At 42.8% G+C, this 112,420-nt stretch overlaps 1 protein-coding gene and 3 long non-coding RNA genes across 6 annotated transcripts; 3 read left to right on the top strand and 1 right to left on the bottom strand.

Annotated features, from left to right (window-relative positions):
* Positions 1-1,963: 1,963 nt before the first annotated feature.
* On the top strand, positions 1,964-17,892 carry ctnnb1 (catenin (cadherin-associated protein), beta 1). 2 transcript variants are annotated; one of them, XM_086037641.1, is made up of 18 exons: positions 1,964-2,135; positions 2,785-2,995; positions 8,719-8,770; positions 9,127-9,354; positions 9,438-9,691; positions 9,774-10,012; positions 10,416-10,617; positions 10,707-10,851; positions 10,975-11,078; positions 11,234-11,368; positions 11,486-11,689; positions 11,797-11,955; positions 12,098-12,217; positions 12,302-12,452; positions 14,319-14,440; positions 14,518-14,578; positions 15,901-16,151; positions 16,324-17,892. In XM_086037641.1, the coding sequence occupies exons 3-17, from the start codon at positions 8,758-8,760 to the stop codon at positions 16,113-16,115; spliced, it is 2,352 nt and encodes a 783-aa protein (XP_085893767.1). In that variant the 5' UTR covers positions 1,964-2,135; positions 2,785-2,995; positions 8,719-8,757; the 3' UTR covers positions 16,116-16,151; positions 16,324-17,892. The 2 variants fall into 2 exon arrangements, with proteins under 2 accessions (XP_085893767.1, XP_085893766.1); XM_086037640.1 differs by lacking the exon at positions 2,785-2,995.
* Positions 17,893-19,686: 1,794 nt separating this feature from the next.
* LOC147144145 (uncharacterized) lies at positions 19,687-66,757 on the top strand. 2 transcript variants are annotated; one of them, XR_015087789.1, is made up of 6 exons: positions 19,687-19,748; positions 45,275-45,331; positions 62,125-62,259; positions 65,674-65,759; positions 65,965-66,564; positions 66,659-66,757. It is a non-coding gene; the product is annotated as an uncharacterized LOC147144145 (long non-coding RNA). The 2 variants fall into 2 exon arrangements; XR_015087788.1 differs by having other exon boundaries at positions 65,965-66,751.
* LOC147144146 (uncharacterized) lies at positions 32,833-33,492 on the bottom strand. Its single transcript, XR_015087790.1, has 2 exons — positions 33,035-33,492; positions 32,833-32,954 (listed from the first exon to the last, which is right to left on the bottom strand). It is a non-coding gene; the product is annotated as an uncharacterized LOC147144146 (long non-coding RNA).
* Positions 66,758-77,169: 10,412 nt separating the features above from the next.
* On the top strand, positions 77,170-112,092 carry LOC147144144 (uncharacterized). The gene is made up of 3 exons (XR_015087791.1): positions 77,170-77,468; positions 101,680-102,059; positions 110,395-112,092. It is a non-coding gene; the product is annotated as an uncharacterized LOC147144144 (long non-coding RNA).
* Positions 112,093-112,420: the final 328 nt, after the last annotated feature.

Below are 112,420 nucleotides of genomic sequence, written 5' to 3'. Positions count from 1 at the left end.
ACACAACAAGTTGCTCCTCTATTTAAATCCAGCAACAGTTTCAGGTCGCTTCCAAATTGTCTTCTTATTTGCACCACAATCACAAATTCACTGGCTTGGCTGAATTTGGTGTTGATAACACACATGAGGATCTATGACTGGAAATATTGTCCAGAATTTACATTTGGCCCTGATCATTTTTCGAACAGATCGGGCAGAAAAAACACACAATCACACCACTGTATAGTCAGTCAGGATATTTTTTTCAAATTATCCAATAATTGGGCCTTTGCTAAATTTGATTGGAAGAGGGGGGCAGGGTTTGAAATTGGAACAATTATTGTTTTCTATATATCCTGCTTTTGATAACCTCTGAAAAAAAAAACGACTGCTGGCGTCTACTGGCATTACCTTGATACCTAACAAACTATTCAAAATCAGATTGCATGCTTTTGAACCATTAGGGGATGAAGTAGTATATAGAATTAACAGTTTCAGCAACTGGTCTCATTATTGGACATTGAAGAACACCAATGAAAAGATTAATAGTCAACACATTTATGATAAAGGTCCGCTGATAGTGTAGTGGTACACACGCCTGAGTTGTGTGCGGGCAGCGTGGGATCGATTCCCGCTCAGGGACAGTGTCTATGTGTGCCCTGCGACTGGCTGGCGACCAGTTCGGGGTGTAGTCTGCCTTCGCCCATTGACGGCTGGGATAGGCTCCAGCAACTCCCCGCAACCCTATATAGGATTAGCGGTTTGGAAGATGACATGACATGACATTGATGATGATGATGATGATGATGATGATGATGATGATGATGGTGATGATGATGATGATTAAATCTCAGTGCAGTTTGCATTTTACTGTACAACATTATTGTGTAGCGAATGATGTGGCGGTGGCCCGGAAATGTAAATTTCTACTCAGCACCAACAAACTTCCGTATACACCAGGAAAACACAATATCTGTGAAAGAGACCTATGAGAGGAAGTGGTTGTATTCACAAGAGTAGATGAAGTTGGACATGCAATTTATTTATTTCACACGGGTCTCAAATGTTTGCCACTTCCGGCAAATTTGAATTATCCTCAAAAATGGAATACATCAATTTAAATGAACACAAATGGATCTCATGGATGGCAGCATAAACTCCAGCCAGGTTAAGCATTGATACTAAGTTATTTATAGTGCAGGACATTGCTTTATACATATTTCACACACAGAAGCAACGCAAAATCCACAGTGATTGGCCTATGACTGGTGCTACTGTGCAACACAAAACACCACACTCACTTTTTACAGAGTTGATCAATAAAGCAGCCCCCAAAAGGGTTAAGATAAGGGACTATATTGGTGTAATCAATAGGCAATAGGCAACTAATCGCTCAAATCCCAATTTATGAGTAGCTGGAAAGCACCATTATTGTCAGTGGCCCTTCTGTTATTGTGTTGCATTTTTACCGTGCTCATGTTTCAAAAGTTCTATACATACAGCAAACATGATTCACAACTGTAATTTTGTATATAACTTACTGTAACTTAAAAATGTTGGCACTGACGCAAAAAAGGCAGTTGTGTTAGAATTAACAGAATCCCAATGTGTAAAAAAGTAAACTGTACGTGACTGCCTATTTTTCATTTTTTATTTTTCTTAGTGTCCCTTCCAACGCATTTCAAGTGGTTTGGTTTGAGTTAAGAAGGGACGCACGTTTCCTCCCCCCAATCTACCGGAACTTGATTTAAGTGTGTATTCATGCTCATGTTATGGAAAATACAGTTTTTGCTTGTTTCCATCATAATTTGGCGCAATTGTAAAACATACACAATCCTTATATTGGGACATTTTTTCTATTCATGTGTTAAATTGACAAATTTATGGATTTATTGATTTTAGTTTCTAGTTTTTCCAAGCAAACTGCAGGATACATGGCCACTGTGAGGCGTTCTGCGGTCTATATAAATCCGCCGCCATCTTACATTTTCCAGTCGGTACCCTTCTGGACCAGACGTGATTGACTGTCTTCGGAGGGAGTGGACGAGGGCTCCCGCTGATTTTTCGGCGACACATTTTCCTCGACTTTTTACAGATTGAATTTTCCCCTCTTCTATCTGAATCCAAGTGGAAGGATTTGCTGCGTTTTTACACGGGTAGGCAGCAACATTTAACTAAACTGATCATGTCCGCCTCTCACTGAGAGCCTACCGGAATTGAGCCGGGTGTTTAACACGAGCCGGTCGGGACGCATTGATGGCTTCCGTTTGGGATGTAGCAGGCACCACCTTGTGGGGATATTGGCTATTTATCACGGCATGTTTCCGTCTTAAATTGATTTCGTTTCATTTTAACTTCTGTCGTAGGGAAATCCGCGACACATCAAGTGAATAGAACCTAAACGGCAATGACTGTCTCGGATATTACGATAGTGCCCCACGGCAGTCAACTGAAGCCAACGTTAGCACATTAGATTGTTGGCCACATTCCACTTTAGTGACTCACGGTTTTAGGACTTTTTTTGTGCTTTTTTTTAGGCGGGGGCCGGGGGTTCTCTTCGTAATGCATTTGATTGCACGTATTTCTCAGTCTATGCGTGGGCATGGCTTGTTCTTCACGGCGTAACAAAGTTAACAAACGGTCACCAAAAGAAGTTTCACCAAACATTTGTTCGAGTGTTTAACTGCTACTCCCCTTATTTGAAATGCAGTCGTTATCGGCAGAGTCGGAAACCCTTTGCGGATGATGTTGAAATGTATACACCATTAATGGCGGTGTGTTTTCTTGTCGTTTTTTAAAACAAAGCCCCACGCATTCCTCCCAGCCCGTTGTTGCTTTGGGAGGAAGACGAGGTGGAGCCTGTGTGTGAAATTCGAGTCAGGAGTGTTGGAGGCTGGAGCAACTAAGTCGGGCAGCTGTGGGAGAGGGGCGGGCGGCTGCGTGGAGTTACCAGTGCGGCTCCTCTCCGTCGTTGATTTGCCTTGGAGTCTTTTTCAATCTCAATTTTGTGAAATCGGTAAGTAGTAAACGCGACTTAAGCCTTACTGCAGTCTGGTTTGAATTTAAACGAAAAAGCCGGTCATCAAAATAACCCAAATTCAACAGTCGTCCTCACTCAAAATTGTTTTACTCTCGATTGACTGACAGTATGAAGTGAAAATTTTGGTCGTTCGTACGTTTTAATTGAAGTTGATCAAATATTCTAAGTAATGACATGAGTGTTAAGACTGAAACGTGGCTTGCATTGAAGTTTACTAACAAAAAGTCCTGTACGGAGTATTGTTATTAAATAGATTTTGACTAAAATATTTGTAGTTTATGCTTTTCACATTAGAATATTTTCATGGCATCCTAGCAAAGATTTGAGTATAGTTGGCCGTTTTCCCGTGTAGCCTATGTTGCATAGGCTGATTGTATAGTAAGATGGCAGCCAGTTGTGAGGCTGCTGAGCCTGCACTTTGCTTCGCTAACACTCAACCAATAAACATGTAGCTGCTCCTTCCTCAAAAGCCCCTTGCAATCGTTGGCCTACTTAGGTCGTTATTGAGATCTGTGTTACATTTCCACAATTTATTACAGTTTTTGTCCTTTTCAGCAGTTAATTTACAAAAAAGGCCTTTCAACAGATAAAGGCAGCTACGCAACTGATAATTGATTACATTTGAAATACGATGTGTGAGAGAGATTATAGATTGATTCTGCCAAAAATAGAAGTGTCCCTAGTTGACTGCATTGTGAGCTTGACACAATGGTGGAATTAATCTCAAATTCAACTCTTTGCTTTTTGTTGGTAGTTTTTCATTTAAAACATGCAACAAGTGAACACTATGCATGTCAGTTTTGTTTTTTACATAAATATACAATTCACCGAAATGCTTTTTATGCAGTCCAACTGCCTTGTAACCCTAAAGGACTAGTGGTATTTTATGGATTCTAGTCTAGACCATGGAGTGAATTGTAGACCTCACATGTGGCTTCAAAGAAACCCCCATTCAGTTTTTTTTTCGAATTTGCAGCTTGTATTTTCTTGACTTGGTTCATGGTTGAGTCCCTTCAGCTTGAGGGTAAGGCTGCCATTTGTTTTCTGTCAATTGAAGACTAGGCTTTATTTTTTTGGCTCCTCTTTGAAAGCCGGATGCAAAGATCCTCTTTTCCACCAGTGTAAATGATGTGCTTTGATTTGTATGAAGTCCAGTGTTGCACATATGGCTCCCATTAAAGTTAGAGTTCTAGCTACTCAAGCTTGAGAGGATGGCGTGTGAACAGTGAATTAGAATTGGGGGTTTTGTAGGGTGGAACAACATGCCAACAGCCTGAGTGGAGATTGTTTTAGTTTTGCAGCTGAAATTGAGTGCTGTGGGTATATGAAGAGAAGTCATTCAGTGCAGGGGTTTTGCCTCCTATTTGCATACATTTTAATAACTGTGCATTAGAGTTGATGTGACTGGCGTTGTTGTTTTGGGGGTGGATACGTTTGTTTGTGTCAGAAGAACAAATGTGCTAAATAACTTTGTTAGTTCAGTCTTCTTAGCACATGGCTTGGCCTTGGGATCAAGTTGTTTAATTGAAAGATGCTGGTCTTTTCGTAGGGGTAGAAACACGCAATGCCCAGTTAATCATTTTTTTGGGGGGTACTGTTTGACAGCGATAAGCATGCATCTACAAACAACTTTGCCAAGGTTGATGTACTGTATATTAACACCCTTCTCAGTCAAAAGTAAATATTTACTTATTACACCGGGCAATGGTGTAGTGCTCTCTCTCTCTCGCTGGGTTAAGTGCCTCTTGCGGCAGTTTTCGCTGCCATTATATCCCACAATTGACGTGAGGACTTAAAAATAAAAAATAAAAAAAATATATATATATAGATATTTACAGATTTACAGCGAGCGATTCGGTCGCGAGCGATTCGGTCGCGAGCGATTCGGTCGCGAGCGATTCGGTCGCGAGCGATTCGGTCGCGAGCGATCCGGTCGCGAGCGATCCGGTCGCGAGCGATCCGGTCGCGAGCCTGTTGTCCACCGGCCCGCACCAAGACTGCCATTACTGCGATGGCATGCCCGTTAAGAGCTCATCTTTGTTTGTTTGAGTAAGTCCACGACCCGCTGGAACAGCAGACCTGCATTACATCGGCATGCAATTTATTTTTGATTTCTGAAGCATTTTCCCACAGGAATTCATGTCACACTCACACTGGCTCTCTGCTAGCACTGTGGTGACAACAGGCGTGTCTCAAGCAATGATTTAACATTCTTGCAGTTACACACATTACTTTCCTTTTCCAACTGTTAAACATCTTAACATGATATCTAGTCTACAAATACTATGCAGTAGTTTCCACCTAGCGATGCTGGGTTAGCTACATTCAAACTAGCGATGGTAGGTTAAAATCAATGTTGCCTTGCAGTTGAACAAATGCGGTGGAATGCTGTCTTTGACACATTGTACTATGGTTCAATTCCCAGTCACGACACCAAAATCCTAATAGGTATATGAGACCCTAATTCCAAGCCACTGTCTGTGTTAAAATGAGTGGGATGAATCAGGAAGGGCATCCCCTGTCAAAACTATGCCAAACACATAAGTACTGTGGTGACATTACAAGACGTGCCCCTGTAGAAAAACTGTACTCCAGTGTCAACTTCCCACCAAAAGGAGGTGCTAATACACTGTGAAAATGGTCATTACTGAGCTTACAATGGTCTGTGACCTATAAATGTCTGTGAATGGAGCACAACGAAGCCCAGAAATGGCTTGGGGACAAAAAAAAAAGAATCGACCATTATTTTGTAAGTTGACTTGCTCAACTTTTTTTTTTCCCAGCATTGTGTGTGTGGGCCATGCAGATTTTTAATGATACCTTTCCATGAAGATTTACCAAAGGCATTCTATCTTGGGAAAAACAAATGGCTCAGTAACTTTATTGACTTTGAACTTGGGCTGCAACATTCATCAAATTTTAATCATTATCATGATTTTGGCTGCCAATGTAAAATTAAGTGTGGGCTCTGCTGCACATCTAATCAAGTATGTTCTCAACCAGTGGTCGGCCAAATACCAGGGTTATGGCTTTATTAAGATGCCTCAATAATAAACCGGCACACCCTAAGGTGGAAGACCCAATGATAAATTCTTGGGTTTAAAAAAAAAAAAAAAAAGTAATTTATTCTAAAACTGCAATCAGTTTATAAGTTTCGTTGTGCACTAAAAATTTTGATTTGTTAAAGTAGTGCTACTAAAATAGATGTTTTCCCTAACAGGATGATGAATTGTGATTGTTGGAGTTTTGTAGGTCTCGAGTCCATAAGCCCAATTAGCAATTTACAAAACAACTACTTACTCAATGCGTGTTTGTTTTATCTTTCAAGAAGGTATCCAATATAAATAGACTCACACAAATCGATAGAATTTTCTCGTCAGTTTTCTTTACCATCTCTGAAGTTCAGGAATCATACAATGATCAGATCTGGGCATCTTTTCAATCCTCGCGAATGCTCTCACCCGAGATGGGCGAGGGCAGAAAAGGGGCGCGGTCTAACGTGCAGCCCTCACATTTTATACTGTCTTCAAAATCTAAACATAATTTGGGTTGGTCTCCTCCCTGGCTGGCCCTGCCTATGGGGCTGATCTTCACCAGCTGGTCCCGTGCTCAGCTCAGATCAGAGCGCGCTGACTTTGAACTGATTATGCGATGTGTAATTCCCAATTTGTTTTTTGGTTAACCTATTGGCTAATATAAAGCCATTCTTTATAGATTCAGATCCTTCATGATTTAACAATCATATTATAATATTGATCAAAATAATAGTGATTGTCTTTTATGGCATAATCGTGCAGCCCTAATTTGAATGTAGAGGAAGTAGATTACCTAGTAAGACAATTTATGGAACATTATTTCAAACTGATGTGAATCTTGGGCAGAAAGATGCAATTGTCAGGCAGGTGCATGTTCTCTAGAATGTGATACATTTGGTCTAAGTGCTAGTTACTCCAATCTCAAATTCTCTTTTTTTTTTTTTTTTTTTTTAAACAGCCCTTATTGAACAATTTACCACAGCAGTTTCCATAGTCATCTGGAAATGGGTTACTTTCAAATTGTTTCACTGCCAACTGAATACGTGTAAGGAAACCAGTATGGTCCACCATTTCCCTCTTACTGACAGTTGTGGCCATCTCCCAGAACTGAGCCGCTTGTGAATCAGATTTCATGGTGTCAAGTGGCTACTTGGAATCGTATAAACTTTCCAAGGGGATGACTACTCAACTCCACCCCAGAGCTACTATGGTACTTTGATCTGTGTGTAGTTTGGGATGCTGTGTCATCTTTGTCTCTTTATTGTTTCATAGTAGGACTGGATGATTATTGAAAAAAAACAATCAGGATTATGTAATTTTGATTTAGATTGATTCATGATTAAAAAAACGATTATTATTTGATTTCAAAATTGAGTATTTATTCAAATACTGGTTGTACCTTACCAGATTCTTTCCTAACAGTGCCTTCTAACGTGTCAGCAATTTTGCTGGTTAAAAAAAAAAAATGGAACAGAACCAAGAGAAAATAAAGTTCTTATCTTCATTTCACTGCCCGCTGCCACTACAGTTTGTTCAAAACTGAAGAAAGTTACGATTGAACCCTTAACATAAGTCGTTTTTCACAGATTGGGAAGAAATTGTGCCTTTAAGTCTTACCTGTATACATGTTTCCACAGTGTCTTTGTGTGAATATTCTTTATTTGAAGGACTGTCACTCCTGAAGCCAATGCTAATTACCATTAGCATTTAAATGGGATACTCTATTAACTTTAGCATTAGCAGCTAGCTTGTTTGAAAAACAAAGCATGTTTTGTTTTTAAATATAAAATGTGTGTAATTTTGTCATGTTTAGTTTTACAGTAAATTCCATCCAGGGTGTCTTTAAACATCTTAAAGGACGCTTGGGGACAGAAGAATCACAGATGCTACACGTGGGGTCTCAAAGTCTGGTCCTTGGGAGCCCCCTGTGCAGCCTGTTTTAGATGTTTCTCTAGCTCCAACACGCCAGAGTCTTGTAGAAAGCTTGCTGATGAGCTGTTCATTATAATCAACAGGGAAACATATAAAACTGGCTGGATAGGGGCTGCCAAGAACCACACTTGGAGACCCCTGCACTACACGCTTGCAATGCAAGCAACGTGGTGTTTTCACAACATTGGGGAACTTGTAAACGCACCACATTGTCCTGCACATTGATCATTTTTCTCTGATTTATGTTTTAAAGATCGTGAGAAGCGAAAATCAAAATCACGATTCAATTTCGATTAATCATCCACCCCTAGTTCATATATAACAAATGATTCAATATAACAGTCTAAAACTTGTGTTAATTTACGAAGCGTACTTTCTGTTTCAAAGGCAGTGGCGGGATGTGTACGCCCTTTCTCTCCCACTGCTTATTTTCTTCCCACCAAGTGAGCCACTCCCCCCCCCCCCCCTTCACATAAATACTACCTAGCTGCCATGCTTAATGTGGGCCTTCTTTGCGAGCTGCAATTTGCTTGGGTGGATTTCATAGGAGACTAAATACAAAGGTTAAGATGGAAAGATGGCACCGGTGTTTCGCCACGGACTAGGACAACGATTCTGTTTGCATTAAATGAGCATGTTGCAGTTGTTTTTGGTGTAATCATTAACAATGAGCCAGGAAGGAAAGGAAGCGAGAGGTCACTGAGGCTGATGGTGCTTTCCTGTGTGTTTCAGATCAGGAAGCTGTGACAGCCGTGGTTTGACGAAAGGAACATGGCTTCCCAGGGTGAGTTGAAATTTCCAGCACATGCATGGACCTGATTGTGCGTCTTCCCTTACATATGAGCACAAAGAATGCATTTACAAATGTTATACAAACAGTTATTTTTAGTTACATCAGCGAATAAAGTGTTCAAATCATTTCCTTAATTACCATATTTGGGTCTGACAACAGCCATCCCAACAAACACTGTTCCCAAATCCTAAAATGGCACTCTATCTCTCCATCCTGGTGTTGCATTAAAGAGGATTTACATGGATTACCAAAATGTACCAGTTGATCTCTTGAATTCTGTTGTGCCAAATTGATCCTACAAAGTCTTTGGGTGTTGTCTGTTTTTATATCCACTTGTCCCCCTTCAGCTGATTTGATGGAGCTGGACATGGCCATGGAGCCAGACCGGAAGGCAGCAGTCAGCCACTGGCAGCAACAGTCCTACCTGGATTCAGGCATCCACTCAGGGGCCACGACTACAGCTCCCTCCCTCAGTGGGAAAGGAAATCCCGAAGATGACGATCTTGACAACAACCAGGTCATGTATGAGTGGGAGCAAGGCTTCAACCAGAATTTCTCCCAAGATCAAGTTCAAGGTGAGTCCCAAGATCTGCCTTTGGCTAAATAATTTAGAATCTTGGTGAAGTGCATTGTGGGAGAAACCTTCCATCTCTTTCAGACTTGGATGGTCAGTATGCCATGACCCGTGCCCAGCGGGTGCGTGCAGCAATGTTCCCAGAGACTCTTGAGGAGGGCATGCAGATTCCTTCCACACAATATGACACAGCAAATCCTACAAATGTTCAGAGACTAGCAGAACCTTCACAAATGCTCAAACATGCCGTGGTCAATCTGATCAACTACCAAGATGATGCTGAGCTTGCAACCAGAGCCATACCGGAGCTCACCAAATTACTCAATGATGAGGACCAGGTAGTTGTCGTAGATGACGCGCCGTGCTGTGCGGCGCTCTGCCGTCACTGATCTACAGTGTTCCTTCTCTTCCTCCTCTTAGGTTGTTGTAAACAAAGCAGCAGTGATGGTCCACCAGCTGTCAAAAAAAGAAGCTTCCCGCCACGCCATCATGCGCTCCCCTCAGATGGTGTCAGCCATAGTCAGGACAATGCAGAACACAAACGACGTGGAGACAGCTCGCTGCACTGCAGGGACTCTCCACAACCTTTCCCATCACAGAGAGGGGCTCCTGGCCATCTTCAAATCTGGAGGAATCCCAGCGCTAGTTAAAATGCTTGGGTATGTGTGAGAATTGTTGAATATTCTTGCTGGAAAGGCCAATTTGAAATGTAAAGAGTTGAATGTGGTGCGTCAAAAAATTGGCAAAGAATTGCCATCTTTTTATGCTTATTTGTATGTACAGTATCTCAGTTTGGTAATTTTTCTAGGGAAACTTGCAATATTTTTTTTCATACACACTAGAAGCTTGTTAGAATTCTTGAAAGATTGTCACCATGTGTTGACAGTATCTGCACAACCGTCTGGATTGACTGCGGTAAGTAATATAATGTTGCAACGGGGGGAAAACTGCAAAATTAATTGGCAATTTGCGCCCGTCAAACAGTGATTGGTGAAAGGAAAACAATTTATAATCCTGTTCCCCCATGTATTGTAATCCAATAATCCTTTTTCTACTTTGCAGTTCACCAGTGGACTCTGTCCTTTTCTATGCCATCACCACCCTCCACAACCTCCTCCTGCACCAGGAAGGAGCTAAGATGGCGGTTCGTTTGGCCGGTGGCCTTCAGAAAATGGTGGCCCTGCTCAACAAAACAAATGTCAAGTTCCTAGCCATCACCACAGATTGTCTCCAAATCTTGGCCTATGGAAACCAGGAAAGCAAGGTGACTTTGCGTCTTTATCAGATCTGCTGTGAAAATGTCCCATCTTGTAGAGATTAAAATGAGGTGGGAAAACCTTGTGCTCTTTCTAGTTGATAATCCTGGCCAGTGGGGGCCCCCAAGCACTGGTGAACATCATGAGGACTTACACCTATGAGAAATTGCTGTGGACCACAAGTAGAGTACTCAAAGTCCTGTCGGTCTGCTCCAGTAATAAACCTGCCATTGTTGAAGCTGGTATGTTTGAAGTCAAAAGCCATTAGCAACTTTTTCACATCGAGCACTCACTAGAAACTAGTTATTTTACTTTATTATTATTATTTTTTGCAGTTTAGTTTTCATTATTGTCTCTTTGCTCAGGAGGCATGCAGGCTCTTGGACTCCACCTGACAGACCCAAGCCAGAGACTGGTTCAGAACTGTCTCTGGACTCTCAGGAACTTATCAGATGCTGCCACCAAACAGGTGAATCCCGGATAACAAACATGAAATACTTGACTCGGACTACTTGCAGTTTTGTCGTGGTTGCAGTTAAAGCGAGTAATTGCAATGTTTTAAATGTCGATCTGCTGTTCTTGAATTCTCCCTGTCACCTTAATTGGACCGTTTTTGTCTCACAGGAGGGTATGGAGGGTCTGTTGGGGACCCTGGTGCAACTCCTTGGTAGTGATGACATTAATGTTGTGACCTGTGCTGCCGGCATTCTGTCAAACCTGACTTGCAACAACTATAAAAACAAGATGATGGTCTGCCAGGTTGGTACTCACAGGGGCAAGATTGAGATGCATTTGTGGTTTTCCCTGTGACTGGCAACTAAACATCTGAAACGAGGTATAGATGCACTTCCTCATCCTGTTTTTATTCCCGCGTAGGTGGGTGGAATTGAGGCTCTGGTTCGCACTGTGCTTCGTGCCGGAGACAGGGAAGACATCACAGAACCGGCCATCTGTGCTCTGCGTCACCTCACTTCACGGCACCAAGATGCGGAGATGGCCCAGAACGCAGTCAGGCTGCATTATGGGCTGCCAGTTGTGGTCAAATTGTTGCACCCACCATCACATTGGCCACTCATTAAGGTACAAACACGTGGATTTGCCACCTTTTGACATTTCCTCTGTGATTTGTGTTTCTGTGAAGTTGATTGTTGAAAAGGGTGTCTGACATGCAAGTGCTCCTCCCTCAGGCCACAGTTGGTCTGATCCGTAACCTGGCGCTGTGCCCTGCAAACCACGCTCCTCTGAGGGAGCAGGGAGCCATTCCCAGACTGGTTCAGCTGCTGGTCAGAGCACACCAGGACACGCAGAGACGCACCAGCATGGGTGGCACTCAGCAGCAGTTTGTGGTGAGCGCATACAAGCTGCTTGAACACACATTGACGGGCATCAGTAACCCCGGTACCGACCTGCTGGTGTTCTCTCTACCGACAGAAAATTTTGGTCCAGGTTTCGGGTTTGTGTGTCTTGAGTAACTGTGTTGTGTTTTAGGAGGGAGTTCGCATGGAGGAGATTGTGGAGGGTTGCACAGGAGCACTTCACATCCTGGCCAGAGATGTCCACAACAGAATAGTCATCCGAGGACTGAACACAATTCCACTCTTTGTACAGGTAAAATGAAAAGTCACATTCTTTTGCTGTTTGGCTCTCTAAGTCCTGACTTGTGATTTGAACATGTCATGGATCTGTGTGCAGCTGTTGTATTCTCCCATTGAGAATATCCAGCGTGTGGCAGCGGGCGTCCTGTGTGAACTGGCCCAGGACAAAGAGGCCGCTGAGGCCATCGAAGCAGAGGGAGCCACTGCCCCGCTCACAGAGCTCTTGCACAGCCGCAACGAAGGAGTTGGTATGTCCACGTGATGACTTTTCAGTCTGCGAAAGAACGATGATTTAAATTTAGATTACAAAGGTACTCTACCTTGACGTTAAGAGTGCCCCCAACTCATTTGTTGAGATTCGAGTGGTTGCTTGGTCATATTTATTTGCGTTGCGTTGAGGGAAGGGATGTGCGCGACTAGTCGTTTAACAGTCTACGATTTATCAAACGTTTTGTATTTTACTAGTCTGTTAAACGCGGCATTAAGTATCACGCATCTTGTTCCACACGCCTCGGCCTCTGTAAACATGCTGAGCACCAAGAGAGAGAATTGCTCCCTCCTCCCCTAAAAAAAGCATTTTTTTTTTGTGTGTAAGCGTTCATATTACCGGTACATTAAAAATGCGACCTTTGTCTTGTCTCCTGTATGAAAACATGCGTTGTCAAAGTGGCCCGCCTGCGCAGAAGAGACGACGTCACACCCAATGTGTTTGCGGAAGTAAATGTGGTCCATCGTGTCGGGGCATTCAAACGATTAGGTAGCAGGTAGAGATAAATACAGTATTTGGGGGAAATTGTGAGGCGACGCTTTCATATCTCATTTCATGGAGACATCACTAACGATGGCGTCACGTCATAACCGTGCGTAAAAAAAAAGAAATCTACCTGAGCTGTGGCTGAATTACCACGATCGCCATAAATGTCCACTTTATGCTTCACGTTTCAAGTGGGATTAAATTAAAGTCAATAGTGTTACTCAAAACAACTTTGCAGATTCGATCCCCCTGCTGCCAGCACTATCCCTCCGCATCTTAGGCTCGTCAATGTCGTATACAGCATATGCGACCTGGCCGTTCAGACTGCGAACGCATTGGAAAAGATCGGATACGTATCCGATCTAGGACCACATATGAAAGCGACCCAGGTCGTATTTGAAAAAATCGGAATTGAGCCGTTCAGACTATCATAAAAAAATCAGACACAGGTCGCATATGGGCAAAAAAAATCCGATCTGGGTCGCATTTGCCTGCGGTGTGAACCTAGCCTTAGAGGAAAGACACACAGCTGAAAACTTGGCTGCTCTCCTGCGGAGTGTGATGGGCAATACAAAATAAAGTTGTCGCCTGTGTGCATGATAATGCAGCTAACATGGTGCTAGCAAATGAGACCCTGCTGGGCTGGGAGTCGGTACCATTACTCATTATATTATTCATAATAAATGCCATGCATTGCATTGGAAAATATATCAGAAATGTATTTCTCTTTCAATTGTTCACCTTTATTCAGTCAGTTGTTGTTACATCAATAGAATTTAAATTAACAAACTGTCCTGAATGTTTGGGCTAAAATAGCCCCTAAATACACAAAACATTTGCATTTTAAACTTTTAATTCAATATGTATTAAAATTCAAATTTTCTTCCTTACTAGTCGCAAATAAAATTTGAGACTAGTCGGCGGGCAAATTAGTCGAAATTCCCATCCCTAGTTGAGGCAAAGTTTGACTTTTGAACAAGCTTTCGATAAAGTGCTGTTTGAGTGATGTGAAAAAAGAAAATTGAACAATGAAAATTCTGCAATGTCCTTCCATACATGTGCGCAAGGAGAGCCACAGTCACTGTTGATTGAGCGGGACAGACAAATTCAAAATGAACGGATTAATAGCATTTCAATTGGAAACATTTGATACTGTACAGTAAAAGCCCAGAAACAATATTGGTTGTCAGGAAAGGCAAATGTGGTGTAGAATCTGTGCCCAACAAATCATGTGAGTGTCTAGCTGCGGTGACCCAAGTCGCAACTGAGCATGAGGCATGTTGGTTCTCTACACATTGCTCTATTGTGCAATTATGCTGCAGAGTCTAAAGCTAACCTGTCACCTCGCATCTCTTCTCAGCCACGTATGCAGCAGCAGTTCTGTTCCGTATGTCGGAGGACAAACCTCAAGACTACAAGAAACGCCTCTCAGTAGAACTCACAAGCTCTCTCTTCAGGACAGAACCAATGGCGTGGAACGAAGTAGGAAGCGGATAGTCGTGTTTGAAGCACATATGTGTTTATATACAAAGGTTTATGCAACTCTCCGTTGTCTGCAGACTGCAGAGCTCGGTCTGGACATCGGTGCTCAGGGAGAGCCACTGGCCTACAGGCAGGATGGTAAGTTGCCTCAATGCTATTCAAACAACCCCAGTCCCATTCTTCAACTGTCACACGGTTCCCAAGAGGATCATCTCTCTTAGAAGTTTTACTGTAGCGGGTTCTGTCCTTAAGTCCATGCTGACTCATTCAGGGAGGAAGTATGACGCTGCCCAGTATGTTGGTTAGGGTTGGGCATCGTTTAAATTTGGATGATTCCAGTTCTTTGATTCCATAACAATTCAGATTCTTAACAAAAAAGGAGTTATTTTTGGACAAGTCACATTAACCTCTCTGTTCTTTAATTTTGTGAACTTTACCATGAAATACTCAAAGGGTTGTTTTTAACCAGTATATTTATTTGGATTTTTTTTTTTGAATTAGTGATTATTAATTAGGATTTTTCACAAGCTTTATTTTTGAGAAGTTCAATACAAAAATGCAGCTGTTACTGAAAGCATGCTAATGAACACCAATTGATTGGCTAACCTTGTCTGTCTTTTAGAAAGAAAATGCATGACAAATACAACGCTGCATTTTAAAGCGGACGTCAACCCAAACATATTTTTTTCAAGAATATGTTCCCAACACGCCCACTAGTTGAAACACGGCATTCTGATTAATTTTGCGTTTGTGGAATATAAGTTACGCAGCAAAATGCAATCGTTTTTAGCCATCTCTGGGGGCATCTATTTTGTGCTCTGTCTACTGAAAATGACATCACAACGACGAATCATGGCCGACCTGTTTTCTGAATCTGAGCAGTCAGCCGAAATGAGCCGGCCGTCCCAGGCAGGATCACCGACCCCACGAAGGGCAACTGCTGACACCGCGGTTTCCCAGCGGCCATTGCAGCTGTGGAAATCTGTGGGAAGGGCCTGGCACACGCCCAGAGAGAGCCGCTGCGGCCCAGGCTTGCCGGCCGGTACGAAGCGAACGGAGGGGCTGACCGAGAAGAGCACGGCAGCTTGCGTGGGGGCGAGCTTCCGTGCTATTGCGACGCAACTTCAGCGGGAGAAGGAGCCGTGCGCACAGTATTTTTTGAATCAGTCCTACTTATTGTGCTTCTTCCGCGCGGCTAACTAGGAATCAAAACTGACATCCTAAAATCTGAATGGTTCCGGGAGAACGGGAATTATGGTCCCGGTTCCACTCGGTTCTCGGTGCTCAACCCTAAGGTTGGGGCAGTGGGATAGTGGAACAGTGGTAGTTGATCCATGGGTGTTGTGCGCTTGGGATGTTTTTGCTGTGGGTTGCGAGTATACAGTGTGAGCGCTTGGTGTATTAACATGCTTCTAACAGCCGCTGTGCTTCTCCTGCCCTCCACTCCTCCATCCTACCAGACCCAAGCTACCGTTCCTTCCACTCGGCAGGTTACGGCACAGACTCGATGGGCATGGAGCCCATGATGGACCATGATCTGGGTGGGGGGCACCACCCCGGTCAGGATTACCCCCCAGTAGAGGGGCTTCCTGACCTGGGACACTCCCAGGAACTGATCGAAGGCCTACCACCTGGTGACTCCAACCAACTGGCCTGGTTTGACACAGACTTGTAAACACCAAGACCAACCTAACTCAACACTTCCTACTAGGTAAGATGGATTCTGACCCACTTGGGTGCATGTTGGCCTGATGGCGATGGATGAACTCACTGAGGCTGCTGCATGCTTGCTCTGCGCTCCTAATTGCCAACTTGTGTGGTGCATGAGTTGTCGGTGTCGTCTCCTACCTGATGTTTCATCTCACGATCTCTTTTCTTTGCAGCTGTATTGTGTGATCCGGATGAACCTGCATCTTGATTCTCCCACATGGAGGAGGCGGGGTTTTAGAAAGTGCCTGACGATGACCCATCCTGTCTATAGGAGCTCCATTGGGACAAATTTGAGTTTGCTTCTGGTTTTAACCAGAGGATGGTTGGTTGACTTGAAATCCTGATGCCACACATGGATTTGGATATAGGTTTGCTTTTGAAATACCCTTTTATGTACTTTTCCATTTTTATTCTTTTTTACATTTTTCTCCTTAAGTCTGTAATGGTACAAGATGCTATTAGCTTGCTTTTTTTTTTTTTTTTTTCTCCTCTCCATTATTCCAAATTATCCCCTTTTTGTTTTGTTTGCAGTCCTTTGTATTATTTGGCTAGTCTCTGTTATTTTTAATTTTTTTTTTTTTTTTTTTGTGATATTGCTCCACACAAGTAATGTACATGACCACATTTTAAATGGTGTCCAAAACACTAAGGTAAATCATTTGCATTGTAACATTGTGTAGCTTTTGTATAAAACATTGGAAGTCATGGTCCAAATATCGAGCTATTTTCTTGCTTTAAAGGTGGACACCAAGGTGTCTCTGCTGTTCCAAAGGGGGTGTAACTGGCCTAGCTGACGGAGGGCTGTTACTGGTCTATTACTAAAGGGGGGTGGGGGGACTAGTTTAGTAGGAGGAGGTCGTTGCTGTAGCCTGCTGTGTTCTGAAACAATAAAATGGACTCATTATTTCAACTGGCTGCATCCTTTTTCCTTCCAGCATTGTTGTAACGCCAATCACGTCATATAGACATTGTGCATTGCTTCAAAGAATAAAGGGAGCACCTAAACAACACAGTCAATCACACTTCTGTGAAGTTGGGAAGCTATGCTTGTGAATCAATTTCACCTGCTGTTGTGCAAATGGAACAGGCAAGAGGTGGAAAGGAGAGGCAGTTCCCAAGATGAGCCCAATAAGAGTGGTTCTTGCAGGTGGTGTCCTGTCCACAGACCATTTCTCTGCTCTCATGCTTTCTGGCTGATGTTTTTGTAATTTGCATTTTTGTCAGTCTCTCCTCCCTGATGTTACCATTAGGTGGTGTCTACCACTAGACGTTATGATTGGGGAACGTGAAAAACTAATAGAATAAATGCAATGGGTATTCCAAACTATTGCTGTAATACACAAGGTCGAAGTATCATTAGGAATGCTTTGCTCTTTTTGTATAATTTAGTGATTGTTGCATATCTGACCAATTGCATTAAAGTGTGGGGGTGCGCTTGTAAGTCCGACATCAAACCGCCCTTTTACAGAAATGTGCTGTGTATTTATACAGTTAAAATCTTTAAAATGCAATGATTTTGGTGGAATATAACCTCCTTAAAATGATGTATAAAGCTCATCAACTTTTACCAAATATCTTGCAAAACTGATTTAAAAAGAGAGAGTGAACAAATCAAGAGGCACAGATTGGTTTTTTTTTTTTTTCATCCAACCGTGTGAACATAGAACAAAAAGTGTGTGATTCAATCCAGGGTGTCATTTTGTGGAACAATCTTGATTGTCAAATTAAAACATTGGAGTCCATTTGTATTTTCAAGAAATGTGTAAAAGCACAATTGCTAAAAGCATAAATGTGTTACTGCTACTTAATGGAAATGATAGATTATGAATTACAAATTAGGAGATTTGATCAATTTTATTATAAAATTGAAAGGGTTACTTGACTTTTTGTGTTTTTTTAAAAACATTTTTTTTTTATCTCCTTTCAGCCATTCTGACCCATTTCTTAAAAAAAAAAAAAAAAAATGAAATAAGACACTCAGGTAGTTCTGCTCATCCAAGATTCCATATCAATGTGATCTTTGGCAAGAAGGTTTGCTGTGCCTCCCAGCAGTGTCCAGAGCATAGAGGAGATGCCAGGAGACAGGCCAATACAACAGGCCTTGTGGAGGGGGCCGTAGGAGGCTGACAAGCCAGCAGCATAACTGCTACCTCCTTCTTTGTGCAAGGAGCAACAGGAGGAGAATTGCCCGAGTCCTGCAAAATGAGCATGTTTATGCTCAGTCAGGAACAGACTATGAGAGGGTTGAGGGCCCGACGGCCACAAGTGGGGCTTATGCTTGAAACTGAAAACCGTGCAGCACCATTAACAATTGCCACAGAACATCAAGATTGGCAAAATTCGCCACTCTCCTTGTGCTAGAGGTACCTACTAAACTGTCGTTATGTACCAGGAAGAAACTCTCAGACCCGTTGAGACCATAATCTTGTGCAGCAGGCACTGGGTTCCTTCTGATGCTTGAGATGAAATTTGGCTGAGATGAAATTTGGCTGCCTCGCGACCACGTCACACGCATGAGGGCCTATTAGTGGGCCGGACTAAAATCCACTCCCGGCCACGCTTAATCCAGCCCTTTTTTAACATTTGTCAGCTCACACCCACCCGCCCGAAAATTGGGCATACAGCTGGGCCGGAGGGTCCGACCGGTCCGGCCCTGGGACGGACTGCCCAGCTCTGCTATACACCGATGCCACGTTGCACCTCAGAATATCGAGAATCTGCCATCATGCTTTAATGCAGGTCTGGGGGGGATCGCTGAGGAGACAATTAATGAGGAGCATGCCCGCAGGTGATACAGGCACAAGGAGGCCACACACTACTGAGCCTCATTTGACTTGTCCTGAGGAATTTTCGCATAAAGCGGAAGGGAACCCCAAAATGTTCTTTACCATAATATGTTCTATGCGCCTCCACTAGTCAAAACACGGCATTCTGATTAATATTGCGTTTATGGAATGAAGAGAAGCAGTAAAATCCACCCGTTTTTCTCCATTTTGCCACTTGTAAACAAGTGAAAATGACATTACAGTGGCTTAGGGCTCAGATAACGGTCAGTCATGGCTCAGCTTCAGAAAACAGGTGAGCTGTGATTGGTCATTACATGAGCCGTTACACTTCCCCTTTAACAAATTTTCCACAAATACAATACTAATCAAAATGCCGGGTTTTGACAAGAGGAGGCTCATAGAACATATTTTTGTAAAGATTTTTGGGGGTTGACTTCTTCAAATTAGATCAGCCTTTATTCTAACGTTGCACTTTCATTTTGAGTAGGATTCCAAACCCAGACCCCTATGGGCTCATTTAATTTTACAATGATCATTTTTATTTGATTTTATTCCCAACATATCCCCCTTTCTGTGTGATTAAATAAGATTATCCAACTGGAACATTTCCTTAATTGATACTGAGTAGGACTGCTCGATTAAGCGATTTTGAACCGTAACCGAATTTTCTGGATAAAACGGTGTTAACAACGTTCAAATCGGCACGTTCGATTTTGTTATATTTGGTGTATCTAAACCACCGTAGTTTCCTCTGCATTTCCGCTTCCTCTCACGAGTGCGCAGTCCGAAACAACGACAACATCCATGGCTATGTAAGTAAAATGCCGTTAATACCGACGGATTGTTCTGTGTGTATTAAGTTAAATTGACTGGCATTTGTAGTTCAAAGAAAGAAAAATTAAGTTTAAATAAAATACATTCAAAATACATCATTATTCATTAATTTTTCTTTTACAAAGAAATCGGAATCATAAAATCGGGTTTGAGAGAAAATAATCTGGATTTTCTTATTAGGCAAAATCGAGCAGCCCTAACATTGAGGATGTATCTTTTATTTTTTCTAGTGATCCCTTTATTTTTTGAGCAGTGTAGTTTTACCACAAATATGTGAACACCACAGTGCGATGCCTGTTACATTTTGGAAAGCAAGCGACTCTCATACAGATTCTTAATAGTGTGAAACATCCCCCAGATAAAGAAAAATGTTCTTGTGTATATGCTGTACTCGAGATGACCAACAACGCCCCACACACATCTCCACTGACAATTGTGAGCCAGCTCCCACAAACCAGATGTCATAGTACTAAAACTGGTCTGCGAGAGGCAGCATGGTGCCACAGGGCATCCAGACTGCTGGACAATACAAGATGTAATACAATCGAGGCCAGCTGTTAGCTCCTTGCCATTTTCTGTGGTTAATGGCGTTAATGGCGGGTGTATTATATAAGCACTCAACACAACCCGTTGCTCCTCTATTTGCTTCCAACAACAGCGCAAGCTCCCGGTCACCTAACTCGAGTATCGTTCTTTTTCACGTCACATCACCAAGTCTATCCGTCTAATTAAGTGGTGGACAACAAAAGGATTTGTAAATTTTAAATTAAATGTGTGAATAGTGAACAGGTTTAACATTTATGACTGTCCCGACTAGTTACTGAATAGGTCGAGAAGAAAAAACATCCTTTTTAAATAACACGCGCCGCAGCACTGGATAATCATCAGCCAAAATAGTCTGTCAGAGAGACGTCAATTGAGACTTTGCTTGACTTTCATTGGAAGTGGGGGAGCACTTCCAAGGAAGCACAAGTTCGGGCCAGGGTTATTATAGTTTTGGATTTATCATTTTAGTTTAGTTTTTATTTTGTGTTGACTTTTTATTTGTAATTCAGTTAGCTTTAATTAGTTTTTTAGAATAGATTTGTTAGTTTTTATTAGTTTTAGTTTTGGGGAAAATGCTTGGTTTCAGTTGAGTTATTAGTTTTAGTTTTTTAGAATTCTTTGTATTTGTCAGGTGCGGCTTTTTTTTTTTTTTTTTTTACAGTAACACGTGTTGCTTATTAAAAACTGAACCAAAAATAACATTTGAAAAATTGATTAACTTACTAACAATGTATGAACAACCATCAACAAATAAAACATAACAGTCCACTTCAACTTAAAGTGGAAGTCAACCCAAACATATGTTTTTCAAGGATATGTTCCCAGCAGGCCCACTAGTTGAAACACAACATTCTGATTAATTTTGCATTTGTGGAAGAATAAATTAACTGAAAATGACATCACAATGACATCACAACTGCTCCAAACGACCAATCACGGCTGACCTGTTTTCTGAATCTGAGCCGTGATTGGTCGTTGTGAGCAGTTGTGATGTAATTTTCAGTCGACAGTAGACAAAATGGCCCCCCCAGAGATGGCTAAAAACGAGTGGATTAACACTTATACCACAAATGCAATATTTATCAGAATGCTCTGTTTCAACTAGTGGGCTTGCATAGAACATATTCTTTTTTTAAAAATGTTTGCGTTGACTTCCGCATTTAGGCCAAGAAAAGTGCAGTGCATTAATGCTGCTTCTATAGTGAAAATGCAGATGAAACAAGCAACATAAAACATAACATAAAAACTTGGCAATTGAACAGGAGAGCGCAGACTTGTAACATTTAACAGTTTTTCCTTTTCCTTAACCATCTTAGCCCCCATCAGGTTATTAACTCTAGCAGCACTGGGTGCTTTAAATTTTGGTTCCAATGTAGTGCTGAACTTTTTGAATGCTATCGAGTCACACAATCTTGTAAACATGCGAGTTTCAATAAACATGTTAACCAGTGCGTCCTCCCGCTTATGGTATTCCTGCGTGTTTACTGACCAGTAGCTCGGTTGCCGGTGGAATAAATCCACTACAGTCACAGCGGTCTCATTTGCCTGGCTGGGATATTCTTTCGCTATCAGGGGATGGTTGCAGGGACGCTAGTTTGTCCAGGTATTCTCCGTGGACATTCTTGTGAGCAGGGGCGGAGCGTAGGTATCAGCACAGAGCATTCTCCATTGGCCCTTATGGAAATAACTTTACCACGATACCGGGCTGCAGGCCGCGGTAAACGAGTCAGCATTTATTTTTTTGGGGTGATCTCTTGGAGCATTTCAACTGCTAGTGGACCCAAATCAGCACAACACCTGCAACCGAGAGGGAAGGCCGCACATATTCCAGTTTGACTGAGGCATCTGTAACCGGGTTTACATGGAGCCTTTTTTTGTCATTCTCTCTGGTCACCTAATTACATGTGACGTGATCTATTCCAATCGGCCGTTTACTGCTTTGCCTTGTAGCCTAAATCAAATCAGCCGTTTTACAACTGTGTGACATGCGGAGATTGATGTAAACATCACGTGATCTATCAAGATAGAGTTCATTCATCAATTCATCTAGCACAGTATTCGCGATTGTTGTGACACTTTCATTAAAGCAACATCGTGATAAAAACAAGTTAGCAGTACTTTAAAACAAGTTCTCGCATCGCAGACGAGCTCTGGTAAGACACTGTCATATTAAAGCGCGCAAATAACGATGTCACTACGTATTTACATCAAGACAGAGCATGCGCAAACCGTACGTAGCCTGGCCATTCCGATTGAACTGTTTCCATGACGCTTGTTGGGATTGGCAAAAGGAATATACCACCCCTGTGAATCTGATTGAACTTCATTTTGGATTCGGCCGTTTTATTCGGATTGGGGTGTTTATATGGACCATTTTCGTTCCAATTAGTCATTCTGATCCTTTTTAAATTGGAATACACGGCTCCATGTAAATCTGGCTTGTGATGACCCCCAAAAAATATTGCAAAGCCACACAACAAATGGATGCCAGCACCAGATATTGTAATAACCAGGGGTGCACATAACTGGGACGCAATACGCATGCGCAACAGAAATCACTAATGCGTATTGCGTACCGTCATTTGGTTCATGACGCGCATTTGCGTACCTGTACACACTAGTGGTGCAGTGGAACGAATCATCTTTGGTAAGAATCAAGCACCGGTTCAGGATGGGCACGATCTACGGAATGGTTGGTGAAAAAAAACTGCGCGTTCACAAGTTAACGTGATTAGTTCGCATTCAGCAGAGGAAGTTGAATACCCAAGATCAAGTAAGTTGCATGTACAAGAGCGTTTTGTAAACATACTCAGCGAACACACCACCTCAACAAGGACTAACTTCAAAATAAAGCTTACCCAATAATACATTGATACATTACATTGGCATTAATGCCAATGCAATAGCCTTGGTGAATTTTTACTTTGAAGTTGGCCCGCTTGGTGGCGTAACGGCTAACTTGACTTCCGTTTTTGACGTATTCGGCAGTTTTAACGCTTGCTACAAACACCAACACAACGCTGTCTCGAAATAATTTTCAGTCGCTAATTTAGGACACGAACAAACCGCTGGTTAATTACGCTGTCATTGTATGATAAGGCACAAGTCTCCGGCGTTAGTGGCTAGCAGCTGTTATCATTAGCTGGTAGTTCAACAGCTGCTCCTTGGCTTAATTACTTTTTTTTTTAAACTTCTTTTTCTATATTGTGGACCTAGATTACTTTGTAATGTGCTGTCCATGTTTTAAGAAAGGTGCCTTAAATTGCACTTCAAGTCTTTTTCATTATGACCAAAAAAAAAGATTTTATATATATATATATATATATAAGCTTTTCTTCATTTACTTTATAACAACACGTTTACCTAATAATTGTAAGAAAAAAATGTATACACTGTACCACTTACAAATTTGGGTTATATGGTGTTCTTAAATCCTAAACGGCCATGTTAGACATTGTTTTTTTAATGGGCAAAAGCGTTTTATAAAATAAATGAAGACAAAGTTCTAGTTAGCTTTTTTTTTTTTTTTTTTTTTTTGCTATACAAAAAAACCATTCGATCCGTGACTCAAAATCCTTGACCGATCCGAACCATGACTTATGTGATCCGTTGGACCACTAGTGATATAGGGTGACCATATGTCCCGATTTGCGCGGGACTGTCCCGCATTTTAATGATTTTTGATGCGTCCCGCAAATTGACTCGCTGTCCCGCATGTCTGATCGGCAGATACCAATTTTCAAACGTGCGTCTAAAATCTTGTTTTTTATTTTTCACGCCTGTGTGCTGAGAGCAGACAACTCAAAAGTGGAGGCTATTATGGGGCCGGGTCTCGGGCTGTGTGTGTGTGTGGGGGGGGGGGGGGGGGGCGTGCGTGCGTGCCAGCGTGTGTGCGTGTATGTGCGTGTGGCGTGGGGTTATGGTGATCGGGCGGGTGTGACTGTTCGCGTGCGAGACTGTGAGAGGCAGGAGTATCCTGTAAATCAAACAGCCGGGCGCACATGCAGGCGATACCGGTAGTTGTTTTTAAAGATAGGCCTACCAAAAACAAGCGTTTTAGCGCCGCGTTCCAGTAATTTGTGATGAATTAATGAAAATGGAGGACTCTAAGGAAAGTAAGAAGACTGCAAAGAAAATGAAATGCAGTTACAACAAGGTCTGACAACTCATTGTCCGTGGGTGAAGCCAGTGAAAGGCGAGTCAGATCAAGCTTTCTGTGAACTTTGAGGCTGCTGTTGCTGTTATGGAGAAAACTGAAAGACTTGAGTTGTGATGGACATAACCTAAAGTGTTTCATCAGTGCTTTCCTTGCTTCTGGAAGTGCATAATGCTGCTATGGTGGACACGTTTGTTTACAACTGAATTGATTGTAGTTACAGCATTGTTATCTCCTGACTATTTTTGATATACTTCTTGTTTTATTTTCATTTTATGCTGTGGCTGTTTAATTTGAATTGCAGTAGTTGTAGTAGCCTGTCTTTGTTTGGATTGTCTTTGTTACTGTAGTAAATTGTTACTGCACTTCATGCTCTGAATGTTGACTTGAGATCTGACAAGGTTTTATTGTGTGCGTGACTATTGTTAAAGTGCATCTACCTCAAGATATGATGAGACTAACTAATTTCAGCCTTTAATTTGAGCTCCTATTGCAAGGGCGGAGCTATGGTTCGGCCTGGGCCCACCCAGATTGACAGACTGCCCACCCAGTGAGATTCATGAAAAAAAAAAAAACGTTTAAATTTTTAGTAAATTATTATGAAATTATTTTTGAATTTGTGTTTCGTTGTGTTTTTTTTTTTATTGTATTGAATGGCATAATTGTGGTTGTCTAAGGAGGATCTGAACTTCATATTATTCAGTTTTCATTTTATTTGAATATACGATGTGTCGGGATAGGATGATTGTGCTTAGTTAGAGAAATATTGTCCCACATTGTCCCCCACAAGCATACTCCCTGTCCCACATCTGGTGAGTTTGGATCTGGTCACTCTAAGTGAGTACCAAAGAGCGAGTACCGCATGAAAAAAATTATGTGCACCCCTGGTAATAACCTCATTTAGCTACATGAGGTGAAAATAAAGGGTTTGTTTTGACATGCGTCAAGTAGTTAACGTTCTTGGCTGTGACAATAGTCATGTATTGGGGTAGGATTAGAGTGCTTGTTTTAGTGTGTGAGTAAATAGCTGTATGAGAATAAAAATGAGAGTGTCTCTGAGTAACTTTTATCATAATCATTTTGTTCTATCCTTGACAAAATTAGGATAGAGTGAGCTGAAATGACGTTCCACCCGGGAAGGCACGGAGATATCGTGGAGCGTTGGCCATCCTTGAAATAGTGGAACTTCTGTTCTGACCCACTTTGGCTGTAATCTGCTTCTTCCCCACCCCTGCGCACCCTTCTCTTGTCCCAAGGGTCTGTGAGGGCTACTTGACAGCAATGCCGGCAGAGTCCAACCCACCCTCCTTAAGTTAATTAAAACCTACATAATTAACCTAATCAACACAGATCCCAGAGGCTTCAGAAAACCTTGAAAATTCATGTACTCGGATACAAGAGACCCTCAAAGTTTCAGGATAATTCTTGAGCTTGGTGTTATTATTAAACCCTTTGTGGCAGACGTCATAAACTTAAGTACAGCAAGTCCTCATTTTACGAACGAGTTCCGTTCCTACACTGACAATGTAACCTGAATTTCGGCGTATGTCGGATTTCACCGTTAAAGTCAAAATTTATGTCAAAATACTTTGTATAAAAAAATGAAAATACATTAAAATAAAAACTTAAGATGCTGTACTTAGCATTACTGCTGAGAAGTGGATGGAGAAGGACAAGAGGAGGGCGAAAAAGGCAAAGATACTGTTGGCGCGCACAGACACGATCAAGACACTGGCAAGGAATACTGGTCTTTGTAGAACAGGAAGTGCTTGTATGCGGAAGTGCGTGCGGCGGGTGATTGGTGCGCACCCACCGCAAATATCCAAGCAGAGGATAACAAACTCAGAGACGCAGCACAAAAGCACACTTTTGGAGCGAGGAGGAAACCGGCTGCTTCATTCATGTAGTGAGTGACATGAATATTGAGTGTTTTATTGACGGGTGAAAGTGACAAGCGGAAATGATTTGAGCCATGACGCCATGTGTCGCCGTACACAGTGGGTTATTCAAATGCCGGAGCAACTCTGTCCGCTCAATCGTGTAAACAGGATATTCAGAATGTTTCAGAAATCAGAATTTTGATTCTAACCCGAATATTGACCGCATGTAAACGTCGTCACTATGGTGCTGGGACAAAATGGAGGAGGAGGCACGGGCATCGTAAAATCGAAATGTCATAGGTCGCGTCCGTCGTAATACAAGGACTACCTGTACTGTACTTTTCCTGCAAACATTGTTGTAACAAAGCGTTGTACATATAATGATTGAACAGAAAACAATACATAATAATAATAATACCAAGAAAATGATAATTTAGAATTAGAATTAAAATGGTTAGAACTATTTTAGGAAAATGTTCATAAGGGTAACACAATTTCATTCATTTAGAAACAGTTTGGAAAATTTGACACACACACACACACAAATATTATTTTCATTCTTATACTATTACTGCTCCTCCTCCCGTTTGAATGCCTCGTCTTTTTTATTCTTTTTTAGTGTTCGAGGCGGTCTGGGGGCCAGCCGAAAATCGCTTCCATCAATGCTTACTTCATCAAAGTTACTGTCAGTCGTCAGTGAAAAACGGAGTCCATCAGTGACGGACTGACAGACCTCTCGACGGTACTGACGGCCAGGCGTAAATGCCAACCTCTGGTGTAACTTGTACTATGTGTTCAAGCAATGTGATGGCACCTTCTATTGTTCTCTGCACACATCAAAACAAAGCATGTTTATGTCCTAAAAAGGCATTATGCTTACAGTATTTTCCGGACTTTTAAGACGCACTTTTATATAAGTCGCACCCACTCCATTTAAAAAAAAAAAAGAAAAAGGGAAAAAAACATATAAACCGCACCTATCTATGTTGAAAAATTCGATATTTTACGGCATTTATGAACAATTTTGACCTGTAAATGTACATGTATGTACCTGAACAGATTCTTTCCTAACAGTGCCTTTTAACACAGCAGCAACTTTGCCGATTAGAATGGAATAGAACTCGGGCTGCACAATGTTGGCAAAAAATTACATTGCAATTTTTGGGTGGTTTGCGATTTATATGGCGATGTTAAAAATAGAATTTTCACCAGATGACTTGAATAGATTTGTTTGGGAATAATTTGGTTAACTCACCATGACATCATTGTATTCATATAATATCGTTTAATCCAGACTAAGGGGGTTCATCTGTGAATGATGATTGCCGTATATAAAAAGGATCACAGTGGTCATGTCTCTGTAACATAATAGATTATTTAACATTGTATTTCACACTTCAATGTAAACAGCAGCAAAATATTAAACATATTTTCAACCAAAAAATAAAAAAGACAGGTGCACTAGACCCTTGAGTCATTTAAAAAAATAGAAGAAAATAAAAAACCTCTAAAGCAGCAGCGGAGTTATAAACACCTTTAAACTAAACTATAAAATATTAAAAAAATAAAAAGCACTTGTATGAGCGCCTGAGTTGTTTTAAAAAATATAACATTAAGTTAAGTGAAACTGCAGCAAAGTTGTGTACAAATTAGAACAAAAATATAAAAAATGAAAGAGCAGGTGCATTAGTCCCCTGAGTTGTTCACAAAAATATAACAACTAAAATGGTCTGTAAAACATATTGCATCCGTGATTTGTCTGTGCTGTTTGGACTTCTTATCATAAGGAGTTATGCTGGCAAAGGCGTCTGTAAATGTTTTTTGAGTCGATGAAGTTTCACCTAGGGTCCCACTTCTTAGTTTGAACTGCTCTACAGGGGCTTGTGATGGCGATTGCAGCAACAACGGTGAGGCACTGTTGGCAAGGTTTTTTTTGTTCTGAATCTTCCTTTTTATAGCCGAAATACTTTCATATTTTGGATGTTGACTTTCTTTTTAGGACTAAATCCACTGCCGCTTCTGCCGTCATCTCCTCCTCCATGTCACCTGTTAGTGTTTTCAGAGCAGACAGCAGTGGCTTGTGAGAGTGGAGGGGGAGGGGCTGGTGACCGATTGGCAGGAGGGAGGGGGTGAGCGAGACAGGCTGTGTAAGAGCATGGAGTAGCGTGCTGCTTTTATGAAGCAAAACAAAAGTTTGCGTGTTCTAAGAAAAAAAAAGTTGAAACATCACACGTCCTACGACGTGACTATCGCGCATGCACGCATCGTAATCGCGATGTTCAAACGACACATCGTGCAGGCCTAAACAGAACCAAGAGAAAATAAAGTACTTATCTTCATATTTCACTTCCCGCTGCCACTCCAGTTCACGTCCACCTTTTATTGCTGTACTTCCTCCTACCACCTAATTCATAACTGTTTGAATAATTGTACATAGGTTATCCCATATTAACTCTTATAAGTATTGTAAGGCATTTATTCAGCATTATAAACTTGTTGAATCATGTAAGTCAAAGTTATTTGTGAAGAAAGTGGAATGTGAGAAGGAAGCATCTGCAAAATAGGAATGATGCTCTTATCGAAGAGACGCTGAGTCCTTGGGACAGAATGTAACAATAACAACCAACTTTCACACATACACAAACACACACACCATCTTCGAACTGTTTGTCGTGATGCTACATGTTTTCCCCACCCTTTAGAGTAGCAATTTCTATGTATACAATTAGGGACCACCCAAGAATATAAGTGAGGAGACGGAAGGACTGTTTCATAGCGCTGTGAGGAATTGTAATGGTACAGACCCCTTTGCTATTCTCGGGAGTAAAAAGACAATATTGTGTTGAGTGTCTGCTCTCCTCATTGTGTGAAGACATGTTTTTGTGTTTTTTGATTTGTTGTTGTGTTTAGTTTTTCTTTTTTTTGTATTTTAATTTGCTGTTGTGTTTAGTCATTTGTTGTTGTGTTTTGTACTTCAGGGACACCGTACATACAGGATCAAAGTGTGACAAAATCATTAGAAAATGCACTCTCGTGGGTGTATTAAACTGAAACACCAGAACAGAATGTGTCCATAGTGATTAAAAGTTTGTCTTTGAATAGGATGTGCTGCTGACTAGCAGTTGATGGAATTCATTTTGCTTACTATTAATGTCGTCACTTTCCTAAAATAATGGCCTAAGTCATTATTTCCTTTTTTTTCAGAAAATACAAAAAAGTTAACCAAATGTTATATCTATTAATTATTTAATTCCCGGGGTAGAATTGGATGACCTGTTTCTCCCTTTAAAGCCGGGAGAGCATATACGTCATTTTCTTTTTTTAAATCCAATTCTTGGTCTCTTAGCCAATGAAATGCATCAGAATATACATGTGACGGTTTCGTGAGTTGTCAGAGCATATCCGGAATTTTGTTCGAGGAGTAATGGCGGCACAGTGGATCGCGGGAGCTCTGATATAAGTCAGTGGCAGTGATATAGACGACGCGCTTTGACTTTAAAACCGTAAATGCATCCAAACGTCATGTGTGGTTAAGATATATGTTCGTAGTCAATGACTATTTCAACGTCTTTGAAAGAGAACACCGCATGGTAATTGCCACTCGATTTAAAAAAAAATTAAAAATAGTGCTTCACGTGCATCTTCGATTGAAACAGAAAAGATTCATAAACTCGGGCCTGTGTGAAATCCACATGTCTAAGCCCTCAATTTTTGGGGGAATTATGTTTCTATTTGCTACAGGGGCTGAGATATTAATTATTTTGTAGGTGGTGAAAATGTCAGGTTTTCAAGGGTGACTCCAAAGACGACCGTAGGTTTTAGAGAGATGTCTTATGAGGGGCTTCAGGCTTTAATGGGTTAACTAAGGATGTGGTGGATTTTAGCAGAGATGGTGTCACGTGAGCATCTGGATATGGACCCATACGCAGACATGACACGGAGGTTGAAGAGTGAAAAGTCTTTAGCAACGAAAATACAAAGTAACTACAGTGAGCTGAAAATGGAAGAGAGTTTGCATCCTCACCCAAAGAAGGTTTGATGTACGTGTCACTGAAGCTCATAAACTGTAAGACAGGCCTAGTGTATAGAGGGAGATGACGTGGTAACACTAGGGATCGGGGTAAACGAGCACAGGTGGACATAACCTGCTCGTGACTTGGACTAAAACAGCAAACAAAAATGCAACAAAAACAATGACCCAACAAAGACTGAAGGAAAGCAAGGAAGTAAATTCAAACTGATGAGATGAGGAACACCTGGACAAAACACAAAGTGTTAGAGGGAGTTGATTGAGTACTTCAAGGGATCTGGTAACCGAGCACAGGTGGACACAACACCCATGATTGAGTATCTTAAGGGATCTCTGGTAACCGAGTACAGATGGACACAGTAACATAACCAGATAGACACGTATAAAAGAATCATGAGGAAAACATGAAACTAAATTCCAAAACCAAACCAAAATCAACAGATTGGAGAAGGCTAGACAAGAGGTTCCTGATGGAAGCAGTTCGGTGGACGTACAGGAGGCCAGACGAGAGGGACTTGGCAGGACCAGTCCTGTGGGTGTCCAAGAGGCCAGACGTTCTCTGCGGGGCCAATCCGGTGGCCGTCCCAAAGGCCAGACTAAAGGTTCTTGACGGGGCCCGTCAAGTGGGCAGCCCGGATGCCAGATGAGAGGTACTTGGCGGGGCCAATCCAGGTGCTGTCCCGAAGGCCAGACGAGAGCTTCTTGATGGGGTCAGTCAGGTGGGGGACCCGGAGGCCAGATGAGAGGTTCTTGGCGGGACCAATCTGGTAGCTGTACCGAAGGCCAGACTAAAGGTTCTTGATGGGGCCCGTCAGGTGGGCAACCCGGATGCCAGACGAGAGGTACTTGGCGGGGCCAATCCAGGCGCTGTCCCGAAGGCCAGACGAGAGCTTCTTGATGGGGCCAGTCAGGTGGGCGACCCGGAGGCCAGATGAGAGGTTCTTGGCGGGACCAATCTGGTAGCTGTACCGAAGGTCAGACGAGAGGTTCTTGACGGTGCCAGTCTGGTGGGCGACTAGAGGGCCACACAGGACGAAGGCAGCCGCAAGCCTTGCACCACCATAGAAGAGTCAGAAAACAGCTACAGGCTATGCGCCGCCGTAGCAGAATCGGAAGGACACCGCAGAGCTTGCACTGTCAGCCAGGATGTGGGCCTGCATTTGCTGGGGCACCAGGAAGGGGGCCTGGCACTGCAGAGTATCTGGCATGGAAGCCTGTAGTTGCCACGGTGCCGTCAAGGGGGCCTGGCCCTGCTGAGGCATCGGGACAGGGGCCTGCATTTGCTGAGGTGCTTGGGAAGGGGGCTTGGCACTGCCGAGGAGCCGGCATGGGAGCTCGTAGTTGCTGAGGGTTCCTGGAAGGGGGCCTGGCACTGCCGAGGCACTGGGTGCAGAGGAGCCGGCATGGGAGGCTGTAGTTGCAGAGGTGCCGAGAAGGGGGCCTGGCACAGCCGAGGAGCCGGTACGGGGCTCTGCCTCATCAGCCTGCTACCATAGAGGTTGGGAAGCACACGAGACACGAGGGGTCGGGAGTACAGATAGTGAGGAAGGTAAACTAGAAGAAACGGGATGAACGGGACTAGGTGAAGAAGTACGCATTGATCGAGGTGCCAAAAAAGGCGGGGAGTGTAGTGGCTTGGGTATAGGTTGGCAATTACGTGACGTGGAAAAGGTTCAATTATGGGAGGAACCAGAATCTCTACTCGGGCGCCTACATTGGCCACTCCGCGGTAGTCCTGTGTAAATGGCCAACCGGGCACCCAAAGAAGGGTCTGAAGGAAAGTGTTCAGCGGTGGACACTAAGGGTTACAGGTTCAGAATGACGCAACTTGGAAAAAGCGGATTTACGGGAGGAACCAGAACATCTACCCGGGCACCTATGTTGGCCACCCTGCAGGGGTCCCATGTAAATGGCCAACCGGGTACCTAAGCCAGGGTCTCATGGGAAGGGTTCTGGAGTGGACACACATCATCATCGGAAAAACGTGACAAAAACTGACAAGGGCTTGAGTAATGACTGGGGAAGGGACCGGGAAAATCAAAATCAGTGTCAAAATCTGAATTGCAAACTAAGGGATCATCATCGGAAAAATGTGACAAAAACTGACAAGGGCTTGAAAAACCAAGATGCCCCAAATCAATGTCAGAATCAGGAGATTAACCAAAACATGGCCATCTTCACAGTCAGAAAAATCTGAGTCTGAAAACAAAACATCGGGTATTAAACTAGAAGGGAACTGCACAAAATTGGGACAAGTAGATGGCAAAGATGAGAGGGAGGTGGAAGAAAAGACAGAGCTTACACGAAGGGTGTGGGGGTGGTCGGCAGGCTGAGGGTGGTTGGAGGCAGACCGGGACTTGCCACAGCTTGAGCGACACAAGAGGTTCCCAGTGTCAGGGTTCGCGAGTCGGGGAGAGGACCGAAGCGCAGAAATGGCGAAGAGCCGGTGGTGTGAGAAAAATGTTTATTGTAAAGCTCTCGATGGTGGGGGCTTGCGTGGAGGCAGGTGGCAGAGATGCAAGCAGGCTGGGAGGCAGCGAGCAGAGTGGGTCGAGGCACAGCGAAGGGTTACCTGGAAGAAGAGATGGCTCGATGAGAACTAAAATTTCTTAAACAATGCAAAACAAGACAAGGGAACTAGAAAGTACAAACTCGGCTTGGTGCGTAGACGATCTTGGCAAGTGGTCTGCATCCCAGAACCTCTTAAATAGGAGTGTCCCTCATTAGGAGGGACGATCTCAGCTGCTGCCAATCCCCACCCACCCGGTCTTGAGAGCGCACACACATAAACACAGACACACCTCAGGGTGCTGAGGCAGCGGCCCTGACACCCAGTGAAAATGCAAAGCAGCAGCCGGTGAGACAATCACTCCTTGATTGGAGGTGGAGGGATGGTTAGGAGCAGGTGGTGACGTCTTCGGCTTGAGGGATTGTGTCTGAGTTGGCTAGGTCCATGACTGGTCAGTACGTTCTGTCACGTGAGGATAGGGATTTGGACCCACACGCAGACATAACACGGAAGTTGAAGAGTAAAAAGTCTTTATCAACGAAAATACAAACAACAGAGATCAGGACTGGAAGAGAGTTTGCATCCTCACAGGAAAAAGGTTTGACGTACTAACAACGTATCACTGAGTAACTCAAGCTTTTAAACTGTAAGACTTCAGGCCTACATGACATCATAAAGGACAAAGCATAAAAGAACCATGTCAACGGTATAGCAACTGATACATCACGTAACAGCCAGTCATAACAGGTGGCCAGGATCATAAGGAGATGATGGCAAAAAAAAACCCACCTTTGTCAAAATAGGACTTAGGCAAATGGTTAATTTTTAGTAAAAATTAGTAAAAATTCCACTTTATAGAGAAAATGCTCTCAATTAACTTTTTTTCCGGTATAAAAAGTATTCTATTATATAATGTGTGCATGTGGGAGGGGTAACACTCCCCCCAACCTCCACCACCACCACCTCCACCAGCAGCTATACCACAGATTTTCATCTCTTGGTGGGTCTGGGACGTAGCTCCCACAATATACGGGGTTCATGAGATTTAAATGTTATAATGAGTTGGTTTCATTTCTGACTCATCACAAGCATGGACTGATGAGGTTTTGGGTTTCAAGGCTTTTTTTCAGGATGGAGAACAATGCTGTCCTCCTTCACAATCGGGCAGGCTTTAGGTTTTGAGGGGAAAAAGGCATTCCTAAGGTTGCCATGGTAAAGTCTGAATGATATAATTTGCTTGCTTCTTCCAGCTCCACTCATGCCTGAATAAAAAGCTCTCTCCAGTGCTATTGCCTCCCTTTGCGGCTCTCATTTGCCGCCTTTTTTTCTAAAACCTGTGCCCTGCTCCTCCAATGGCAGAAGCAGTCGGAGTGTGCCAGGGTCGGCCTATTCAAATCCTACAGCTGAACTCAGCTTTCATCTGCCACAGAGGTGACGAGAGGAAAGTAAAAAGTAAAAATGCATAACAAATAGGAATAAGGAAAACGACAGCCAGAAAAGGGATGGGGGGTGTACAAACCCCAACTTCAATGACATTGTGTAAAATGTAAATAAATTTGCAAATCATTTTCAATGTATATTCAAATTAATACACTACAAATATATTAAATGTTAAAACCAATCACTAATTTTTTTTTTTTTTTTTTACAAAATTCTCTCATTATGAAGTTGATGAGAGCAGCAAGTTCCTCAAAAATTGTGGGACAGGGGCAACAAAAGACTGAGAAGGTTGAGGAATGCTCAAAAATCACCTGTTTGGAACATTCCACAGGTGAAGAGATTAATTGGAAACAGGTGAGTGTTATAATTGGGTATATAAAGGGCATCGCCGCAAGGTTTAGTTGTTCACACGATGGGGCGAGGTTCACCACTTTGTGAACAACTGCGTGAGCAAATTGTCCCACACTTTAAAGGGACGGTGGGGCCGGGATAGCCATGTATTCACTAACAAGTTCATTTTATATATTTTTTGATCAGGAAAATTAAAAGAGTTGCCATTTTCTCATTTATCCATTCATTTTGGAGAAATTAGTAAAGAAGTAACTCCATGAAAACACCCCTTATTAATGAGGGGAATTGCCGCACCCCCTAGCGTTCTATCCATGTTCGGCCTGAGTCACGCGAGGAACCGATTCCAAACTCTCCATTGGAAATCATTGTACTTTTATTGCTTATAACGTCCAAAAACGGCGATCAATTGGCACCAAAATTTATGTGGACATCTCTACTAATGCCCACTTCAACATATCAAAAGTATTAACCTCTCCGTAGCTGATTTATATGAGAATGAAAGAATGTGGAAGTCAGCAGAGCTACATAGATTTAGGCTGGGAGGAGCGCACACTGCTTCTTTGCTTACAAAACAACACTGCTTCTTTGCTGATCACGGTTAGAACGGGCGAGGCATTAAACACCAGTCAGGATATTTACAGAGACTGAAGTGGGAATGAGTAGACGTGCACATTCATTTGGATGAGGAATGGACCCAGTAATTCGACTTAGAACACGCCGTCCAATTTCAATCAATCAATCACATTTTATTTATATAGCACTTTTCATACATAAAAATGCAACTCAAAGTGCTGTAAAACATCCAAAGCAAAACATAAATAAAAAAAAAATAAAAAATCTGTTAACGCCCTCCCTCCCAACAAACCCAAGACAGATATCCACTAGTACATCAGCACTCATTCACACACACGCACACAAAGTGCACAACCTGATAAAATGTGTTAAAAAGACATGACAAGGCACAGAGAAACCATATGAGGAAAGGGTACCCAAGGGGAGCTCTCCGCGCCGAGGGGAATGACAGCCCACGGCCACAGGGGCGCCACCACCACAGAGACCCCAGCCCGGATTAGACAGGCGGACCCCACACAAAGTGTAGAGGCCGCCGGCCACCCAGACCCAAGGACTCCCTGTGATGACAGCCCCCGCGGGAAGGGCAGCCACCCCTCCCTCAACGCGGAGGCCCCCCCATGAGGAAACACTGGAGCTAAAAGCTGACAACGGCAGAGAGCAACAAAACTAAAAGACAGAACAGTAGTATAGTCTAAGAACTAAAATCAGTAAGATAAGATCAAATTAAATTCAATTAAAGAATTTAGTGGCCTTATAGCCCAGGCCAGTAGCAGTTTATTTTTGTTTTTTTCTTTAATATGTTATGTCAAGCTGCAGTTTATACTGGATTACTGGAGTTGTTCGTCTAAAGTTGATTACAGGCAAAATAATGCCAAGACATGTTTAAAGAAGTCATAAAATGCCAATAAAAAGAGAAACTGTGGCGGGTCCATCAGTCGGCACTCTTAACTTCCCCGCCCTAACTATCACTCGCCCGCTCCGTGGGCTCCTAGCGCTGGAACCACTGGACCTACAATGCCCTAGCTTCACCGCCGGCAGCCCTATCGGCTACGAACGGCACAAACCCCCCGCTGTGAGTGCACGGCTGTCGTCGCGTTGCCATGCTCCGAGCCCGGCTGTCGTCCTGTGGACCTGGCTCTGCACGCTCACCAGACACACTCCTCACTCTTCTGCCCCGCTCTTATCAGCTACCACCCCAATCACATGCAGCTGCGAGCGCTCGCACCCGGATACAGGTGTAACACGTTACCTTAAGTCACCGCCGTCTCCATGGCGACCAAGTCCCCTACAATAATTTGAGCCAGGAGCCAAGTAGTCATGTTCAACCAATGGTGTGAGATGCTTGCATGTCTGCTGAATCTCATCAGATAGGTTGCATTTTATTCTTTTTATGAGGGATCTTATTTTATATTGTCCTTGTAAATCAAGAAAACTTGTGCCTCTGGATAAGTTTTTTTTTTTTTGCTGCTGCTCCACTGGGATCGTCTTGTTCATTTGTGTCTTTCTAACACTACTTGTGAAGGAAAAACAACAAGAAGTGACTTGCAATCAACATTAGTAAAACAAAGTCCAAACTAGACAGCTGGCAGTGGGGTGTTTGAAGTTGGCACTATTAAGTGTAAAGCCTTGCGTGTGTAAACGCAAAGACTAATTGGACATGCCCCAGAAGTTCACAATCTGGAGCTCTCTGTAAAAAAAGCAGTTGTTTCTCATGTTAAACAAGTCTCCTGTGAGATTTAATAAGCAGCTACATTTCCTCCATGGTCGATGACTGACCTTGTCGTTTTAGTGTAATCCTGAAAACAGGCAACTAAGTTGACAGATGTAACAAGAGTCCAAAATAATTGCATGTGTTATTCATAGAACTGTCTAATCAGAGATTTCAGTAGAATATTTCTCTGCCCATCGGCTCATTACATACACTTTGTTAAACATTCTTAAAAAATGCTTCTTAGGTTAATTGAAGACTCCAAATTGTCCTTTTTTGTGAATGTGAGTGGTTGTTTGTATGTCCTGCGATTGACAAACATGTACCTCGCCTCTTGCCCAAAGTCAGCTTGGATAGGTCCACCCCTAATAAGGAAGATAAGAGGTATAGAAAATACATGGATGGACATGTGTGTAATTTGGTGATCAGAAGTTTGCAAAGAGTGTTTAAGTGTTTAAGTGCATGTGCACACATCTCAATATTAGTGTGGCTTTTGTGTGTTTTTCGAGTGTGTTCCCTCTTTGAGCTTTTTGTCGCCGTAGTGACCGGGCAGCCTTTGATCCGTTCAATTTGAGCCCAGACACATTTTTTACACACACGTCCCTACCCCCTCCCCCCAACACACACATACACACGCACATGGATACTATTGCCATCAACTCTATCACCAAGCCACTTGAAAGTCTGCGTGACAGCTCAAGATTGGTTGCCAGCCAATCATAGGGCACATACAGTATAAGACAAACAAGCATTCACACTCACATTCACACCATCACTGAGTGGAACCGAACACACACTGACTGTGCAAAAGTCAGGCAAGTGAACCAATACACATGTTAATGATTCATTATATGTGCACACTATCACTAAAGAAGTCTTCTGAACAACTGTTGAATATTGTTACAAAAACACCTGACCGTGAAGTCCTTGTAAATCCCCCGAGAAATCACTTAACTACCATTCACTCACACCCACTTACCCAAACTCACGGACACACACAGCAAAAATTTACTGGTGTTGCCAACTTCATATATTTGCCTGTTGACTTGCATATATTCCCTTAAAAAGCTTTAAATGGAAATCAACCCAATAATTTTTTTTTTTCAAGAATATGTTCTATGCAAGGGCGGCACGGTGGGCGACTGGTTAGCACGTCATCCTCACAGTTCAGAGGTCGTGGGTTCGATTCCGGCTCCGGGCCTCCCTGTGTGGAGTTTGCATGTTCTCCCCGTGCCTCCGTGGGTTTTCTCCGGGTACTCCGGTTTCCTCCCACGTTCCAAAAACATACATGGTAAGTTAATTGGACACTCTAAATTGACCCTAGGTGTGATTGTGAGTGCGGATGTTTGTTTGTCTCTGTGTGCCCTGCGATTGGCTGGCAACCAATTCAGGGTGTCCCCCGCCTACTGCCCGAAGACAGCTGGGATAGGCTCCAGCACGTCCCGCGACCCTTGTGAGGATAAGTGCTATCGATAATGGATGGATGGATGTTCTATGCAAGCCCACTTGTTGAAACAAGGCACACTGATAAATATTGCATTTGTGGAATAAGAGTTAATCCACCCGTTTTTAGCCATCTCTGGGGGCGGCCATTTCGTCACCTCTGTTGACTGAAAATCACATCACAACTGCTCAGGGCTCAGGTAACGACCAATTACGGCTCACCTGTTTTCTGAAGCTGAGCTGTGATTGGCCATTACCTGAGCAGTTGTGATGTCATTCTCAGTCGACAGAAGTGACAAAATAGCCGCCCCCTGAGATGGTTAAAAAGGGGTGGATTTTGCTGCTTAACTCATATTCCACAAACACAATATTAATCAGATCGCCTTGTTTCAACTAGTGGGCCTGCTGGGAACATATTCTTGAAAAAATGTGTTTGGGTTGATTTCCGCTTTAATAATCTCAACATTTATTTTGACATAATTAAAAAAAAAAGACATATTTTCATAGCACATGAACAAACCCGTAATGAAAACACAGTACTGTGCAGTAAATAATTCATACAAATGCATAACCAGAAAAAATGTGTCATGTAGTCTCAGTGTAGAGATCTCTTTAATGTTCTCTCAATGATAATGAAGACACCAGGACACCTGTAACTGAACACATTTAAGTAAAGCTGGAGGGAATGAATGAAAAGTAAACAAAGCTTTTTTATTGTCCAATTAAATGTGTGTTTCTCCATCAACCTTTTTCCTTTAATTTGTATTCTCTTCACATCTTTTCAAATTGTGACAAAAAAAAAGGCTGATATGGAAATTGCTGTAATTCAGACATGATTCACTCCTCCAACAATCTCCACACTCCCTCACCTTTTTTTTTCTCGCAACCATTAGCGGGATCTTTGATTTAGATTAACAAAGGCCTGAAATCAATGAAAGATAATTAAAAAGCCTCTGTTGAAGTGCAAGCATTTCTATGAGTGTGCAGGTGTGTGTTGGGCAGAGAATGTCAATGTCTGTGAGTCATTGGGACTAATTCAGTGAGCATGCATATGTTAGGGATAATTAATGTCTATTGTCCACCAACTGATTGATAATCAGATAAGAGAAAACACAGCTTTTGGTCAAAAATGAATGTGTCAATTTGACTTTATCGTCCAAAACTTGTAATTGATAATTAAAACTGTAAAACTTTTGCCTCTGATTCATTCAGAGAGGCCTGTGTCTATGTTACAATATGTGCACTATATAAGCAAGTATAGCATATACAAGCTACATTTTGACCACCTGCGTAATGTAATGAGATCCAAGATAACACATAAAGTACAGACAAACAAGCATTGACAGTCACATTCCATTCACACCACGAGCAATTAGAGCACTTTGTGTAATTGGGACAATGGAATCTATAACAATCATCATTTTCAAGGTCATCAACACAATCTGAGAGCAGGCTTGGTGATGGCATAAAAGCCTGAGTGAATAATATGAAGGTGTTTTCATCGATATAACACTTTCTGATTACCTCTGTTCTAACGTTGTTCAAATTAGCGCAGGCTAATGTTTTAAAAACCCTATCTTCCTCATGTTTCGGAGCAGACTGCGACTGACAAGGAATTAGTGTAAAATTTGATTTTAAATCAAAATTAAATTAGTAGGAATCATTCTGGAAAACCTCCTTCTTCTTTTACCTACATAGACATCAATTGACAAAACGTCCGGCACATCAGTCACTGGCTTTTTCTGGGAAAAGTCAGGAGTATTTGCCTTGAAACCCAGACCCAGTGCACGTCAAACTGCTGTTGATACTGAGCTCCTATGTGGAGACTGAATAGGATCTCGATTTAGTTGTGGAAAGGGTGGGGATGGTAGGCGCTGAGTCTTAGATGATTGAGGGGGGGCGAGAGGGACGGAGAGTTGTTGGTGAGACTTGTGGCTGGGGAGTTAGCTGGAAGCCAACCTTAACAATTCTTTTCATTTGGTCAGTGAACACCAGCAATGGGGTGGAGGGTAGATGCCAAACTGGGTGGGGTTTGATAAAATGAATTCTCCTAGGCAGTGCCAAAAAGAAAATAGAGAATGTCTCAATCAAGAATCATGTTTTTTGTATAGTCAGGTAAGAGCCTCAAGACAACAACTAATAAATGAGGTCAGAAAGTAGCTTTAAACACTAGAGACATTTTTAGAAAGAAGTTCTTGTGAGTTAAGTTTCAAATTTGTGTTTTTGGAAAGAGTAGGTTTGAATAGAAGGTTGTTAAATAGCATTATGCAGACCCACACTCCATTTCATAAGGTGGTGGTAATGCTCCAAAGGTTGTTTGCCAACCGCCAAAAGACAAAAGCAGAAGGAAAATCATTGATTGATAGTCATGGCAACTTGATTTTGGTTTTCACAGTAATTTATACAGCACTTTAAAGGGACCGTGGGGCTGGGATGGCCAATCTTTTCACTAACAAGTTCATTTTATATATTTTTTGATCATGAAAATTAAAAGAGTTGTCATTTTCTATTTTATCAATAAATTTGGGAGAAATTAGGAAATAAGTAACTCCATGAATAACACCCCTTATTAATGAGGAAAATGGCCGCGCCCCCTAGCGTTCTATCCCTGTTCGGCTGGAGTCACGGGAGTAACCGATTCCTAACCCTCCATTGGAAATCATTGTACTTGAATTGCTCATAACGTCCAAAAATGGCGATCAATTGGCACCAAAATTGATGTGGACATCTCTACTAATGTCCACTTCAACACATCAAAAGGATTAACCTCTCCGTTGCTGATTTATATGAGAATGAGGAAATGTGGAAGTGAGCAGAGCTACATAGGCTGGGACCAGCGCACACTGCTTCTTTGCTTGAAAAAAAACAACAAAAAACACTGCTTCTTCAACTGCTGTTGATACTGAGCTCCTAGTCAAGGTTAGGACGAGCGAGGCATTTAACATCAGTCAGCATATTTATAGAGACTGAAGTGGAAATGCACATTTATTTGGATGAGGAATGGTCCCATTTTCTCGGCCGACAACACGGAACGTAAACAGCTGAAAAGGTACGTTCCAATGCAGCCACACTCGGTTGTAGAGTCAGTCTCGCTGGAACTCTTTGTTCGCTGAACATTGACGCTTGTTTGATGAGGGCTTACCTCACTCTCTGGCGGCTCTCTGTCTGACAACGCACACGACTGCTTGGGAGGCAACCCCGCGACTTGAAGATCGACGCAGGCTGGACGCAGAGTAAGGAGCTAATGTTGTTGTGCTAACACCTTTTGTTTTAACGACCTGAAGCTAGTTGTTGCTATTAGCCGTCCCATTATCCTACCTTTAGCCGGGGTAAAGCTCCAATCTGCCTGCTACTGCTGTAAGCCGCCGTCTGCCTACTGAGAGTTGACACGAGTTTAGCGTCACTAAATGTCCGAAATATAACCAGTCAAGGTTCGTGTGCGCATTCATGTTCTTGTCCGCTTCAGCTTGTGAAAGTGGAGGAGCAATCGCCACGGTATTTTTGATATTGTGTAGGTGATCCTGATGAGATCACGTTTTATGTCAATAAATCCAAACTATTGTGCAGAACACTCTTATACTTTAACAGGTTGAAGTGGAGTAGTAATGTGCATTTGCATGTTGGTGACGATCGGTCACCGTTTTAGACAACAGAAATGTGAGAGGGCGAGGCATGAGGACAGTTTATGATATTTTAATGAAATGAAATGAAATGAAATACAATTGACCAGATTCTGATGCTTGCCGGGACGAGGTTTGGCTTGGTTTGTGAGACCTGCCTTGGTTTGGACATGGTGACGAGGCTTGGTTTGGCATGGTGACGAGGATCGGCTTGGTTACGAGGCTTGGTTTGGCGTGGTGACGAGGTTCAGCTTGGCGTGGTAACGAAATTGGCGTGGCTTGACAACAGGTAACTCTGTTCACACGAGGTAGGAGGGAGATGATTGGTTAACACTAGGGAGTGGAAGGCACACAGGTGGACACAATAATCATGACGAGACAGACACAGAACGCCGAGCAAACATGAAACTACCAACGGAACGGAACGTACGGATGGAAGCACTTTAAAAGAACGAGGATGGACTGGGTCGGAGGACAATAATTTTTATGAATAAGGGCGGAGGGACAAAGACGGACCGGCAAAAAAGGGTTAAGTGCCCAGCACCGCCATAAAAAATAACACAAATACAGCAGACACCATAAAACAATAGAACAATACTGAGTCAAAAGCCAAAGAATGAAAATGTGTTCGCGCCGTGCTTAAAGGGGAAGTCAACCCAAATATATTGTTTTCAAGAGTATTTTTTGTGCAGGCCCACAGTTGAAACAAGGCAATATGATGAATATGAAATATGAGTTCAGCAGCAAAATCCACCCATTTTTCGCCATCTCGGGGGGTTCACATTTTGTCACTTCTGTCGACTGAAAATGACATCACAGACCCTCAGGGCTCAGATAACGACCAATCACTGCTCACCTGATTTCTGAAGTCGTTATGATTGGGTTTATCCCCCAGAGATGGCTAAAAATGAGAATATGAAGTATAGCTTAACTCATATTCCACAAACACAATATTAATCAGAATGCTGTGTTTAAACTATATAGTGGGCATAGAACATATTCTTAAAAGAATATGTTTGGGTTGACTTCCGCTTTAAGACAAGTTTTAAAAATGGACAGAGAGAGTGGTTTCCTAACAGTTATGAACGGAAAAGGCTCAATCCCCTCTGGGGCTGTACATACCTCTATACATACCTCCAGTAGCGTCTCATCCACAGAACTGAGGCACCAGACGGTTGTGTGGAGGAGCTGAGAGAGGTAAGGTGAGACTAGACCATTTAAAGATTTGAAAACAAAGAAAAGTACCTTTAAAAACCTCTAAAATATACTGGGAGCCAGTGAAGGGAGGCCAGAATTAGAGTTATGTGCTCACTCTTATGAGCACCAGTTAGGGGGTGAGCAGCAGCATTTTGGACCAACTGGAGATGCTTGAGGACTGGCTGGCTCCAAGATAAAGTGCATTACAGTAATCCAGCTGTGTGGTAACAAAGGAATGAATTACTTTTTCTAAATGCTGTTGAGAAAGGAGAGGCTTTACCATAGCTAGTTGCCTAAAACAAAAGATTGGAGTTAACAACAACACCGATTTGCTGGTCCAATTTAAAATCACTGTCCAAATTAAATCCCACGTTCGAGACTGTTCGCGTCTGATAAGACACCACGTTGAGTCATTATCAATTAAATGAACATATTTGCTTGACCATTACGGTCGATTGAAAATGTATTGTCAATATCAACAATGGATGACATGAAATGCAGTCAAATAGGTGAAGAATATGGTAAAGTATTTAATGTAAAAGCTTATAGTGATTGGGTATATATATATATATATATATATATATATATATAATGTGTATACATACATATATTAGTGCTGTTAAATTTACTGTGTTGACGGCCGGTAATTCAATTTTGTAATTGATCGTGTCAAAATATTTGACGCAATTAACGCATGCGCAGAATGACCGCCGATGCATAATCCAACTCAAGTGCACAGTGAGCAGCAGAGCGGACGCGTGTCGCCCACGCGAGTATAAGAAGCATTTCGAAAGAAGAGGGCAGCTTTAAATCTCAGAAATGTGAATAAATTGGGTTGCCTCAGCGACTGAGGATGAGTATAGAACAGGGCTGTCTTGTTTTGTGTTAATAAAGTCAGTTTAAAAGAGGAATACACGACGTGCAAATACCACCTACAGCAGGGGTGCCCACTACGTCGATCGCAAAGGCATCGTGGGTAGATTGCCAGCCTATCATCCGTCCTCACTACTGTATTCCTACGTTCACAGCAACTGCATTGGGAGTGTTTTTGGCGGCATGTTTCAATCTGAGTCAATGTAGTTCGCGCGGGTGGGCGCGGTTGCGTTCGGGGTGGCCCGAATTATGCGTTTGGAGCGGTGGGACGCAGAGCGAAGCACCAAAAATCCGCCCATTCGGCGCTTATAAAACAAGTCAACGTTTTTGTCTCTTATCTTTCCATTCCAACAACGATTTACAGAAAAATATGGCATATTTTGGAGATTGGGCAGCACGGTGGTCGACTGGTTAGCACGTCCGCCTCACAGGTCAGAGGTCGTGGGTTCGATCCCGGCTCCGGCCACCCTGTGTGGAGTTTGCATGTTCTCCCCGTGCCTGCGTGGGTTTTCTCCGGGTACTCCGGTTTCCTCCCACATTCCAAAAACATGCATGGTAAGTTGATTGGACTGTCTAAATTGCCCCTAGGTGTAATTGTGAGTGCGGATGTTTGTCTCTGTGTGCCCTGCGATTGGCTGGCAACCAATTCTGGGTGTCCCCCGCCTACTGCCCAAAGACAGCTGGGATAGGCTCCAGCACGCCCGCGACCCTTGTGAGGATAAGCGGTATGGATAATGAATGAATGAATATTTTGGAGATGGTTCGAATTACGATTAATTATTTTTTAACTTGTGATTAACTCGATTAAAATGTTTAATCGTTTGAAAGCCCTAATATATATATATATATATATATATATATATATATATATATATATATACAAACGTTATTAAATTATGGTGGAAGTGACACAACAGCACACAGTGTGACACCTGCATCCCGCCGTAGCGTCAGTCAGAGCTACGAGGAGTGCACAGTGATGAGTCACATCTTGTTGATAGTCCCGATAAGTGCACAATATACTTTGATTTGATTCTTTTATACTGCTGTGGTGCGCTCAAATAGTTCCATTAATCGTTATGAGCCCACATTGCTGTCTGTATTGTTGTTAAAGTGACGTTTTGTCGACTGAAACGTTTTCTGTTAAATTGATTTACCAATGCTCGTGTGTTGCGCAGATGACTATCACAGACTGAATGCGACTTCACCATTGCTCCCACCATACTGTGTTGCAGGTAATGTGAATCTCTTTTCAGTTTTACTGTATTTTGTTTTTAATGTCGTGTGTTTCATTTATTTGAATGTACGTGCGCGAGCCTACAGTTTAGCGCTGCCGCCATTTGAGTTATTACATAGTCACGTTCTGTTACGTGTGGTAGGGCTATTCATAACACCATTTAATTGTAAGCTGTTAGTTCTAGCGAAAGTCAAACATAGAGTTCTAATCGCACTTGGAACTTCACGCAATAACGTAAGTACGCGAGTCAACTCTCTGCCAAGCATTTCAATTGTTTTTACAATACTGACATCGATTGAAAAGGGCTGAGAAGTTATTGTTTGTGACAATACTCACTGTCACGGTTTTATAGAATAAAATGCAAATCATAGACACAAAATACAAGCAGGAACAAACATAAGTAAAACGAAGCAAATAAACTTCAAAAAAATAAGTCACTGTGCTTTTTTAGATATGATTTATAGAACTTAGTGCCATCAATTGCCATATGTCAAACGTAGTGATTCTGGTTGTCTGTTAGCAATCAAAATGCAAATCATCTGCCGGTGACAAATGACGTCACGCTACGGCACCATCAAGTGGAAAAACTACAATAGACGCCATTATTAGAGTCTGATGCGCTCGTTTCTTATTTACCCTTTTTTTTTTAAAATCACCTCGAAACTTTGTCTCCATGTAGTAAAAGAATATTAGAACTAACTGAATTTTCAATCATTATAAATAGAAAAAATAATAATGAAAAAGTAAAAACTTTTAGTCAGGTCAGTTTTGACTTGATCAATACATATTTTTGCTTTTATTACACATGCCCTGTCTGTGTGTTTCTATTTATCTATCTATCCATCCATCCATCCATCCATCTTGTTTGACCAATTATCAATTATATGTTATGCATTTGTATGTAAATGGCAAATGGACTGTCACTTGTATAGCGCTTTTCTACCTTTGGTACTCAAAGCGCTTCACACTGTACCTCATCTACCTCCTGATGACGCAGCATCGGGAGCAACTGGGGGTTCAGTATCTTGCTCAGGGATACTTCAACATGGTCACAATGGCCGAGGATTGAACCCACAACCTGCCAGTTGGGAAAGGACCACTCTACCACTGAGCCATGCCGCCCCCAGTATGTAAATTAATTTGAGAATAATGATAATTTCATTTGTGGTTTACAGTCTGATTATTTATTTACTGGACAAAATATCAGTTCCAATATTTTGTATTTAAAAAATAAATCTTATTGATACAAATAATGATCAAAGGTAGTGATGTCCCACCACACCATGGAGTCGAAACATTTAATATTATGGACCACACTATATAGTTAAATATGCTCATAAGTGAACTTTACCAGCTAGAGTATGGCAGCAAATTTTGCATTTTCCTCAGAATGCCTAGTTTCAACTAGTGGGTTTGCATAGAACATATTCTGGAAAAAAATATGTTTGGGTTGACTTCCCCTTTAGCACAGGGAGAACATGCAACATGTTTTTGAACAGATATTTAAACCTTCAGGCACTCCACTGTGAGGCAGACATGCAAAACTCTCATTCTCCATGCTGCAGTTTTCAAACTATATGTTACGTAACCATACCCAAGGTTTGAGAGAAATATATCTGGATAGAATTCATGCTCTAAACATTGAAGAAACCAGACAAGAACAAACTTCATGTCTTCATACGCAAGTCATACAAGCATGCCGTGGTGTGTCAAAAACATTAATATTTACAGTACACAAGCGCCAAAAACATTAATGTATGCATGCAAAGTCTTTACACGCACACACATAAGCTTCGTGAGTGTTGGCCTTTTCACCATGTGAATGAGGTGTGTGCTGAGTTGGCTCAGGGGTCTGAAGGCAAAGAGCATCTTCTCTGCCGCATCCGTCTCTGCCGTTGGACAAGATAGCCTCTGGCTCTACACACACACACACACACACACACACACCCACGCACACACCCGCACACACACTCGCACAAGTTAAATCATTTATAGAGATTTGACAGTCAATAATGATGGATCCAGAGACCTGCCAAGACACATTCTGACAGACTGACGCAAACCCACACCGACTGATAGACTAAGAGAGGAAATATAACAAATTGTATGCTTTCTTTCTGGCATGCAGTTGTGTCAGTTTTACATTTAAGACACCTGACTTTTGAAATTGTCGTTTACTTTTTTCTTCTGGCACTTGGACTTCTTCTGAGTGTGGCCTGCTTCTACATGTCTAGAGTGGCAGTTGTGGCAAATTAAGTCAGGTGATTAATTTTCTTCAATGCTGTTCAGTAGTGGAGAAGTAGATGACGAGAGCAATAAAGTTGTTTTGTCTCCTTGTCTCAGATCTTGTAACTGCGTAAAATTGTTCTGGGCAAAACTTTTTCTTCCTAATGAGCCATGCATTTTAGCAGAATTGATTTCAGCAAACATTTTGTCTATTTCATTTGTGTCCCTCCTTCATTCGCTCAATCTTTCCTTCCCTCTCCCTTTTCTGTCATTCTCCCCTCCACCCAGGCTTCTACCATACTTCCCCTTTAGCCCCACCGCCTCCCGGTCCAGGCATTAATATGTATGTTTTGGGCTGGAGTGCACACTATGGGGAGATGGGGCCTGGTGTGTGTGTGTGTATGTGTGAGCAAAAGCAAATGTGTGCAGGGAGGCAAGCTGAGGACAAAGCCAGCGGTGATAATGAGGCCGCAGGGACAGAACCAGACAGGCCCCTCTGTGTCTGCCTGTGAGTGTGCTTGTGTTTCTGAAAGTGTGTGCGCCTGTGTATGTGTGTGTATGTTTGTGTGAGAGAGTAGAGAAAGGGGCTCATCGCCTCATGTGCTTCCCCTGTGTCCACAACTTCGATATTGTGGTTGGTTGAACCTGCAAGCTTCCAGTGCACACCTCAATTGCCACACACACACACATGACCTTGGGGATACAAGGGCACACAATTGAGGAAGTGATTTTGTGATTCCATCTGTGGAATTGTAAATAGAAGTGAATCAATCCATACAATAAAGGCCAAATCTAGAATGACAAAGCAGAATAACACAGTGTTGCTGCTAGACATTCAAAAATATAAGCCACTAGAATGCTGGCAACAGCATAGCAACATTTAAATGTCCGCTTCAATAGATTTGTGAACGGACAACTGTGTGTACAGGTGGTCACCTGAAAATTTGAATGATGAGGGAAAGTCCATATAACAGTATTTCAACTATATTTTTCAAAACGTTACACTTTTATTGTTATTAGTTCACCGCATACAACGTAGAATATTCCAAGCCTTCATTTATTTCAATTTTAATGATTAAGGCAAAAAGACAAAAATAAGAAAATTCCAGTGTTTCACAATGTTAGAATATTGTGACAAAGTTCAACATTGTAGGCTCCCTGTGTCCCAATCTTAATTCTCAGATTGTTAACGCAAAAAAAAACCCAAAAACGCAGAGGTTTTCCTCAGCCTTTAAATAGTCTCAGTCTGGTTTGGTAGGCTTCAGAATTATGGGGAAGACTGCTGATTTTACGGTTGTGCAGAAAAACATCATTGACACCCTCCATAAGGTGAAAAGGTTTCAAAATGAAATTGCAAAAGAAGCTCGATGCTTACAGATCGCTGTATCAAAGTACATGAACAACGTGTTAAAATAAAGGGCGAAAAGTGGCTGGAAAAGATTTACAAGTAACAGGGATGACCACAGCCTTGAGAGGATCGTCAGGTAATAGCAATTCAGAAATCTCAGGGAGCCATAAGAGGTGGACTGAAGCTGGTGTCAGTGCATCAAAAAGAACCACATACCGATGTCTGCATGACAAAGATACTGTTGTACAATTCCGTGACTCATGCCCAAAACGAAAAAACACATCAGAAGCATCTGTGCTGGGTTAAGGAGAAAACGTACTGGTCGGTTGCCCGGTGGTCATTCATTTCATTTGGAAATCAAGGTCCCAAAGTCTGGAGAAACACAAAAGTCAAACTGCTTGAAGTCAAGTGTGTAGTTTCAACAATCAGTTATGGTTTGGGGAGCGATGTCATTTGCTGGTGTGGGTCTACAACTGTCATTTGTCAGGTCAACACAGCTGTCTACCAGAAAATGTTAGAGCATTTCATGCTTCCTGCTGCCAACAAGCTTTCAGGAGACAATGATTTTATTTTCCATCAGAATTTAGCCCCTGCCCACAAAGCCAAAACTACCAATACCTGTTTTAGTAGCCATGGAATATTGGCCAGCAAACTCGCCTGTTTTGAACACCTTGGAAAAATTATTGGGTATTGTCAAGAGGGATGTGAGGGAACAGAAACCCTGAAATACAGACGATCTGAAGGCCAATATCAAAGCATCTTGGTAGTGTTGCAGGCAAGACCACAGCAACCAAGACCAAGACATCATTGAGACTCGAGAGTATCAAGACCGGGACAACACCAAGACTTTTAGAGGTTGAGACCATGACCATGACTGTATATAAGAAAAATAAAATTAAAAAATGAAAATAAAAAAAAATTAGACAAGAAAACGTGAACAAAATCATTACGTTTGCAACAAAAACAAGTGCAACAACAATGTGCATAGTGCAAACAAGAATCAAATTATAGAAGCCAGAAAAACATCATTCATGTATCACTACATAGTCCATATAAATACTGTACAGTATTCACTGTTTTTAAATGAAAGAAATCAAATTTCACTTTTAATGTACTTGACAGGTCCGATTCAAACGGACAAAGAAGTGTTCTGACGAACCGGACAAATAGGGTCAATTACAAGAGATATTACAAATAAGGAAATCCGACAAAGTATGAACAAAGCGCTGGCAAAGAGAAACTAGGAAATATCCAATTCAAACAAAAAACGTTTGCAACAAGCAAGGAAATTTACACAACCGAAAAGTATAACCCAGTGATGAGGATACTACAATCAAAGCAACAAAAACTATAACAAGGCAAATGAGCGTGTGAACCAGAACGAGGCATTTAGAAAGTGAGATTGGGATCTGAGGCGAGCAAGATCAACAATCTGACAAGGCAGTCTAGAGAATGGTGTCCCTTTAAACACATCTGATTTAAAGGGACCCTCAACCTTGAACAGCCCAACGAACTTGGGCCCCAATTTGGGGACGTCGATGACATTCGACGATTTGCCGATTGCGCTCTGCCGTGCAGGTCAGGGCCACCCGCGTCTCCTTCCAAACCCTCTGGGTGCACCTCAGGTGGTGCTGGATGGATGGCAGAGTTACTTGGTCCTTCTGCGATGGGGACAGAGGAGGTTGATAACCATACGCCGCCTCAAACGGAGACCTACCCGTAGCCGATGACACCAGGGTGTTGTGTGAGTACTCGATCCATGGTAAGTGGACGGCCCATGATGCAGGTTGTTGGAGGCACACACAGCAGAGGACTGTTTACAAGTCCTGATTCATCCTCTCGCTCTGGCCGTTAGTTTGGGGATAATACCCCGAGGACAAACTCGCCGTGGCCCCCAAGGCGTGGCAAAACTTCTTCCAAACTTGGGACACGAACTGGGGCCCTCGATCGGAGACGATGTCGGCCCGTATGCCATTATTGTGGTCACATGGTGTATCAACAGCTTAGCTATCTCGAGGGTTGAAGGAATCTTGGCCAGAGCCACGGAATGGGCGAGCTTGGAAAAAGACAGACTTGCTTTTTGATACCAGTAATCCTGTGACGAAGTCCAACGAGATGTGGGACCAGGGGCGAGATGGTATAGGCTGGATGTTTCCGTGAAGATTTGCCACAGGCGCAGGCCGAGTCCGTAATGTCCGGTACCTTGATGTGCTCAAGCTAGTGGCGCCATTCTTGGAGGGCAGGGACTATGGCCAGGAGTTCCTGGCTTCCCACGTCAGAGTTTGCTTCGGTTGGGGAGAGTCTACGTGAAAAGGGGCATCAGTGGAGACTTTGGTCGACTGGGGAGCGTTGTGATAGGACCACCCCCAGGGATGGAGAGGGAGAGGGAGAGAGGGAGAGAAGAGAACAAAACCAACACAGGAGACAGCGCCAGTCTGATGGGCATCCAAAAACAGCAGACATCTCCTCAGCACCATTAGCACCTCTGGACGACTGACAGGGGGCTTGCCCTTGGGAACTTCTTCATCAGCATCATCCCCAGCAGTGTGAACAACCTGGCAGTTGGTGGTCAAACAGAAGGCAGCCTGTACTGTGTCATTAACAACTCCTTTGACTTCTTCCAGCAAGGACAGATAGGGTTCTTTCACCAGACGATGACTCACGCAAGATTGGACGGAGGGTTCTCGGCTCAGGGCATCAGCCACTGTGTTCTTGGGTTCTGGAACGTACTTCAAGTCAAATTCATAAGCTTTGACACCCATTTCTGTTTGCAGGCATCCAGCCTGGGATATGTCATAATATAGGTGAAGGGGTTGTTGTCAGACCATGCAGTGAAGTGTCTACCTTTAAGCCAGTGGGAGAACCTGTCACATATGGCCCACTTCAAAGCAAGAAATTCAGGCCTGTGAGCTGGGTAGTTCAACTGGGCTCATGACAGTGTTCACTAGCAAAATCCACTGGTCTCCCAACCTTTTCACCAGAGCTGGGCACTTGACCATTTTTTGCCGGTCCGGCCGCGACCCTCCACCCTTGACTTGGGTACCCTTCCGGCCGCGACCCTTCGGCCAAATTCACAAACATTGTCGCCCCCGCCCCATTCCGCCCCCCGACCCCCCCCCCCAAAAAAAAAGCGTCCGTGATTGACGTCGCTGCGGGAGAGACGCTAACGGCAGAGGCTTTTTAAGGATCATTAGGTGGCTAATTTACTATTCGAACTCGCTGTGGACACGCTTCAAATGCGCCAGTAGTATTTACCCAACTGCGTGCTTCCTTGCATTGCGAGCCCCGGGGTTGGATTTGTCGTATTGTATAATTATTTGGGTCCAATAATTATAGAGAAGAGACGTAGAAGAAGTCGCAGAAGTTGTAGTCAAGTTACTTATTTATTTTGCACACTTCCCCTCCTTCCCGGCCTTCAAAATAAAAGCATACCATCAAACCACTATACACTGCAGGTTTGCTATGGCGTATTTCCGGAAGTAGTAAACGCCAGAAAAAGTGCATAAACTCGGAGGGTCCGACCGGCCGGCCTAGGGACGGGCTGCCCAGCTCTGCTTTACACCACGTTGGAGCTGGGAAAGAACGGCTCAAATGCCGTCAAATGAAGCATCGACAGCAAGGATGAACCGCTTCCCAGAGTCAGGACTGCGCCAATGTCACACTGTGTGACACCTCAGTCAATGCTGTTAACCTCACATGACTCAAAGTGTTGTGAGGTTACTGCGAGATATATGCATATAGAAAACTGGAACTTGTTGCATTAGCATGTTTCACGTGTTACGGAGAGTGATTGTTTAAGGCTCTTAACGCAGTTGGAAAAAAGCTGTTTTTTAGTCTATTTGTCCTGGTTTTTATGGACCTGTACAGTCTGCCCGACGGACGTAACACAAAGAGGGAATGGCCTCCAAATGGTAGGAGTGGTAGGAGTCATTCAAGATGGCCCTGGCTCTCCTGAGGCAGTAAGAGCTGTGAAGGTCTTCTAATGTTGGCAGCGGGCACCCAATGACCTACTCAGCCATTTTGGTGGCCCTCTGGAGTTCCTTCCTGTTTGCCGTTGTGCAGCTGACAAACCATGTGCACAGACAGTAGGTGAGGATGCTCTCCATGGTGGAGCGGTAAAAAGACACAAGCAGTTTCTGGCTGATGTTGCTCTTCCTCAGGATTCTCAGGAAGTGGAGTCTTTTTTTGTGCCTTCTTAGCCACCTGTGCAGTGTTCTTATTCCAGATCAGCTTCTCCTCAATGTGGAATCCCAAGAAGCAAAAGTCACTGACCTTTTCCACACAGTTCCCACCAATGAGAATGGGCTGAAAATCTGTTTTGTTTTTCCTGAAGACAATGATGAGCTCCTTTGTTTTGGATGTGTTCAGGAACAGGTTGTTTTCTTTACACCACACGGTCAGCTGCTGCACCTCATCCTGGTAAGCGGACTCATCACCCCCTGTGATGTAGCCTACCACTGTGGTGTCATCTGCATACTAAATGGAGGTGTTGCTGGTGTGGATTGGGGAGCAGTCTGAAGTGTAGAGGGTGAACAGCAGAGGACTCAGCACGCAGCCTTGAGGGGAGCCAGCGCCGAGTGTGAAGGGTGCGGGGGTATGGGGGCCAATCCTGACTCTTTGTGAGCGTTCTGTTAAAAAGTCGTTAATCCAGAGGCATGTGGAGTGAGGTAAACCGACGTTCAGCAGTTTCCTTACGAGGCCGTGTGGTAGGATTGTGTTAAACGCTGAACTAAAATCCACGAAGAGAATGCGGGCGTAGTTGTCTTGTTTTTCCAGGTGGGACAGTGCTGTGTGCAGTGCTGTGTTCACTGCATCCCCTGTTGATCTGTTTGCCTTATAGGCAAACTGGTATGGAACAGAAGTGGGGGTTATGAAGGCTTCCTAACCAGTTTTTCAAAACACTTCATCACCACAGGTGTGAGTGCAACCCGCCGATAGTCATTGAGGCTGGTTGCGGTTGGTTTCTTGGGTAAGGTGATGACGGTGGAGGTCTTCAGGCATGATGGGACTGCAGACTGTGTCAGAGACAGGTTGAAAACCTTGGTAAAGATTCCAGCAAGCCGATCTGCACAGTCTTTCAATACTCGCCCTGGGATACCGTCGGGGCCCATTGCTTTCTGTGGGTTGACCCCCCTCAGTACGCGTCTCACCTCATGTACCTCCACTGTGAGGGCGGGAACCCTTGCGGTTGCTGACGGCAGCCTAGCTGCTCCCGGTGGTTCCGTCTCGAAGCGAGCAAAGAAGAGGTTTAGTTTCTCTGCCAGCTCTGCATCGCCTTCAACAGCTTTGGTGCCTGGTTTGTAGTTGGTTAGGTGTTGGACCACCATCCATGCTTGCCTGCTATTGTTGCTGTCCAAGTGGTCGTTGATACTCCTCTTAAATTCTGCCTTGGCTTTCCTGATGCCTTTCTTCAGGTTGGCGCGGGCTATGCTGTAGCGAAACCTGTCGCCAGTTCAGAAGGCGATGTTTCTGATCTTCACAGCAGCTGCTTCACCTCTCTGGTCATCCAGGGTTTCTGGTTGGGGTAGACCCGGTTGCATTTTTCCACTGTGACAATGTCCATGCAATTCTTGATGTAGCACAGTACAGTGTCTGTGAATACATCCACGCCCTCGTCCACAAAGATGTTCCAGTCAGTGCTGTTAAAACATTCTTGCAGCTGCTGGGAAGCACCATCTGGCCACGTTATGATGATCTTAGTGGTGGTGGGCGTGGATTTTCCAAGGTGTGTGTACACAGGAATTAATTGCAATGAGATATGATCCGAAGTATCTAAGTAGGGTGCAGGTCTGGCCCTGTAGCCCAGCTTGATTTTACTATAAACCTTGTCCAGTGTGTTGACACCCCTAGTCACACACTTTACATGCTGGTGGAGTATAGGAAGCACTGATTTTAACTCCACTTGATTAAAATCCCCAGCAATGATGTGCACCGGCTCTGGATATTGGTTTTGCTGTAGGCTAACGTTGTTATATAATAGCCCAAGGGCTGTGCTAGCATTAGCATCCGGTGGAATGTAAACAGCGGTTAGCACAAGTAAACACAAGTAAACTCCCGAGGAAGGTAGAACGGTTGGCATTTCACAGTCAGATATTACAGCTCAGGGGACCAGTGGCTGGCTGCAGTCTCTTTGTTTCTACACCAGTTGTTGTTGATGTAAGTACATAACCCTCCTCCTTTGGTCTTACCGGAGTCACTAGTACTGTCGAAGTGCCGTGTCGTGAAGCGTGCTAGCTAAATATTTGAGTCCAGGATGGATGAATGTAACCAGGTTTCGGTGATGAAAAGGACACAGCAGTCTCTGGTAAAAAAAAATCCGAGGCCGCCTGGAATCTCAGCTCATCCATTTTGTTGGCGAGGGATCTTACATTTGCGAGGAAGAGGCTGGAAAGTGGTTGTTTTTAGGGCCGATTTCGTAGCCTAGCTAGCCGGCCTGCTAGCATCCCCGCTTTTGCTTACGCTCCCTACACCGCCTCCGCTTCTTCCTCGTAGTGAACGTAATCCATGGAAAGCCGGTGTTATATCTCCTACCATTGTTTCAGGCCGGTAGGAATGATAACGCAGGTAGAGAACGATAGCTTAATCAGATGCGGAGCAGAGCAGTATAACATGGAGAGCTCACATTCACATGGTACAACGCAAACACTGCATGATGACGTCACACGTAACTACACGATTCATCCATCCATCCATTATATGTACCGCTTGTCCTCACAAGGGTCGCGGGCGTGCTGGAGCCTATCCCAGCTGTCATCGGGCAGCAGGCAGGGGACACCCCGAACTGGTTTCCAGCCAATCTCAGGGCACACAGACAAACAAACACTCACAATCACACCTAGGGACAATTTAGAGTTAGAGTTTTTGGAGTGTGGGAGGAAACCGGAGTAGTTGGAGAAAACCCACGCAGGCATGGGGAGAACATGCAAACTCCACACAGGAAGGCCGGGACCGGGATCGAACCCACAACCTCTGAACTGTGAGGCGGACGTGCTAACCAGTCGACCACCGTGCCGCCCTACGCGATTCAATAAACACCAAAATACATTACATCTATTACCATGTCCATTATCACAGATAAGTCAGGGTCAGTCCGTGTAGCCTTCCTCACTTGGGACACCGTTATTGGCGCTCTTTCAACGCTCCTGAAGTAGAAGATTTCTACTGCAGTCGATTTTTGTTTTGTGACAGGGAGTGGCAAGTCCATCTGCATTGCAATGAGAGTCTGACTTGCAATACTTTGTCGTAGGAGTGTGCCGACAACAGTAAAGCCCATCGCTGAAGACGAAAAACAAGAGAAGGTATACCTGTGTGCGGTCCCAAGATAGTCGTCAGAGGTCGATGATCTGTGAGCAGTGTAAACTTCATTCCATATAAGTACTGGTTACTGCTGTAACGATAACAATTCCCCCACTGTGGGATCAATAAAGGTCTTCTTATCTTATCTTATCTTATGTAGCGGCTGTAGCATTGACGCTAGGTTAGGTATGCTGACTCACATTCTCAGGTAGAGGTGTGTCAATAATGGCTGTGATCTTTGAAGGTGACGTATGTAGGCCATATTTATCTATAACGTGGCCTAAATACTCCACAGATAATTTAAGAAATTCTCATTTTTCCTTGCGAACTCTGAGTCCATAGTCACTTAATCTTTGCAGTGTTGCATCCAAATTTTGAAGATGTTCGTCATCAGTTAAATTTGTCACTGTCTCTTTTGTCCTTTTTCTTATTCTTTTCTGGAATTGTCTTATTCCGACATGCTTGTTCCACATGTCCTTTCTTGCCACAATGATGACAGTCCATTTCTTTACACCAGCAGGTGGATGCAAGATGAACTGTTTTACCACTCCGAAAACATGGTACTTGAGAACTGCTCTGACTGTTTTCAATTTTGTGCACTCTTCCTATAGCACTTAGTTGTTGAGCCTCTTTGGATGCCATCTCCATTGTAACAGTGCTTCATTTCTTAATGCACACACTAGTCTGTCCCTTAGTGCATCATTTAACACCTCTTTGAACTCGCAATGTTCAGCTAGTTTTCTCAAGGCTGCCACGAACACGGTTTTGGACTCCACCTCTTCTTGATTGCGCTTGTCAAATCTGAATCCCTCAGCAATGACAAGAGGCTTGGGTGAAAAATGTGCAGTGAGAACACCCACTGTTTCCTCATATGTTTTACTGCCTGGTGTTGCTGGTTGTACCAGATTACGCAGCAAGGCAAATGTCTTTGGACCTATCACACTCAACTACTTTCCTTTCATCTTCAATACCATTAGCTTTAACAAAATAGCCAAAACGTTCCGTGTACGAGCTCCACTGCTCACGTCCTCACTGAAGGGACCGACCGAGCCAATAACTCTTGCCATATTGCGCCTGGTTTATCAGCTTGCCACTTTTTTCACAGTTTTCTTCAAAACTGTCATACTGTGGCGTCAAAACCCCCTTCACCTTTACGTTGCTCTCGTCTTCTCCGCGCACCTTGCAAAGTCCTCCGCGCACAATGCAAAGTCCTCCCCGCGAAACAACGTGGTCCCCGGGGAATGGCACCGTCTACCACCTGGACTCGGAGCGCCGCGACCCGCAGAAAATCAGGACAAACACCGCCGTAGGTTCAGACGTCCTCGTCGCCACTTTTGTTATATCTCCTACTGTTGTTTCAGGCCGGTAGAAATGATGACGCATGTAGAGAACGATAGCTTTTTAATCAGTTACGGAGCAGAGCAGTATAACATGGAAAGCTAACATTCACATGGTACAACACACACACTACGTGATTCAATAAACACCAAAATACACTACAGCCGGCGTCCCTTGTTATGAGTTGTATGTATGTATGTATGAGAATGTTGTATGAGTGATGGGACTCTGCTGAAATACTCATCTCGCACGAAACTCAAATTTTAAGAAGATCCTGTCGGCTATAAGTGACTTTAGCTCAACATGGAGCAGTTCGAACTAGCAAAACACGGCAAATAAATAAAAAAACAACGCACTGAAGGTGGGAGCACAAAGCTGCCGTGTCCCCACGAGCCGCCATAGTCAGCCCTCACCAAGCGAACAAGTGTAGCCATGAAATGGGTGTCCGGCAGAGCCGGACCGTTCCGCATGGGCTCTGAAATAAATAAATAAATAAATAATTTATATATATATATATATATATATATATATATATGTATATAAACATTTTTATTGTTTAACAAAACTCTTGTTTTAGGTTCCTGGGATTAACCTGCAAAAAAATCCTACTCAAATTTAGTAAATTGCTCCTCAAATGAAATCACTGATAAGCAAAATTGCTAAAAAAAACCCCCACCTGTGCCTATAATAATATTTCTTCAAAGACAGTCACTCTGCCCGACAAATAAAGGTTGTTTGTTTGCCTTGGAAGCTTCTCCTAAACTGTCAGTCATCCATTATTGTTCCTCACTTTAACCTCCAAAATCTGCCCTCTTTCTTTTCTCTTAAATTCATCCTTACACCGTATATTCCGGTTTTCCTCGCTGTCACCTCTCTGCAACCCTTTCTACCTCCCATTTCATTTTCCTGGCTCAGCTGAGCTTCACTCTCTATTTTCCCCATCTTTTTTTCAGCTCTGCTCTTCCTGCACATCTTCATCCCTCTCCCTTTAGTCCCTCTGTCTTCCTTCCCCAGGGGGTATTATCTCAGTCAGAGGCAAATCTGCCCAATTATAAGCCTCATCTACTCTATCCCTCCTTCTCTAAATACACACTCACAAATGCATGCACACACACACACACGCACACACTTGGCTTGTCCTCAGTGCTTCTGCATCTACTGCTATACACTTTACACACATCTCCTCTCTGGCTAACACAACACAAGCGCATAAACACGCACCTTCCTATTTCAACCTTAAACACTGTCTATTTCATTGCTTCCCAGCACACAAACACACACACTTGCCCCCATCTCCTCCCCTCACTCTGTCACACCTTAAAAAGCCAATTATACACACTTCCTCCCTTCTCCTCATCTCTCCTCCTACTTCCCCTTTCCCTTCTTTTTGCCGTCACTACATTTAGAGTAAACCCCAGGTGAAAGGAGGGAGAGAAGAGTGCAAAATTGAGGATGAGGTGGTGGTAAATGGGGCAATGGGAAGAGAGAAAGAGTGCACAAGGTAAGATGGGAGTTTTCAGAAGTGGTAGGTCAAGAGGAGAAGAAATAAGGATAGCAACACGCAAATGATATAGCAAAGAAGAAAGCAGAAAATGAGAGGACAGAAAGGAAAGGAAAAGGGAGATGGGAATGTAAATTACCAATTTTTACCGATATTCGCTTAAGGTGATGCTGGCAACATAATTATCTCACAAGGGATGAAATAGAGGAGTTGGTGGCGATTCAGGTGGCAGTAGCGTTGCATCATAGGCGGTTTTACAGGGTGGCAGTCGCATGCTAAGTTTACCAAATTTTCATTTCGTTTTAGGCACATATATAAAGTACATATGAACACAACAAAAACTAATATGTAACATATTAGATTTTAAAAAAAGACTCAAAAAGAGTCATGCCAGGCAACCCCCCCATAAAAACCCTCAATGGATTTGACTATAAGCTCCCTTAGGTCAGTTTTTAGAAGCAGTTAAAAAAGCAATTAAACATGAGATAAGAAGCAAATGCAGAAAACAATGATTTAGAAAGGACAATGCTAGGTTATTCATTCAGCAATATGTTTTTAAAGACTTCTTAAATGATCTTTATGAAAGTTTTACCTGGTGAGGAGGAAGTGAATTCCATATCCTGGAGCCTCGGTATGTTATTCTGAATTGGGATGATGAGGGTGATTGAAGGGGGCGAAGCTGAAGAGCTGTTTGTCGAGGATAGCTTTGAAATGTATTTGCTATAAATAAATTATTTAAAAAATTGGGGAGTGTTGTGTTCAATGAACCAAATACAAATTGAGTAACTTGGAGTTTGTTGATTTGTTCAGAGCTGGGCATTCCGTCCCAGCGAACGAAACGGTCCATCCATCCGTCCCGGACGGACGCCCATTTTGTGGACAGACGGACGGAGGACGAATAGTCTTTTAAAAAGGACGGACTAAGCAAGGATGGAAGTGGGTTTTCGTCCGTCCCTCTATTCGTCCCTACCGGGTCCAGTATTGACTGAACATGTTGTGTTGGGTTATTTTAAAAAAAGCTATTTTGTTTTGTTAACTAACTGTTAACATTTAGTACCATTTAATAACATGTAGATGTCCCACACAAGGACAGACTTTTGAAGTCTGTCCTTGTGTGGGACATCTTCAGACTGTAAAAATCTCTACCAGCCGATACATTTCAACGACCCAGATGTGGAAATCTTTTTTTGCTCTTCAAATAACCTTGCGTTATTTTGCAATAATTATTTTATAAAAACTGAAAACGTCTTGTGTTAAACGCAAACGTTTTGCAATAAAACACATTCGTATTGAGTTATTACTCAATCTTAAATATTCTCCTGATGTCCCCCCGGCTTGCTCCAGTCGGCATCATCATCATCATCTTCATCACATCACAACGGTCTTGTGTTGCAGCTAAATGCTCTCTTGGTGAAACAGTTCGAAACAATTCAATCCCCTCACGATACTTCCAGCCGATAAGTGGATGTGCACAGGAAATTAGCTAGCTAATGGCGGGGCTGCGCGCCGTGCGCACACATTTTTTTATTAGTCCTTTGCTCGTGCTTCTTCCGCGTGGCTAACTCGGAATCGAAACTTAGCACCGACATTCTAAAATCTGAATGGTTCCGCGAGAACCGGAATGATCGTTCCGGTTCCACTCGATTCCCGGTTATCGATGCCCAACCTTTAATTGTATGTAGCTTATCACTACAGCTGCTTCCACCATTGAAGTGTCTCAGTGTGTGGATAAATGACTGCTTTTGCAACAGGCACCATATCAACCCCTCCCTACATATCTATTAAACTGATTGCTTGCCCAGGCCTACCTCAGAGTATGTACAAGACATAAGAAATTTCTGGAACACAGTATACTATTATGTGAAAAATAACTAAGTACACATTTCTCCTACCACCTCAAACATTTAGTCCTGCCGTTCCTGTTCAAGCTCTCTTCTTATGACTCTCTCGTGTGCCTCCTAATTCACTTCTTCTCCTGCCCTCATTTCAGGATTTGATCCTTTGTGAGATACACCAGTCCTGCCTGCGGGGTCTGTGTGCATCAGTATGATCTGTGTATGGCCCGATAAGCCTGGCTGGTGCTCATCAGGTGCAGTAGCCTGAGGCGGAAAACAATTACATCAAGTTGCTCCTAAGACCATTTGCCTGTCAGGAACAACAAATGACAAAGCACATTTGTTTTGATCTTTAACAGCTAATTAGCCATGGAGGACTCTCTTGAACAACACTGTAAGCAAATACAGCGAGCGTCAGAGCTGAAGAACACACATTTGAACTTTGAAGAAACAAATTAGGCAAAACAATAGGTAATTTATTTGTATATTTGAGGTCGATTCTTGAATTAATATCAAGTCAATATACTGTACAGTAAACGTCACCACAACACCAAGGAGCCAGCCTTGTTGGTGGGGTTGTAAGAGCACTTTGAGACCAGACAAAATACCTCATTCATCCCGGGCATGCAGTACTATAAAAAACTCAAAGACCAGAATAGCAGCAGTTGAAATGGTACAAAAATTAAGAAATGGTACGACTGACAGGATGCCATCCTTGACCACGGCCGTCCAGGATACAAAAGATGGAGGTCAATACAAAAAGATGGGGGTAAATACAAAAAACCCATAAATACTTTTTATTTAGGTCGTTGCTTATATTGTACCACTTCCCTACTACTTTCATATGTCATCAAGCCAATTTGAATAAACTACTTCGCCCCCTGTCGCTCCGTGGGAATGCAAACTAGTGAGCCACACACAAGCTCTTACAACCAGGAACTCCCGCTACCAGGAACTCAGAGTTCTTGGGCTGTTTGGTCTGAAAGCTACTTATGTAACTTTAGGGGTACAGAGTGTCCTTGGTTTATGGCCGCCGTAGGACCATAACTCCCTCGTAAACCAAGGACCTCCGGTATAAATATAGGCTTGAGGTCAATAATATGGGGTGTGCAGTGCACTGGTGTGGATTGTACTATAATAAATATACCTGTACATAGATTCATAGTGTGAGTTGCAAACTGAACATGGGAGTCACAGTGGATAATCAATCACATTAGCCCACTCCAAATGCTCTTCTGTGTCCTCAGGCACTACAGCCATACCAATTGTGAAGTTTGCTCAGCGTCTTGAAGTCCTTTCATGTCTGCAGCAGAAGTACTTCATCATCTGGACAAATACAATTAGGCAACGTTCTCCATGGCTGGTGTGATCACCAGTGACAGGTATAATCAATCCAGATCAGAGTGATTCTGGCAATAGAAATCAATCCAAGCAGGAGCCATACAGCTGACACTAACAGATGCCGACATGACCAGTTCAGACGGGTAAACAATCAAACAAGGAGTTAATCAGGCTGTTGGATAAGAGTGTTTAACATTCTCAATCAGCTCGCTCGGAACCAGGGCAGGCAGCCAAGCAGAACAGTGATAATTTAGTAAGGACATGCATGTGTGTGTGAATATATTGTCCATTGGTTCCTGGAACTGTGCATAGGTTTGGCCCAAAGAAAAGGTTTACAGTGTGTTTGTCGACAGGTGAAATAGACAGCATGCATGAAAGCTCAGATAAAATAAATACTTGGAAACCGCATTGTGGTTGACTGTTGAGACAAGCTCTGAGTGTTTGAGTACATGAGCGCTAATAGCGAGGTCCATATTTCCACTCTATTAACTCGTCCGACTCAATATGGCCCGCTATGCCAGCCAATTACAGCAGTCCTCTAAAGGGCTTAGACTACTTTACATAAATATAAGAATGAAGGTTATAAAGAGCAAGTAGGAGAGAAAGGAGAAGAAGGACACCACTAAAATCAAGTATGACATAGAGAGCCACAAAAAAGTAATGAGATTCAGTACAATTTACACCAGGGGTGCCCAAGTCCGGTCTTCGAAAGCCCCTAACTGCCTGTTTTAGATGTGTCCGTCCTCCAACACACCTGATTCAAATGATCAGGATCATTATCAGACTTCTGCAAATGTTGCATTTGTGTAGAACTGCATCGTACTACTTATTAAAACTTTATTCTACTGTGTACACAGTGGTGCTTTGAGATACACGTTTAATTTGTTGCATGACCACGCTCAAAACTCAAAACACTTGTAACCCAAATTGTTTTATTTCTCATTGAAATGAATGGAAATGCCATTAAACTGTTATAGCCTTCCGCAAAAAAACAACAAAACTTGTTGCAATGTATATTTTAATGAAAAATTGCATTCTATAAAATTTTATTTTATTAAAAAAACATATAGTCATGACATGAATCGAAATAAAAACATTAAGAATTTTTTTTCACGCTGCATCAATTAAGTGCTACTCTTTTTATGCCCACCTGGACAAAGAGTTATTATGAATCACACTTCAAGGCAGTCCTTGCTTCTTTGCAGCAGTCAGTCAAACTGCAGCAGTATGATTCACAATAATCTCTTGACTAATCCCTGAGCTCATCAATACAGCATTAATGTTAGTCGTTTTATGCAAAGGACAAAGATTATATGACTGTGCTGTTACTTCCGAATGATTCGTTTAAATTCCCGACTGTGAACCTCATGGAATGCCGTTGCTCGCCGGGTTAATTTCTTGTCACAGTCCATCAGGGGCAACGCGGCCAATAGTTAGCCTGCCTTGGACAATGTGTGCCCAAGCTTCGTCACCAGCACCGGGGACAAGAAACTGGATTTCGGCGCTTGGAAACCTCAAGTCTGCTTGGCAATTACGACTACCAACTTGATTTCCGTGGGTCAGCGAGTCTTTTGAGGCTGTTACCGGGATGGAGCTTCCTCACACGCAGTATGAGACGGCCTACTTCCCGCAATTTGCTTCACACATGCTGAGAGTGCTTGTGGGAGGTCCCACCTTCTGACAACCAGAGATCACCGAGACCCAGAATAAGTTTAATAAAATAAGAAAAGACCCTGGCAATACGTGCAACGCCTGTCATGGGAATAGCCCACTTCGTTCGCTGGTCTTTGCCATGGCACCAGCAGACCTTCACCAGCGGTTCAAATACAACAGTTGTGCTGATAATCACTCCAGTTGCGCAAAGCATTTATTAACCACTTCCTCTGACGTGACCCCTTGGGGAACTGCATTAAACGTGTCACTTCATCGCGGTGCGAGTGCAGATCTTCTTAATATAAAAACAAAAAGGACTGTCACTTGTATAGACCTTTTCTACTGTAATGAAAATGGGATGCCAGATCTGGGGTGAATACAGGGGTTGACCCCCTTTTCCTTGCAGCCGGACCTGGAATACACATAGTCGGCCAGACTCTGGAGCGACATTCCAGGGCCCAAGATAGACCAACGCATGGTCTGCACAATACAACCACAGATAGCAAGCAAGTGCTATCTCAGCAGGAAATCACAAAAAGGCCAAAATCGGCATAAAGGTGTCGGACCCCCTCTTCTGTTTCCAACCAATGGCGCATCTGCCCGGGAGATCAAACGCACAAGACGGGCCCAGGAGGCGCCGACGCCAATGGAATACACATCCAACCACCAAACCGCACATCACTAGACAGGGTGATAGTGTGCCTCCTGGCAAAGCCGACCAGCTATCTCGGCCAGTGTCCGTGCGCCCGAAACGGGTAGCCCCACCTGGTCCGAACCACGCTGCATGCTGAGCCGCAGATCTTCCGTGGCCATTCCAATAATTTTTCTTTGGTTGAACTTTAATTTTTGGACATGACTTTTTCTTCCTCTTTCCGGCTCCCTGTGACGTCACTCTTCAGTTGCAAGGCGTTTCCTCACTCTGCGTTTGAATGACGACGATCAACACCCATAAGTGCATCTTATAATTTCCTAAAGTGCATATGGTTGGTGCATAATTCAATTGGGAATCAAACAGAGCTTTGCACAAGTCATCTAACCTAAACTTGGTATGCCAGCTCACATTTCATCACATGCGCGCCCCCCCCCTCCACACACACACACACATATCGTATGGTCCCCAATGTCCCTTACCTCCCAATCTTTTGAACTTCGTTTTTCTTGATTTATTTAGACTTGCCTTAGCATAGGATTTCTTTATTATGTTTCTATTTCTGAACATTGTGATATGTTTCGCATCGATTTCAATAGCGGTAGAAAATAAAGCATCGTCATATACAGAAATCTAGTGTGAATTATGTGTGTTTGAATCAAAGTATCAATCACTAAACTGGTAAATCAGACTTAACATATTTTTAATGTAGCTCCTTCATATATTAAGGCTGAATTACGAGGACTTTTCCGTCCGTTTTTGTCCAAAGAATCAATCCAAAACGGGCGCGGTGCCCCTAGCAGCAATCGAGAGATAGTGCAGGCATTAACTCGAGTCCCCGTCCATTTATTAAAATAATATTTAATACCAATATTCGCTACACTACCTTTGGTATTCAAAGCATTTCACACTGTAGCCGCGTGGAGTGTGCTGCCAGCCGGGTGATCGAATCTGCAAAGTTGTTTTGAATAACAGTACTGACTTTATATTTGCCTTTAATTTAATCCCACTTGAAACATGAAGTATAAAGTGGACATTTATGGTGATAGTAGTAATTCAGCCATGGCGCTCAGATTTTACACGCGGTTATGACGTGACGTCAAGTGACATCTCCATGAAATCAGATTTTCTTTTTCCCCACATTCAAATCTAGTGTACCTCCTACTGAATCGCTTCACTGTAGAAATGTCCTTACACGCTGGACCTGTGGACCACATTTACTTCCATAAACACTACATCGTGAGTAACGTCGTCTCTTCTTCTGCGCATGCGGGTCACTTTCAGCACACATATGATCTAATGGGATATGTTTATTTCTGTTTAAGTTGCTGATAGCTAAAAATGATATAATGGTTTGTGCTTAAACAATAATGCTGTCTTGCAATAAAGGTGAAGTAAAGTGAAGAGAAGGTGTGAAAACGTATTGTTTGCGCGTTTCCTGTAGAGTGCAGGTTACAAGAAACATCGGTTGAAAATAACCGTCGCACAAAGCAGCTCTGCAAAACCAAGTCTACCACCTTCAACTGAGGCCATGGCAACAACCATCATTCTGCATGACAACAAGGACATCAGTGGACTCTGGACCAACCAGACGAAGACATCTTTACACTTTCACTTTTGATGTATTGTGTAGGTAAGGCTGGGTCTAGGAATAGAATCGTGTCGTTTCGGTCTACACCATCTCTGTTAAGGCTAAGATAGGCGTAGTGGGTGAACCAGAGCTCTGAAGTATGTATAGACTCCTCTGTCAGGAATAAATTGGATGACTTTTAACACATCGTCGTTATCGTAGTCCTTTCTCAAAAACAAACACGCTTGGAACCTCGCGATTTAACAGATGATTCCTAAACACAGGTTCCCTTTAGATCACACACAAAAAAAAGAGACCAAGGTGGCATTCATAATTTAATATACGCTAGCACAAAAAAATTGATTTTTTTCAAAAAAAGACGGCAGCTTACAGTCCTGCGTAAAGATGAAAGTGACTTCCTATTGCCCTGATTTGCAGACTCAGTGGTTCAGGAGCAGAAGTCCCATTAACCAGGTAAAATAAATATTCAGGCAGCTATTTTTCAAATATTTATTTGTCATTGTTCAGTGAAATAGTGTTCTTTTTTCCATTGTATTTTTAAATTCAGGTCAAGGTTACACGCTCCGAAAGCCCAAAGACGAACGGTTTACGGCATTGTTGTTTGCTAGAAGGATCATTTAAGTTCAGCTTGTTAATTCATTTGAAAGAGACCTCCAACACTGTGATTTAAAAAAAAAATTTTGTACATGTGTTCATTTAATAAATAAAATTGAATTTTCTGAAACACGGATGGACTGCATGGATTTCAAAATAACACACTATTTTAAGGCCCTGAGAGACCAAACCGACGTCGGAGGTCGTGAAGCATCGTTGCGCCTTCAAGCACCGTCTGATTAGTGTAGTGGCCACCGTCGTAGTGTCGTGTCCCGTCTGTAAGCGTCTTGGGGGCGTTTAGGTATGTTGAAGCGGCGTCGCCAGTCGTGACATTTGGTCACTCTGATTGGCTGTTAGCTAGCAAATCAGAGCTCGGAGCACCAACGGGAAGTACAAATGCGGAAAAACAGTGAGTACGCCTCCACTGCCTTAATCTTCTTACAAGTACAAGAGCGAGGGTTGACAATGTAAGTATTTCACAATACCTTGTCAAGAACGTGATGGTTTACTTTGCGTGGGAATTCGTCGTGATCGAAGAATATAGCTGAATGCATTGTTTACGTTTTTATAATCCGCCCCCGGCCAACAACTTTCCGGTTGGATTTTTCTAACCATGAGAAATGGTGACTACTGCCGCCATTGGTATGCATGCGCAGAAGGCACTTCAATGGTCAGCGTCGCTGTCTGTCGTTGCGGTGTATTCCTCCAGGGTGACATGCAGACAGCCGGCCGGACGCCACAGGGGTAAGCGTCTGTCATGTTGGCCAGCGTCTTTTTGGTTTATCAGGGCCTTTACAAGTGTAAAGATATATACTGTATACAGTATATAGACTAAATCTTCATTTCAGGTGTCAAAAAGTGTTTGCGGCTCCCAGTGTTTTCGTTTCCGTGGTAACCAGGTCGAAATGGCTCTTTGAGTGTTTAAGGTTGCCGCCCCCTGATTTAGACTATTTTTTTTTAAAAAATGGTTGGATGGACAAGTGATTCACAAAATAAAAAAATGAATGAAAATAACAAATGTATACAGCTTAAAACTACGTATTTAGTTATTAAGTAGTTTCTTATCATAATGAGGTGAAAGACTGTTGGAATGACTCAACAGTGATTGATCAACCTGAGAAAGAAAAATGATAGAGGACGTTAAATAATCCAAATTGAAATAAAATCCATCCATTACCAATACCGCTTATCCTCACAAGGGTCACGGGGCGTGCTGGAGCCTATCCCAGCTGTCTTCGGGCAGTAGGCGGGGGACACCCTGAATTGGTTGCCAGCCAGTCGCAGGGCACACAGAGACAAACATCCGCACTCACAATTACACCTAGGAGCAATTTAGAGAGTCCAATCAACTTACCATGCATGTTTTTGGAATGTGGGAGGAAACCGGAGTACCCGGAGAAAACCCACGCAGGCAATACCGTGTTTCAACTAGTGGGCCAGCTGGGAGAACATGCAAACTTCACACAGGGAGGCCGGAGCCGGGATAGAACCCACGACCTCTGAACTGTGAGGCGGACGTGCTAACCAGTCGACCGCCCGCGGGCGTGCTGGAGCCTATCCCAGCTGTGAAATGAAATCTAATCATGCAAACATGCACACAAAATTTCAGAAAGGTTCAGGACTTACAGTAAATATTATGTTTTTTCTTTCTTTTCATGTTTGCTCTTTTTTAGTCCATTCGCTCCTCCAGTTATAGTTTTTGGCCTCTTCAGAGCATTTGGTCGTGTTTCCTACATTCAGCTCCTTGACTGACACTTGGGTCTCCCATCTGTCCTTTTTTTTTTTTTTTTTTTTTTTAATTGGCATACGTTCCTCAGTGCTGTTGTCACATCTCGTTACCCAAATCTGCCTCCTTCTCCCTAAAGTTTTCTTGTTTTTCTTAGAATTCAGAATTGAACTTTGTATACCAGGCTGTGAACTATTCGTTAAATTCTTATGTTTTCAGTCAACCATACCACCTGTGTGCGGACAAAAGACGTAAACGATGAAAAAGGAGAATGGCATACTAATAAATTAACAAAAAAGTGCAAAAGCCAAAATACAAAAGATAGCAAAAAATATGGCTGGTTTTATTAAATATGACAATGCTATGACCGCTATTGCCTTACTTTCTCATTAACAATTACTACACCCTGTGTTTGAAACGTGTGCACCGTTATACACACTCATGCACACAAACGTCTATGTGGCTGAATGTGTAGGTGTGTTCCTGTATGACAAAACAATTAATTTGACATTTAATCATGTTAAAATGTAACTTTATGTAAAAAAAAAAAGGTTGTTTTATCACACCAGGCTTCGTCGACTAGTTTCAGTAGTTAACTCATTTCAGAAACTGAGCTAAGACTAAACTTACAGTGCTCATCATAAATGATTACACCTTAACAACTTTTTATGGAAAAACTGAAGTTTTCTTTCTTAATTATGTGGGTCATCGATTGCATATTAAAACCGATAAAATCTTTTTGTTATCGTTTTTTTTGTCTTGTTTTCTGAACAGTAAATAGAACCGGCTGAGTATTAATTTATGTTGGCACAGTTTATGTGTCATCCCAACATTTATTAAAGGATGTTAAATTCCTAAATTACTATATTGCTCTGGCAATGGCAACACAACAACTCTTTTTTTTTTGTCCATATGTGCCCTGCAATTGACCGGTGAACAATCCGGTGCACCCGGTCTCTTGCCCAAAATCAGCCCTGGATAAGCTCCAGGTTAACTGTGATATATATATATATATATATATATATATATATATATATATATATATATATATATATAGTAACAGTTCCTTGTTTGGACCAAGCAGAGGGAAAAATATGGACTCACTCAATAATGAGGAAAAACAAATATGGAATCATGAAATAAACAACCACAAAAGGGGCTTTTAAAACAGCTTGCCGTCTCAGAGGCATTGACTTAAAGCGGAAGTCAAGCCAAACATATTTTTTCAAGAATATGTCCCCAGCAGGCCCACTAGTTGAAACACGGCATTCTGATTAATTTTGCATTTGTGGAATATAAATTAAGCAGCAAAATGCACTCGTTTTTAGCCTTCTCTGGGAGCGGCCATTTCTTTCATTGTCTTCTGTCGACTGAAAATGACATCACAACTGCTCACAACGACCAACCACGGCTCAGATTCAGAAAACAGGTCAGCCGTGATTGGTCGTTGTGAGCAGTTGTGATGTCATTTTCAGTCGATAGAAGAAAAAATGGCCGCCCCCGGAGAGGGCTAAAAACGAGTCCATTTTGCTGCTTAACTTATATTCCACAAACGCAAAATTAATAAGAATACCGTGTTTCAACTAGTGGGCCAGCTGGGAACATATTTTTGAAAAAAATATGTTAGAGTTGACTTCCGTTTGATAAGTAATAAACAGTACTCTACTCTTCATCAATCTGGCTCCAGCTTTCTCAGATTGCTTTTGTCAAATCACCTTGGCAGTTTGGAGCCTTGTCATGGACCATTTTCTTCAATTTCCACCCAAGATCTTAAATTGGATTGAGATCCGGACTATTTGAAGGCCATGATATCGCCCTCGCGTGTCTTTCTTCAAGAACTGCTTTCACCTTTTTTGCGCTATTATCATCTTGAAAAATCAATTCATTTTCCCCAAAGGTCCTTTCAATTGATGGAATAAGACAAGCTTCCAAAATGTCAACGTAAACTTGTGCATTTATTGGAGATGAAAATGACAGCCATCTCCCCAGAGCCTTTACCTGACATGCATATTTTCTTCATGTAGACGTCTTCATAAATCTCATTGGAACAGCACCATACAAAAGTTCCAGCATCATTACATTGCCCAATGCAGATTCGCGATTCAGCACTGAATCGGACTTTAATAAAGTCATCCGCAGTCCACAATTACTGTTCCGTAGCCTCCTAAGCTTTTTGTTAGGCCTGAATGAAGGCTTTCATTTAGCCTTTCTGTAAATCCCATTTTCTTGAGGCGCTTTCTTACAGTTGGGTCGCAGACATTAACTGCAGACTAACAAGCACATCCAATATGATGGGTGTTCGTTTTTATACCACATTTTTTGTGTTTCTTGGGCTGTCACTTATATAGCGCTTTTCTACCTTGGGTACTGAAAGCGCTTTACACTGTACCTCATCTACCTACTGATGACGCAGCATCAGGAGCAACTGGGGTTTCAATATCTTGCTCAAGGATACTTCGACATGGTCACCATGGCCGGGGATTGAACCCACAACCTCCGGCTCATGGCTCAGTGGTAGAGTGGTCGTTTCCCACTCTACCACTGAGCCATGCCACCCCATTCTTTCATTCATTCTTAAAGCCAGAACGTTTGCATTTCAAATGGTTAGTTTTGTGTCATGTCTGTGGTCTGCTTAACAAATCCCCCCCCCCGCCCCCCGCAACAAATTTAAACTGAATGAACATCTTGGGAGACTGGTGATTCCATAAATTTTGACAGGGGTTGTAAAACTTCAAGTACCTGAGCTCAGAACCAAAAAAACAACTTTGACTAGCTGGATAGGAATCAAATATGCCGGTAAATTTAAGTTCTTTGTTTGTTGTACCTTTTGGAGGTAGAATATTGACTGCTATTTTTGATGAAATGAATCACACCGAAAAGGTGTGTGTGATATTTTGTTCCTCTATTCTGCCCAAATAGACTTTTTACCAATCGCCCAAAAAGACCTCTCAGTAGGATGCAGTGCACTTCGACACCGTTGCAAACAAAAGCCGGTTGTTATTGGACATTGATTGGCTTGCTGGCACTTGAAAACGGAAAAGTAAATCAGATTTGGAAATCATATTTGAACACGGCCAAATCCGGTTAAGCTATAAAACTGACAACCCAGTTTGGCAAGCAGGGCACATGCATGCTTTTCTGTGTGGCAAGATGCAGTCACATGTGGCAGATAAGGGCATTAAATACACGCGCACACTCTCTCTCACACACAGCATGTGGTTCTTTGGCTAAAGGTCATAGTAAATGTAATTGTTTGAAGGTGTGTCTGGACTGTGATAATGCAGAGAGAAACAGCAGGCAGCCTTCCTAACGTTAATGTCCTCAATTTACCATCTAATTACCACTCTGCTGGCTTCATAGCCACACTTATCTAACCAAGGTCCAGGCAATTTAATTTCTGATTGTACAACCATTGAGATGGAGGGAGGGTTGCAGAGAGAGGGCACAGAGAAGGAGTGATGTGTGGACTTGTGCTAATAAATTAGAGTTGACGAGAGACAGAGAACAAGTGAGAAGGGGGAAAATGTTAAATATTGTTAATAATTTCTGACAAAAACGAGCAAGAGGAAAACAGACGTAGATGGGAAAGTGCTGACACCAATTTGCGAAGTTCACGTCACTCTACTCGTGTCAAGGAAGGAATTGATGAGGAGAGTCGGATGAAGAGTTGGATGGGGACGAAAAGCAAGTACTATTACTGATAAGAAAAGTATTTGGCATATTGAGCACTGAGCGCAAACTCTAGCAGAGTGGGAACGAAGGATGGATGGGGATTAGAGTGGGCTATTCGTGATAAGAGGTGGAACTTAAAATAAATAAGTGGCTACAAATAAGGAGAGGACAAACTATGATGTTAACAATCATAGATGCTATCAAGTGAGATAAAACTGACGATGAGCTGGAATGTTTCCTCCTCGTGAGCCATTTTATTGGGAATGACTTTTTGGATGAGACCCATCATACCCACTTAGGATAATCACTGCAAATCCAGCAGGTACAGCACAGCCATTTCAGATGTGGCCCAGAATTGACTCTGCATTCTGCTAAAAATACAAGCCCAGTCTATTTTTGAGGCAGAGGCGGCAACCGGCAACCAGCTGCACACAACAAATTGAGACAGGCGGCAAGTTACACACATAATCAGCAAAGCATATTCACCCATACCAGTGTGCGTCAATTCTTCAGAACCAAGAATTTGTTTGTGCACCTGTTCATACAAACTTTGTCAGCTTTTTCCTCAGTCTCCTCATTTGTCTACATCTACAGTATTTCCGTGTGTATTCTATTTTCTGCTGGTGTCCCTGCGTCCTAATCCTCTTCTTGCAGCTCATGGGGCTTTGGACGATACGACAGTCAAGTGGATGGCCGCAATTAGTACAATCTTTTGGAATGTTCTGACTAAGAGAGAAACCGATGGTGTACTATGTGGAAAGGCTAGATCAAGGAAAAAAATAGCAGACACACAGTGAGAATTGTCAAGAAGGCGTTGAAAACAACTATTAGTGACATTGGCAGAGCTGGGCATCGCCTAACCGCCACCGCGTTCCTTACTGCGTATTTAATCGACCACATGGTTCCGGTCGGTCGCATCCTTGTCGGCGACAGCCAATCGGCATTGAGAACGTAATTTTCACGTCGCAAGCAGGCGCCGCACAAGCAGACACGCCGGCAAACAAACAAGAAAAATATCAAACAAAAACAACAGACACACACACATGCACAGTATGGTGATCAGTGAAATAAAAACAATATGGGGCACATGTCATTGCGTCTACTGGACCGAAAGTTATACAACACTGTTTTATTTTTTCCTTACTCGGCCACGTGTCAGGAGTGAGGCACCTGCGTGTAGCGTGGTACAGGTTAAGTCCATTCTCATTGTCGTTTGGCTGACTCGACCGACTGGGACCATGTGGGTTCATTAAATATGCAGACAGGAAATAGGCGGTGCCTAGCTTTGGACATTAGCAACAACCTCCAGCTGACAGGAGTGAATGTAACACAATCTACTATTGGCAGAAGAGTTAATGTACAAATGTAGAGAAGAATAAAAAGGCCAGGCTGGAACTTACTAAGAAGATATGAGCCTTGAATTGATGAGACGAAAACTGACCTTTACGTAAATCATCTTACATATCCTGCCGTTCGACCGTTTCCAGGAAGTCGATCTCAGCAACAGCTCCAAAGCTTTTATGCGCCATTGAACATTAAAAGTGTAGCTATAGTGTTCTGCCGTATTTAATTAGCTAGAAGCATGTTCTTGATAACTCACACTAACTGCCTGGAGGCATTAGTGTTATTATTATTACCACATGGGTTCCAAGTGCCACCAGCTGCCTGGGGGCTCTTTGTCTTGACAAAACATTAATGTCAACAAGTGTATTTGTCAAACTCCTAAAATAAACATATTAACATGGTAGCTCTGGTACCTGGCAAACTACACTATGATACCGTATGTAGTTTGATAAAGGACATTTGTGTTTGCCCTCTACCTGCACATCTGAGAGCTGTGTTCAGTTATGGATACCAGCAATTTGAGTGTGGAGCGTGAGATAAGCTCCGTTGCTCGTAGAAGAGATTCATACCTGGACACATAAAGGCAAGATCATTTTAGCCTTTAGCCTCATGTCATTAGTAACATCATGGGTCACGTGTGTAAACATTGGACTAGATTGCACAATGATATACACCAGGAGTGTCCAAACTTTTTGCGAAGAGGGACAGATTTGGTGAGGTGAAAATGGGGGGGGGGGGGGGCAACCATTTAGCCTGACATTCTTTTTTACATGGAATACCAATGAATCCAAGCACATTTTAGCAAACCAGTCAGCCTTTTGTTTTTTACTTTTTTCATTTAAATTTCTAAATTCTTAAAGCGAAGGTCAACTCAAACAATTTTTCTTTCAAGAATATGTTGTATGCACGTGCACTAGGTGAAACACGGCATTCTGATTAATATTGCATTTGTGGAATATGCTTTAAGCAGCAAAATCCACCTGTTTTAAGCCATCTCAGGGGGCGGCCATTTTTTCACTTCTGTCAACTGAAAATGACAGTTGCCCAGAGCTCAGGTAATGACCAAAACTTGGAACACTACATCATATTCACACAAAATCTGTGAATTCATTCCTGATGTGTTCTTTTATTATTATTCATTCTTTTATTATCCTCCATAGCCAAAGGGTGGAACAAACATTTTTATGTGTTCCCCTACTTTAATAATTAATCCAGCACTGCCACTTTTAAGTTGTGTTCATGCCTTTCTTTGACTAGGGGTGCCCACACGTTTTCAGCCTGAGAGCTACTTATAACATGACCGAGTCAAAATGATCTACCACCTACTAAAAATGCAAAACATATGAATTATAAATATATTGAGAACTATTTTCATATGTACGTATATGCTGGTGTACCTTGCATGACTGCATCTACCTATATGGGCCATTCTACTGAATTGAATCAAAGTCAGAGTTGGAAAATGTGTGAAATTTGTATTTTATTTCAGAAAAACTTTTATTGCATTCATGTTGCACCATATCTAAAGGGCACAAATATAGTAAAAGTACAGTCAATTTTCAAATAGTATTTTCTAGCTTATCCCAAATATCTTGTCCCTAAAATGTGTCACTACCGAAACACACAATTACAGAAGAATAAAAATAATTCTACTAGCCGATTCATATATTTTTCCATTTCCCCCTCTACAGAGTTAATATACATGGTTTGGACATCAAATCAATCTAAATGAATTTTTAACCGAATCAAATATTAGTTTTTCCGAAAAAAATCAAAATCTATATGCTATTTTTCATTGTAAGATGTAGAAAATTGATCATATTGACTTCAAAACTCATCATTGATGAAAACAAACATACCCTTAAACAATCATGATCAAAAATTGCTGGTTGATAATTTAATACTTTTCATTTTTGTCAAAACATCAGTTTTTTCGGTAGTGACTGCAAAATTTCAGATGTGACCATATTGTTGCTGCTGTTGCAGTAATACTTTGTGTGAGGGTAGCATTGTAATCACTTAACTACTTTTGCTATATTTTAACTTTTAACGTGTTTTATAACTAATGAACCATTTTTTCCACCTTTAGTGCTTTGTGCTGTACTCAGGGTTGCGGGGGGTTGGAGTTGATCGCAGCTGATTTAGGGCAAAAGCAGGGTACACGCTGGACCGGTCACCTGTCCATCACAGGGCTCTTTATCATTGAAAAACTGTGGTTTCACCTTCCAAATGAAAATTCAATTGGAATGACAAACATTTTTGTAGCATGCATTTCCCTGTATGCAGTTCCCTCTCTCTCAGTTTTTTTGAGAGACATCTGGTGGTCTTGTCTTTTGCTCCATGCTCTTCTGACTTTCCTTTGCTCTCTGCTGGATACTTCATTGGTAGACTTCAACTTTCCTTCTTCCTTCCATCTCTTATTGCTTTCTCTTTCTTTTATTAAATATTCTTTGGATTTCACTGGGTCATTCCAACCCTTGTTTAGGTAGTGACAGTTTCGGTTTTATTTTCCCCTTCAAATTAAGATAAAATATGGAATAGAATATAGTTAAAATCAGAAAGATCTATGTATGACCTATGTATCCATGTATTATATTTTTTAAAGCTTATTTTATTCAAAAATAAACATCATATTTTCACTACCGAAACCATTGTCACCACCGAAACGTTTTGGTAGTGACCGTTTTCGGTTGTGACGTTTTTGACAATACTCAACAATGCTAGGCACAATGTGGCTACCACAATGTGGCTACCACAGACAGTTTTGAGCATGTGTACAGACATAGAAAACAGTACATTTAGCATTAAAATCAAAAGTGCTCATTTTGTTGCCGAAATGAGGTGTTTGGTAGTGACGGTCCTAAAAACCACATGCTGATTTTCAGACTTTGGAGGGCACATAACTTAATAATGCTGTCAACTAATTACTCGCCACGTGGCCAGTGATGAACATGAAGGTAATGTCTCTTACTGGTGAAATTTCTGGTGGTGTGGCTGAAACAAACAAATACTCTTTGCGTTTCAGTAGTGACATGAAAAGTTGGGACAGGTTTTTTTACATAAAAACTTCTAGTTTGAAAAAAATCTATAAAATCAATGTAAATCTTTCACAATACATTTAAAAGCAACCAAAATGTTCTATTAAAGTAGAATATTATATAAATTGGAAAAAATCTTCTACATTTTTTTTTCATGAATTGAAATTCTGGAGTTAGACATTGGGACAGCCACTTCCCAATAGGAAGTGACATAGAAAAGATGACTTTCTACGCATTCAGTTGAATAGTATCTCAATTAATGCCTTGTGCTAAAATAGATCATAACAAGATATGACTAAATATGCAAGGTCTGAACACTTCATTGTTTTTTAAAATTTGATTTTCATTGTGGGACAGCAATTTCAACCAATTCGGTAGAATGGCTCATATAGCACAGGATGCACTGGATGGAATCAGCCAGGGACGCATAGTCCGGACAGTAGCTGCTGATAGCCAGCCTCAAGCAGATTTGCAACAACAACAATCCGCTCTATTCGGCGCATATAAAACAAGTCAACTTTTTTGCACACTATGCTAATGCTAACAATATTGTTGTCTTGGTAAAGTTCAAGAACTGTAAAAAAAAAAAAAAAAAAGCAGACGAGTGAACAGGACGCTGCGAGGCTGTGTGTGACGTAGTATGCTAGATGCTGATTGGCTGCCGCGAGGCAAAATGGCAAAAACGTTGACTTGTTTTACACGCGCCGAATGGACGGATTTTTGGTGCTTTGCTCCACGTTCCACCGCTCTAAACGCATCATTCGCGCCGCCACGCACGCAACGACGCCCACCCGCGCGAACCACATTGACTCCATTTGAAACGCGCCGACAAAAAGGCTCCCAACGCAGTTGGTGTGAACGGAGCCATACAGTACAGTAGTGAGGACGGATGATAGGCTGGCGATCTACCCACAATGCCTTTGCGATCGACCAAGCACCCCTGCCTTTGACTCTCCCCTTTTTTTGTTGATGTCCATGGGGAGGTAAGCACCTTTACAGCTGGAGAAACCTTTGTTCTTTTCATTTACAAGTTTAAGTGGTTTGATGCGTTGCTGTGCCATATGACTTGTGTCGGGGCACATTGTATCGTCACATTTGACGGGAGGATTTTGATTTGTGCTGTTGTCGTCTGGTTTGTGATTGAGACAATTAAACGCAACAAACAGAAATTATGGAAATTATCCTGCTGTGTCGTCACTACTCTGACACACAATGCCGCCGAACGCAACCGGTTAGATATATACTGTATATCATATTCACCAGTACAGGCCAGGGTTAATTTGAAACATGACATGTTGAAAATAAATGTTCACTGAACTTTTAGATTTAAAAACAGGGAAGTAAGTAACAGTCCCTTTGTAAATGAGGCAAACACAGTTGTTGCGTATTTCAGTGAAAAAATAGTCCACTTTCCACCTTTCCTTAAACTGTTGGCCCTCGCTGTCAACTTTTTTTTTATTCAATGTTGCCATTTTAGAAACTGTCCGTAAAGGGTCACACAAGGTTATGGAGTTGGACAGTGCTACTGCCCTCCTGTGTGTAAATGTGAAATCGCATTAAGAGTTTATTTTATATGCTTGTCAACGGGGCTACAGGCACAGACGTTCTTAATTTTATGACAGAGGCTGAGGGACGGATAAAATTTGACAGCGGGCTGTATTTGGCCCCCAGGCCTCCTTGGACGTGTCTCATACACATCTACTCCACATCTAATCCACAAATCTTGAAAGAATGAACCATGTCATTTCCTGCTAATACTATGAGACCAAGTGAGATTCCATTTTTGATGTGAAAGATGCAGCACCTGATGGTCTTTTGATGGCACAAAATACACTTTGGAGAACGAGTAGACTCGGAAGTGGAGTAGATATGGTGCTCATTTGCTAGCTACACACGCATGGACAATGCTGTAATTAATACAGTATGTCCTCCTTACCTTAGGATGAACCGAGTGCTTCTTTCGTCTGGTGTCTCACCGGCTTAATTTATGAGCACGGACTCTACTCGCATTATGGACATAATGACAACAATGCCGCTGCCTGCGCCCGCCGGGGATCGCGAAAGGTTGAGACAAAGCAGATCCTCCCTCGGGCAGTTAAGATCATCTCCCACTTCTTGCTCATTAAAAATACTCAGCATTTTGTTTTTAATGTCAACTGCATGGCATGTCTCCTCTCCATCTGTAAATCACTCCTTGTCTCATAAATGTTCACTTCACAAGCACGTGTGCTTGCCTATTCTTGTGCACACTGGTGGCTCGACAAAACGTACGTTGGTGTCAATACACCTTCTGTAAATTTGTGGAATAACATTCAATGAGTGTGCACCTTGTTTGCTGATCCTGGTCAACCCCTTGTGATTTTTTGTTGTGCATTATGGCATTGTTTTTCTTTGTGTCTATTGTCCAGCAGTACACACGTTATGTCTCGTTGGACCCATTATGGATGTACCGTGTGTTGAAAATTGTCAGGTTCACACCAAGTGAGACATTAGTAAACAATGCACACAATGAGGAGAGAAGACACTCGACAACAATATTGTCTTTTTACTTGCAAGGAGAGCGCAGGGAAGTGTACTATTACAGTTCCTAAAACCCTCTGCCCGGCTCCCGCGCCTCCTCTCTTTTTATTTTCTTCGGAGTCCCTGATTACAAAGGTGTTCCAGCTCTAAGGGAAAGGGGAGCGAAAGCAGCTGGAACACTATGAACTTGTTTTGTCTATGTGTTTGGGCTTGTTTGTGTGTGTGTGTGTGTGTGTGTGTGTGTGTGTGTAGGTGTGTGTGCGTGTGTTTGTGAGCGATTAGCATACATATGGGGAAGCAAAGCACATCAAGCAAGTTGGGCGTAGATTTGGAAAAAGCTCAAGCTAAACCCACAAGCTAATAAAGCTAACAGGCCTTGTCCACAACAATCCAACACATGAATAATAAAATACATTATTATTCTTACATTCCCCACTGTTTTTATATAATATAAAGCTAAAACTACAAAGCTAATAAAGCTAACATGCGTTGTCCACAAGAATCCAACACATGATTAATAAAATACATTATTATTCTTGCAAAAATGTTGCCACAAAAGTGAAATACATCAAACAAAAGCACAAATTCAATGACAGAATGTTGTAATGCAATGTTTTATTTTTTTTCTTTCCCAAAAAAATCTAACAATAATGGCGTAAAACTGAAACACTTAAACGGCTTTAAATTGTAATACTGCAGTAGAAAAACCTGCATGAAGGCAATAATAATAATAATGAAAAAAAAAACATAAAATAAAAGGTTTAACAGTATTACTTGTGAATATTAAACCCCGAACATTGGAAGAACCAGAGTAGCATCATTTTGTAAGCAAGCATGTGATACCTCCTAAATCTCACTCCATAAAACAATGAAACGGTTCAGCTAACACTTTCACGGAAATGGGCATTCTCTACCAGGGATGGAACGGGACGGACAGAGGACGAGAAGTCTTTCAAAAAGGATGGTCTTATCAATGACGAAAGTGGGTTTTCATCCGTCCCGCTAATCATCCCTAACTGGGTCAAGTACCGACTTACGTGTTGTGTTGGGTTCTTTAAAAAGGAACACCACTGTTCTTCTGCGAGACCACAGAAACTTAATGCCTTGATTAACTGCCTGCACAACACTTCATGTGCGTTTCCTGCAGTAACATTGCACAGGCATAGTCTGCCCTCTAGTGGTTCAACACATGTAATACCATGGATTATGCCATTTCACTGAGTCACAGAAAATCACGCTACCTGTCTTGTGTGTGTTATCTGGGTTACGGTATGTATTGGACATAGGAAAAAGGTGCATAGCAATTTTGATTTCTTAACTAACTGTTAAGATTTAGTACATATACCTTATCCCTTTGCATGTGAAGTATGTCCTTGTGTGGGACACACACACATGATCTCTAGACCGTAGAAATCTCTGCCAGCACTGACGTACACTTAAACGACCCAGAAGTGAAAGTCTTTCATTTCCTCCTAAAATAACCTTGCATTATTTTCCAATAATTATTTTCTTGACGGAATGTAAGGCCGGAAGCGCTTAAAAGAACGAGGACGGACGGGGTCAGAGGATGACTTTTTTTATGAATAAGGACGGAGGAACGAGGATGGAAAGGTACCCGGGTCACGGAGAACAGTGGTCTTTCTTTTTAAAAGAAAACAACATCCATCCATCCATTATCGATACCGCTTATCCACATAAGGGTCGTGGGGCGTGCTGGAGCCTATCCCAGCTGTCTTCAGACAGTAGGCGGGGGACACCCTGAATTGGTTGCCAGCCAATCGCAGGGCACACAGAGACAAACATCCGCACTCACAATCACACCTAGGGGCAATTTAGAGAGTCCAATCAACTTACCATGCATGTTTTTGGAATGTGGGAGGAAACCGGAGTACCCGGAGAAAACCCACGCAGGCACGGGGAGAACATGCAAATTCCACACAGGGAGGCCGGAGCCGGGATCGAACCCATGACCTCTGAACTGTGAGGCGGAAGTGCTAACCAGTCGCCCACCGTGCCGCCCCAGAAAACAACATGTCAGTTGGTACTTGACGCAGTCAGGGATGATTACAGGAACCGCCGAAAACCCACTTCTGTCCTTGCTTAATCCATCCTTTTTAAGCAAAAAACTTACTCCATCCATCCATACACAAAATAGGCATCTGTCCGGGACAGACGGACCGTTCCATCCCTGGGACGGAATGCCCATCTGTGTTTAATTGTGACAAGCTACTGTGTCTTAGTTCTGTAACACAATGCACTGGCCTTCATTACTGGTGCCAACAGGGCTGATTCAAGGCCTACTATTAATACCACAGTCTATGCATCTTCTGCCTAAGTTTCTTTGTCCAATGTCTTCTCCTTGTGGGCCATGTCTTTCAGCTTCACATGCTTCTTGTATGCTTCCTTGGCTAAATTGCCCTCTTCATATTGAACAATCATGTCGCACTGTTCTTGATTGGCTTAAATAAGCTCAAATTCATTTGCTTGTTTCGCTGACTGCTTTTTGAGCATGGTCTCCGCAGTAATTTGGTATTCTCTGTGCGGTGTTGAGATTGTATTGAAGATTGGCTCCAAATAGGTTTTTGTGGTAGTGACTTTCAACCTTTGGCAGGCTATTTGGAAATTCCTCTGCAGGACCATTTTGATGACACTAGCTTCTTAAAGGCATTTTCTGATGTGCCATGTGCTTTTCAGTTGATGAAAATGGATGAATGGCTACTCCGTGCTCCTGTGTTGAGTGTGGAAAGAAACATTGTATGACAAACAAATGACAAATGGTATTTTCTTGTTATCCAACTGCAGTTTGTACTTATATGTTCGGTTCTTGTAAAATTAAAGAACCCTTCATTTAATATAAAATTTCACATGCAAATGCAACTGACCTTTACCATTCATTATAAAAGTTTTGTCCTCGAGTTTTTTGAGGGTACACTCCTGCAATTGTGATATTGCCATGAAAACGACACTTTACTTGCATTAGAGGCCAGTAAAAATCGTGATAGATGCTTTATTAATCTCAAGATTGATTTATTAAGGATAAAATAGGATGATATAGTGCAGCGCTTGTGCCACCTTTGCCACTGTTTATCTTAAGAGGTGACATTATAGGCAGACACATTTTTGTTACTGTTGAGCCCAGACATGAATTAGTTTTATTTTGTCTGCTCACCATGTTTTTGTCACTTAAAGAATACAGTTTCATGCTTACAATTTGTATTTAACGCCATCAAGTCAATTATACTTAACAGCTGTGAGTATGGAAAGCACAATGAAATACCGTTACTCTAATTTATGTCTTGTTCTCTAGCTCCGTCAATTAAGAAACAAAGGAAAGAGATTCTCAAAAGTGAGTGATTAAACAAGGTGATGAACCACACTGACCTTGGCAATAAAGTTTCAGTCAAAAGAGCGAAAATTTGATTGGAAATACTTTCTTCATCCTTCATCTCTCCTGCCTTCTCCTCTTCTTTTGGTCTCTTCTGTCTTCTGTGCATTTACATCACAATTATCCTCATGGACTGAGTTGTGATAGTATCCCTAACACAAAGACAGACCGCTCAACTAAAAGCCAATAAAAAGATAAACATATTTTAAGAACTGACAAAAAGACTTTATAAGAAGACATTTCAAAGATTGATGAGTATGTGGTCATGGGTAGCCGTTGGGTCCACATAACATACTGTATGTCCTTTTTCGACAGAAACATTTTTGCTTCTAAGGTGACAGTAATATATGATTCAAATTGACTGAATGATACTTGACAACGGAATACCATCTTTGCCATTTTGTGTAGTTAATTTGAGTCAATAATCATGCAGAAATGCAAAACTCCTCAGGACATCAAACAGTTAATTAAGACCACTGAAAAATAAACCACATTATGCATGCCACACCGTGCATATATTTGCACATCATAACTCCAAATAGGTTATAATTATATATTAATTGCAAATTGAGGAAAATGTGACCAACAGACGATAACACAGTAGAAATCATGAACGCTGCTATTTGTTTGGTGTCATGTGTTGTTTTTCCCCACATGTTCGGAGGCGTTTAACCACCCACAAGATGTTGCACTTGACTTGTTATAAGACAGCGAGCTCTTCAGAAAAATCAATCAAATCTCTTCCTGTTTCTGCTGAAAACTAGTGTTGCTAGTGAACGCATGATAGAATTGGCAACCTTTTGGAGGCTCAAAAACAAAAACACAGCTGAGTGTTGGAGTGTCCTTGAACATGACATTCAGTGATAGTGCTGTTTGATTTTGCCTAACAAGAAAATCACGATTATTTTCTCTCAAACCCGATTTTACGATTACGATTACAATTTCTTTGTAAAATAAAAAATAATGAAAGTATTTTAAATGTCTTTTATTTAAACTTAATTTTTCTTTCTTTGAACTCAAAATGCCAGTCAATTTAACTTAATACACACAGAACAATCCATTGGGATTAACAGCATTTTACTTACACAATAGATTTCAGATCTGTTCTTAATTAAACCAATAATGAAAGAATAAAGTGCATGTACCATCTGAAATGAAATCATCAACATGAGAGAAGGTAGACAGTCAAGTCTGTAAACCAAACAGCAAGTCATTTTGCCAACCAGCTAGTGACTAGCCTTTCACCTTTCTCCCTGGTCTTACTTAAACATAAATCAATGATTAGTGCAAAACTGTCACTCAATAATACAATGCGTACCGATGCATAGTCATGACCAGAGGTCCGTTGTAGAGGAGAAAAAAAGTGACGCCCTTCAGACGTTGAGTTACTTGCTCACGGGTTGTATTGCATGTACTTGCGGGGCACACAATACACAACAGATCTATATTTGCCCGATTTATTAACTAAACGCTCACTTGCCTGAGAAAATTGCAGGATCGCCGGTAGCGCCGGTGTTGTAGTTTTTCCGGACTGCGCGCTCGTGCGAGGAAGTGGAAATGCAGAGGAAACTACGGTGGCTTAGATACATCAAAAATAAAAAAAAATCGAAAGTGCAGATTTTAACGGTTTTAACATCGTTTTATCCAGAAAATTCGGTTTCGGTTCAAAATCGAGCAGCCCTATTCAGTCAAAATACCCTCCATTCAGGGCCGCTGCTACCCCTTCGGGTGCCCTAACCACACCGATATTAGCATTTTTTGTGGCCTGAGATTTTTGTGTGTGTGTGGGGGCGGGGGGGGGGGTCGGGGGGGGGGGTTAGTTGATGGCTAAATAAATACATAGTTACTAGTTACCTGTTTAAAAAAAATGTAGTTAGTAACGTAGTCCAAGTAGCATATAAAAGTAATTTAACTTGAGTATGTTAACATTAATTATTTTTGGATTACTCCAATACCAGATATGTTGAAAATATACAATACAATAGAACAATTTAAAAAAGAAAGTCAATGCGATGTTCATTTGTATATATTTCTCTGGTGTTTTGTGGCTTATGGCTGTTTAATATGCATGGTTTTGGAAGCCTCACCATCCACAATTCCAATCCAAAGCACATGAAATGTGTGGGAGATGGATGGATGGATGGATGGATGGATGGATGGACGGATGGACAGACGTACGGACAGACTTCATCTGGTGAGGGAAAGTAGATTTGGTAGCTTCAGAAAGTTTTCAAACCTGTTCACATGACCAGTTTATTAACTTGTGAAGTAGAAAAGAGAAATTCCCTTCACCCTTCCACTGCCTCCCGTCTCGTACAAACATGCACACGTTCTGTGACTGATAAATGACATCAATCGTGGACAAATTTAGCAGATTATATTGGGAATAAGACGCTTAAGTAATAAAGGTGACGGTGATTCATGACAGAATTAGTGAAGTGTTTATTTACAATTTGCAAGCATATGGCTAGCCTGCGAGCGGTTATGCATTTTGGACCAACTGGAGACGTTTGAGGGAGGAATGGCTGACTCCAAAATAAAGTACAGTAATCTATCTGAGATTTAACAAAGGCATGGATGACTGTTTCTAAGTGCTGATGGGAAAGGAGGGGCTTTACCTTAGCCAGCTGTCTAAGGTAAGAGAAGCTCGACTTTACAACAGCACTGATTTGCTGGTCCAATTTAAGATCACTGTCCATTTTAAATCCCAAGTTTGGCTTTAGATGTGAAGACAGGGGGCCCAGGTCAACAGGGTGGGATGGAGACGAGCCACTGGGACTGAACACCATAACTTCTGTTTTCTTTTCGTTGAAATTTAGGAAATTTAGTGACATCCAGTCTTTGATGTCCTCTAGGCAGGACAAAAGTGGTCTTAAGGAGAAAGCCTCTTTTTTGCTTAACGGGATATAGATTTAACAGTGGTCCGCGTAGCAGTGGAAGGAGATTCCGTGTTTTCTAAGGATGGAACCCATGGGCAGTGAATACAATGAGAACAGCAATGGCCCCAGAATAGAACCCTGTGGAACACCATACAATAGAGGGGCAGTGCGGGACTCAGAGGAACCTAGGCTAACAGAAAAAGTCCTGCCAGCCAAGAAGATCCAAACCACTCTAGAGCGCATCCACTCATCCCAACTTGGTGTTGCAAGCAGGTTCAAAAGAATATTGTGGTCTACCATATCGAAAGTTGCAGTCAAATCCAACAGAACGAGACATACGTGGTCTCCGGTGTCATTTGCCAGGAGGATGTCATTGAAAACACGTAGCAGGGCTGACTCTGTGCTATGCATCATCTTGAAGTCTGACTGGAAAACTTCCATGACATTGTGTTTATCCAAGTAAGATCTTAGCTGTGAGTGCACCACTTTTTCCAGAATTTTTGACATAAAAGGCAGCTTGGAAATGGGTCTAAAATTGGATAGCACAGCTTGATCAAGGCCAGTTTTTTTCAGCAGGGGTTGCACTACAGCATGCTTACAATGTTGGGGGACCACACCAGAAGACAGGCTGCTGTTGATAATGGCCAAAACCGATTTTCCAATTTCAATCTCCTTTGAGTCATAAGGAGAGCCCGATGGTTTCATATGGCAAACCACTTCCTCCAAAAATGTCAATGAAACCGGCTCAAAGGAACAAGGAACTGCTGAACAAGGAACTTGGACAGAGGGGTCAAATGTGGCGTTCGAAACAAGAGCCCTAGCTGTAGCAACCTTGTCAACGAAAAACTGCATGAATCTATCGCACATTTCAGGGGGCGATTCCATGCAAGTCGGTTGACGGGGCTTGAGTTCAGAGTCAATTGTTTTAAATAGAGCACGTGGATTTTGGCGATTTGCCTGAATCAGACTCGACGTGGTCCCTCTTGGACTCTTTCACCTTTCTCTGGTAACGATGCCAGCAGTCCTTTACGATTTGATAAGAGACCTGCCGCCTGTCTTTTTTCCATCTGCGTTCAGCTCTGCGGCATTCCTGTTTAGCTGTGCGAGTGCTCTCATTGAACCATGCCTCCGGTCTAATTTTTTGCCGCAAAATTTTCAATGGAGCCACGGAGTCCAAAATATTAAGGCAAGATGAATGGAACCAAGTGCTGAGCTCCTCTGTGTTTGAAGAGGGAACACAGAGCTGATCAAAGGTGAGGTGGTTAATAACCCGGGCCTTGCGCTCGCTAGCATTAGCTCTGACAGCACTATAAAACATTACATCAAAGAGCACAGTCATATGATCAGAGAGAACATGCAAAACTTTCACATTTGGGAGCGATAGACCATAAGAAAGGACAAGGTCTATGGCCTTGTATGTCCTTGTTTGTGAGTGGAGCCAGCCACGCACTGCTCCAAATTGAAAGAGTCAATCAGTCCTAGAAAGTCCTTTGCCAGTGGTTTTTCAGGACAGCAAACGTGAATATTAAAGTCCGCCATGAACAGGATGCGATCATATCGCAACATGATTTCGGCGAGATTTGAAAAGTCATTCAGAAACTCCTTGTTGTATTTGGTGTATTAGATGACAGCGCAGAGCACAGGGACGGCACTGGCAACTCCAAAGAACGTGCCCTCAAAGCTGCTGAACGCTGTGGCGAATCATACTATTTACATTAAAATTTGTTTTTAAAAACAGTCGCTGTTCCTCCACCTCGGCCTGAAGTTCTTGGCGCGTCTAAATAAGAGCATGCAGGCGGTAATAGCTCAAGCATCGCACTGCACTCACCGGCGCCAGTCCAAGTCTCCGTCAGGCAGAGGAAATCCAAGTTGTTTGAAAGAAATAGCTCCCTCAGGATAGATGATTTGTTCGTCAACGACCGGGCGTTCAACAACGCTATCCTTGTGGGAGCATCAGCAGCAGCGGGTGCGCGTGTCACCTGTGAAGCTCCTTGAGAAGTTGGCGATTCACATCGCGTCCAATGGCGCATGGTAGGCGGCAGCAACAGCCGGGATTCCTCGGCACAGCCGGGATTCCTCGGCGCAGCCGACGACGGGTATCATTCAGCCAGCAGCGGGGTCCCGAGCGAGGCACAGCGGTGGAGTACGTCCGTGCGCCCGGGAGCGAGCAGGGTACGAAGCGTGCACCTGCTCTTAGCAGGCACGATATCCATTGTTGTCTCTGTCTTTTTGAAATGACGCCCCCCGACTTAGAATGCAACTGTTACACATTTTCAAAACGATGTTGTGTCCGCGAGTATAAAATCAAACTACGGAAAGCACTGCAGCAGTGACATGTTCGCGGATGTCTTCCTTGAAGTTTAGAACAACCTCGCTCTAATTCACCTCTCTCTCTCTTCTTCGCTCTGGAAATACGCCGTTGCAAACCTGCTGTGTAATGGTTTGCTGGTATGCTTTTATTTTAAAGGCCGGGATTAGGAGTAGAAAGGAAGTACGGAAAAGAAATAAGTAACTTGCTGGAATTCTGTTGGACCCAAACAATACGACAAAACCAACCCCAGGGCTCGCAATGGAATTAAGCATACGTAGTTGGGTAAGTACTAGTGGCACGTTTGAAGCATGTTTGAAGCATGTTTGACGAGTGTCCACAGCGAGTTTGAATAGTAAATTAGCCAGCTAATGATCTTTAAATAAACCTCTGCCATTAGCATCTCTCCTGCGGCGGCATATTGCATGCTTTTTTCGGGGGGGTGGGGGGTGGGGGTGGGGGCCGGGAGACGATAATTTTTATGAATAAGGGAGGAGGGTCGAGGCCGGAAGGGTACCCAGTTCAAGGGTGGGAGGTCGTGGCCGGACCGGCAAAAAAGGGTCAAGTGCCCAGCTCTGACAACCATCCATTATCCTCCTTTTTTACCGGTAATTTACTTGTCGGGTGGGTAAATTACATTGTCACTGTCAGGTTTATCTCCTGTAGGTTCATTCTATAATTCTTTGCTATTGGTCACCTACTTTAAATGTGTACTTATGTTTGGTCTAAAATGAGGTTTATAAGATCACTTACAATAGAGCTAAAAAAAAGAAAAAAAAGACAATTGGCGCAATCTGTAGCCCAGAGTAGCAATAAATGTCCTAGTGATCTAATAAAACATCATGTGAGTTGGCTGGTGGTAATTAAAATGTCTTCCTGCGCTATTGACCATCGCCATCTTTGCCTCTTTCTATTTTTCTTCATCTTATTTCCCTCCCTCAATCCTGTCTGCTTCCTGCAGTTCTTCACTTCCATCCGTCAATAGTCATTAAACACAATCTGATTGTCCCATCACATGCTCATATACACGCGCGCACACACACACATGCACACCCCCACGCACTCACGCAGACACCCACAAAAAACAAACAACACACATTTCTGATGAATGTCTGTGGGTTCAATAGATGGTTAGTGTCTTGTCTAATTGCAGCTCTGTCCACTGAGCATAAACAGACAGGTTTATCGGACAGAAAGACAAACAGTTAAACTAAAACTCTGAAAAGTTTGCCTGTCAAGTCTCATCTGGCGGATGCTTATTTAAGGTATAACCATAATATGGATTTTTAAATAAAACATCAGTGACACAAATAGCCAAGTCTCTACTAGTTTCTAGGCTGTATTGGTGTCATGAATACTCAGTTCGATATAGACTGAGAACATGGTGCTGACAGAGGACTTCCACAATGGACAAGATGATTCTAATCCACTCATCAGACATTGTTTCACCGAACAACAAAAAATTGGGGCGGCAGGGACTGAGCACAGTCCTTGTTGAAAACTTTCCTAAAGTCATGGTATTCAGCCAGTACATTGTCCAAGCATTGGGCATTCCGTCCCAACGACGGACTGGTCTGGGACTGATGGACGGAGGACAAGAAGTCTTTTAAAAAGGATGGAAGTGCGTTTTCATCCGTCCTTCTAATCGTCCCTAACCGGGCCAAGTACCGACTGACGTGTTGTGTTGGATTCTTTTAAAAAGCAAGACCACTTTTCTCTTCTGCGATACCACAGACCCACCTTAATTAACTGCCTGCACAACACTTTTCATGGGTGTTCCCTGCATTGTCAGGCAAAGTCTGCCCTCTAGTGGTTCAACACACGCAATACCATGAATTATAACACAACGCCACACAAACGACTGACAGGAACATGCCGGAAGTAGAAGTCTTTCGTGTCCTACTAAAATAACCTTATCTTGCAATAATTATTTTATTGCGAAAGAACGCAATAACAACTGAAAACGTATTGCATTAACGCAAAGGTTTTTCGATAAAACGCAATAATATTGCGTTATAAAGCAACCTTAGATATTCTCGGGATGTTCCTTGGTGGGCTCTGTCCTAGTGACCACGTGGATGTGTTGGCAGCCGTGATCGGACCAACAAAAATTTGAAGGTAGAAAGGAACAAAAAAGGAGCAAATGTTCTGACCCGTCTTCAGTCGGGACGGGTCAGAGGGTGGCTGGAGAGGAGAGTTAGTAAGCCAAAAAAAGAAAGTTCACGAGAGTTTCCAAAAAGAGTGAAGTTCAAGAGAGCGAGTGTCCAAAAAGAGAGGTTTTCGCGTCCAGGCGGCGCGTCCTGTTTGTTTGATGTCTCAGCCAGCACCTCCAGAGACGGCTTGATTGAATCAAGACTCAGGGGGTCCGGCATCTTTATGCTGGTTTTGGCCCCAGTGGGACCTCCTGCTGAGATAGCACATCCATGCCATCGGGGGGGTTGGATTGGAAAGATCAGGCATTGGTCCTTCTCTGTCTATCCAAAGGCTGGGTGCTGGCACTTCAAAAGGGCCAACTATGCGTATTCCAGGTCTGGCGGAGGAGGCTCGGGGGTCAAGCCCCTGTGTTCACCCGATCTGACATCCATTTTCGTTACATTACAGAGGATGATTATTTTTATGAATAAGGACAGAGGGACGAGGATGGAAGGATCGCGGACGGACAGGCAAAATCGGGTAAAGTGCCCATCTCTGTATTTTAGTGTTATGCATGCACAGTCCCAGCTCTTTGTTCCCAGTGGTGCATTTTTGGAGTGGAGGACAGGGGCTGACATGTTTGAAAAAAAGGGGCGGACTAAGCAAGGGCGGCGGTGGATTTTAGTCCGGCTCACTTATCGGCCCTCCTGTGTGACCGAAGTTAATCTCAACCTTCTCGGCGAAACACTTCTTTAGGCTTCTTTATACTCCCGTGTCGGCGCAGGCGGCAACTGCAGCATGGAATATAAATTAAGCAGCAAAATGCACTCGATTTTAGCCATCTCTCGGGGCGGCCATTTTGTCTTCTGTCGACTGAATATGACATCACAACTGCTCACAACGACCAATCACAGCTGACCTGTTTTCTGAATCTGAGCCATGTCATTTTCAGTCGACAGAAGACAAAATGGCCACCCTCAGAGATGGCTTAAAACGAGTGGATTAACACTTATTCAACAAACGCAATATTTATCACAATGCCCTGTTTCAACTAGTGGGCTTGTATAGAACATATTCTTGAAAAAAAAATGTTTGCGTTGACTTCCCATTGAGCAGGATAAAAATAAATATATCCTCAAAACACAAGATTGCAGCATGTTAGAAAACAAATATATATGCAATCCCAAATTTAATATACAAAAATGAAAACATCAATTGGCAACAAACCATATGTTGCACTTGAATTGGGAGCCCTGGCGGGAACACTGTGCACTGCGCATGTTCGGTCTGCACAAAGGGGAGAAGAAAAGGAAGGAGAAGAAGAATGAGACGAAGAAGAAGGAACGCTGGCGCTTGACCGCGGGAAATTTGAAACCTGAATGCTGCGGCCGCTTTATTCACGCACAGATCTTTTGTTTTGGGCGTTATGCTTTCTGAGTCCTGAATCTTCTCCACTGCTCTACAAGTCTCTCCTTTAGAGATAGTGTTCACTGGTGACTTCAATTAGGGTTGGACAATCAGAGCACATGGCTTCCAACACTTGCTGTCTCTCAAATTGGTGGTAGTTTTTAAATGGGATACTGATAATTATGATAATAACGATGATAATAATGATGCATCAGTTTTATATAGAGCTTTTTGGGGCACTCAAAAATTCTTCACAGTGGATACGTTATTCAGGCACTCACACATTCACGCTATGGTGGTAATTTTGACTCTGGCCATTTTTGTTCCTTTAACATTTTCAATACATATAGTTATTTGTTTTAATATTTGTGGGCATTGTTTAGAGGGAACTGTTCATTCTTGAATGTAGAGGAGTACAGGCAGGCCCACCTATACCAAGGGGCTTGCCTGGACTGGAGCACAGGGGTCTACACAAGCCAAGGGCCTATCAGAATAAGAAGAGAAACAAAACAGAATCATAGTGTCATCACCGTAACATTGTAAAATACACTGGTAGTAGCACTAATGCAAACATTATTATAACTATAACATCCATTCTTCTAAATAAAATAAGTATGTATACATTTAGACTGTTAAAAAAACCATTTTTTTTTTCTGTCTGTCAATTTACATTCTTGGCATGAGTTGACCAACCCGCAGGCAATTCTGTGCAGCGCCGTGGATGTAATTATAGTGTGTGCCAAGAGAGGGCCTATAAAAATTGTAATAGCTTCATATTATTCTACCACTTGTTGAACTTTCTGTCAGTCACTTTGTCGCTGCACCAGTTCACAAAGCCTGCTCAAAGGGGCCTATCTTAATGCCAAAGGGCCTATTGACATGCATTAAATTCCACATTATTCTGCCATTTGTTTATTTATCGGTCAACAATATAGTCGCAGCATCCGCGGACCAACCGTACGATAGACTCCGGACATCACGTGACTGATGCCCCTATGCATGTTTACGCAACGATGTTGACAGGATCGCAGGGGTGGCTTTCTTGACGGCAGATGGTGAGAATCGCAAGGGTGAGTCCTTCTGATCATACAAAGGCTTGGAAGGTTACAAGTTTGTTTAGTTTACGTATGTACGTATATACAAGTGTGTAGTTTACTAGTAGTATGTACTTGTGCTTCATTGCTTCATCTTTGAGACAAGCTTACTGATAGGATCAACCAGGTTGCCTCTGAGTCAGGGCTAGGCTGGTTGGCGGGCAGGTGGCAGCAGGCGGAAGGCCTGGCAAACCCGGGTGCACGTTCGCCCGTGGCTCCCGCCACATTGGCGCGACCGGAATGGGTGAGCTGGGGATGACCGGCATTACCACGGCCTCACTTTGGAGGGTGTGAGAAATGTTGTACTCACCAGAAGGACCTTCACAGATTCACATGGCATCCCACCTCCATTGCTGCAGGCGGACAAGGAGGGGATACTGACACAGGTCGTCTCGCTATTGGGGAAGTGGGCAGAGATGATGCGCTCACTCGCGGCCTCCACAAAGTTGGAAAGCAACTTGCGGTCTGGAAGAGCAGTCTGCCCAAACGCCGGTGCTAATCCTTGGTTCTTCAAATACGGGGCGGCATGGCTAAATGCTACAGTGGTTGTCTCCCAACCCAGATGTTGGTGGTTTGATGCCCGGCCATTGCGACCATGTCAAAGTGTCCTTGAGCAAGATACTGAACCTCTACCCTTGTGCACAACAACTGTCTATCATTGTCAAAGTGTGGCATTTTCTCAAATTAGCAACAAGTTTTCTACGCTGACAAAATGACGTTTGCATTTTGAGCAGGGCACTATGGGATGATGCCATCTCCGGAGCTCTGTTGTGTTTTGTACGTAGGGGTAGGTGATATATCGTCATCGATGTCATCGTCAATCTTGTTTTCACGATGTGCAATTTAACATTATCGAGTATTAATACTGCCTTGAAAAGCGTAACGAGTCGAGTTGATGGACGCAAAATATGAACAAATGCTGTTATCCTCATTCAGCAAATCAGTGTGCATTGATGACAGAGGAGGAGGAAGTCATAATCAATCGCCGAATCAGCAGGCAGGACCCAGTCACGTGACTCTGTTCACACTGCAGCTGAGCTATGTTTCAAATATGGAGGAGTGTCGAGCGGGGAATAATAGCAAGGTGCCTTGTCGTCCGTAATATGTAAATGGTTTGGGGTTGGCAAGACTGACGTCAGTGGGAATAACATTGTTAGATGTGCCAAAACGGTCACTGTGAAGAGCAATTCTATTACACCACGAGCCATATGGATTATGAGGAAAACTTGGCGACGGCTCAAGCATGCTAAACAAAAGCTTAGTAAACACACACACTCACTACTTTAGCGGGCAAGTCAAATGTGACAGGCTGGATGTTTAGTTAACATTCAGTTTACACGCTTGTAGTCCGCATCAGTCATAACTAGCCTGTATTCCGGAGGCATGTTGCACAAACTACGACGGCTTATTAGTGTGACGCCAGGATACACCCAAACATGAATAAAGTCACAAGTCTACATATCACAGTGATGAATGAGTGGGAAAATGCACTTTTCAGTAAGTTGCGATTTTTTATTCAGCTTTAATCCGAATACGGTATTCAACGTATGAGAATGGGTGTTGTCATGGCGGGTTTTTTTCTTTCGCTGGGTGACACTAATACTTCGTCACACAAATCACATATTCAAATAAGTTTTTTTTCTTTTGATTGCTGTAGTAAACACCTTTTTCTCATTCTGATTGCTCTAGTAGTTAGTTGGCAGTGGTGCATCAGTACTTACTGCAGCTCAAAATGTCATTAAATATGTCATAACATTATGGAATAATGGAGACATTTAAATGAGTGTCTAGACATAATTTTTAGTTCTTCATTGTTAAATATTGCCGTAGAATGTCGTTATGTTTTGAAGAAGCTGTATTAAGCAATTTAAAATACAAACAAGATCTACAGTATTGTTCACAAACGCTGTCTATCCATAATTGTTCTGTGAAGCAAGTGCAGATTTTAAATCTTTTGTAGAATATCGTCAAATTATCCTTATCGAGTTTTTGAAAAAAATATCGATATATATATATATATATATATATATATGTATATATTTTTTGCCCACCCCTATTTGTACGGTTTTGTACTTTAGTACTTTTTAAATACTATTTTGACCTGAGCCGTATTTTTGGCTGAAATATTTCCTCCGGCACAAGAAACAAATTCAATGGATTCATGTTTATTTTTGAGGACCTCAGAAATACTTTTGAGTTTCAATATTTTTCCATAGCAAGGAAAACACAAGACATGATTAATAAAATATTTTAGTGTGTGTTGCCCAGAAAAAGTGGTTCAGGACTACTCAGATAAACAGATAAATCCAAACAGGTGCTTTTTAGGAGGTGTGGTTTTACGTAGGTCTCTCTCCAGATACGTGAAGTCTGTCACACACATAGATTATAAGCAACACATTCCAAATTGTAACTTATTGAAAATCAAATAATGTACCTAAATGTAAATATTTCCAATTGCTCTGCATATTTTAACATTGTTCAGTTCAAATTTAACAATCAGTGTTACATGGGACGCATGAAAAATACAGGAATCAAAAAGAGTGGTGATAAGACAGACAGGCCTTATAGTGAAAGTAGACCTTATTAATGTGTGACTGTGCATTGACAACAATCAATAATATTCGATCCACAAATTCAGGGCAGAGCAGCAAGGTTAATACACACAGGCACGCACACGCAAACACACAGTGCAAAAATATGCAAAGAGCTTTTAAAAGGCCATATTCATTTCTAAACATTGATTTTTAAACTAAGATTGTCAGTGGTGCGGGGTGAGGAGATGCTTACTAGTGTGGTATTGTGTCAAACATTTGTAGCACCGATTTGTACTGACATGCATACAATACAGTGACAGGGAACCTTTATTTTTATGACTAATTTTGTTTTGTAGTTTCACTACAAAGCATCCTGAATTCCAACATGGCACGTATAAGGGAAGGGACAATTTCACTACCTCAACTAACTGACTGAATACTCAAACCAATAAGCTGTTTACTGTTGTTGAAGGGGGAGTTAACCCAAACATTTTCTTTACAATAATATGTTCTATTCAGCCCACTTGTCTAAACACAGTATTCTGATTAATGTTGTGTTTATGTAATATGAATTAAGCTGCAAAATCGAACGTTTTTTTCCCACCGCATGGGGTTTTGCCACTTACTGTCGACTGAAAATGACGTCACAGTTACTCATAGTTCAGGTTATGACCAACCAAGACTCTCCTGTTTTCTGAAGATGCTGCTTAACTCATATTCCACAAACGCAACATTAATCAGAATTTTATTTTATACATTGCTTCTGAAAATGTATTGCCAGGAATTTGCAGTTTTGCAGTAGTTAATGCTATCACTCACTGTCAGCATTTTGATCCCTGTTTGGCACACTCCTACTAGGTACCTCAGGTTTTGACTATAGTCCTACTGCAGAGCTGCTGAATGTTACAGATTATCTGTATGTTGTTTGGAAATCACAGAAAGCTCATATGTAACACCGATAAAAATGATTGCTCCAGACAATTGATAAAAATCATGGGTCAAATTTGTCAGACAGGTTGAAAACAATCAAAAATTGCTGCTGGGTAATCGTGATATGTGTTTGACGACACAGTAATTGCAGATGCGGTGTTGTTGTGAATGCCATTCTCTCACAGTTCACTTTCATTCATATAGTCTACCGAGGGGTTTAATTTTTTCTTTGCTTTGTGAAATGCTTTAATTCGGCACAGAGTGGAGGAGGGCTTTACCAGCTGCGGGGTCGCAGCAGCCCAAACCTCCCTCATGATCGATCTGGGAAGACGAGCTCCGAAGCTGGGGCAGCCCCGTGTAGCGAACGTGGGGGTTAGTCATAAGAGTGTCGATAGTTAATAGCGATTCGGAGCAATGCCTGCATTACTCCTGCTCGCCTCTTAGGGCACCACATCAAACTTTTAGGTTATTCATAGGGGAATTTGACGAAAAACCTCATTAAATCAGTCATGAAATGTGAAGGCGCTACAATGAAATAAGTTGTGAGCTCTTTGAATAAAATAGAGGTTAATACCTTGACCCAAAAACACACAATTCACGCTTGACTTCTGTATATGGACAAAATTTAGTAATGACAACTAATGAAACATACAAGAAAATATTATGATATGGCAAGCCTAAATAAATGACAAAAAGGGAAAACAAATATCAAAAATAATTGGGAGGTAAGGAAAGAATAGGACGTCTGATAGATAGATTGAACGTGAGAGGGTGTAAGGATGGCTAGAGAAATGCACAAAGTTTGCAAGCGTACACTACCAATTTTGTATGCACCCAGTGAAAAGCCCTGGCGAGCTGCAGAGTGGTCACTTGGGTTTGCGGAGTCTCACATGAGGAGCGAAGGAGGAAGGACCTTCACTCGTTTGCAGGTGAAAGTGAAAAAAAGGAAAAAGAAAATGCAAAAGCAGGCTGCTGGGAGCGGGACCAAAATCTTGGTTGGGTTCTCATGTGGCCCGACTGGCTGCTGCGCAATGTCAGGCTCCGAAAGGGAAAAAACTGGCGTGTTGCTTCAGCGTTTGCCGCTCAGAGTTCGACTCATCCGCCACATGTTCGTGGTGATGGAAGTTCAGAGAACCCAAAGCTTTTGGAGGTCGACCGTGGGTGATTTCCGGGAGCCCAATCAAAAATGCAGCCAAAAGATGAAAGAAAAAATAATAATAATAAGATGAGGGAGAGTTTGAGCCAGCAAGAGATTTTGAGGGAGAGAGAGCCAGAGAGCTTGAGGTTTTTTTTTTATGAAAGCCAGGTTTGAGAGAGTGTGGGGAGACAAAGGCCAGGCCTCTTTATCTCCTTAAGAAAAAGAGGAGGTGGTGAAGTGTCCGCCCCCCAGCTCACATTTTCAAGTGAGCCTCAATTCGTAACAATAAAGTTCGATTTGAGTCTATTGAATTGTCCTGTTTAAAACCTTTGTGCATTTCACAATTCATAACTGGCATCAATTTTTATGTCGCTGGAAACATCGCATTCTGAATGCGTCCAAAGATTAAGAGTCAATGATATGAGTTTAAACCTATATCTACACTGTTATCTCATAAACCTGACCAGGAAAATGATTATTACCGTAGAGAAGCATTCGTCAATGCAAAGTTAGCAGGGTACATACAGTAAGCAATGTACAAACATACATTCAAATACGTTTCCTTTCAAGTAATTTTGATTGACAAAAAGGCATGGAAAGTTTAAAGCTGCAGTTCCCATATCGACCTCTTGGGGTCAGTCTTTATCCAGCACTGTCAGTGAAGACAATTTCAAAGAAACATGTCAAGTCAACACACATGATTTGCTTTTGCGGGCCACATAAAATGATGTGGGCCAGATCTGGCCCGCGGACCTTGAGTTTGACACCTGTATTGAAAGGGAGAAAAAAAGTTTGAGGAGAGCCCCCCACCTTCAAGTAGACTTTACAACCAGCCGCGCCTCAAGTGGGAGGCCATGGAGTATATCAGTGACTCTTCGGCTGCTGGACTCATCAGTCCCTCCTCCTCATCTTCTCTCTGGGCTGGATTCTTTGTGACTAAAAAAGACAAGACAAGAAGACAGTACGACCATGTATCAGCTTCAGAGGACTTGACGACATCCCCAGAAAGAATAGATATCTTCTTTCCCTCAACCCATCCTTTGAGCCCCTCACTCATGCCACCATGTTAACCAAACCCTTATCATTTGGTACATATCCGAGAGGAGGATGAGTGGAATACAGCCTTTAAGACCGCCCTTGACCGTTTTTAATATTTGGTGATGGCTTTTAGTCTTTCTAATGCTCCAGACGTGTTTCAAGACCTGATAAATGACATTCTCCGAGATATGCTTAACCAATTTGCGTATGTTCACTTGATGACATTTAGATTTTTTTCCTGAACACCTGAAGAACACATCCAGCATGTTAGATTAGTTCTTACAATGCCTCCTGGAGAACAAGCTCTTTGTCAAAGCAGAAAAATGCAAGTTTGGTTTCCCTCTATTACTGTTATTGGCCACATATTCGCCTAGGGTCATCTTAGGCCAGATCCTGCTAAGATTGAGACAGTGGCTAATTGGCAAGTACCTTCCTCCTGCAAGCAGCTGCAACAGTTCTTGGAGTTTGTTAACTTTAGGTTCATCTATGACTACAGCAAGGTCGTCGCATCCCTCACCCAACCTTTATAGCCTCTCGATTCACATGGACCACCAAAGCTGACGCCACCTTCAAATTCCACATAGAGCTTTTTACCTCTTCCCCGGCCCTCATCCATCCTGATTCTGCTCTGCAGTTCATCGTTGAGGTGGACACTGAATCTGCAATCTGCCAAGCGCCAAAACATTTATCAAGTTCATTGGGCCTTGTTCCTGGTGTGCTTAAATTTCTCTATGTTCTATCATCCAGGCTCCTGAAACATTCAATCTGATCTTTTCTCCCACATGCATGATCCCTCTCCAGAGAAGCCAGATTCCAAGACCATCCTTCTAGGGATGGACCGATATGCTTTTTTCAGGGCCGATACCGATTATTAGTGGGTCAAGGCGGCCGATAACCGATATTTGAAGCCAATATTTATTTGTAGAAAAAAGGGGTAAAATGGTGTCAAATTTATGAAAAACAAAAATCTCCAACACTTGACTTAGTTTAAATGCCTGCCCATGTTTATTAAACAACTTTAGTGATTTACAAGATGTTAAAGCTTTTCTAGATCTTAAAAAATAGACAACTTTGTTTTAAGTCTCACAAAAAAGTGCAAGGAGCTCCCAGGCTCAGCTGCATGTCTAGCAAATACCTCCTTACATTAAATAGTTTTCTAAAAATCCACTATAACTGAAATGTTTTTCTTTCACACATCTTTGTTTTAAAGTTCAAAAACATAAAAGTGAATCCTCAACGCAGCTACTAGCCAGAAAAATAAGCATGTTTCCAAGACCGGACTTTCACATGCAGTACTTTGCCATCAATTTTTGCACCATGTACAGCACTTGGACAGTGGTTGTTTTAAAGTGGTCTAAAAATAAAGTTGGGTTTAGCTTTTCATTACGTGGCTTACACACAGACACGCACCCACTGGCACTCACTCATGTCTTACTTTTATCACCATTTCCCGATATTATCAGCAACTTCTCTCAGGAGCCATGTCATTCACAAAGCAAATTGACTATTGTGACATCCGGAGAGTGGCTAGCTTGAGCCGCAAGGCAGCTTACTGTGGCGAGCAGAACTGCCCTTTGTGTTTATATGACATAGAAGGGCTCATAGTAATGCTACAAGTGAGTTATAGTAGACTGACATTTACTAAAATTTTGGCGAAGCCTATTGCATTACCTTGAACAACTAACTTGCTGACTCCTGTCGTGTATGTGCCAGGCTCGTCCAGGAGACACAGAGAGAGAGAGCGAGCAGGGAGCACACACGCAGCTTTATGCTGTATACTGTTGGCTGTTACGCACTTCACAAGGAACCAATCAGATGGTGCGTTTGGCGGGCCAATCTGCCTATGCGGGGCCAGTCGTGCAGCAAACAGAGAGAGAGAAGCACGCTGCAGCAAGCACGAATACAGCAATTTTTAGTTTATCGGCCTTAAAATGAAAAAAAGGCCAATGCCGATAATCGCTAAAATACCTAATATCGGCCCCGATAATCGGCCCGGCCGATAATCGGTCCATCCCTACATCCTTCCCTCGTTTCGTTTTGTCGGCTGTGTAGGACATTGAGTTGGTAGTTCTGGAAACACAGAATTGGCTCTTAATCACAAATTCTGTCCGCTTTGGAGACGATACCATCCCGTCCTCCCATCTGTTATCATGGGGAATGTTAGATCTCTCCCCAACAAGATGGACGAGCTAGCGGCGCTTACCCGGCATGAGAGGGACTTCCGGGAGGCTAGCCTGCTGCTATTCACGGAGTCGTGGCTAACAGCGCTAACGCCGAACGCGGTCGCAGAATTGGACGGCTTCCAAATCATACGCGCGGACAGGACGATGGAGAGTGGAAGGAGGAAAGGAGGAGGGCTGGCTGTGTTTGTGAACGATAGATGGTGTAATCCTGGGCACATCACGATTAAGGAGCAGCTTTGCAGCAGGGATATTGAGCTGCTAGCTGTTGGCATGAGGCCATTCTACATCCCGCGAGAGTTTAGTCATGTGATCGGTGACCGTCTACGTCCCACCAGCTGCCAGCGGCGACACAGCCTGTGATGTCTTGACTGCAGCAGTGAGCAGGCTACAAACACAGCACCCAAATGCCCTGATACTCATCTCTGGTGACTTCAATCATGCCTCCCCTTCCTCCTCTCTGCCTTCATTCACACAGTATGTCACCTGCCACACCAGAGACAATAAAACACTGGACCTTTTCTATGCCAACACCAAGGAGGCATACACATCACTGCCCCTCCCCCCGCTGGGCAAAGCTGATCACAACCTGGTGGCTTTCCAGTCTGTGTACAAACCTCTGGTCCGCAGGCAGCCAGCTGTGACCCGCACGGTTCAGAGATGCCCCACAGGGAACTGTCTTGGCCCCCTTCCTGTTCACCCTCTACACCTCGGACTTCAACTACAACACCCGTGTTGTCACCTGCAGAAGTTCTCTGACGACTCTGCGATTGTCGGCCTTATCACAGGCGGAGATGATCGGGAGTACAGAGAACTTCCATCCATCCATCCATTATCTGTACCGCTTCTCCTCACAAGGGTCGCGGGGCGTGCTGGAGCCTATCCCAGCTGTCTTTGGGCAGTAGGCGGGGGACACCCTGAATTGGTTGCCAGCCAATCGCAGGGCACACAGGGACAAACATCCGCACTCACAATCACAATCCCCTAGGGGCAATTTAGAGAGTCCAATCAACTTACCATGCATGTTTTTGGAATGTGGGAGGAAACCAGAGTGCCCGGAGAAAACCCACGCAGGTACGGGGAGAACATGCAAACTCCACACAGGGAGGCCGGAGCCGGGATCGAACCCATGACCTCTGAACTGTGAGGCGGACGTGCTAACCAGTCGACCACCGTGCCGCCTTACAGAGAACTTACTCAGGGTTTTGTGGACTGGTGCCAGCAGAACCGCCTCCTGGTCAAAACTACTGTAATACCATGCAATACTCAACATTCCCCACTACTGTTAGTCTAGTTTTATTTTTATCCAATGCTGTTTCTTACATTTCACTACAGTACTGCAGCACTGTCACTTACTTAGAGTATTTTTCCTCTGTATTATGTACAGGCTAAAATGAGTGTTCCTCATACTTTTTATGTAGATGTATGTTGGTGTGTATATACATGTGTATATAAACATGTTACTGCGTATATTTACATAGGTTTGATCCTGAATGTTTGCCGTCAATGTTATACATTAATGGCTACATTATGCCGCCGTCCCTGTGTGACCTATATCTTTGCTGCTGTAACACTGAAAATTTCCCCACTGTGGGATCAATAAAGCAATTCTTATCTTATCTTATCTTATCTTATCTTATCTTTCCAGTACTGCAATGGGGTACTCTTCCAAGTTGGCTTGCCATCCTGGGGTGAATCAAATTCTCTGGTTCCTGCAACAATGCTTGTGGTGGTTGCGAATGTCAAGGAGTTCGTCAGCGCCTGTGTCATCTGCTCCCGAGGGAAATCCTCCCACCGTATCCCCAGGGGTCTCCTACAACGTCACCAATCCCCAGCCGTCCCTCACTCTGATGGAAACATGGTAATACTGATTGTGGTTGACCAATTCTCCAAGATGGTTCATTTCATTCCAGTACCCAAACTTCCCTCCAACCTTGAGAGTGCGGACATCCGAGTCAACCAAGTCTTCAAGCTACATGGCAACCCCATTGACATTGTTTCAGACTGGGGACCCAGTTTACATCCTAGGTAAGGCAAGCCTTCTGTAAAGCTTTTGGGGCATCCTCTAGCCCAAACATCAGACATGCAGTTATGATACCAGAAACGTCTTATTTTATCAATCCATCCATCTATTATCTGTTCACTGCCTGTTGGGTGATTTTGGTTAGTACTTTTGTCTTCTACTTCGCCACATCTGTGTTCTGTCTGCTTCTGGGCCCAAATTCTGTGTCTCATGTCCCAATTGATAAACATTTAAAGTGGAAGTCAACTGTCAGGTTCATCAATTAGATATTTCATAAACACAGCACAAATGAAGAGGAAAGACACTCAATCCTTGTTACCAGCTCATGAAGAAAATGGAGGGAAAGCACAAACATCAGCGTTGGATCAGGGAGGCCATCGAGATCCGCAAGCGAGGCCAGAAGACCATCAACAGGGACGAGGGAGCTTTTATGCTCTCCACCACCTGGAGCAGCATCCTGGAGGGGTGAATGGGGGGCGTGACTTGCATGTCAATTTTGACAGATAAGTCACACCCTCATGGAATATCAGCTGATAAAGTCGCGTCACAACCACACCGGTGACACTCTGATGAAGGCGGAAGTACACGCCGAAACATGTCAAGTAATTAAAGGACATAAAATCACGATTGTCTGTTATATATGAACCAACCAAAATATAGAGAGAAAGCACAATTTCTGCTACTCCCTGTCCTCATTAGGAGAACACTTCTCTCTATGTTCTAAACTTATCTTGTTCCCTCTCTTTTTATCAGTTTTCGGGTTCACTGTTTACATGGGTGTTTCCAACCTAAGGAGCGGGGGATTCATGCAAGCCGTTGGAAACACGTGAACTTATTTCTCTGTGTGTGCATGTGGGTGAGAGATTAATGTATCATAATTACGCCAAAGCATTATACTGCAAAAACATTTAGTCTCATCATTAACTTTCTAAACGGGATCAACAAGTCTGCTGTTGGTAGATAACGTGCATCGAGGCTCCTATCTTCATTCAGCATTTCTGACTTTCTACCAAGAGAGTTATTAAAATTAAACGTGAAAGCAGAAGCAGTTTCTTTATTGCAAGCACATACAGGTGCAAAAGCAATTTCTTCATTACAAGTAACGTTCACATCATTCTGATTGTGTGAAGGCAGAGACCTTCATACATATGTTATTCTACACCATTCACCTTTATCCCTCTTCTATTTTATTCCTCACACTTTTTTGGCATACTTCTCCTTCCACGTTTTTCAACCGATTCTCGCCTTTCCAACTTCAATGTATTCCAAAAATTCACGGCATCCAGGGGTCCTTTTTTTCACTCGAAAAAATTATGTTTTCCCCCAAATTCCCCATTTTTCACCACAAAAACCCCCATTCATTTCCAATGCCATATTCAACATTTCCCATTTCCACCATTCCAATTTAAAATTCACACGATTCAATTCATTCAACTCACATTGGTAAAGCTATTCAACACACCCACAATTCCTATTTCCCTAAAATTCAACTTATTCACCCGTAGAAAAAAAACACAAAATTCCACCATTCACTCCCATTGCCATATTCAACAATTCACATTTACATCATTCCAATTTGAAATTCACATCATTCATCTCATTCAACTCATACTGGTCAAGCTTTTCAACACACCCCAAATTCCTATTTCCCACACTTTCACCTCATTCACCCTTAAAAAACCCACAAAAATTCAACTATTAACCATTCATTTGCATTGGAATATTCAACTTTTCACATTTACACCTTCCCAATTTCCACCAATTCAAGTCATTCAACTCATTCAACTTACATGCAGCATTTCAACACCCCCAAAATTTCTACTTCCCACACATTCAACTCATTCACCCTTAAAAAAGCCCACAAAATTTCACCAATCATTTCCAGTGAACCAGTGTTATTGCCCCTCAGTCTCGCCAGTGCGGCAGCCATCTTGGGAAGGGACATTAGCTAGACTGGGGATACTCACCCCGAGGTCTACACATTGCGGCAGCCATCTTGGGCAGCAACATTAGCTAGACTGGGGATACACACCCCGAGGTCTCGTCATTGCGGCAGCCGACTTGGGCAGGGACATTAGCTAGACTGGGGATTCTCACCCCGAGATCTCCCCAGTGCGGCGGCCATCTTGGGAAGGGACATTAGCTAGACTGGGGATACTCACCCCGAGGTTTCCCCGGTGCGGCGGCCATCTTGGATAAGGACATTAGCTAGACTGGGGATACTCACCCCGAGGTCTCCCCGGTGCGGCGGCCATCTTGGGCAAGGACATTGGCTAGACTGGGGAATTTTCACCCCGAGGTCTCCCCAGTGTGGCGCCCATCTTGGGCAGGAACTTTAGCTAGACTGGGGATACTCACCCCGGGGTCTCCCCAGTGCGGCGGCCATCTTGGGCAGGGACAATAGCTAGACTAGGGATACTCACCCAAGGTCTCCCCAGTGCGGCGGCCATCTTGGGCAGGGACATGAGCTAGGCTGGGGATACTTACCCCGAGGTCTCCCCAGTGCGGCGGCCATCTTGGGCAGGGACATGAGCTAGGCTGGGGATACTCACCCCGAATGTTGTTCAAAAGTATTGGGACACCCAGAATTTTCATCCCGAGGTGTCCCTAATGAAGCGGCCATGTTGTTCAAAAGTATTGGGACACCCAGAATGTTCATCCCCAGGTGTTCCTAATGAAGCAGCCATGTTGTTCAAAAGTATTGGGACACCCAGAATTTTTATCCCCAGGTGTCCCTAATGAAGTGGCCATGTTGTTAAAAAGTATTGGGACACCCCAATTTTTCATCGTCAGGTGTCCCTAATGATGCGGCCTTGTTCAAAAGTATTGGGACAGCCGGATTTTTCTTCCCCACGTGTCCCTAATGAAGCGGCCATGTTGTTCAAAAGTATTGGGACAACCCGATTTTTCATCCCTATGTGTCCCTAATGAAGCGGCCATGTTGTTCAAAAGTATTGGGACACCCCGATTTCTCATACCCAGCTTCCTTCCGTCCCGAGATTCCTAGTTTCCTTCCTTCCTTGTGTCCTCGCCTCATCCTTGTCATGTCATGTCATCTTCTAAACCGCTTATCCTATATAGGGTCGCGGGGAGTTGCTGGAGCCTATCCCAGCCGTCAATGGGCGAAGGCAGACTACACCCCGAACTGGTCGCCAGCCAGTCGCAGGGCACACATAGACACTGTCACTGAGCGGGAATCGATCCCACGCTGCCCGCACACAACTCAGGCGTGTGTACCACTACACTATCAGCGGACCGCCTCATCCTTGTCTTCCTACTATTTTGTATTCTTACTTTGTTTTCTTTCTTGCTTATTTTCTTTGCTATCTTGGTTCCTTGCTTCCTCCCATCCTTTGATTCCATCATTCTTTGTTTTCCTTCTTTTTTTCTCTGACTTCCTTCTTTCATTGTTTCCTTACTTCCTCTTTTCTTGTTTGCCTTCTGATTTTTTTCAAGGTCATTCAACTTCATTCCAACGCATTCCATTTCCATTCAGCTTCCTTCGCCTTCACACGTAGAAATTGCATTCTCTAGTATTTGGTTTACAACACATATACACTCCTGATAAAAATCTTAAGACCAATTAAAAAATTGCAATAATTTGCATTTTGCACTGTTGTATCTTAAGAACGTTCTAAGTAGAGTTTCAAAATGCAAAAAGAAGAAATGGGAACAAAAGACCAAATGTTTTGAGCATGCAATTTATTGAAAAGAACAATTTAACTGAAATAGGCTGTTCATCAGCTGATCAAAAGTTTAAGACCACATCCTTTAAAAGCCCAAATCTGTGCAAACATTTGGATATCATGTCATTTTCTGTCAAGTAATGCTCTTTAATACGTGTAGTTTACCAATTCAACTGCTTTTATTTCAACATCTTGGTGTTGAGAAGGATCACTAGTGTCACACTCCCCTTTTATTATGATTGTAGAGTAGTGATTATGTTTTGCAATTCAACAGTATGCCGGATTCTTTGCATTCCATTCCATAATATACTACAATATAGGTCCCGTCATGGTAATGTTCTTGCCATAAATTTCAAAACATGGAAAATGGCATGGAAATGTTCTCTTTGAATGAATAGAGGATGGATTTACAAGTTCTGCTCGTCACCAATGCTACAGCCATTAGAAAAATAATAGTAGTTTACACATTTATATCTCCAACTGACTTCGTATAAACTTGCTGGGCTGGAGCCGATGACTTTTCTAACTACTATGAAAAGCCAAACTTACCACCTCTCTGACAGTCATTGTGGGAGTGCTCACACCAAATTGACTTACACGAATGACTCGCAGTGTGTGTGCGCGTGTGCGTGTGTGTGCGTTTCACTGCAAGTGTTGAAAGCTATCGCAGTCCACTCCCAGAGGCAATCTTGACACTTCCTCACTGAGGCTTGTGCAAGTTTATCTAACACAGAGGAAATCACGCAAACGCACACCCAATTTTTCACGCCACAGTGGAGCTAATTAAACACTACGTGCCCGGGTGAAGGCAGGACTGAGGAAACAAAGTGTGCATGCGTGTATGAGTGTGTGCGTGCGTGCGTGTGTGTGTAAGAATGCGGGTCCGTTTGTGTAGCTTAGTTGCACTGGGTGCTCGGAGGGAGAGAGACAGGCAGGTCAACTATGACAGCTATAAGATGGAAAACAGGAAAGACATGGCAGGAAATCAAGATAAAATGTGTGCTTGTAAGTGTATATGTTTGCGTTTGTGTGCGTGCATATACTGTATGTGAGAGAGATAGAGAGAGAGAAAGAGAGAGCGAGAGTAAGAGACCGAGACAGAGAAGGGAGAAGAGAAGGTGAAAACAAACACCTCAAATTTTTGGTGTGAGGACCTAGGCATAACCTAAAAATGTGTTACGCTAAAGAAAGACAAGTCTCACATGTACATTCTGAAATGAAATGATGAAATCCAACATGTATATCGTGGTAAGAGCTAATAATGTTTTAATATGTAATAGAGGTTATGCATCTTGGCTGCTGCTACCAGTTCAGCAAGGAGGTCCTGGTTCCCCACCTGGATTGTGAGTGAGGAGGATTAGACAGTGGTGAGGTTACTATTCCTCTATACAAGTTGCTTCTATTAACAAGAACAAAACAAAACAAACAAAGTGGAATAATTCTATAATGCTGTCTTTGTTGTAGTCTTTATTTGTGTTAAATAGTGTTTGTTTTTGTGGCCAGTGTTTAGTCCTTTACTTTGTAAAGCATCCTTGAGTGCCCAAAAAAGCACGGAAAGCAAGGTCCGTGTTATGATTACATGCCACGGTGGCCGCCTTGTGTTTTAATCTGGAACGCTGCCACACTTCTGTCATCTTCCCGCAGCAAAAACTGAATAGCTTCGATTCCGCCTCCAACTTCCAACCTCTTGCATGTGTGACGTAAGCACTTGGTGCCCGCTCGCAGTTTTGCTTTTCAATGTGTCTATAGGCGCAAATCTCAATTTGACTCTCAAACTGCGATGTGTGACTGCTTTTGTCTGACTTTGACTAATCAGATACAACCTTGAATGTACATCCATCCAATAGATGAACAGTATCTAGTGTCATACTCATTACTATCATTAACTAACCTTTTTTTATGAAAAAAAAAATGAGGAACTTGTTTATTACACAAGCAAGCAGCATTTTATTGTTTAAATATTGTTCATTAAATCACACTGAATTAGGTGGAAGTATATTTTAATTCAAAATATGTTTCAAAAGCACAAAAATAGAAAACATTTTGTGATTTGGCTCATCTGGAATTGTTTCCTTACTCGACCGCGTGTCAGGAGTGCGGCACCTGCATGTGACACGGCATTGGTAAAGTCCGTTCTTGATGCCGGTTGGTTGACTCCGGCAGGACGGAAACCGGGGACGGAGGGCCGATGCCCAGCTCTGGAAATAGGAATCATGACTTGTCAAAATAACTCCTTGTACGTGTGTGTGTGAGTGTGAGAGTCATTAAACATTTGTAAGCAATGTGCCGTATAGCTTCACTCGAAAAGTTGTGGCTGGGAGAACACAGGCAGGAACTGAATGGACCTTTGACCTTGGTTACCTCTGTCATGTTGCGTCAAGCAAGAGAAGAGAGAGACTCTGTGAAAAAGGATCTACATGTCAATAATGTAGAGCATCTTGTTCTTGCTGAAAGACCAACTGATCCTAAATCACCAAGGGAACTGGCAGCCTATACAGTACGTGAATGCATATGCATGCAATTGTATGGGTGATGCACATTCACGGCTCCAGTGCAACTGAGCGAGGGGTGAAACGCGGGACAAGCAGCTAATGAAGTATTTGAAGTGCAAGCTAGGAAAGTTACAACATACAGCAGCAAAAAATGAATGTCCAGGGTACATACATTTATATTATCATTCCCACAGCTGCTGTGCTAGTTAGCGCAAAGGTTACACAAAGTACAAGTGCCTTGCCAACAACCCGAGGCAGCATTTTTCATGAAGAAAGCCTCCCGTTTAAAAGCAGACTGCTTAAGATAACACAAAAGTGTTGTATGGGACTAGTGGACTACTTGTGCATCAGAAAGACAATGAATGTTAAATACAATCCTGCCATGTACAGTTCGATAATTGAGGAGATGGTAAACCTAATCAGCTTGAGCAGACCCTTTTTTTTACAGTCACCTTTCAACTTTTGGAGACTAACAAAAGCATCTGTTTCAGATTTCAGGAATAATCCATGGTTTGTTTGAGTAACAAATGAGGCAGGTGGATAATCATTTTCCCTCAGCACCCTCTTGCTAGGGCAAGTCTAGTTTACCGTGTTTAGGAATTTAGCAGATAGTGCTGCGCCTTTCTAGGCGTTCCAGCGGACCAAGGGCCTTTTCTATTCCATGCCCCCAGCGCATCTGACAATTTGTTGATGAAAAGTAGCCTAACTTTAGAAGCTAAAAGGAGGTCTAACTTGCAGGGGTGGAGCCAGAATGTGGCTAATGGGTTGGCCTGGAAAAATCATTGTGGGCCTGAATGTTTCTCTCACTGAGCACAATTCTCCTGTCCCGACACATCATATATTCAAATAAAATGACAAATCGAATAACATGATGTTCAGATCTTCCTTAGACAACCACAATTATGCCATTCTTAATATTCAATAAAAATAAAAAAAAACATAATGAAACACAAATTAAAAAATAATTTGATAGTAATTTACTAAAAATGTAAAAATATATATTATTTAATGAATCTCATTGGGTGGGCAGTCCATCAATCTGGGCCTGTGTACATCCAGGCCCGCCCATGGCTCCGTGACCCAGGTGGAGATTTTGGTGAATTTGATCAAACTTCAGACTGCAGGCACACAGATTCTGCACTCCGTTGATACAGTATGCGTGGTGGTTGTCATTGTGTTTCATTTATAAGTATAACAGCCTGCATCGAACCCTCTGAATCAATGTAGGAATCAAATAATTGAATGCATTATTATTTGTCATAGTCTGTCTTGAGTTTGGTTTTTGGCTTTAGTTTCGTGTTTTACCTTGTGTTTCTTTGGCCTTGTCTACACGTAGCCAGGGTTTTTTAACAACCGTATATCCTCCCCCCCGCCTGCGTTGGAATACACGTTGAAAAAATGCATCCACACGAAACTGTGGAAGTGCGTTTTCAAACGCACGCCAAACCTCTAGGCGGCAGTAGTCAGCGAAATACTGTCCATTCAGAAGGAACTTTGACGTCACTTCTACGAAACCAAAAACACGGTGCCAAATGCGTTCGGGCGGACCGACATGTGGTCAGAATTGCTTTTAAACCTTTCAAAAAGAAGCAGTGGTTGGTTGCGGAAAAAATAAGCAAGCAAAAAGCGCCTCAAGAATGGCTATAACCAATGCAGCGCCGCGGGAATCCATGTTGACTCGCATGAAAACACAAGTCGTGCAATGACGTCAGAGCATTTTTGTCGCATAGTCTCGGGTCTGACTGTCCACAGCTAATCGCGGATCCCAAGATATCAGCAAATCTCCACTGTGGCCGGAGTTTTGAGTTTTCAATGAAAAACCTCCAGAGACCTGTGGATGTTAGGGCTAACCGCAGGCTAATATCCGCCATATGCGGCTACGTGTAGACAAGGCCTTTGTCAGTCTCTTGTTATGTTATTGAGTCCACCTGTGCTTGTCATCCCAGTCCCTGGTGTTAGCCAATGAGCTCCCTCCTACCGGCTGTGTCTTGTCCAGGTGTTCCTTCCTGTCTCGTCAACTTGTCTGTATTTAGTTCCCCGCTTTATTTCAGTCCTTGTCGGTTCATGGTGATTTGTCTCCTCCACGCATTACCTGACAGAACGAACCGACCCGAAATGGACCCAGCGGGACAGGCATCACCACATGCTTTTTGTTTTCCCAGTGAGAGGCTTGGCCGAAACAACGTGACCCTTGCTGACATGAGGGAAGCTCTTCAGATGCTAAAACTGAACATCATGGCTGCAAGATGGTCCCACCTGACCCCGGCCTAGCGTTTGCTCCAGCCACTCTATGGCTCCAAGCTTGTACCGGCGGTGCTTGTCCTGTGGCCACCGAACGAGCCTGTCCCAGCAGCGCATGTCCTATGGCTGCCACCCGAGCCTGTTTCTGTTCCGGCGGCACGAGCCCCGAAGCCGCCACCCGAGCCTGTTTCTGTTCCGGCGGCGTTTCTGTTCCGGCTGCCACCCGAGCCTGTTTCTGTTCCGGCGGCGCGAGCCCCGAAGCCGCCACCCGAGCCTGTTTCTGTTCCGGCGGCGCAAGCCCTGAGGCCGCCACCTGAGCCTGTTTCTGTTCCGGCGGCGTGAGCCCCGAAGCCGCCACCCGAGCCTGTTTCTGTTCCGGCGGCGCGAGCCACGAGGCCACCACCCGAGCCTGTTCCGCCTCTGGGACAGCCACCGGACTAGCCCCACCAGCGACCTCTGATCTGGTGTCCAGGATGCCCGCCTGATCGGCGGACCATGGTCCCGCCCACACTGTTTTTGGTCTTTTTTGTTGAACATCTGGGATCCGTCCTTTAAGTGGGGGGTAGTCTGTCTTGAATTTTTTTTTTTTTTTTTAACTTTAGTTTCATGTTTTTCCTTAGGTTAGGGAGTTCACCTGTGCTTGTCATTCCTGTTCCTAGTGTTAGCCAATCAGCTCCCTCCTAGCGTCTGTCTTGTCCAGGTGTTTCCTTATTGTCTCGTCAACTTGTCCGTATTTAGTTCCCCGCTTTCTTTCAGTTCTTGTCATTTAGTTGTGATTTGTCAATGTTTATTTGTCTGTTGCTGATGTCAAAGTCAAGTCCCATCCTAGTGTTAGTTTAGTTTCTTTTTTATCCTTGTTGTTTTGTAATTATCCCAGAACCTTGATAACCGTTTTGTTTTCTTTTAATTAAATACTTTATATTGCACTTATTTTTTTTCCTACCTACTTTGGGGTCCTCCTGCACGCATTACCTGGCAATTATTATAATCTTTATATTTTTAAAAGCAGCCTCTTGACTGCAGCAAATGCTAGTGTGTGTGTGTGTGTGTGTGTTTGTGGGGCGATGTGACACACAGACGTATGATCAGGGATGGAAGGCGCTCTCCAAGTGCCCACTTTACAGCAGCAAATAGCTGGTGCACAAGTAGAGGTCTTCTTGCAGTTAATTATAAACGTACTGTACTTTTCATGCACCGATCTCCTGCATTGACTCCAGTGAGTGTGTCTGTTCCGCTTCCGCTATGTAAATCGCATGTCTCATCTACACTGAAGTTAAAGTGAATGATAGGAATTGCTTTGATTGGCAGGAACCAAGTCAGCAGCGCTCACTCCCAGAATGGCCCAAACGCCTATTTCTAACGGCGCCCGTCTACGAAAATGCCCAAAGAAAGAAAACTCCACCCATGAGCACAGTTAGACTGCACTTGGCGCTAGACTTGCGTTGGGCACGAAGACAGCCGGTTCGCATCGGTCATCAACACACCTTTACAAGCCACTGAGACTGCACACGATAAAATAACGGCTATTTCATTTGAAAGTAAGCTTCAACCAAGAATCCTTTTTCAGAGTTCAATTTTTTTTGTACAAAGAGAAATAAAATTGCATGTTGTCTGGTGCAGTTCACTGATTTAAAGTGTTTTATGATATGATTTATATGTAGAGTGTCCAGATCCAAACTCACCAGAGGTGGGACAGGGAGTATGCTTGTGGGGGACAATGTGGGATGCAGCTGACGCTTGCGACGGACACCAAAAATGCATATGACACAGCTTGTCAACTGTTCAGCATCAACATACAATATAATAAACTGTAACAAAATAACAATTATAGATCTACAAATAAAAACACAGAACACAGAATTGCAAATTGAAATTATCTGCAGTTACAAAAATACAACACAAACTGCTAGTAAAAAGGTAAATCTCTGAGACATTCATATCAACAGG

The sequence above is a fragment of the Filicampus tigris genome, chromosome 8, assembly GCF_054856515.1.
Source record: "Filicampus tigris isolate MCC_2025a chromosome 8, RoL_Ftig_1.0, whole genome shotgun sequence".
Lineage (NCBI taxonomy): Eukaryota > Metazoa > Chordata > Actinopteri > Syngnathiformes > Syngnathidae > Filicampus > Filicampus tigris.
This window is presented reverse-complemented; position numbering and strand designations above follow the sequence as displayed.

Excerpts from the sequence above, each read along its gene's own strand:
- ctnnb1 (XM_086037640.1), top strand. Across the intron at positions 11,079-11,233 it reads CAGATGCTGCCACCAAACAG|GAGGGTATGGAGGGTCTGTT; the intron begins GTGAATCCCGGA and ends TTTGTCTCACAG. Across the intron at positions 11,369-11,485 it reads ACAAGATGATGGTCTGCCAG|GTGGGTGGAATTGAGGCTCT; the intron begins GTTGGTACTCAC and ends ATTCCCGCGTAG.